General features: G+C 57.4%; 18 protein-coding genes across 21 annotated transcripts in view; 9 read left to right on the top strand and 9 right to left on the bottom strand.

Annotated features, from left to right (window-relative positions):
• The window catches only part of SLIT1 (slit guidance ligand 1), a gene marked incomplete at both ends in the record, with an annotated part of 29,615 nt that extends 9,311 nt beyond the window's left edge, over window positions 1–20,304 (bottom strand). Inside the window, 9 exons of the mRNA XM_079536410.1 lie at window positions 311–458; window positions 555–718; window positions 834–905; window positions 1,076–1,147; window positions 1,271–1,342; window positions 13,490–13,561; window positions 14,113–14,184; window positions 14,447–14,518; window positions 20,087–20,304. Of these exons, the coding sequence (XP_079392536.1) occupies window positions 311–458; window positions 555–718; window positions 834–905; window positions 1,076–1,147; window positions 1,271–1,342; window positions 13,490–13,561; window positions 14,113–14,184; window positions 14,447–14,518; window positions 20,087–20,304 (962 nt within the window). The remainder of the gene's footprint in view (window positions 1–310; window positions 459–554; window positions 719–833; window positions 906–1,075; window positions 1,148–1,270; window positions 1,343–13,489; window positions 13,562–14,112; window positions 14,185–14,446; window positions 14,519–20,086) is intronic.
• Window positions 20,305–27,892: 7,588 nt separating this feature from the next.
• On the bottom strand, window positions 27,893–44,493 carry ARHGAP19 (Rho GTPase activating protein 19; the record flags this gene model as incomplete). Its single annotated transcript, XM_079535227.1, has 12 exons — window positions 27,893–27,949; window positions 28,406–28,474; window positions 28,962–29,054; window positions 29,640–29,738; window positions 30,421–30,609; window positions 31,317–31,382; window positions 32,290–32,376; window positions 32,626–32,852; window positions 33,402–33,611; window positions 33,958–34,038; window positions 37,025–37,290; window positions 44,423–44,493. The coding sequence occupies 12 exons, from the start codon at window positions 44,491–44,493 to the stop codon at window positions 27,893–27,895; spliced, it is 1,515 nt and encodes a 504-aa protein (XP_079391353.1).
• Window positions 44,494–46,948: 2,455 nt separating this feature from the next.
• RRP12 (ribosomal RNA processing 12 homolog) lies at window positions 46,949–55,618 on the bottom strand (the record flags this gene model as incomplete). The annotated part of the gene is given in 35 exon segments (XM_079535198.1): window positions 46,949–47,051; window positions 47,252–47,334; window positions 47,681–47,748; window positions 47,982–48,060; window positions 48,277–48,326; window positions 48,419–48,535; window positions 48,619–48,788; window positions 48,963–49,118; window positions 49,206–49,297; window positions 49,454–49,611; window positions 49,713–49,820; window positions 49,911–50,016; window positions 50,082–50,162; window positions 50,242–50,400; window positions 50,491–50,584; window positions 50,774–50,841; window positions 50,998–51,152; window positions 51,269–51,431; window positions 51,531–51,595; window positions 51,712–51,833; window positions 52,067–52,209; window positions 52,285–52,399; window positions 52,480–52,577; window positions 52,732–52,843; window positions 52,917–53,008; window positions 53,086–53,184; window positions 53,454–53,581; window positions 53,752–53,890; window positions 53,996–54,112; window positions 54,199–54,304; window positions 54,428–54,504; window positions 54,677–54,760; window positions 54,862–55,097; window positions 55,416–55,585; window positions 55,587–55,618. Coding segments are annotated over 35 exon segments (3,945 nt in total).
• Window positions 55,619–55,849: 231 nt separating this feature from the next.
• On the top strand, window positions 55,850–57,312 carry PGAM1 (phosphoglycerate mutase 1; the record flags this gene model as incomplete). Its single annotated transcript, XM_079536026.1, has 4 exons — window positions 55,850–55,988; window positions 56,160–56,434; window positions 56,859–57,039; window positions 57,143–57,312. 4 exons carry the CDS (start codon window positions 55,850–55,852, stop codon window positions 57,310–57,312), a joined length of 765 nt encoding a protein of 254 aa, XP_079392152.1.
• Window positions 57,313–58,780: 1,468 nt separating this feature from the next.
• On the bottom strand, window positions 58,781–60,290 carry EXOSC1 (exosome component 1; the record flags this gene model as incomplete). 4 transcript variants are annotated; one of them, XM_079536482.1, is made up of 8 exons in its annotated part: window positions 58,781–58,887; window positions 59,070–59,154; window positions 59,244–59,294; window positions 59,428–59,461; window positions 59,636–59,724; window positions 59,923–59,997; window positions 60,074–60,189; window positions 60,260–60,290. In XM_079536482.1, the coding sequence occupies 8 exons, from the start codon at window positions 60,288–60,290 to the stop codon at window positions 58,781–58,783; spliced, it is 588 nt and encodes a 195-aa protein (XP_079392608.1). The 4 variants fall into 4 exon arrangements, with proteins under 4 accessions (XP_079392608.1, XP_079392609.1, XP_079392610.1 ...); XM_079536483.1 differs by lacking the exon at window positions 59,923–59,997; XM_079536484.1 differs by lacking the exons at window positions 59,070–59,154; window positions 59,244–59,294 and having other exon boundaries at window positions 59,409–59,461.
• A 1,550-nt stretch (window positions 60,291–61,840) lies between these two features.
• On the top strand, window positions 61,841–65,243 carry ZDHHC16 (zDHHC palmitoyltransferase 16; the record flags this gene model as incomplete). The annotated part of the gene is made up of 10 exons (XM_079536277.1): window positions 61,841–62,077; window positions 62,238–62,432; window positions 62,659–62,747; window positions 62,977–63,018; window positions 63,166–63,337; window positions 63,585–63,632; window positions 64,218–64,303; window positions 64,593–64,716; window positions 64,789–64,859; window positions 65,129–65,243. 10 exons carry the CDS (start codon window positions 61,841–61,843, stop codon window positions 65,241–65,243), a joined length of 1,179 nt encoding a protein of 392 aa, XP_079392403.1.
• An 882-nt stretch (window positions 65,244–66,125) lies between these two features.
• Window positions 66,126–80,037, bottom strand: MMS19 (MMS19 homolog, cytosolic iron-sulfur assembly component; the record flags this gene model as incomplete). The annotated part of the gene is made up of 31 exons (XM_079535928.1): window positions 66,126–66,153; window positions 66,228–66,328; window positions 66,436–66,495; window positions 66,578–66,742; window positions 66,830–66,912; window positions 67,026–67,212; window positions 67,324–67,380; window positions 67,450–67,550; window positions 67,632–67,758; window positions 67,892–67,966; window positions 68,064–68,166; window positions 68,312–68,411; window positions 68,637–68,792; window positions 68,982–69,122; window positions 69,426–69,523; window positions 69,875–69,956; window positions 70,259–70,384; window positions 70,650–70,728; window positions 70,933–71,087; window positions 71,487–71,625; window positions 71,942–72,019; window positions 72,289–72,363; window positions 72,665–72,751; window positions 73,014–73,075; window positions 73,306–73,434; window positions 73,620–73,689; window positions 74,247–74,321; window positions 74,670–74,755; window positions 76,251–76,351; window positions 77,093–77,141; window positions 79,950–80,037. The coding sequence occupies 31 exons, from the start codon at window positions 80,035–80,037 to the stop codon at window positions 66,126–66,128; spliced, it is 3,063 nt and encodes a 1,020-aa protein (XP_079392054.1).
• Window positions 80,038–80,489: 452 nt separating this feature from the next.
• On the top strand, window positions 80,490–83,991 carry UBTD1 (ubiquitin domain containing 1; the record flags this gene model as incomplete). Its single annotated transcript, XM_079536052.1, has 3 exons — window positions 80,490–80,556; window positions 83,285–83,512; window positions 83,603–83,991. 3 exons carry the CDS (start codon window positions 80,490–80,492, stop codon window positions 83,989–83,991), a joined length of 684 nt encoding a protein of 227 aa, XP_079392178.1.
• Window positions 83,992–85,242: 1,251 nt separating this feature from the next.
• On the top strand, window positions 85,243–87,206 carry ANKRD2 (ankyrin repeat domain 2; the record flags this gene model as incomplete). Its single annotated transcript, XM_079535733.1, has 9 exons — window positions 85,243–85,362; window positions 85,605–85,718; window positions 85,795–85,956; window positions 86,069–86,176; window positions 86,259–86,357; window positions 86,532–86,630; window positions 86,754–86,852; window positions 86,934–87,032; window positions 87,102–87,206. 9 exons carry the CDS (start codon window positions 85,243–85,245, stop codon window positions 87,204–87,206), a joined length of 1,005 nt encoding a protein of 334 aa, XP_079391859.1.
• An 844-nt stretch (window positions 87,207–88,050) lies between these two features.
• HOGA1 (4-hydroxy-2-oxoglutarate aldolase 1) lies at window positions 88,051–90,114 on the top strand (the record flags this gene model as incomplete). The annotated part of the gene is made up of 7 exons (XM_079535826.1): window positions 88,051–88,258; window positions 88,560–88,688; window positions 88,762–88,889; window positions 88,996–89,130; window positions 89,293–89,389; window positions 89,502–89,635; window positions 89,965–90,114. 7 exons carry the CDS (start codon window positions 88,051–88,053, stop codon window positions 90,112–90,114), a joined length of 981 nt encoding a protein of 326 aa, XP_079391952.1.
• A 1,585-nt stretch (window positions 90,115–91,699) lies between these two features.
• On the bottom strand, window positions 91,700–92,645 carry MORN4 (MORN repeat containing 4; the record flags this gene model as incomplete). Its single annotated transcript, XM_079535537.1, has 4 exons — window positions 92,573–92,645; window positions 92,298–92,412; window positions 92,077–92,186; window positions 91,700–91,848 (listed from the first exon to the last, which is right to left on the bottom strand). The coding sequence occupies exons 1-4, from the start codon at window positions 92,637–92,639 to the stop codon at window positions 91,700–91,702; spliced, it is 441 nt and encodes a 146-aa protein (XP_079391663.1). The 5' UTR covers window positions 92,640–92,645.
• Window positions 92,646–93,583: 938 nt separating this feature from the next.
• Window positions 93,584–99,021, top strand: PI4K2A (phosphatidylinositol 4-kinase type 2 alpha; the record flags this gene model as incomplete). Its single annotated transcript, XM_079535389.1, has 9 exons — window positions 93,584–93,979; window positions 96,387–96,587; window positions 96,768–96,899; window positions 96,982–97,135; window positions 97,692–97,753; window positions 97,931–98,030; window positions 98,268–98,401; window positions 98,683–98,742; window positions 98,860–99,021. 9 exons carry the CDS (start codon window positions 93,584–93,586, stop codon window positions 99,019–99,021), a joined length of 1,401 nt encoding a protein of 466 aa, XP_079391515.1.
• A 1,659-nt stretch (window positions 99,022–100,680) lies between these two features.
• Window positions 100,681–101,106, bottom strand: AVPI1 (arginine vasopressin induced 1; the record flags this gene model as incomplete). The annotated part of the gene is made up of 2 exons (XM_079535705.1): window positions 100,681–100,750; window positions 100,823–101,106. The coding sequence occupies 2 exons, from the start codon at window positions 101,104–101,106 to the stop codon at window positions 100,681–100,683; spliced, it is 354 nt and encodes a 117-aa protein (XP_079391831.1).
• An 855-nt stretch (window positions 101,107–101,961) lies between these two features.
• On the top strand, window positions 101,962–102,492 carry MARVELD1 (MARVEL domain containing 1; the record flags this gene model as incomplete). The annotated part of the gene is made up of 1 exon (XM_079535163.1): window positions 101,962–102,492. The coding sequence occupies one exon, from the start codon at window positions 101,962–101,964 to the stop codon at window positions 102,490–102,492; it is 531 nt and encodes a 176-aa protein (XP_079391289.1).
• A 3,521-nt stretch (window positions 102,493–106,013) lies between these two features.
• On the top strand, window positions 106,014–110,389 carry ZFYVE27 (zinc finger FYVE-type containing 27; the record flags this gene model as incomplete). Its single annotated transcript, XM_079535988.1, has 12 exons — window positions 106,014–106,243; window positions 106,311–106,381; window positions 106,470–106,656; window positions 106,777–106,872; window positions 107,051–107,163; window positions 107,850–107,965; window positions 108,301–108,372; window positions 108,544–108,564; window positions 108,757–108,901; window positions 109,170–109,216; window positions 110,031–110,112; window positions 110,325–110,389. The coding sequence occupies 12 exons, from the start codon at window positions 106,014–106,016 to the stop codon at window positions 110,387–110,389; spliced, it is 1,245 nt and encodes a 414-aa protein (XP_079392114.1).
• A 2,704-nt stretch (window positions 110,390–113,093) lies between these two features.
• SFRP5 (secreted frizzled related protein 5) lies at window positions 113,094–114,836 on the bottom strand (the record flags this gene model as incomplete). Its single annotated transcript, XM_079535666.1, has 3 exons — window positions 113,094–113,434; window positions 113,653–113,730; window positions 114,317–114,836. 3 exons carry the CDS (start codon window positions 114,834–114,836, stop codon window positions 113,094–113,096), a joined length of 939 nt encoding a protein of 312 aa, XP_079391792.1.
• A 1,688-nt stretch (window positions 114,837–116,524) lies between these two features.
• GOLGA7B (golgin A7 family member B) lies at window positions 116,525–120,675 on the top strand (the record flags this gene model as incomplete). The annotated part of the gene is made up of 5 exons (XM_079536405.1): window positions 116,525–116,581; window positions 119,692–119,817; window positions 120,127–120,279; window positions 120,380–120,481; window positions 120,583–120,675. 5 exons carry the CDS (start codon window positions 116,525–116,527, stop codon window positions 120,673–120,675), a joined length of 531 nt encoding a protein of 176 aa, XP_079392531.1.
• A 1,539-nt stretch (window positions 120,676–122,214) lies between these two features.
• CRTAC1 (cartilage acidic protein 1) lies at window positions 122,215–131,577 on the bottom strand (the record flags this gene model as incomplete). The annotated part of the gene is made up of 15 exons (XM_079536404.1): window positions 122,215–122,327; window positions 122,534–122,677; window positions 122,935–122,977; window positions 123,078–123,223; window positions 123,295–123,463; window positions 123,538–123,638; window positions 123,736–123,818; window positions 124,379–124,515; window positions 124,657–124,802; window positions 125,024–125,158; window positions 125,601–125,757; window positions 126,286–126,416; window positions 127,196–127,392; window positions 128,637–128,833; window positions 131,464–131,577. The coding sequence occupies 15 exons, from the start codon at window positions 131,575–131,577 to the stop codon at window positions 122,215–122,217; spliced, it is 2,013 nt and encodes a 670-aa protein (XP_079392530.1).
• Between the last annotated feature and the right edge of the window lie 2,947 nt (window positions 131,578–134,524).

Here is a 134,524-nt window from a genome sequence, read left to right as displayed (position 1 = left end):
CCATTAGGGAGAGTGATGTGAGGGGAACTGTGGGGGGGGGGGGGGGGGGGCACAGCAGGCAGCAGTGGGGCTGGGGCAGCACCTACTGGCCCGGAAACATGAGTCTGGGGGTGCTCCGCCTGCCTCGCATCCCGATGGGGGCTTTGCATTGTAATTGGATTCCCTTAAGGAGATTATTTCTCTATTTACATTTTTAATGCAGCTAAATCCAGGGCTAAAGCTGGGTAGTATGAGAGCAGGGTGGCTGAGCCCTGGGACGTGTCCCCATGTCCCCCAGCTTCAAGTGGGGACGGCGGGGTGCCATACTCACATCTCTGTCATGGTCTCAGGCAGGTTGGCGGGGATGGCCGTCAGCCCCTTGCCCCGACAGTCCACGATGCCGTTGCTGCAGGTGCACATGGCCGGGCAGGAGCCAGAGGACAAGCTGCAGAGCTGTGCGTGCGCTCCATCCGCTTGTCCTGCAGGCACAGAGCCCCCGGGATGAGCCCCAGCCCGTCAGCAGGGGTGGGCTGAATCAATGAGACACTCGCTCTCCAACACCGGGGACCCCTTACCAGAGCAGCTGAACTCATTCTTCTGGATCTCAGCCACATTGAGGCCGCGGAGCTGTGCCGGCGCCGCGCACTGTGTGAACAGCCCGATGGTGGGCCGCTGGCGGAGCCACTGTGCCAGCCAGGCCAGGTGGCAGTCGCAGAACAGGTGGTTGGAGTGCAGGCGGCTGCGGGCGGCCGGGACCGTCAGTGCTGTGGGATGGCTCCTGCCCACCACCACCGGCTGCCCTCATTACCCCAACCCCCTCCGGCCCCTCCCACCCCGCTGGGTGCCGCACTCACAACGTCCGCAGCTTGGGCATGTGGTTGAAGCTGGAGACGGGGATGGACGTGATGTTGTTGTTATTCAGAGTCCTGCAGGAAGGCAGAGAGAGGGAGGTCAGGGTCGGCAGGTTGGAAATGGGAGCGTGAGATGGTTCAGGGGGCACTGAGCCCAGGAACAGCAGCACCCAACCACCTCCCCGCGTAAGGTGGTTGGATGGAGAGGTGAGGGCTGGGGACTCCAGCCACCCCTGGCCACTTACAGGACTTCCAGCCCCCGCAGGGCCCGGAAAGCCCCATCCTCTATGCAGCTGATCTGGTTCTTGTCCAGTTGCCTGCAGGAGAAAGGAGCAGGAGCATGGCTGGGATGGCACAGGTGCAGAGTTCCCCACATTATCCGCTGCTGAGCCAACCCAAATCCTCCATATCAGCCCGTGCCTATCCCCACTGCCACTCACAAGTTCTTGAGGTCTGTGGCCCCACGGAAAGCTTTCCTGGGGATGGCCTGAATGAAGTTCTCGCTCAGGTCCCTATGGGAGAAAGAAGCAGGAAGGAAAATGAACACTGCCTGCAAGACAGAGAGCTTCATGGGGCCGCTGTGTTCACAGATCCCAGGGAACTGCAGCCCCACAGCCATGCCAGGGTGATGTGGTTTCACCTGGGGTGGCTGCATGTGCCTGGGACTGTCCAGCACTGGGATCTCCAGCTCCAACACATGGAGCAGCAGGGCACAGCTCTGGGAAAACTCTCAGTGCTTAAATACCCTGTGTCTGCTGTAATTACAGGTCCCGCTGATTAACTGGTAATTACACTCAGTGGCTCCTGCAGGCATTCCCATGGAGCCTGCCCCATGCGGGAGAGGGCACAAATAATGGGGTCATTAATTTATCACTGTCCATGTAATTGCCTGCTCTGCTCATTCCTGACATCCCACTGCAGTGGAAACGGGTCAGGACAGTGGGACAGCATCCATGTTCTTATCCATACTCCTAATTCCTTGAGATAGCACATCAAGCATTGCCCAGTGTGTGCAAAATACCTGGAAGTCTCCAAGCTGGAGTTTCAACTCAGCCAAAAGCACCACTGCTATGGGAAGGTTCCAGAGGGAACCATCAGCCTTGCTTGCACTGAAGCACAAAGGAAAGGAGAAGCCAAGGAAAACAGTCTCAATCAGTGCACTAGTGGGATGTTCAGACACCGCATGGCTGTGATCTGGGACCGGATGCACAGCCTCCTTCCCACCGCATTGCATCATTGGAAGCCAACTGCTGGGAGAGCACCTTTGTGGGATGCAGGCTCCAGAGAGTGCATGTGGTACTGGTATCAGTACAGGTACGGGTACTGGTGTGGTGGTACTATCCTGCCATGGCTCCAGCCTTATTCCCCCTCTGAGCTGCATGGGGCCAGGGCTCACCACACAGCTGGGCACCCAGAGAGGAAGGCAGTGTTGCTCTAAGCCCTCTCTCCCCCCAAATAAGGACTCACATTCCACTGTGGCTGCTTGAGGAAGGAATCCCCCAGAAAGACAGCCATCTGGGTACCCCCAGCACATGCTCACTTCTGCCACTCACCATGCAAACACTGCACTGCACTGCCATGGATGCAGCCTCCTATCTCTCACCATTTACCCAGTCACAGTGTGGCCAAGCAGGGGAAGTTCCCAGCACACTCTGCTCCCAGCAATGCATTCAGATCCCCCAGACAAATCTGGCTCATGGTTCCACACTCACCGTGCCCAGCGGTCCCAGCGTACCCACAGCCTGCAAGCTGTTCACTTAAGGCCCAGGAGCCCAATGCAGCATGAGGGGTTGCAGCGCACTTTGCAAGGCCTCCCCCCTTTGCAGTTTTTTGTGACAGGCACACCAATGAAGTGCTGCCACTCAGGTGCCAAAGCCAAGTGGGACAGATGCTGGATGCGAGTCTTTCAGCAATGCCCAGTGCCGGGTTTCACTGCCCGTGCAGTCACACAGCTGACGACAACACAACAAACACATGCTCTGCCTGCGGGATCCTCAGTGCCCGGCACTAGAACGAGGCACGGCCCCTTCCCTCCTGGTGTTGCATCGCTCCCAGCTATGTTTGCTTTACACTTCGGCACCGAGGAAACAGCAGATGGCACGGCTTCGCCTCTCTCCGTCACACGGCTTGCGGCACCCTCAGCCGTGCTAGTGTCACCGCGCAACACTCCTGCCCAGCGCTCCTAAAGCCCTGAGTTCAGGAGCTCCTCCTTCTGACCCCCAAGCAGCTGGCTCACCCGCAGCCTCTCCAGCCCTTGGCCACGGGGACCACGCGGCTCCTCGCAGTGCTGCGGCGCTGAGCCGGGAGCGCGGCGCGGTGCCAGACGCGGTGCCAGGCACTGTGCATGCCTCCATGGGGCTGGCAGGGGCTCGGCGGCAGGAGCCAACCCCCCGGCGCGCCGCCCTGCCCGACGCTTAGCGGGGCACCCGAGCAAAACTGTTCGACATCACTTCCCAGTGGGGAGTCCACTCAGGCAAACAAACCCTGGCTGCATTAATTTCCACTGCCAGAGCCTGGCGGGCCGGTGGCAGGGAGGCCGGGGCTATTACCACGCTCCCATTCTCCCTCCTAATCCTGACTTCACACTTTAACCTGATTGAGCCTTGTTTGGAGAGCTGGCTCCCTGCGCGCCGCCAGGGGATTAGGGCTGGACGCAGCGGGGAGGTAATCGCTTCCTAGTGGCGTCGGCCCCCGTGGCCCCTGAGCCCCCCACTGCCTGTTGAGTGCTGCAGAGCCTGGCAGCCTCCAGTTTGCGGCTCCCCGTGCCATATCCTCACCCTATAGATCCCTGTACCGTAGATCTCCGTGCCGTCTCTGTGCTGTGGCTCCTCAACTTGGCAGCATCCGCTGGGGTGAGCAAGGTGAGCGGTGGAGGGGACCCCATACCCTACACAGGCCTTTTGGGCAGGAAGAGATGCTGCTGCACCCCAGACTGTGGGTGTTGCACTGGATGAGATCTTGTCGGAGAAGGCTGTGAGTTCCCCAGGACACCTGTGAGGGACCATCAGCCACAGGACCATGGCACTGTGACGCAGCCTGCTGTCCCCACATGTGCCATTTGTCCTGGGGCACAGGGTCAAACAGCAGGGGCTGCCCCACCAGCACAGCTCACACCACCTCCACCACCTGACAGATGACAGGAGCAAGTGTGAAGGGACAGAATGAGCCTGCTGCATCGAAGGAGATCAATAGACCCATCAGCACTCGCATCAGCTGCTGACAGCCACGTCCCCCCAGGGTTCCCCATCGCAGCCCTGTGGGCGCAGGTGAGAAGTGGCTGCACCCAGCGCAAGCACCCCGCAGCGCCAGCATGATGTCAGGCTGCTGGATTTTTAATGGGCTCCGCCAGCCCAGCTGACAGCAGGACCAAGGGGACAGGGCAGCACTGTCTCTGACTCAAAGTGCCACCCCTGAGGTCAGCAGGAGTCTGCGCGCTGCCAGCTGCCATCCGCCACCCACTGTGTGCAGGACAGTAGAGCTCGAAGCATTGGTGCTAACAATACAGGAAAGAGATTGTATGGCCTCTGGAAGTACCACCTGGGCACAGCCACCACTCAGCTGGCAGAGACTGTCACCAACCAGGATCGCTCTTCCCATCAGCCCTCCGCAGAGGGACCTGCAGCACATCCCATCCCCACCAGATGCTCATGAGGGATGCAAACTCAGGGTGACCCTGATGCTGACACCCCCTGCCCAGCTGCAGCTCTAACCTCTTTCTGCCCCTCCTGGGGCTGCTCGTATGGAGGTTGAAGGGCGAGCAGCTGGCTGGTACAGGGAGCATCCACCCTCCCATTGGCAGCCAGAACGGGAGCTTCGTCAGGTGGCCCCAGCCACCGACAATTACGTGCTGAGTAAATCGATGGGATGTAATTGGACTATTAAGATCTCATTATCCTCCTGGCTCCCGGTGCTGCAGCCCGCAGCGTGTTGGAGAGACCGCGACCTGCATGCAGCCAAAGAGGCTGCGTGCTGCCTCGTGAGTCTGGCTGGGCAGAGGGGGTGGGATGCAATCGCTGCACCCCAACATGCGACCTGGGCAGCTCCAGGCTGTGCCACTGTCCTGCCAACGGGACAGGAGGATGGCAACCACCTATATGCAGCTTCCCAGAGCTGATGGCGTCAGTGGCACCAGGACTTGATGTGGGCACAGGGGGACATAGGGATGCACAGTGACCACAGTGTTTGTGCAATCTAGGATTTGCTGAGTGGCTCCTGCGTGGGCTGAGCTGCATATCCAGAGGCACAGGGCCTCAGCTCTGCAGGAGGGAGGGTGTTGTGCTAACAGAGGAGCTGGCTGAGGAATAGAGGGGAGGGTGGGTGGGAGGCAGAGGAGGAACAAAACATCTGCCACCCACCCTGGAGCCTCTTCAGAGGGGGGAAACAAGTTAAAAGCAGCAGCTCTAATAGCAACACAAGCAAAATAACAAGCTGCACGCCCTGCTTGCCTGTCACCGCCCCCTCCCCACGCCGTCCCTTTGTTCCAGCAGCTCCTTACCCATGGAAGGGGAGTGGGCACGCGGCCCGACGCACAGCCAATGCGGCTCCAGGCTGCCCATCGCAACCCCATACGCCGTGCTGGGCTGGACCCTGCTGGGTGCAGGCAGTGTGCCATGCCGGGAGCCGTGCTGGGGCATCGGGGAGCATCGCACCCTGCGGCACGCAGCCCTGCAACGCTCCTCCAAGGCGTAAATGAAAAAGCAAACAGCTCTTCTGCCGAGCCCTGTGGGGAGCTGGCTGGGCCTCTCGTTAGCAGCCTTATCCCGGGGTTTGCTGAGCTCAGAGCTAATTGACTCCCAGCCTCTGAGGCTTTTAATTGCTAATAAGTGTGAAGCCAGCCCTGCCAGCCTTCCTGGATTCCTCCGAGGTGTGAATCAAGCAGCCCGAACCAGCCAGGCTGACACCCGGCCAGGCGAGGAGCTGTGCTGCCCAGGGCTCAGCCGTGCCAGAGCCGAGCTCCTGCAGTGGCGGCTTCCAGCCCTGCTCCCAGCTCTGGGAAGGGGTGAAGCAAACTCCACCCACCGTGGTGGCAGGGTGCTGCTCTGCACCCCATTTTTTTCCCCCCTAAAAACAGTCAAATTCCAACACACGTGGGCTAAAAATACACCCTGGTCTATCGGGGCTCTGCCCGCTCCTGCATCTCTTGGATGATTCTACCCAACTTAATTACATTCACGGGTATGAAATCACCAGTAAGTAATTAGACAGCCCTGTTCCCACTTAATACGCCAAAAGCTGCCTCCTAATTAAATATTATAGGGATTTAAAAGCATTTCTGACAACATATTAGATATGTAAAATGCTGCAAATTAGCTGGCTCCACCACTGAAACGCTGCCAGGGAACAATGCGTCTTCGCGGCTGGGAAGAAATCTGGGACATCGCTTCATGTAAATTGGGAGAAGGGCCCATTCTTCTGGCACTGCTTCTCAGTGGGGTTTGGCATTGGTGGAGCACAAAGGCTGCAGCCCTCTCCGTGGCGTGCAGTGTGAACATCCCACTGGCAACCTGCAGGGCCAGCACGGGGTGAGCCATCCCTGCCGCAGCCCCTCTGTCCAAAATGCAGATGGCTTTGGACTCATCCTCACATGCAGCCCCTGCACGTGGGGGTGTTGGGATGGAGCCAATGGCCACGGCATGCTGCTGGGCAATGCAGCCCAGCCCAGCTCATAGCTGAGCTAGTGCAGGGCTCTTCCCCTGAAAGCAATACAGAGATCAGGAGGTTTGTAACATAAACAGCCGGGAGCAAAGGAGGGGAACGGCACCAGTTGTCTGCAAACTCATAGGGTGTTTGAAATTCACACTTCAAAGTTAATATCCAGCGGCCTGGGTTGCCTTTTCTGCAAGTGGAGGCAGGGAGCAGGATTGCACCTACTGCAAAAGCTGGGTTTTCCCCCAGAAGCATGGCTCAGAGCCAGGCTGGGATGGGGGATGCAAACCAGGCCAGGCTCAGTGTGATAATGCCCTCTTGCTAATCCCCTGGGATTCAGAGTCTAAGTGCACCAAAGCTGGGCTTTGGGCTGACACCCTGATCGAGAATCTGCCACAACAAGATACCTCCAGTCATCTGCAGCCTCTGTGCAGCCTCCCAAAGCCTTACATAGGGCAGCAACTGGAGACAAACCTCCCTCTGCAATAGGGCACCAAGCCCTCTGCTCAACCCTGAGCTGGTACAGAACCTCCTCCAGGGCTGCAGCGCCTTTTCCAGGGAGCAGCAGCCTCATCCCCTTGATCCAGGGCTAGACCAGGGCATGGAGATGTTGTGCACAACTGGGGAAGCGGTCCCACCTCCTGCTTTGCAGTAGGAAAGGGATGTGCAGCAGCGCTGCCAACAGCCTCTGCCCCTCATTATTTTTTCACTGCAAGAACTATCCTATCCCTTATCAATAATTCACAGGTACAAACGATAATGCTCACTGCCCCGGTCTGGGAGCCACATGCTCCTGGCAAGAGGGATGAGGCCCGGGCGATCGCTATTGTTAATGTGCGCTGTGCGGGGAGGGGGGAGGTAAGGAGGATAAATATTTAACACCGCGTCTCTGAGCAAACATCCATGAGGGCTGAACACGGGTTGTACACAGAGCTGCTCCCTGTTAGCATGCTTAAACCCATCAGATCGGGAGGACCCCCCCTGCAGTGCTCAGCTTTGAGAGGGCAGCTGGAATAGGGCCCTTCCCTGCCCATTCCCCCATGCAGAGCACAAAGACGAGACTGTTACCTCAGCCAGGAGCACCCCCAGCTCCCCGCAGGGGCCGCACCTCGGGCCCTACCTTGGTGCTGCTGGGTGGCCACGCTGTGCGGCAGCGTCACAAAAGGGACACAAAGAGCCACACACCGCTTCCTCTCCCGGCCTTTCTTTTTGCCGTGTCGAGGGGCAGCTTGGAGTGTAATTCCCGGGAGTGGGAGGGGAGAATAGGTGTCTTTGTTGAAGAGGCTGGAGGGGGAAGAAAGAAAAAACACCCACCAAAAAACCCAACAAAACCAGCACAAAACCCAAGCCTTACTGATGGGAACACAAAGATCCCCAGAGCGTGCAGGCAGAGGACCGGGGAGCAGCGGGCTGCAAAGGACACTGCGTCCACCTCCTCCCCTCTGAGCACTCAGTGGTGAACAGCTCTCCTTGGTGCAAGAGCCAAATGTATGCCTACTCTGAATTTGTCTGCTTTCAGCCTCCAGCTACTGAGCAATTTCATGCTTTTTCTCTTTACATTCCCATTGGGGTTTTTTTTGTTTGTTTTTGGCTTTTTTTGTTTTTTGTTTTTAAAGAGAATTAATGACACGTTTACAGTCAGGTTTCTCCCCACACAGGTATGCAGGGACAGTGATGAAATCCCTCCTAGCCTTCTCCCACAAGCACTAAATAGGTCGAACACTGCAATTCCCCTCACTTGGAGGCAGCTTTTCCAGACTCCCAGTAATCACTGTCTCGTTTCCCAGCATCTCAGCACCACGAGCCCTAAAGCAGAAGCACCGCTCCCACCGGTCCCACGCAGTGCCCCCCCCCTCTCCCGCTCTGCCCACCCATCTCCCCTAACCCCACATCCTACAGCAGGCTGTGTTGTCGCTAAGTCATTTTCAGCATCCCCAGACGCTGCTCCCCGCCGTGGAGCCCTGACCTACATTTTTCCCAGCTGTGTGACCTCGCGTGCGGCTGACGCCAGTGCGGGTGTTACAGCGGAGCTGCACGCTCCCGTTCGTCCTGTAGGATGGGCGCTGTGCCGCACCACCTGCCCCAGTCCTTTCGCCTATCAGTCCAAACCTGTGGTTTCTTCCCCAGCAATGCTGCTTGCACAGCACTCACCATACACTGGAAGAGCAAGGGGGCAGCCAGAGGGTTGGCCAGAGCCAAAGTTGTCCCAAAGGGATGGGGAACCCAATGGGGCGGGAGCAGAGCCCAGCCGTGATTTCCCTGCGAAGCCACTGTCAGAGATGCTATGCTGATTTTGCAGAATATTAATGTTTTCATTGCCATATCCTTCAGGCAAGAGGAAAATGACTTGCAGAAGTCTCGGTATATCATGTCAGCGCCGTCGCTACTTATCAACCCAATTTGTCAGCTCGTCAAAAAAAAAAAAAAAAAAAAAGGATATCTGGTTTGTTTGACGAGAGCAATTTTCCATGTGGATTGGCATTAATTATCCTTTAATTCCTCCCTGATTGCCATCCGTGTCACTGCCAGCGCTGGGACCAGCAGTACTGCACTCACTCCAGTGCAGGACCTGCTGCTCTCTAGGCAAGGAGTGGGGTCTGTGCATCCCTTTGGGGTCCTATTGGGATGGGGACCTGCCTGTCCTGCCAGAGACCCTTTCTTCCCAGGACTGGGAGCCTCCTGGAGAAGCCAAGCTTTGCTTTCTCTCTGGTTAACCCCCGGCTGGGGTTGGATTGTGAGGCTGTTTCTCAGTCCGGGATGCCCATCTGGAAGCCATTAGGCACCTTTAATCCCCCTCATCCATTCTGGTGCTGTCTGAGCTTCCCCCAACCCAACACACACAAACGCTGCCATTCAAGCAGTTAATTTAAACAAATTCTGTCCAGCCGCCACCTCGAGCAGCAATGAAAAAGCCAAACAGGGCAGCTCAAAGCCAAGGGGGAAGAATGAGAAAAAAATAATAATGAAAGAAAGAAAGAAAAGAAAGAAAACCCACTCAGATACCCAGAAAGACCAGCTGCATCCTCCCGTCCCAGCCAGTCCTCCCCTCTCGCAGGCAATCAGATAGCATGCAGGCTGTGTAATTGGATGGCAAAGGATAGAGAGAGACATCTTAAAGCTCGGGTCTAATCTTATTAACACCCGGCTGCGGGGATGCTGTGAAATTGCGGGATGCAGGAATGAGCAACACGCTGCTGTGCCTGTGGGGAAGAGAGCAAGCGAGGCGGAGCGGGATGAGGAAATGCCTCTGGTCTGAGAGCATGTGATGGAAATGCCACCAAGCGTTGGGAATATGGCTTTTCCATATTTATCCTATATGCAAAAGCCACTGCCACAGACTGTCTCGTACCCAGCACATCCATGCATTTTGCTGGGTATGTGCTGGCCTGCGGCAAATCTGGACCTTGAGCCCCCCAGGAAATATCCCAAGTGGGAATATTTCAGCCCCCAACCCACATCCCCAGGACCCTGTTGCCCAGGCAACCCACAATAGCACCAGCCCCTGGGAAAAGCCCAGGACTTGGTTGGGGGGGGGGGGGGGGGGGGGGGAGGGGGGAGGTTTGAGGGGAAATACCCACCCACCTGTGGGGCTGAGGGCTGGACAAAAGCCCCTTTGAGTGCCGCAGCCCCTATTGCTGTGCATGGGGATGAAAGGGATGTGGATTACAAACTGGCACTGGATGAGTCTGGGGGCTGAAAGAGGTTTTTTGGGGGGCTGGAGGGAGCATCACTTCCCAAACACTCAAGGGGCAGCCAAGCTCCTCTCACCTGGAGAAAACATCCTACCTCCAGCCCTGGGATCTTAACGACTCTTCTCTGAGCAGATCCACCTCAAACTCCATCTCCCATCAGCACAAGGCGGGGGAGAGGAGGGGGGATGAGGAACACATTGCATGCCCCTACTGCCATTTCCTGGTTTATGGACAAGATGACAGTGAGACATCTTTAGTTACAAACAGCTCCCTTGGGAGCAGTAAAAATTTATCCAGCTTTTCCTGTCCTGAAGGGAAATACACACACAAACGAGGACCAGTGCCTCAGGGAAGTACAGAAACCTGGGGGAGGGGGTGGGTATGACCCTGTAATCCACAGCTCTTATGGGGGACCATGGCGGTCGATATCTGGCTGGTTAAGTGAGGATAAGCCTGGGATGATCATTCATTTAGCACAGCCGAGGAGCTGGCCCACACCTCCCCAAACCCACCCCCGTGCGCGGCACATCACCAACCACATCTGTGGGATATGCGTGCCGGGGCACTGAGCTACCATCTCCTTTAAAACCAACGCACAATGCTCCTTTCTGCCACGTCCTGGAAATCAAACTACCGAAGGATAAGTCTGCTCACAATGCTTTAAAATTGCTTTGAGCCTTCCTACGAACAGAGCCATTAAAGCAGGAGGAAGGAAATGCCTTTATTCTGCCACCAAAACTCACAGACAAAGGGATCTGCTCCTGTGAACGCTTTTTAACTCTTCCAGAGGAACAAAGGTGGCACGGGGCACAGTGCAGGCAGCGAGGGCTGCAAAGTGCAGTGCTCCTGTGGTTAGCACCCAGCACTGGGAAGATGGGTCTTTGCTGTCTGCTTGTTTGCCTTGTAGGATGTAAATTCCCATTTGCTGGGGCAGGGAGGTGAACAGGGCTGCCCTGCATGGGACAATACACAGAGGGGCCCTCTTGCTTCAGCTCCTTTGCCTTAATGGCATTGGGAAAGTTAAATCTGGGATGTGCACCAGTGCTGAGAGGTGGTGGGGCAGATCTGAGGGGTGAGCACGGTGCCGGGATGAGGGTGGGAAGCGCCGGGGCACCACAGCAGCCCCTCGCCGCCCGCCTGGCAGCATCCCCACGAGGTCACCTCCCCACCTATTAGTGGCACATTTGTTTCCCCGCGTTTCCTTAGAGCTGTCACGAGCCACACTGACTCTTTGTTCCCGGGGGCTGCGGCGGGGCCTCTTTTCCCCCTCCCCAGCTGGCTGGGGGGGTCCCGCCTCGCACAGACCCTGCAGCCCCCCCCCAGCCGTTCCCCTCCTGATTGGTATTCGGGGGGACGCGTCCCATCCCGGCCCCCCCAGCCCCACTATTTCCCCGACAGAAGGGTCTTTGTTGGGGAGCGCAGGGGGATCCAACACCCAGAGCGGCTGTACAGCACAGCATCCCCTGCACCCAGACGTCAGCATCGGGGCACACCATCTCGCCCCAGTGTTTCTCCATCTCTCTCTCCCGGGGTTTCTGAGGAGCGGTCACTGCTGCAGTCTCACGAGCAACGCCTCCCACGCGCAGCCAGCCCCATCCAAGCAGGGCCCGCTTTGTTATCCCTTCCTCCGACAGCTCCTTTTTCACTTGTCACCCTGTTTTGCTACTATGCAGCTCACAGCTTCCTCCTGCGCGGTCGTGGTCTCCTTCTGAAGGAGGCAATTTGCATTTTCTCAAGTTATTTATCATCGCCCGATTTTTTCTCTGCCTGCCTTAGTAAGGGCAATTTGAGCTGTTTTGGGGCCAGACACAGAGATGGCAGTGAGGAACTGCCCCACAGCTCACTGCAATGCCCCCTCCTCTATCAGAGCACCCAGCTGCAGAGGTCACCTTCTTGCCTGGGTGATTTTCCCCGGTGGAAGCAAAGATGCATGTTTTATCAGCTCGCCACTTTGCGGGAGACGCACCCCCCAGCCCGCCGCGCTTTGTTCTTCCGTCCGGCGCTGACAGTTTAATTAAACCCGGTTTGAGATGGGGTCACCTGGGTCAGGCGCTCTCCAGCAAAACCTCAGATCAGCGCCATTTCCAGCCAGAGGCGCTGCTTAATGAGCTGTCCGCTCGTTAGGGCGGGTAGGGAGAAGGGAGGCCACGCAATACCCCTTGCCACCATGGGTCCAGCACAGCCCTTTTGCTGCCACTTCTCCTGGAACCACCCTGGGGGCACCAGGGCAGGATCCAGCCCCACACACAGCCCTCTGCATCCAAAACCCCAACCCATCCGTTATCTTGATGCAACAAATGCTTTCTATAGCCCAGATCTGAGCAACTCATTGCAGCTCATGTGGAGCTGGGAGACCACAAAGCACCAAACTGAATTCTGTTTTGACACTGTGATTCAGGAGGTGGAATAAGCCTCCCTCCATCCTGACCCGAGCAAGATTCTCCTTTCTGTGCCTGCAAGAGATCCCCACGGCCATTGTATGGCCAGGGGCAGGGAAGGGGCGGTGGGGCCACCTCAGATCCATTTCATAAGGTCAATAAGCACAGAGCCTGGCAGAGGCTCCAATTTCAGCTCAAGCGGAGCCGATTTCAATTTACCTTGAACCCATTCCCCACTGACTCATACCCCCACAGCCCCAGCCGTGCTTGCTGCAGTTTCAGAGTGTCCTTATGACCTCCGGCATCACCGCAGCAGCGTGGTTTCAGATCTCACCTCCCGCTAAGGCAGCGTGATGGTCTAGCCAAGCTCTGCACTGGGCACCCCTTCCCTGCCATCCCCAGCACAGTCCTGGGTCACAAAGCCACCAGGAGAGCCAGCAGCAGGTTCCCTAGTGCTCCGGGACCCGGTGCCACCTATTGCTGGGGGCTGCAGAACTCAATGTAAACGTTAATGTTTTGCAGTGTTTTTGTTGCACAACGGGCGGCTGGAGGATGGGCCGTTGCTGGCGCCGTGCTACGGCACAGCTGAGCTCAACAAATGCCATTTGATAATTAATTGAACGCCTGTGCTATCAGCTGCCATTACCTAGGCCCATCGCTGGCTCTCAGCCACCATTTCACACATCCCACGCTGGCAAACCCACACGGCAGTTTAACCCTTCATTAAACACCGGCACCAACTCCTGGCACCAGTCACAGCCAGCATTGCCTCTGGGCACAACCACACCCTGGCAGCATGGGGACCAGAGATGTGGAGCATCCATCCACGCTCAGCGCCCAGCCCAGGCCACCACAAGTTTAGGACAGGGCAAAAATAATCACCAACCACCCCCCAGGGGCTGCCCCTCCTGCCCCACACACCCCTTGCAGGGGAGGTACTCACAGCCTGGACAGAGCCTGGTTGTGCTGGAAGAGGAGCTCGGGCAGGGTGTGTAGCTGGTTGCGGTTCAGCCGTCTGTAGGAAGAAAGAAAGGGTCATGGTAAGGAGGGAAAGCAGCCAGTCTCACCCAGGATGCAGCTTTGGGTCACTTCTGCTCCCAGGTGATGGGAGCCAGCTGGGCATTAATAGATTTACTCACAATATTGCAATTATATGCAGACAGGACTCCAAGCTGTTAAATGCTGATTGCTGTTTAACTGTGCCGTTAACCTGCTGCTCACTCAGCTCCTAATATTTGCTTGAGCAGCCTTGATAGGGTTTAAGCTGCTGAGCTATTTTATTGAATGCTGAACTGTAGCTTACAGCTCCCTGGTTCACATGCAGGACACAACTGATAACAATGGCAGTGCTTTGTGTTTAACCTGCCCCTCACCTCAAAGGCATCAGAAAGGGCGTTAAGATCTATAGAAACAGCACTAGGTTTGCTACCCACACTGCTGTGCATCAGCAACGCTGTTTGAAGTCAGGCAGCACAGATGTGCTATGGGTTAAGGCAAAAAGTAAAGGATGCTTGCAATGAGCAGAACTGGCTGCTCCATGCCACCTGCCCGCACACCACCACTCACAGCCGCTCCAGCTCCTTCATGTCATCAAACGCCCCACGTTCCACCACACTGATCTGGTTCTCCATCAGCTGCCTGCAGAGGGACATAGAGAAAAGGGGTTAGATTTTGGAATAGTGGTCCGCAACCCAGCCTAACCACTCCCAGCCCAGCTCAGTTCAACCCAACACATTCCAGCTCATCCTATCTGAATCTAGACTCTTTCTTCCTGCTGGAAGCCCACCATGCCCCAGCCCAAAGCTGATGCCAACTAGCCGGCACCACCTGAAGGACTCAGCCCCATCCCTATCCCTCCTGGGTGCCCGCAGGCTGAGCACACTTCCTGCTGGGAACTCACAGGACACGGAGCTGCTTCAGTCCGGAGAAGTCATTCTTGTGGATACGTGTGATGTTGTTGCCATTGAGCTCCCTGGGAAGAGAAGAGACAGAGGTCAGCATGGAAGCACTCAAGAGCCATGCAGTTACCTGGAAATTCCCCCAAAAACGGACAGGCAAGGGCCAAAGTACAGCAGTGATCACTGCATTTTTCATTAGGAATGGGTGCTGGCCCTGGAGAGGACACAGCCCACAGCCCCTGGCCAGCAGTGCGCACGTTGGCATTGCTCAGGGACTACAGAGCAGCAAGGGGTGCCTTGCTCCCCCAGCACGCCTGTCTCAGTGCTCATGTCCCCCAGGACAGGCATTCTGCAGCCATCATAAATGCAACGTGCTGCCCAGTGAGGCCAGCAGCCCCTGCCTGGATGTAAACCGCCCCACAGGGCAATGCAGCAAATGTCTGGCAGGCTCATGCTGAATTCATGGAGCCACTCAGAGAGGCCAGGAGCAATGAGAAAACCAACAGCTGCCCCCAAGAAAAGTAGGATGGCTCCAGGCACACAGCTGCAAGTCACCCACAGGCATTAGGATGGGTTCAGTGCTCGGCCATCTCACACCACTGAAGCAACTGCCGGGAGATAAGTCACACCCCAAGGACTTCTGCCAGCCCAGTCAGCCCCTATGTCCCACCTCTTGGTGGAAATAAGGAAGAAAGGCTTTTGCATGAGTGGTCCCCAACCCATCTCAACTCAATCTATTCCAACTCATCCCATCCCAACCCATTCCATCTCAACCTCTTTCTCCATCCCGACCTGACGCCTGCCTCCACCAGTTCCACAGCCATGCGAGGAGCCAGGGTCATCGCCGGGATGGCCCCAGAGGCAGCGAGCAGCGTGTAGGGCTGCCCGGTACAGCCTGCGCAGCCGCGCACCCCGGGGTGCTACCATTGTCCTGCTGAAACGGCTGATAATGGCTAATGAGTTCCAGCTCGGCGTTATAGCCTCATAATTACACAGCTATTCAGCGACTGAGATTGCCGGGCTCCTGCCATTATCCAGCCGTGTGTGCCTGTGTTGGGAAGGAGGCGGGAGGGGGGGTACGTTACTAGGACACAGATGAATGCAAGTGGGGAATGAATAGAGGCTCCCCAGCCCCAGCGATTAAACCGAAACCCATGCTCAGGCTCCACAGCCCCCCGGCTCGCTCTGCCCGGCACTGGGCTGTGGTAAATGATGACCCTCACAGCAATATGGGAACAAACAGCAGGTAAAGCTTACTTGTAAGGATGCCGAGGCAACCCTGCCATTTAACTTTGTGCCATTTTTCCCCCTTGGTTCTTCCCGCAGATAAATCACAGCCTGCCCTGCCCAGCACACCGGCTCCCCACGGTCCAGCTGCATGCTGTGTCGCCGTGCTTCCCTCCCCATGGTGTCTGGGGACCACTTGGCAGCACTTCTGGGAAAGTCATTTTCATTGCAACCTTGAAGTTTCAGAACCCCCTTCCATTTCTCCCCAGGAAGAGGAAAGTCATTACAGCAAGTGAAACCCTTGCGATGGCGCTGGCGGATCATCCCGCTCCCAGATGGGATGTCGGCGCTGCGCAGGGCTCATTGCTGGATTTGCATAGTCTGGGTTTATATTTGGTTTCTATCTTTGGATGGCTTATTCCACTCCCGAGGGCTCTGCTGTGTCTTTTCTCCTTGCAGCGCCTGAGCTACACCAACTCCGCTACAAACTCGGAGAGTACAAATGCTGAGCAGTAATTCTTTAAATACAGCCAACGTGAGCAATATTTCCCCTGGTGCTGATTTATTGGGGAGTCACAGTGCTGGAGGTAACGCAGCCTATTTGCGCCCCGCTGCGAAGAGGGGCAGAGCTCCAGCACACTCACATCTCTCCCAGCCTGGTGTCATCTGCAAACGCCATAAGCGGCTCTCTTCCCTCTAATGGGGACGCCAAGGAGAACGAGACCCCAGACTGACCCCTGTGCTCAGCACTGGGGGACAGAACAGCTGCAATCTTTCATCCTACACTTTTATTGCATTTTTCAAGACTTTCTGAGATTTCAGCCGGCTGCTTGAATGCCACCGGGCCGCAGTGCAGGCTGTGAGCTGCAAAGCCCTCCACAGCCTTGGGGAAACAAATCCTTCCAGTGCCAGCGCAAAGGAATCCTCACTGTGTGGATGCCCCATGGAGCAGGGCTCTGCGCTGTCTGGGCTCATTTCAGAACAATTGCTCTTTGGTGAAGAAGAAATCAAGCCCACAGCTCCAGCCCCTAGAGCTTGAGGCACTCTGTAAGCTTTTACGAGGTACTAACCCAGGTTAGCATCGCGATAAATTTTTAAGCGCTACAAACAGCATTGATTGTGCCACCAGCGCCAAGGAACGGGAAGCCTTTCTGCTCTCCCTAAGCTCTCTCTGGGGTTTTCATGCCAGAGCCATTATCTGCCGGCAGTCAGATGCGCAGCGTTGTGGTGTATCTTCTCCAACCACTCTCTGTCCTACAAGATGCAACTCTGCCCACACCTCGCTTTGCTCAGCCCTCCCAGCATGGGGACAGCAGGACACAGCACCCCACTGCTGGGATGTGGGGTGGGGATGCTGATGCCCAGCCCTCAGCTCCAGATCTCCTATAGCATCCCATGCTGGGGCTTCCTCCCCACTGCAAACCGTATGGGGGAATGTGGGGTACCCCCCACCTCCCCAGCTCTGTGTGCTCACTTCTCTCCCACTCACTGTGCCAAGCGCTGCTCCTTGGCTGCATCGCTTGAAAAATTCATCTTCCCTCTTTTCTGATCTTCCTCCTCCTAGCAGCCTCTCTCCCCCATAGGATGCTCGCCTCTGCTATTTTGAGAGGCGAGTGCATCCGAAATGCACGCCAGGAAGGCAGGCGCTCAGTTGAGTCTTGGAGCCTGGATGCCCCAACTCCCCCCCGCGGGCTGCACTCCCCTTAAGCATCCTCCTTTTATAGCTCACACAAACTGCTCCATGCTTCTACCAGAGGAAAATTCATTAGAAAACATCGACAGAGGAAACAATGAAATAAGGAAGCATGAAACTCAAGGCAAATGCATGCAGTGTAATGAGCCTGGCTGTGCAGAGTGCACAGCTGTGAGCATGGGGTGCCTCCTGCACCGCTGCCACCAGCGCTCCAGGACTGCGGCAGTGGCATTTGCAAGCACACGTAAGGGGCTGGCAATTAAGCTGGGAGCAGCTTCCCTTCCTCACGCAGAGCAGCAGAATGCATCACCCCAGAGGAGCGAAGTGGCAGCACGTTTAAGGCAAAAATATCTATTTTAAAGGATGCTATAAAACAGGAGCGGAGAAGGGTTTATTGGGAAGCAATTGCTGTGTGAGGTGAGAAGTGGTCACCAGAGGCCAATCCGATGGACTTTATTGCCTGTTACCCGTGACTTCTCCCAGCCAGGGGACAATAGATCCTCTGCTATCAGCCTCAGCTCCATCAATACAAACACGACATAGTTTTTTAAACTAATATTTTTCCAGCATGCAATTCCACGGAGAGCAAGAACACACCGTTACCATGGCAATATATAGACAGCATCTGCCTTGGACGTAGCTGAAGGGAGAAATTGGAATAGAATTGCAAATTTCCTCTGTCCAGGAAGGCTCCTAAGGAAGCACAGCTCTGGGCTGGCAGCGATGGGGTGCTGTGGGGTGCACAGTGGGGCTTGGCCCATCGGAGAGGGGGAAAAGGGGCAAGAGGGACAATGCTGTCATCAGCTGAAAACTTCCAAAGAAGAAGCAACTGCAAGGCAATCAGCCTCAATTCAGCCCTCATTAGCAAATAGCCGTGCTGGAAGCAGCCATTTGACGGCGGTGAATTTGCAGCGATTCTGCTGCCACAGGGAGAATTACCTAACAGGGCGACCTGCTCTTTGGAGATGCTTCCAGAGAAAGCCACCAAAGGGTGTGATACAGAAGCAGCGTGAGCTCAGACCTCACCCCGGCTGCTGCTGCCTCGACCCCATAACAGCAGAACCCAACACCACCCAGGGGGCACTGCAGGACACCTGGGAGAAAGCCTGCTGCCTGCAGACGCCGTGCCAGGTGCACGGTGCAACAGGCAGGCAGCCTGGCAGCGGGGACAGCCTGCTCCTGCTGCATAGCCTGGGGGCGCGAGGTTGCAGCTCCTTTCTGGGTAATCTGAAGTGGCTGCTGAGCTGCACCACCACAAACGCACTGCTTGGAGGTGGGACCTGCTCTGCACAAACACCTTGAGCACCTGTGAGGGCGTGCAATAATGTTGCGAGTAGTTTCCTGGCAAACAACACCCACGTGAGAGCAACACGTCTGCCTCAGCTCAGCCACCAGATCTGACTTCGTGAGAACACAGAAACCCCACATCACCCCACAGGGATGGGCAGGGTGCCCAGCGGGACATCAGACATGAGCAGGACCAAGGGGAGAGGTGCCCGTGGGGCAGCAGTGAGACACCCCAGGGTCACAGCCCACCCATTCTCTGCATCAGAGTGATGCTGAGCACAGCCCAGTGTGGAGCAGCTGCTGCAGAGCCCACCGTGCTCCCCAAGGAATGGATAAGGCTAGTGCAGGAGTGGCTGTGCCCAAGCCATGCTCCAGCCCTGGGCACCCCAGAGCTCCCAAACCAGCTCTATAGGACAGCAGCTCATGGTCACGGAGTAATAATCACTTGAGGAGGATAATTACAGCAGGAGAAGAGAAAACCCCATGAAAGCAGTGCCTCACAGAGCTCCTGGCGCTGGGTGCAGCCCAGGCAGCTGCCAGACTGCCTGCACACACAGTCCCTGCCTGCCAGCCCCTGCCGTATGCACAGAGCTCATTCACAGCCCAGTGTGCAGCAGAGCACAGCACTGGGGCAGGAGGAGCAGTGTGTGGCTGCCCAGGGCCACAGTTCATGGTGCATACTGCCAGGGGGCAGAGGGAACACTCGCTGTCCCCAGGCAGAGCAGAGAGGCTGGGAACAGTCCTGCTGGGAGCGGGGTCACCCGTACACCAGGAACGTATATGGCTACACTGTGACTGCGGTCCATAGGAGAAAAGTTCTCCCTACGGGAACCCACTACAGACATCTGAGGACCTCTCAGCGTTTATGGGAGGGGGGCTCAGCAGGGGGATGCTGGCGCAGAGGGCTTGTGGGGTTGGAGGCTGCTCACACTGCGGGACACAGAAAGCACAAGGATGGGACCCGATCCCTGGCACCACACATATCACTTCCAGGAGGGATTCCCAGGGACAAAGGGGTGCAAAGGAGCTCAGGGTGGTGAGGACCCACAAGCAGCCTCTCCAGCCGCATGGGTGTCCAAGGACAGGTCACAGTGTGGACAGCCGTATACCTGCTTGCGGGCACACATCACAAGCACGGGCACCGGTGCAAACATCCCTTGGAGCACGCAAGCCCCTGGGCGCTGTTCTGACCCCCGCCAGCTCCACACATTACACACGTAGACACACGCGGGACCCCTCGCACATCCCTCCCACAGCCAGCTGCACACGCACCGTGCCCCGCCGGGCGCTAGGCACGCACAGATCCCTTCTCACCGCCATGGACGGGACGCTGTGGGCGCACTCCCTCCGCGCGCGTCCCCTCGGACTCCCGCTCGCAGCCCCCCGACGGGCTCCCTCCGCCGCGCCCCGCACAAAGGAGCCCCGCGGTACTCACAGGCGCTCGGTGCCGCGGGGGATGCTCTTGGGCACGGCTCTCAGGGCCGTACCGTGGCAATCCACCGTGGTGCCGCTGCAGGCGCAGAGCGGCGGGCAGGCTGCGGCGCGGCCCCGGCACAGCGCGGCGAACGCCAGGAGCCAGGCGGCGGCCCGCAGCCCCGCCGGGACCCCCGCTGCCCCTCCGGGGGTCGGGGCCGCGCCGGGCGGCACAGCCATGGCAGCGGGCAGCTAAACGGAGGGAGCGCTGCGCATCACCGGGAGCGCGGCTCGGTTTGGCACGGCACAGCCCCGTCGAAGCGCGCCCGCACTCCTCACTGCCGCCCCATCCCGCAGCCCAGGCACAACCTCCGCGCTGGCTCCTCCCCCCCTCCTCCCTGCCCGCCCCACCGAGCCCCCCCCCGCCCGTTGCCGCCGCCCCTCACCGCGCCTCCGATACGGTAGCGGGAACCGTCGGGGTTCCGTGCCGCGCTAAGCACGCGGCTCCTCTCGGGACGCTCGGGCTGGGCACAGGACGGGGAACGAGCGGTAGGACAGGGCAGCCGCATCTTCTCCTTGGAGGGTACCAAAAGCTCCTGCTTCCGTTGGACCATTTCCCACCACTCCCCAGAGTTTCGTACCCAGGTGAGACGGCAGAGATGCCGGGTCCGCTCGCAGGAACCCGCAGCCATGCTCGAAAATGCAGCTCAGCTCTGTCCTTTGCCCCATGCACAAACGACAAATCTCATAGTCCTGGCTGAGCTGCTGTCCGTGTCCTTTTCCATTCCAAGGGAATATCTCAAGAAGTAAGGCAACAAAAAAACCCTTTGTGACCAATCCACCAAAAAGGCAAAACGTACCTGTTTCAATGCAAAAAAAAAAACCAAAAAAAAAACAACAAAAAAAACAACCAACCAACCAACCAACCAAACAAAAAAACAACCATGAAGCCAAGAAATCTTCTGAGCTTGGCCCCAAACTGTTGACATTTCAGAAATGAGAATGTTGCATCCTTCAGCAACACCTTCCCCGAGGTCCACAGGTGAGAAGCAGGAGGGTGTAACCGGGAGGGCTGTGTTAACAAGGCACCTGCAAAACCTTCCAACTCTCGCCCTCCCACCCTCCAGCTGTAGGGAAACCTGCAGGCATTCTGTAACAACAGGCAGAGCCCTGGCTGCCGAAGCAACTGCTGCACCTTTCCTTGGAGGAGGAATGCATTGATGACAGCAGGTCCTGAGGCCAGCAGTGCCTCTTAAATCAGTGCTACCCATACAGCGTGGACCAAACCAATGGTCCTTAAGCAGAAAAAGTGAAAGGTATGCTCAGGGTCTCTCTCTGAGCAAGAGCCACCTTGCACACATGGGACTGCACCGGCTTGGCGCAGACTGGCAACCCTTTCCCATCCCAAATGTTGGCTCCCATCATCTGTCTGCATTTTCGTGACATCTCCTTCCTCTGGCCCCAATCCCAGGAGGAAGCTGTGGCTGAGTCTCATGAAAGGGATTTGTTCCCCGTTGCTACACAGCAGCTCTGACAGCGAGGAAGATGAGCAGCTTCCCAGGGGCTGGGAGTTGACCTCGTGCTGGCACGGCATCAGCGAGGCTCCCTTGGGGACACTGGTGGCAATGACACTGCAGAGCACCCAGAGGGAACCAAGTCGGTGTGCTGAAGAGTTCAGCTGAATTTCTGGGGTTGAAGGTTATTTTCCAGCAGCTCCGTGTCCCCAAAGTCACAACCAAAATGGGATGGCTGAGGATATGGGATGAGATCCTCCAAAAGTGCCACATGAGGTGATGTTGGCTTTGGAGAGCAACATCTGCATGGGAAAGGCCCTAGGTGCCACTGAATATGGATGAGGAGCTGGGAGGTAAAGAAACCTCAAACTTTCCTTTATCAAGGGAGGCCTGGTCCTGCCGTCTGCCGCTGGGATCTGGGCCAAACTGCTTGATAGAGAGAGAGACCATCTGGATCGTCTGATGGGCTCTGGGTTTGGTTAAACTGAAGCAGCAGCTTTTTTTTTTCTTTTTTTTTTTCTTTTGCAGGAAAGGAGTTTCCATGGGAAGATCTGGGGAAGGATTCCAGGGGACGCGCCAGACCTGTCGTGCAAAGAGATGTGAAGCAGCTACAAAGCTTCAAACAATGTTTGCTGCCAGCTTTAAGCCAAATTCCCCCAGAGCATCATTTCCATCCACTCAGGACAGGCTGCAGCATGCTACTGAGCTGCCCAGCCCCTTTGTTTCCCAGGCAGGGGCTGCAGGACAGCAGGATCCCACCCTTTCCTTGGCAACACTTCTAGCAAGCAGCAGGGCTGGGGGCTGGAGATGTGCTAAGACCTCCCAGGGACCCTTGTAGAGGCTCAGCTCATGCAGGGAAGCCATGCTTGGCCTTGAAGTAGAAGGCACTGTTGAGAAGGGGCTGGTGAGTCTCCCCTGCTATGGTACTGTATGGGAACTGCTGAGTCACGGCCTGAACCTCTGATTAATCACCTGAGGCGAGCCATGAGTCAGCCAGAGGAGCACAGGTGAAGGCAATTCACCTGTGCTGCCGGAAGGGGTGGAGCCTGGCTCCACCCCTCTTAGACCTATTTAAGAGCTGGCTACCAGAGGGGAAGGATCTCTTCTGGAGATCATCTCTCTTGGTGTCTTCTAGTGAGCTCAGCCAAAGGGCAAGCTCTTCCACTTATTCTCTTTTGTGATCATTGTCTACCTTGCTTGATTCTCTCGATTATATTGTGATTACAACATCTTGATATCTGTTGATTAAACAACTATATTGCGATTATAGCATCTTGATTATACAGGTACCTGTTGGGCTCACATAGAGCGACAGTGCCTTTGATGGGTCTGTTATGGAGTGATGCAGGCAGCAGGGCTGCTGGGATCACAGCAAGTCAGTAAAGCTGTGTCAGGCAGGACTGGGGGTGCTCTTGCTGGTGACTCTCCAGGGATAAGCCTGACCTTATTGGCAAACGCCAGCAGCATCACCCTGTGAAGATTGCCAGCACTGCCCTGTGTGCATGGCCAGCATCACCCTACAAGCACTGCCAGCTCTGCCCTTGAGACACTGCCAGCACAGCCCTGTGAACACAGCCAGCATCACCCCATAAGCTGTGCCAGCAGCATTCTGCAAGCATATCCCCGTTGACTGCCTGGGGACTTTGCCACTGGGATGAGCATTTGCAAAGGGATGAGCACTCAAACTCTGCCCTTGGATCCCTCAAGGTGACGTGAGAGATGCTGGAGCTCTGCTCCATGAGCAAAGCATTCACACCAGGCAGCCCAGCACGCATGAGAACTGCTGTTCCCAGCAGGGCTGGACACGCTGGCTGTCTGGGAGCGTCGCAGCACAGTGCAGGCTGCTTTGAAAGAACCACACACACTGAGGTGCTTGTCAGGCACCTCACACGTGGAAGCACTGTTGGTAGTGCAGTGTGGGGCCGGGGGCTCCGAGTCCCAAATGCAGCAATCGATCCACATCTGTACACACAGAACCTTCCCCAGTCACTCTGCCTGGAGCCATTCATTACCCTCCTCAAGGAAAACGCATCGGAGGGATGATTTACTGTTTAATAGACTAACTGATCCTGAGCCGTGCAGGACTGCACCCAGGAGCTGTTCCAGCAGAGATCCCTCCAGCACGTCCCAGCATGAGCACAGGGTCAGCATGGGACCCAGCATCCAGATCTCAGTGACCACGCACTTGCACAATTTATGAGCTCCAGCACGAAGCCCTCACAGCAGAGATAGGCAAACAGAACTGAACATGGTAATTTATTTACACCATGAAAAAATATTAGTTCGTCTAAGCTGATGAGACTGTGAAGCCCAATAAGTGGTCTGGCTGGTGCCAACATCTATCGCTAGCAGTGTGTGTGTTTTTGTCTACAGCGTTGCCCTAGGCAGTCAGATACAGCAGCAGCATGACAGCTCCTAGGCACACATGATAATTTAAAGGAAAAAATATCCTATTTCATCTCTGAACCAGGGCAGAACAGTTTGGGAAAAAAAAAAGAAAAAATCAAGACAACTTGCAAACATTGATTTAGATTGCAGTGACACTCTGCAGAACTTATTTGCAAGTCTGGGCAGTGCAGTTTAAGATAAAAACTGTTTAATGAAACGAAGGAGGAGTGCTGCTTGTTTGCTTTGTAATGTCACTGCTGTGCAGAAGGAGTGACAGGCCAAACCAAACATGCTGTCGGCTGAGATCCCCCCCAGGGCTGTACCCTCTCCCCACGCTTGGGCCCAGCCGTACAGCCAAGCATCAGCGTGTGGGTTGTGGTTCCAAAGGCTAAAAACGACTCACTTTTAAAACGATGTAAGCAGACTGAAGCTGTCGCTTTGAATCACAGCTGCCTCGGTGTTATCAGGGAGGCGATATTTGGATTTGCAGTGTTCAAAATAACTGCTGTGAGTTTTTGCAGCTCTTTGTTCAGCATTTTCAAAGCCAGATGCGTCTCTCCGGATCCCCAAGCCCACTTTCAAGTGCAGAGAAGTCCGTATGCTCTCCCTCTCTGAGCTCAGGGAGATGTGAGTCCCTCGGCACCCAACCACAGCCCCAGAGAGAGCTCCCACTTGGAGCAGACCCTGCAGAGACAGCTCTGCTTCCCAACACAGCGCGCCTCTCCTGCTTGATTTTCAATTGCACGGCGAGGATGTTAATGAGTGTCTGAGCCACGGCAGGCAAGCCCAGGGCATTTCAAATGAAAGAACTTCACAGGGAAATAATCTGCATAAAATCTGAGACACCATTATTAAGAAGGAAGTGAAAATGCAGGCAGAAAGCATCCTCCCTCAGCAGCCGAGAAAGGAATGGTTCTAAAGAGAAAAATGTATTCATTTGATCCATTATTTATATAAAGTGCTCTTTGTAAACCTTATTTCCCATCACCCCGGCTGACAGCAGGGGGAAGACAGGAAAGGAAGAGGCCCAACTTTCCACCTCTGGGGGAGGACAGCCCGCCTGGGCATCCCGTGTTGCGCTCGGATCCCGCGTGGGGGCAGGCAGCAGTGCCAGGGGAGGACAGAGCCATGGGCAGACGGTGCCTCCACGCCTCCGGGAGAGCAGAGCTGGGGTTGTGAGCAGACAGTTCCTTCCTTTTGAAGGCAGCTGCACCGCTGAGCCCTCCCTGTCCCACTGAAACTGCTTAAGCCACTCAACAAAACCGTTAAAAATAAAAGCATTTAATATGGGGTTTTTGCATGAACACACGGAAAGGCAGCAGTCTGAAACAGTACATACATAGCATATATAAATAAGAACAAAGATTAAAAATGCTTTGGCAATGAGAGGCTCTGGGAACAGTTAGCGGCTGCTCTGGGAGGAAGGAAGCATCCTTGTGAGGCACTGCACAGAGCAGATAAATGAACACATCCAGACGTGACTGTGGAGCGCTGTGATTGTGGGGCTGTGACAACCAAAGAGTCCCAGGGGCTGAGTCCCTGCTGGCCACCTCCATCCTTAGCATGAGCAGGAGAGGAGCATGGGCTAAAGGCAGGGCACCGACCCCAGGACCTCACTGGGGACTGCACCCGTTCTATCTGCAATGGAAGGCATGCAAGAGATGCAGAAAGTATTTTCTTGGGGCTAAACAAATCTCAGCAGTGCCAGAAGCCAGTTGCTGAGCTATAGCTGTCAGCATAAGGGCTGACACTGCAGAGCAGAGCTACTTTCCTCTTGTCTGTACAGGAGCAGTGTATTTAGCCAGAGGAATGAGAATGCCTTGCAAAGCCAACATCCAAGCAGAGATATAGATACGTCTGAGTACACTAGGAGCAAGGAGAGAGAAGGGATGGGATGAACAGAAGCACAGCAGCCCTAAATGCAGGAAGAGCAGAGGCAGCAGGAGCAGAGCCAGCTGCTCACACACTGCCACCCCACCCCGGGCTCTGTTCCAAAGGGAAGCTGATGTTCCCAGGGCTCTGCCAGCAGCACACTGCACTGCAGGAGGCTGCAGAGATGGGGCAGAAGTGCATTCAGCCAAACACACTGCGCCCTTCAGAGAGGAGCACAAAGACATCTTCAGCCTCTGGAGGGATGGATTACAGACATCCAAACAGCACATACTGTTACCGTAGCAAACAGCCTCTGCCCTTCTTCACAGCATCCTCACCTGCCTGGTCCCTGAAGAACCGGCGCTTTCTTTGCTGTGACAGAGACTTCTAACACCAGGAACTCACAACTCTCATATCTACTGTCCCTCTGCCCCTTACATTTCCTCCACTCTGGGGTCAGACTGGGGACAGACACTCCCGATAAAGTACCACGAACATCCCCTTGGACATAGCAGCATGAAGCACAGAGCTTTGTAGCTCTTAAAAAAAAAAAAATAGCAGTACAAAAACATGAATAACTCTGCTAAGCTGCACAGGGCACAAAAACCCCATTCTGAGCCAGTCAGACTGAACTCCCTGCTCACATCCCCAGATTCACACCTCCTGCCACCAGTTGTCTCCAAAAGCTGTCAAGGACAGAGCTCTAACTCCTGCCGGCTGCTGGTTCTTAAAGATTAGAAGACAATTATAATTGGATTCCAGAGATTATTTGCTTTGCCAAGAAGGGCTGAGAAGTGTTTAGATGGTTCCTCAACTGATTAAATCTTTATTTCACAGTAGTGACCCTGTGTGTCTCCTACCCCAGAGTGCTTGCAGACAGGTACTTGGCAGGATTGGCTCACTGGAGCACTCCAGCTTAACAAGACAGCTGACAATGGCCAGCTGTGATGGGGGTTTATCCTGTCTCGAGATGGTTTCATCTCATTTCTGCAGCTCAGGGCAAAAAGCTGAACCTGGCTCCAGCCCTTTCTCCCAGTTTAATGATTGCTCAGCCAGTTGCCTGATCAGCCAGCCAAATACCTTGAGCCAAAGCCTTTGGGCACCATTTGCAGCAGATAAAAAATGACTGGAGCCCTCTTGCACCTCTTGTACTGCTGCTATACTGTGCAAGCTGCTACCAGATTCTGCCTGTGTGAGACATGCCAGCATCCGAAGGCTGGGCTGCCCTGCTCCAGGACAGTTTTGCCAGCCTTCTGTCCCCAGATATAAGCCCTGTGCCACTTCGCCTCCCTGGAGGAACACAAAGCAAAGCCTCTCCTTGCTCAACATGCAGAGCCAGCAGCAGCACAGGAATGCAGAAACATGAAGGCAGTGTGCAAGGACTGCCTCCAGCCAAACGTGAAACAAAGTGGTTCAGAAGTGGCTTTCCCCATGCTCTTTGTGAAGTGGTGGCACACAGACCCTCTCCTGTGCTGTGTACCACTTTGTGCACTCCAGCCCTTCAGGGACAGCAAGGCAAGAAGGACCCCGTGGGAAGCAGAGGTCCTAGGAAGCACAGAGGGTCTGGCTCCAAAGGAGGTCAGGAGGTAAGGTTAACTGTTGGGATGCAGGTAAAGGTTGGAGTCCATTGTTCTCACTGCTAACAGAGAAGGAAACAAAACAAGCTTATGTTAAAAACTCAGAGCAGAAAGAGTTAAAAAAAAAACAACACACAGTCTAACAACATCACAGAATGCTGGGAGTGCAAACATGTCCCTGCAGTACAGAGGGGTCTCTGTGTAAGCAAGCTCTCCAGCTCTTCCCAGAGCCAGCAGGTCAGACATGCTGCACAACAGCTTTTGGTTAGATAGTGGTTTGCCCCATAATGAATGAAATAATATTATTTATATACAGAAAGAAACAAGTCTCTGCAGACTTTGCAGAGGTCCAGTTTCAAGAGTGCTGGCACGTTGGTAAGGGCTACCGTGAGCCTGCAGCGCTGCCTGCTCAGTGCAGCACATTATTCACAGCTTGTGAGGCTGGGCATTCCCCACCCAACGCTGGTGCAAAGCAATTCAGAGGGATGATGAATCCTTGGAAAGCAGGTGGGCTCGCACGCGTCTACAGGATTCCTGCAGCAGAGAATTACAGCAATTGAGTGCTTGAGACATAGAACATCATGCAAGTGATGTTATCCTCTCCCCCTGCAAGGACTCCTACTGGAGTCTGCCTGCATGTTTACTTTTTCCAACTATTTACCAAAGCAGAGCAGAAGACAAGAGGCAGTGTGCAGACACTGCCATCCTGACAGGCTGTTAGCACCAGTCCGTGCTGCTAGCTGCCCTCCCACCTCCCATGACAACCAGCCTGCCAGCTTGCAGACAGAGGAGCTGTACATCCCCGCTTGGATGGAAGTCGTCAGGGTCTGGTGCCCAGCATACCATCTGCTTGGCATGGAGCAGACTGCTGCAGCCAGAGGACCATAGCAGCCACAGCCAGAGGCAAAGCCTCATGAGCCTCTGTAGCTCTCTTTGTCCCTCAGCGGGCCAGGTTCTTACAGGAAGAACATGTACATTTGTGTCTCTCACCTCTTTTTGGCCCTCCAATGATTTCAGTTTCCCTTGGGACACGTGAGCTGGAGATCCACATTTCTGTAACTGAACAAGAGAGGGGAATAGGAGCAGAGATAGGGAATTAAGTGGTATCTGCAGCCTTCTCTGGGAGCTACCTGTACCACCAGAGTGCAGCTACAATCCAAACCCACTAGTGGCATGTCCTGCCCAGGGGACAGACCTATGCAGAGGCAGCTGGCTGTGTACGACTTGTGGATGAGGATGTGAGAGGGAATAGGGCACAACTCAGTGCTGCAGAGCAGGAGCACAGATAATGCCAGAAGGAAAACTCTGGAGTGGAGGTCCATTGCTATCACCCAGGCCTTGATGGTGCCTTCATTATCTCTGCACTGTTCTCCCCGGAGCAGTTTCCTAAGGCCTTCTCAGATCATGCAGAAGAAACTTGGAAACTTTGTCTTGAGTAGAGAACAGTGATCAGCCCCCGGGAATCACTCAAATGGGTGCCCAAGTTGCAATCAAACTCCCTTCCCACATGTTCAGCAATGTCAGCAGTGCTGGGAGCAGCTCTTACCAGATGGACATTCTCTTTGCTGACTCGTTTGGGCTCTGGTGTGGTATCTCTGCTCTTCCTCTCCTGTATTATCGGGGTTCCCAAAACCTTCCTCTGCCGCAAGAAGAGAGGCCTGTTTGCTATTGCTTAGAGCACAGAGAGGAAAGGAAATGGAAGGAGCAAGACGCACAGCTGATAAGCAGTTGGATGCTGGGAAAGAAAAGAGGAAGCCAGGCTAGAACAGAGATTGCAAAGCAGAGCCATCTGAAATACCATGCCACCAGGCTAAGCCTGCCTGATTCTGGAGGGTCTGGGAGCTGACACAAGGCCTGGCCAGGAGCCCAGACACAGGTACATGCTGCTGCAGGGCAGCCTACAGTGTGCATACACCTGTGCTGACAGATCAGCTCCATGTCAATCCTCATCTCATCTCAGGAAGCAAATAGGCCCTTCAGAAAGATGCACAGACCCTACAGCCAAGCATTTCAGCAGAGCATTTCATAGACAATTACGCTTTATGCTAGCAAGGCTTATTTTCACTGTGCTACCTTTCTGTCCCGAGCAGATCTGTGTTGTTTAGCAGTCAGTACTTTGAACAGTCCATACCTTTGAGGGTTGTATTTAAGACAGGGCAAGGCAAAAGCAGAAAGCAACATCAGAAACTCACAGCAGAGAGCAGGGGTTGGAGGCTGCCCTTACCTTAATGAGGCCGCTGAAGGAACGTGAGCGAGTGCGTCGTGGTGCTGGGGGTGTGGCCACATCAGAGCTGGGAGTGAGAGCTGAAGGATGCTTATTGAACTAGAAGGAAACACGAAGACAGAAGGTTAGCACAGTTTAGTTTACAGTTACACCAGCCCCTTGCTGCTGTATGCTACTCTACTGCTGCCCTCTGGCTAAGTCTCTGGTTGGCTTTTCCACACCCTCAAATGTAGAAGCAGCTCATAGCTGCAGGGGAGAAGGAAGCAGAAGGCTGCATCTCCTACACAGTATTACAGGGAGCTCAGGGTTTATGCAGGATACCAAGTTAGAGGCTAAAGTAGAAAGGAGTCGGGGAAGGAGCTGCAGGCTTATAGCCAGGACAAGTGCTGTCCATGCCACACAACCTCTCTGGAGCAGCAAGTGGGCGGGAATGCTCACCAGACTAAAAGAGACCAGTCTGTCCCAGACCCTGAAGCAAAAGAGGAAGGAACTTCCTGAGGCAGAAAGATCAATAAAGTCATAATCAGGACTGGGAAACTGTCGACTGGCAAATCCCTGGCTCAAAAAAACAGCTTAAAGCACAGCTTGGTGCAGCAAGCTTCACTGACAGGCCACCTCCTCCCCTGCCTCCATCCAGTTCTGCCTCTTACAAAGCCCAGAGCCCATGCTCCTCAGACAGCCAAGAACTAGGGGCAGCTCTCAGGTGGGTCTTGCCTTTAGCCCTGTGCCCAGAACTGTGCTGACAAACGCACCCCAAAGAGATCTTTCCTTCCCACACTACCTGCCGGATGAGCTTCTTCTTCTTTGCAGAGTCAGGCATATTGTGTACATGGCGAAAGAGCTCCCTCAGTGCCTCCTCTGTGCGCTGCTGGGTCTCCTCCTGATGGCAGGAGTCCAGACGGCTTCGCTTCTGAGACTTGAGGGGTTGCAGTTCCTTGGAACCAGGAGATGTTAGCAAATCCAGGTCATCCTGGGAAAGCGGAGACAGTAATCGTTTCCCATGCTTGAATCCAAGTGAGCCACCCATCTGAATCAGGCTGGGAAGTCTCGTGAGCTGCCTCACCCCAGTGAATGCTGTGTTTTCCCTACCCCTCTGCAGCAGCACTGCACCAGCAGGGCCCTGTGCCAGGAAGAGGTGACAGCAATTCAAAGGTGACCCCACTGCTTCTTCCCTCCCTTCCTGGATGCCAGCTGCAAAAGCCCTTCCAGGTTTGAGAAGGGTCAGTGAGGCTCCTTGCAATGCATCTGCTTTCTGCAGCTACGAGGCAGAGAAGCATTTGCTAGAGAGAAGCAGACAAATCTTTCCGCAGTGGCAGAAAGAGGCCTTTGTCCCAGCCCCTCTACCAAGCAGCCTGGTCATGGCAGCAGATGTGTCTGTTTGGAAGGCAGGACTCCATGAAAGAGCAGGTGCTGCATGTACTGGGCACAGGGAACGGGTTTGCTGCTAAAGAGGAGCTGGTAGTTTTCCCTGTGCTTTTGATTAACAGATGCTTCAACTCTGCCCAATTTCCCTAATGCAGTTGCCTGCACTACCACACCATATGGTTCCCTCAGTCCTGCTCCCTATCAGATCCTCTTTCATGGTTTCATTTGTTTTCAGCTTCTTTCACTCACGAAGGTCCCTTCATAGTACCACGGCCTCTGCCCTTGGAGGGCAGGCACAATTGCTGGCCTTACCTTCGATGTGTGGGCTCTGGATCCCAGGTAATGCAGCCTAGCACACTCTCTGATGTAAGGTGGGGCCTGTGATGAGGGACAGAGAAAACATGAATAATATACTTGACCCTGGGCCAAGGGCGGCTGCACCAAGAGTCACTCTTCAACCATGCAAACAAGCCTTTTCCATCAAGAAAATCTGCTGTTTAGGACAGAAAAATACAATGGGACTTCATGTCCTCAGTGGAATCCCTGCTCAGAGTTTCCATTTGATGCATGCAGCCAACACTAGGAGAAAACAAAATAAGAGCTAGGTTCCACAGAAGTTATGTCCAAGCAATTCCTCCAGCTCTGAGCTGGCCATTCAGGGGTCTGACAAACAAGGCAGAAAGGGAGCAATTTTTGAAGATGGTGGGTGCCTAGAGTGACCTGTAAGGTCCTGGGAAGTCAAGAGACGGCCTGCTGCAGAAACACTTCCTTGAAGAAACCTGTAGATTCTCCTGTCCTACCACAGCATCCTACTCTGAGCTAGAGAGGGATATCCAAGACTGCAGACTTTGCCTATAACAGCAATGGCCAGCTGCCACTTGCAGAGTAGATGTATTAAGGATGCAGCTCCTGGCGGCGCTCACCCGGGCCAAGCCCCTCCATTTTCCAGCGCTCGGGGAAAGCCTGGTCACCAACTGCCCCAAGGAAACAGGTTTCCCAGCCAGGAATCAGGTGCTGGGTGTCCAGCAGAGGGTGGTATTACACTGCACCGTGCTTCCGACCTGCGAGGCGCAAAGGCCACCTCCAGGCTGTCTTCCTCCTCCTGGGCTGCTCGCCCAGCAAAGACTTCCTCTCAGTAAGGGAACAGCTTCTTGCAGAAATCATGCTCTCTCACTCCAGAAGAGAGGACCTGGAATGTACCCCTGCCACTGGGATCTGTGTGGGTAAAGGGCATTCGGACTCCCACAGAAAGGGCAGGGAGGGCAAGACTCCAATGCACGGTCACCTTGAAGAGTTTCTGCGAGTGTTTGATCATGAAGGTCACTCCGTTGTTTAGCTTTGTGATATTCTCTTGCAGGTCATTTGCTGTCACCTGGCAAGAGGACACAAAGGCACAGCTGTTGGAAGGGAAGTAGGAATTGCAAATGAAACCTAGAGTGGGCTTGGGCTGAACACAAAGACTGAATCCAGCCACACAGCTCCATATCACCACCAGCCTCCAGCCTCTCAAATAATTGGTTGTATCAGCACAGTCTTCCCATACGATTTCTTCCCCTGCAAGCCTACTGAGGTTTGCTTTCAACCTAGCAATATCCCACCAGCAGATACTGAGGTTACTCACGTTTCTGGGCCATAGGATGTGGGGTGCAAACATGAGGGCGAGATTGTGGGCAGACATCTTGTTCTTGTCCTGCTTCTTGGCAGTCTGGTAGAGCAAATCCAGAAGCAGTTTGAGCAGGCTGCGGTTGGGCGCAGGGAGGATCAGGAAGAGCAGCTGGAGGGCTTCAATTTGGCGCTCTTTGTCTGGAGTGCTGGTCTTATTCCCCTTCTCATCAAACAGCATCAAGTCTGCCAAATCACAAGGATGAATGTGAAGGACATGCACTGCCTCTCTGACAGCAGGCCTATTGCAGCCTCTTCCCTCCTCCAAAGCCCTGCATAGCCCCTGACCCTCTACCTCCTTCCCCCAAGCCTCCCCACCTGATGTGTTAAGCTGTAGTACTTCTCCTATACAACAACGCAGTTGCTAAGTGTTTTGATGGATTGAAGGCAAGGTAAGTTAGTTCAGTAATGGTCTTTAAGAACATATAAGCCATTGCCTAGCTTAGGAGAGCCCATGGTTAAAACAGATGTAGACCCAGGTTACCAACGCAGACTCCTCTCTTGTGCTGGAGAGAGAAACTGGGCCAGGCAGACCTGGCCCAATTCCGTAGCTTGTTCAGCACCAGTCTTTCCACCATTAGGAGGAAATGGCAGGAAGACTCCTCTTTACCATGCATTTAGGGTTTGTACTTTAGGATCTCCCACAGCCTAGTGCGCAGCTCTAAAGCATTACCAGCTTTGCAGGAGGCTGGCTCCATTCCCTCTGTTCATCGCTGCCTCCTGTTACTTACTCACCTGCAATTTTGAGGTGGGCGTGGAAGTGCTTGTGTGTCAGCAGGGGCTCTGGTAATTCTCCCAGGAACATCTTAAGCAAGGTAGCCACATCATTGGAATGAAACTCCCCAGAGTCCAGGTCAATATCTGTACCGCTGTTCAGAGCATCCTTTAGAATCTGTTGCCTGATGCTGTTGCCTGGCACCCGAAACAAACCTTCTGCTCGTAGATCTGTTCAATGGAGGGGAGACAGAAAAAAAAAAAGGCCACCAATTATTCAGAGGCTGATTCCCATTTTCTTACTAAAGCAGTACTCTTTGCAGAGCTTGACAGCAAGCCTCACTGAGCTGCATTCAAAGCCATGACTTCAAGTTGACTCCCATAAGCAAACAGAGTATGTGCACAGGGGAAAGAGACCAACTCATGGAACAGGCAATCCTGGGCAACAGTCACCTAGTTCTGACCCCAAATCCTGCTGATGGATAACTCTGCTTTCCCCCCTGCCTGCACCGCAGAGATCTGGGGCAGGCCACACAGATAACCCTTGGAATAGGAGGAAAAAGACAGAAACACTTACTTTTGTGCAGATACTCAATTAACTGGGAGACCTGTGCGATGCCTTCTTCTGTCAGTGGGGAGCCAAACACCACTCCTTTCTCTGCAGAACAAAAGATAACGTGTTCAAGCAGCTCAGAGCACAACAGTCACAGAGAGACACGTCCCCTCAGAGCAGCATCTCAGAATGCAAAAACAGTGCCCCAAAATACTATGAGCGGAGGTCACAGGGACCCCTCACACACACACGCAGGTATTATCTCACAAGCACTCCCCAATAAGTCACTTCCTCTCACCATGCTGTACTTACAAGGGCTTCATCATCCTGATTCTTACCTCAGCTTAATTAGTTTTTATCAGCTAAGGCAAACATTCTCTAGCTCCTGAAAAGAAACAACACCAGAACAGATGCTTCAGTTTTAAAGGGCATATCATCTGTAAGTCTGAACTCTATGGGAATAGCAGAGTGGGAAAGACAGATGCAACAGCCTGGACTGCTACAACTGCACACCTGAGAAGAAATGCCCAAGTTAATTCTCACTGTGGATTGACATGGAGCAGAGCAGGAGGAGGCGTAGCTGCCAGATTACAGGAGAGGGGAACACGTGCTAGTAGAAGAGAAGGCACGATACCAAGTGAGAAAAGCAATGCATCAGTTGGTCTCACAAAAGTTATCTCCCCCCACAAGCTTTGTCTCGTGTCTTTTTTCCCCACTGTGACTTTACTAGCGTTTGGTCTTCTCCATTACAGATCTTACTGCTCTGTGGTGTTGATGTTCACAGCATGTGGGGAAGATCTGGCTAACACTGTGCACTTCTCTAGCAGCCTTCCTGCACAACTAAATTTATTCCGCCCGAAGAATGTTTCACTTTCTTCCTGGACTTCAGAAATGGCAAGCCACCAGGAACTCCAGCCTCCTGTTAAATCAAGAACTTTCTGACCTCCCTCTGATAAGGCACACGCTTCAGCCTTGCAGGAGAAAGGAGGACAATGTGACCTCTTGATCCGCACGCAAGATTTGAAAGGCCTGAGAGCAAAGGGAGAGAGTGATTGGCAAAAGATTCTTGTCCTTGAAGAAAAACTAAACTCATTAGACATTCAACAGATAGAATCAGTAGTGGCCAGGAAAATAAGAGGAAAATACATCATCTTGAGACATGCCTGACAGATTCGATTTACTTTTGAAGTCAGAAGCTGATATCTGAATGAGAATTTGATTCTCAAAGAAACTTGAAAGAAGTGTTTGGAGAATGGATGCTGAGTTACAAAGGCTTAGATGTTGTGGTGCAATGACTTCTGAAACTAAGCAGCAGCATGAGATTGAGTTGCCCGATGCCCACAGAAGCTGCAGTATTTGCAGTTTGATCAGCTCAGAGTAGTATGGTTCTTGGCCTCTGGCTTTGAAGAAATAAAACCTGTTTGTTCTAGCTGGTCTATAACATGAAGAAAAACAAATGATGGCTCAAAGATGAAACAGACAATACTTGAAATTGATTTTCTCTGTAAGCACAAACTCCCTTTTTCCTCTGAGTTTGGCCAAGGAGTTTACAGACAGTGCCTGTCAATGCAGGGAGACACTGCCATTGCAGCCTGGGAGCAGAGCCAGCAGACTTGGAAACATCTGCTAACTGTAGCTGCAGTGAGACACACGGCCATGGAAACACTGAATGTGGGAAGGAGCGGAGCTGGAAGGGAGGCGTCGGGTCTGAAAGTAGGTGACAGCGGTGCTCCAGCAGAGTATGGATCTGTTAAAGAAAAAAGAACTAGAGCAGATTCACAAACCCCCGCTAGAAGGTTTTGACAAGAACAGGGAAGTTTCCATACGCGATGAGAAGAATGTTTAAAATCAGATACTCGCTTGCTCCTGTTTGCCAAATAATGAGTGCCTAAATGTAAAGTGTCCTGCTGCTCTCCTGGAGCAGAGGCGGGAGCAGCACAGGCATGAGCACGGTGTAACTGCTGTCTGGGGGCAGTGTGAAGAGCTGCTATTATGGAGCAGCAGGGTAAATCACAGCAATGGGCTAATTCTCAATTAAGGATCTGAAGTACTTGATTTGCAGTACTTGATTTTCACCTGCAGTGCAGTCCAGCCCAGAGAGATCACATCTGCTGGCTTTGCCACTGGAACCAGAAACAGAGGGCAGGATTCAGCACCGGAAAAATCAGCCTGAGCAGCGTCCTTATAAAGCAAGGTGAAAGCTTTCATTACCTTTGTATTAAGATTGAAGACAGAAAGAAGCTGTACTCAGGCGTACTGATATCTGCCTTCTCAGAGATGCTCCCAAGAGCAGAAGTGCTCAAAGGAATTAGAAGTGTTCAGCTCCAGGCTGCCAGCATTTGGAGGCAGCTACCCACAGCTTCCCTGCCAGCAGACAGCTGGTCTAGCTAGTAAACCATGGCAGACAGAAGGATGCGAGAGGTGCCCAGATGGAGGTAGTTTGTCTAGATGAGAGACAGCGTTTCACTGAACTTCTAATGGAGAATCAGTATCCCCTCGAGTGTGGGCAGAGGTGGGAGAAGGCACATAGAACACCTGTCAAGATGTAACAAAATGGAATGGTACTGTGATCCAGCAAAGAGGAGAGGATCTGAACACATTTGTGCAAAAAAGCAAAGCTCAGACTTCTGAGGAGCAGGCAGAGACCACTGTTTCATAACTCCAGAAGAAAGCTCCAGCTGAGTGCTTGCCTCAGAATACATGATTTCCCCAGGCTGAACCTGATCTCAAGTAGTGAATCTGCAGAGCTTTGTCACTGGGACCAGGACATGGATCAGAGCTGTGCTGATGTTTGGATGTGAGACACCTACCTGTCTGTGCAGCTCACAGATCTGTATGACAAGGCCTTCAGGATAGCTGATATAGAAACTGGAGGAGAAAGTGGGCACTGAGTGAAGTCAGTGGCCTGTAAAACCTGGGAATTACTGTTCTTCACAGTGCCTGATGTTTGCAGTCTTTATTATACTCCATCACTAGAGAAGAAATCTAACAAGCTAAGGAAAACAGAGCATGAACTACCATGGACAAAATCAAGCATGCTGCATGCAAAGACAAGGCCAGCTTGGCATGTATTTTAAGAACCCATGCTCACCCTTGCGTTTCAAAGACATCAAGGAACGAAAAAACCCAGAGGCTGTGCTGTTTGCTCCAGGCAGCTTCGGGTCCTCCTCTCCCATGAGCTGGGCCAGCTCAGCCCCAGGCAGGTCGATGAGCCTGGTGATGTTGCTGACAACCAGCTCCATGAACACCTCCGGTTTTTCATGGCGCAGCTTTTCCACAAAGAAGTCGGGATTGAAGATAATGGGCTGACTGCGAAGGGAGGACTCATTGCAGATGACAAGATTGCAGATGGCATCACTGGAAAAAAAGGAGAGAGAGAAAATAAAGTACCTTCTCATTGCTTTTTCACAGCCAGCTGGTGCCCCAAAGAAGACATCTGCTGACACAGGAGCCTCCAGTCTACGCAGACAGCACTGTTGGCCTTTGGTGGGCGCTCAGCACAGCACAGACACGTTTACCTTTGGAGCAAAAACATTTCTGGCCTGTTTACACAACACAGCCCAAATGACTCGCACACTCCAGAGTGCGATGGTAAAATATGCAACACTTGACAACACCTAGCTAAAGAAACTGTCACCGCATCCACATTGTCCTCACTCAGGCAGCTACGACATCCAATATTTTACAGTAACTTACCACTCTGAGTCATAAATAAGTTTGGCCCTGTCTCCTTTCCTCCTGAGAAATTCACTCCTAGTGGCCTGAAATTTTAAATACCAATCAAAATATTTTCATGGACAGCTGGTACTCATCAGTTCTCATCACTGTTCCATCATCAATCTGCCAGCTCTTTGGTTACTGTTCTCTGCCACCTACAGTAACTGCCCACCTCTGAATCTGGAGTGAGTGTGAACCTATCAGGATAAGCACAAGCCGCTCAAAATCAGTCCTTGAGGAACTCTTAGCAGCCTTCCTTCTGGTACATCTCTTTTTGGCTCCTCCAGGTCTTGTCTCTTCTTCAGGCTGTCCTTCATCTGACCTCCCAGTTCTCTACTGACACTGACTTTTTGCAGTTGGATAGCTTTTCACGTGGCATTAAAGCCACGTGGGAAAAAGATGCATGTGGGACACAGCTCTAGTGAAGGTTATAGATAACATACATAGCCCTAGCACAGGTTAGATAAATTACAGTTATCAAAGAGATCACAGTTTAATCAGCACTCTTAATCATGTTCATAATAAAGCTTATCCCAATTTCCATCTACCTCTAGGTCTTTCATTACTGTCTTCCCACTTGTATCTCAAAGACTCACACATTCTGAAGTCAGGCCCACAGGCCAGGGCCCCTCTTTTACCTAAAACAGAGAATTAGTGTCATTAATCTCCAGTCGCAAGCCATTGCAATGTCATACTTTGCTGTAAAGCATGAGTCCGACCATGCCAGTTGGTGTGCCAGTTCTTCCATGGCTCTGGGCGGAGGCTGCCTACCCACCCAGCTCACACACACTGACTGCTTTCACTGCGTGACATTTTCCAGTCTTTTCATCATTCTTGAGCTCCCGTACAACACTTTCCTCTGTTTCAATATTCCCCCTCAGCTGTGAGCTCCCGTTGAACATTTTCCAACAGCTGCTGCTAAGCACACAGGTAACAGGAATGATGGGTGCATACAGAGGGGATCACATCAGTCCTGGAGGTTCCTGCTGCAAAGCACGCAGCCCCAAAGACCAGAGCCTCCTGAACAGAGCCCATGGCACTGTGTTCTGACCGCAGCTGGGCTCACTGCTCTGCACAAGCCTCCACAAGGGAAGGCACTTGCAGCCCTCTGGCCCTAAGAGTTATCCACGTGGCTGCTGTATGGCTGAGACCTGGAAGATCGTCTCGATGCAATTTCCAGGGAGAGATCAGAGCAGGAGGAAGGCTGGGAAGGCTGCACAGGGAGCGGGGTGCTCGCTGCAGCCGCAGGGAACCAAGCATTCAGCAGCACTTGCACCGTGAGAACCCCCACAAAGCCCTGCCTCATTGCACTGCTCCCTGTGGATGTCAGGCTCCTTCAAGGGGATGCAAGGAGGAAGATCTGCGAGGCAGACGTAGGGCAATCTGCCAGGCCAGCGAAAATTTCAGAAAGCTCTTAAAGGTTCCCAGCTGCGTTGCTCAGTGGCCTGGAGAGCATGCTGCTGGCTTCTAATGGGGGCCATATTTCCCCAAGTACCTCCCAGTATGTTTTTTGGTAGTTTGTTATCTGTCACAAATCAAGACTGAGATGCAACGATTCAATATCCGCTGCCAAAAAGCAACTACCCATCGACCTGATCACATTCGCATTTCATCACGCAGGGCTGCAATGCGTGAGCAAGTGCCAGCTCTGCCCATAATGCGGAGCAAGCCCTTTGCCTGAAACCCATGACAACTCATTCTGTGGCAATACAGATCCTGAGAAGGGTTAATAGTGAGTGTATGGGCCCAGTGACCCTGCCTGCAATGATCCGTGCGCTGTTATTCACTCACTAGCAGTTTTGTTTCCCCACAGAGAAGATATGCAAATACTTTGCAGCAGTTACATCAAGCATCACAGATTATCTGCTCTCTCTGACAATCAGATATCTAGATTCAGAGAAAGGAAATTAAACAATTTTGTCAGCTAGAACTGACTGACGTGAGTCTGCCGCACAGACGGTGTTAGAGCTGCATCAAGTTCAACAACATTTAATGCAAAAATAAATAGAAAAAAATTAAATTTCTTACATGAGTGCTGAGAGCTTTTGGAGAGGCATTAGGAAGCAGAGACAGGGGAAAGAACTTGCTCCTTGTTTCCAGCAACAAAAGAAACCTGCCTGTCCCAGCACAGGCTATGCAAATCCCACGCATGCTACGAGACACAAGGGCGCATTATTGGGGCTGAAAGGCCCCCTTGGCACACACTGGGCATCAGCCTTCACACAGAGACAAAACAGAAAAGAAAAGCTGGACAAATTGATTCATGTCTCTTGCCAAAGGCTGCGTAGCTGGAGTTTAACGGCAAATAACTCCTACATAGAAACCGGGGTTTTGAATTAGGAGTAGCGTGGTATTAAGTGCTCTCCACCTGTATCTAAGAGGAACCCACAAAACAGCCCCAAATCTACCCTGCGTTTGCCATGAGGAAAGCCATGCAAACGCATTCCCAAAAGCATCCAAGCACAACCGATGTCACCGTGCAGTGGGACAGCCACCGAGTCCCCACGCCACGCAGCCCAGGAGCCGTGCTCGACTCCAGGAGCTGGAAGGGCACTGCTCATTGCCACGGCTGCTGTGCCTCCGCTCCAGGCTCCCCATTCCACGTCCCTCCGGATCCTGGCAGCTGGAAGCAGCCCTGCGCTCTGATAGCGGTACGGCCCTTCAACGAGCTGCTCAGCTCCGAGGTCACTTTATTAGCAGCCCTTCCCAGTGCTGAAAATTCGCCTTTGTATCGTTATTGCTAATCAAAATGGAAATGGGAGGCTAACCCCTATTTCTGAGCAAAGAGAAAGCCCCCACTGGCTTCACACACAATAGCCCTGCCAATCCCCACTGCTGCACACGCTATAACCTTCAGAAAAAGCCATGTGCCCCATCTGCCGCTTTCCCGTTAAAAAAGGAAGATGGATTACTTTGCCTACACCCACTTTATGTAGCAGCAGCAAAGGGGAGACAAACATTTCGTTAGTTTATTGCTGTTTTTTTTCCTTACTTGCAATTAGAGTCATATTCTTAGACACTGCGATCTCAGATTGCTTTATGACACATCAAAAGACATAATATAAAGGACCGAATGGCTTCTTCTCTGATCCCATGAATAAAGTCAAATCCCGACGAATAATAAAACCTTGTACTAATAGGGTTGTGATTAAGACAGCAGATTAAAAAAAAATCGGCCCTATATTGTGCTGAGCTTCGTGCCATTCTGGTATCTTTCAGGAGCAAAGCCTGTGATCCCAGCCAAGCCACAAAGAAAGCTGTCTGTCACACACAGCGTTCTTGCTTCAGGCATGACAGCCCCATCATTTCATGGGGAGTGGATGGTGCAGGAGGTCAAAATCATGATGGATCAATTAATCCCTAAGGTAACTAGATCCAAACGGGGGAAATGCCTTGGAAGCGAGGACAAAAGTGAGATTTTAACCGGCACAACCTGGTGATTGCACCTGGGGCGCGAGCAGGAAATCAGCGCACGTGGAAGCAAGTCGTGTTCTGATGAGGGAGACCTGCCTGCTTCAGAACAATTCAAATACCTGTAGTAGATGCAAGTCCATACACGCAAAGGAAGAAGCAGATTCCAGCATCATGAAATAGAGCATAAGGAGAACACAAATAAGCCGAGAAAGAAGGATGAGGCACCTCTGGGGCAAGAAACGAGCTGTGTTTTTGTTGCTGGGAAAGTGGAAGAGCTGGAAGCTGCAGATTTCAGGGCAGTCCAATGCACCTCATTCAGCGGGCAGAATGCAGCCCAGCATCACTTTGCGCACTTGGGATGTTGTCACGGGAAAGCTCATGCCTCAGCCACACTGCAGCAGGCGAGTCTTACCAGGCAGGAGAAAAAGGATTAAAGAGCTTTTGAAAATAAGGCAGATAATGGAAGAAAATCTCCCCGTATAATAACAAAATCTTTCGACTGAGGAACAGCCAGGCAAGCAGCGAGCACTGAGCACAGAGCGATAAGCAGACACTGCTGGGGAACACAAAACACAGGGATTCTGTGCCTGGCTAAGCACAAAGGAAGATGGGATGGATGCGCCCAGGCTCGCATTTCCCTGGGGAGAGAGAAGGAGCATCGTCCCTGTGCTGTGCCAGAGCAAGGAATCAATTAATGAGGGCGTCTGAAGGCAGTATTCCAGAGCCAGATAGGAGCCATTCCATATTTTGCTAAGAGATGAAAGGACCAGAGCGGAATGATGTGAAATCACTTTAAGTACAAAAAGACTAGAAGACGAATTATTTCCTAGATAAAAAATAAAATAAAATTAAAAGAACTCCAGTGGGAATGGGCTGCGGAGACACGAGAAGTGACTTCACTGCTAAGGTTGCTTTGAGGACTGTACTTGGGACCGACATTCTTGTAAGACAGCATCACAAAGATCACATTCAGCCCTCAGATTTAGCACAGTAACTCCCTATAGGGTGACTGATTTGCCTCTGAAAAATGTCAAGAAAAACACGCAGCGAATTTGCCGAGGGTTACACTCATGAGGTCTTTAAGGGCAAAGAGAGTCCTTTTGTGATGAGCGCACAGCGCATAGCACAGTGAGTGCCAAGCCTTGACCACTGTTTCTAGGCTTCATCCTAGTGAGCCGTAATAAAAACTGCCTTTTTTAATTGTTGCTTTGCTTTCTTCACAGCTAAACAGATGACATGCAGTGATTCAGCCTTTTGGCTATGGGAATCAGATAATAATATACAATTTAAACAGCAGGGAACTGGGGAACAAAGCTGCTATTATGTGATAGCAGCCTGTGCTGGACAACCTGGAACTAATGCAGCAATCGGCCATCTTTTGGGCATTGGATAAACTGGATATCCAAATTCCTGCTACCATCTATGAATTCAAATTCTGTCTCTGCAAAAGACCTGAACAGACCTCAGCCATATCAGCTGCACATGTGTAATGCAAACCTGGAGACAGACCTATCCAGAATGATAAAGGGCTGCAAGAGGGGGAAAGCAGGCTTGGAACAAACTGAAAATGGAAAACATTACTGATGGCAAACCAGACTGCTTGCGAGGCAGCTTGAAACATTGAGAATTTTGCATTTCAACGTGAAATATTCCAACTTAGAACGCAGAGAATTCTTTTATGGTGTTCTTCATAAAATCCACTGGAATGCTGTAAAGTCAACAAAGCCACACTTCAATCAGCCTGCAGCACATCACAGCACCCAGACACCTTCTGGTGCTAAGGGAGGAGGACTGAAAGGCACCTTGGGGCTGCAGACTCAATGCAGAGCTGCTCACAAAGCCACATCCTATGTCAGCACTGCTTTTCGGGCCGATTCTGCAGCATGGGATACATTCAGATCCTGTCTTACGCTCTGTAAGCTCTCAGGAACACAGCTACTGCCAGAAACCCGGTACTTCTGCATTAAGGATTTGCAGGTTCATACATCTGCCTTAACACAATCTGAATAAATAATGCCACTACAATTTTCATGACTTTCAGTGCAACGCAAAGTTGGTAAATGTATTTATTTTAATGTAAACCTTTATACAAAGCAGCTGTAAAGGCGCTGCCTTAGATCCAATTGTAATTTCACAGAAACCAGCACCAAAATGGAACCTTTTAGATGGCAGCAGCTGCCTCTCCTCATTACTGCTCTATTCACTTTTATCACTGTGGCATTGGGAACCTCAGTCACAGCTGGGGACTCCGCTGTGCTCCGTGCTGTACAAACACAGAACAAAGGCAATCCCCTGCCTTCAGAGGGCTGCGAGCTGACGCCGAAATGAATGCTGGAGGGACAGAAAAGAGGAGGAATCCCAAGAGGAGAGGCAGTGCTATCAGTCAGCGTGACTGATAGAACTGAACTTGCCAGCTTTTCTGGAGACACTATTAAAAAGGAGGGCGAGGAAGGACAGGGAAAATAATCAGGACACACTGCAGACAGAGAACGAGAGAAAATGCAGCTCGCGTGCAAGGGTGGTGTGGGGCTGTGCACAGGGAGCGGGGCTGGGAGCCCCTGTGCAGCGGGACCGGGACGGCTGCTTCCCAGCAGCCACAACACGCTGTGTGACAAGCTGCCCCATCCCTGCCGGTATTCAGGGTTGGATGCGGCCCGGACCTAGCGGTTGTAGCGGTCAGCACCCCTGCCTGCAGCAGAGGGTTTGAACCGGATGACCTTTGAGGTCCCTTCCAACGCAGCCGTTCTGCGATTCTACGACTGTTCCGTTTTATTTTGACCGAGCGGAGCCGCTCGCTGCGCACGCCGCGTACCGCAGCCGCGGGTTATCTGTGAGATCCCGCGGCAGCGCGGGCGGGAGGGCACAGGGGGGCAGGGAGGCGCCCAGCGGCACCGTGGGCTCCGGGCGAGCAGGACATCACAGCACCCAGTGGTGGGGGGCTGCGGGGAGGAGCCGGGCAGGGAGGGATGGCCCGAGGCAGCGGCTCCTGCCTCCGAACCACAGCTCCGCACCGGGCTCGGGGCGTTGGAGCGTTACCAGCCGAGAGCGAACGCGCCGAGTTCCGCCGAGCCAGCCGGCGGGCGGTTCTGGGAACAGCTTATCGTATGCCGCGCGACCGGCAGCTGTGGGAAAAGAGCTTGCGAAGAAGCCGGTTGCAATTACAGCTGCTTCTCTTTCGGAACCGAGCGCTGCGGCACACCGCGCCGAGGGCGGCCCGCAATGCGGCACTGCGGGCCAGGCTGCGCTTCCCGGCGCCGCTCGGCGCCGCTCAGGCCCGGGCACACCGACCCCCGGCTCCACGCCTCAGCCGCACCATGCGAGAACGCGCCCCGCGTCCCGGGCGGCGCCCCGCTCCTACCTGCCGCCCCGCCGAGCACCGACCGCCGGCGCTCCCGCCGCCATCTCATACCTGCCGCCCCGCCTCCCCATTGGCCCGACGCACCACCCCGCGGTCCCGCCCCTCCCGGCTTGCCCGTCACTATTGGCTGGAAGCGCTACCGCCTCGCTACCATTGGTCGGTTCGAACGGACAACGGACGATCCGCGCGTAGCGAAACAGACACACGCCCCCTGCGCGTGGTGCACGATGGGAGTTGTAGGCGGGAGCGGCCGCTCTGAGCCTCGGGTCAGCGGCAGGGACTGCGGGCTCCTCGCGGCTCTGGGCACGAGTTCGGAAAGAAGGACACTGAGGCGGACGCTCTCCTTCGTGCGTGGAGGCTTCCGCCTTGCCCTCGGTCCCAGCGCCCCTGAAAGCTTTCTAGACGGGGGGCGCTCTTGCACCCATCGCTCAGGAAACGACCAAGGAGAGAAGACTTTATAGATACAGTAAGCAGAAGTGTAGATCAGAATGCCGAGGAGGCTGGAAATTAATCTGGCAGTTTTCGTAATTGACTAGATTTCGGCTGAAGCGGTCCCTTGGCATCCTAAGCCCCCGCACCTAATCATCTCCCTGCCAATCATCGCACGCGAGCACCGAGGTTCTGCTACCGCCCCCACGAGGGGCTTTCCCAGCCCCGCACCTCGCTGTGTGCCTTCACCCGCAGCCCCGCCGGCTGCTCCACACCACTGAGGAGCCCCAGAGGCGCTGCGGAGCGCTCAGAGGCGATGCTGAACACTGAAAACAAAGCCTCTCTCCAGTACCTGGGCTTCTCTGCAGGTAACTGCAAAATAGCTGCGGCTGGCATCTGCGGGAGGTGGGACTCGCATCACCCCTTACCCTGCCCCACAGCAGGGCTCTGTGGGACCCAGAAACAGAGCTGTGCTCGTTGCCAGAGACAGCTGCTGGTGGAGAGCTGCTCGACTTGGAGCCTGGACACGATGACGTCTCCCCTCCCAGGGTTTCTATTGCATTACATGATTAATTAGCTGATTAACAAGATGTTGTGGAAGAATCTGTTCTCTGGACACCGGCTCAGGCAACACCATCCTCTGCGCTAATGAAACTCTTCTGCTCCACACAGGCATGCACTAATTTAAGCAACAACATGCAAATGAAGAACAATGCAGTGAGTAATCTGGAGCTTTTAAATGAATTAGCGACGACCTTCTCCAGGCCTTGTCTCCAAGGAGAGAAGAAGAAAACCAGAAAGATAGTTGTGATGGGCTCACAGATGCAGGTTACAGGTGTTGGCTAGCTTGGAAAGCAATTGCACATTTTCTCACTGTCCCGCCTCTTAGGAGATGAAGGGTATCAGGGCAATGAGGCTTCAGCTGCAGCCACACAGCTCCTCTGGCTGAATATGGATAGGAGGTTCTGCTGGAGCTGCCTGTCCTGTAAGCCAAGGCTGCAAGCTGCCTTCTGGCAGGATCAGAGCAGCAGCACTTGAGCACCTCAGTGGCTCAAGGGTCCAAGAGAGACCCTGAGCAGTGCAGGACAGAGATAGTTCTCCAGCCAAGGCATAGCAATACCAGTACAGCAGCTCCTCAGCTTTTAAAGGGATCTTGGAAAAAAAAGAAAACAACCAAACAAAAAGAAGCAGAGAGCCACAAACTGGATTTGCAGCCTACAGAAAGCAGCCCACGGTAAGAAGCTGAACAAGCACAATCCCTTTAGCTTATTAGAAGACTGAAAAGCGTTGCAATTCCAGCATGTAAGCTACCATGATAGGAAATGACAAAGGACTAAAGGCTTTTTAATACAAAAGAGGAAGAAAGATACGTTCACAAATACATGCTCTTTGCATTGTGAGCCATGGGACCTGTATCCTCTATTTGCTACCCTCAGCTCCACTCTTTTCTTCAGCATGCTTTGGCCAAACACCATCTTTTGGGCTCAGCAGAAATAACTGGGTGAAAACAGCTGCTCATCTAACCTGGGCAGCTAAAGACCCGGAATTACTTGTGCTGCTGGGATGTGGTCAGAGCAGAGAAAAGGCTCCATCTCAGCTCTCCCAGGTAAGAGAAAAGCCCAGACACTGAGGTTAATAGCAGCAGTTTTTCAGCCAGAAAAAAACATTGCAGCAAAACTCCTTCTGCCTTGCAGTAAGAGATGGGCAAAGCAGATGCAGAACCAGTGACAGCCACAGGACAGACACCACAGAGGGCTCCTGCTCCAGCTCCTCCGTCCCAGGACCTGCTGCACTGCAGGGGACATGCTGTGTGAGGTGTTTGCAGGAAAGAAACGAGGAGTCCAGGCTGGATATTAACAGGAGATGTTTGTCAATACAGAGCTCATTACATGTTATTTACTTTCACTCACACACACACACACACACCTGGAGCAGTCACCTTACATCACCTTCTTTTAGGCACAGAAGGACAGGGCCAGGAGTCCACAGGGGTACCTTCCTAGGGAGTGTGCCCTCACAAAGTCCCTGTCCCCCTGTGCCTGCACACCTCAGGTTATCACCAGTCCTCAGGCAGGTGCACACAGCATCCACAGCTCCTCAAGGGCGACGGTCCTTCTGCCGGTTCTTGCGCCCAGCCTTGGCCCCACGCTGGGCACCCTTCATCAGGCCCTTGAACTGACCTTGCATTTTTGCCTGCTTCCTGGAGGGAGGAAGGAGCAAGCAGACAGGTTAGTGTGGGTACAAGGCACAGCCCCTGCACAGGCCTGTGCAAAGTGGCTGCAATGAGCAACACAGAGGTGGGCAGGGAGCCCTCAGACCATGAAAAATGGTAACAGTGAACAGGATCAGACCCAGGATATCCCCCATTCCCTACCCCATGCCCTTCCTGCTCAGTCCCACCTTTTGTTGAGTTTAGCTCTGTTCAGGGGGATGTAGGCATAGGGGTCGAGCTGGCCCTTCTTCTTCACATCACCTTTGCCTTTCTGTAGGATATACCAACATCGGATGAGATGCAGCACAAAGGGAAATGTGAGTGTTCCATTCTGGACAGCCCTGGTACACAGTCACATCAAAGGCTATGCTGCAACGGGGTGCCAGCTGTGCATGTGGCTCCCAAGGGCCGATCTCCCACCCAAGTGATGCCACAGCACCAAGCACATGTGAGGTGAGCAGGAACTGCCAGGCAGTTTGGAAATATTAATGAGTACTGAGCATTGGGCAACTCCTTTTGGAGCACAGCACTTCCTTGCCCCCAAGACCAGCGGAAATCCTGCCCCAGCAGAGCCAAGACATCTCTCCTCAAAACTCTGCCACTTCTTGGGCTCTCACCTTGGATCTGTACTCTGCACCAAAGGCTGGCTTCTTGTCCAGTGGCCGGTGGATCCCAGAGCCTCCAGCTAGAAAAGAGTGAGTATTGGAAAGGGGGGGTCAAGGCCAGGCTTCTCCTCCCCACCTGCCATACTGGGGGAGCTGTTCCTGTTTCTGCCTCCAGCTCTTAGGTGTGAGGACAGGAGAGCAGCACAAAAGTGCAATAACTTTGCACAAGCAAGGAACTCAGAGCCAGCTGCCTTGGAGCAGCCCAGCCTGTTCTGGCACCCGCAGAGTGGGCACAGACATGACATGCAATTACCTCTGTACTGAGAGTAGGTCCCAGTCTCTGGTTCATCATCATCTGGCTCTTCTCTGAACCGACGCTTCTGACTTTTCTTCTGCAGAAAAAAGATACGGGGTCACTGCAGCTAGCTTGTCCTTACAGTGCTGTCCTTCCATGGGCCCACGACTTCCTGCTTCTTTCCATGGGACCCAGAGACCTTCCACACCCACCACACATCCTCTGTCCCACTGCAGCCTCCTGCCCCACTCTAAGCAGCTCCTAGGCAGTCACAGCTCAGGCATGCTGTGTTTCCCCTGCGCCCCACACTCACACTGCGAAGGCCCACTTCTTGCAGCACATCTGCCACTTCCTCGTCCACTCCTGGGGCACAGGACAAGGGAGTCAGTGCATACATACAGATGGGCAGGAAGAAAACCATACCAAGATTCAGAGCAAGTCCAGTTAGACAGTACCTTTGGCTTCATCATTGTCCACCTCTTCCTCCTCATCGTGGATGATCAGGCGCCCATCCTCAGACACCTGGAAGTCGTGCTTCACTCCTCTGGGCCTCTTCAGGCTTGGCTCAGTGGCTACACACAGAGATGAATCAGGGCCTGGGGAAGGACCCACTCCCCAGTCAGCTGTACCCCACTACAAAGGTTCTGTTGCTCACCCAGCACTCGCTGGGACACATTGGGATCCAGGAAGTTGAGAGGCTCATCCTCTTCTCCTTCTTTCAGCCACGCTTGGCCCTTCTGCCGTGCTTGTTTCTTCCGCACCTTGCCCCATTGCCGTTCCTCCTCTTCCTCCTCCTCCTCTGAGTCTGCCAGGATCTCCTCCATGCTGGGCACAAGGCAGAAAGCACAATGCAGGCAGAGCAAGGCAGAGATGCAAGCCCCAGCCTGCCCACAGCATCGTATGCCAATCCCAGTGATGCCATCAGCATCTCTACGGGTGTCACCCAAGCAGATCCAGCACCAGGCCCTCTGCTGAGGCTTCACCCCAGCCCATCTCTACCTGTCTCCTCTGGGCTGGGCTGGTGCTTCCTCCTCCTCTGTCTCTGCAGCTGCTTGCCTCAGGGCACGCTGCTTGCGGCTGCGAGCTTCTGCCTTGCGGATATTCACCAGAACCTTGTGGAACTCAGCTGGCAGCAGTCCCTGCACCAGCTCGAAGCTGAGGGGACAAAAATCAATTAGTTCCTGCAGAGCAGTGCAGGAACTCCCACAGCGCTCAGCACTGCTCCCAGCAGCCCCGGCTCACCCGAATTTGCGGATGAATCTGGTGAAGAGGTTTCTCAGCTTCATGCGGAAGTGGCGCCTCATGTCATCTGAAAGGCTGCCTATGGCCTCCAGCTGCCAGCACAGACAGACTTCTGAGGTCAGAGACCCCTGTCCTGAACACCTGGTCCCTCACCCTTCTCCTGCACCCCTCTTGCCACCTCCCTGCATCACTCACACCTATCCTACAGCAGCTCAGCTGTGCCCTCCTGCCCCATGCGGTGCTCTCACCATAGTCTGGATGTGCTTGGCCAGCAGTGTGGTGTCAACCAGAAGCAGCACAACTTTAAGGAAGCCCAGAGCTGCCTTCACCACATCACGTGTGCGAGAGCCCAGCAGTAGGCAGATGTTCTGCAGCAGCTGCTCCACCACGCTCAGCTCCATGTAATCTGCAATGCAGCAGTGCTCAGTGTGCACTGGCAGGCACAGTCCTGTCCTGTTGCCTGGCAGTGCTGTGCCCCCATACTCTGTCCTTGCAGCTGTTGCTTACCTTTGAACTCAAAGAACAGGCGTGTGAGTGCCAGCACCGTGCAGCTGATCATGGTGACTGAACCTGTCAGCCCCGCGTAGACTAAGAGCAGGAACCGCTCCACAGCCTCTGCAAGAGGGGACAGCTCAGGACGCGGGGCAAGCATAGGTCTGACCCCCTGGATGAGAGCACTGGTGGGGCTGAGCAACAGCTGCTTACCTTGGGGAGTGGGCCCAAAGCGGATGAAAGCATGTCCCATCTCCACCAGCAGCATGAAGGCATTCTTACGGGCTCCCACCGACACCTCCTTGGTGCACAGGATGACCTGGAGGCACAAAGCATGTCACAACCCCACGGTCACCCAAGTGTGCACCCAAGTCCCACACTCACCTCTGGAACCAGGGCAGTGATGAAGGGCTCATGCTCAGCTGAGAGCTGCTTTACAATGTGGAACAGGCACTTCAGCCGGGGCTGAGGAGAGAAAGAGCCCAGCACAGTCAGATACAGGGACACAGCCCTATCCCCTTCCCACAGCAGCCCTCGCTCTCACCCTCTTGGCTGGGGACGCTGCGCTCTTGAGTGAATCCAGCAGCACTGCCTGTAAGTCTTCCAGGTGTGAGTGGACAAAGGCCTGGCATGGGGCATGCGGGGCAGCACATACTTCCTCCAGAACACGGTATGCCTTCTTCTGCATGCTGTGGTCCTTGCTCTGCACGGACAAGCAGTGACACTGCCGTCAGGATGGCCTTTGGCACAGTGAGAGGCCTCGCTGTGCTGCTGAGGCTGGGAGCAAACTGACCTGGAGGGAAGGCTGGATAGTCTGGTACAGGGAGCCTAGGGCCTGCTCACTGGCATAGGGAGACATTGCCACAACCAGGTCCAGAATGGAGAGCCTGCAGCACAGAGGAATAAGGAGGGAGATAAGCACAGGACCATCAACACTCCCCAGCCAAGCTTAGGACTCTGCCTAGGAGCTCTGTTTGATGCATGAGAATGACGTATCTTACAGGAGACAGCCTGAGTGCTGCTCAGTAGGAGGGACCCAACAGATTCACCCTTCAGTATCAACCCCTGGGTGTTACCTGGCAAACTCTGTGCTTTCAGGACTGGTCAGTTTCTCACTGGCTTTCTGCAGGAACCCACACACCATCTGCAGGACAGGCACAGAGTCAGTCATGCAGCCCCTCCCGCGCCTATGCACACCTGGAGTCAAGCTGCAGGCTCTCCAGCTGGCTCAGCAAGACCTTCTAGTGCCAGAAGAAAACGGCTATGGCCAGCAGCCTGCCCCATATTCCCAGATACTCACCTGTGGGTCCGTGATGGTCAGATAGGCACGCACGGTTTCCAGCACAGAGCGCCGTTGACCACTGCTGCCCCCATCCTCCTCAGGTTGGCTATACACGTTGAATAGGATGGGCAGGAAATTTTTGGCAAAACGACCCACTTCTGCTCGCTCTGCATCTGGAGAAAGAAGGACAAGGGTGTGCGCATCAGCATCACAACCCACATCTGCCCTCACTGGGTCACTGTGGGGAACAGGGACGGTCCCCCTTGCCATGGCAATGTCTGTGCCCAACCTGTCCCACAGCCGTGGTGGATGAGGGTGCGTAGGGCCTGGCACACGGTGGGGCGGAGGTCCGGGCGCTCGCTAATGGCCATGCCCAGGGTGCGTGCCAGCCCCTTGAAAGCCTCCACCACGTCTGTGGGGCGGGTGCAGAAGCCAGGCAGCAGGGTCCAGACCTGGAAGCAAAGGAGTCAGTGGAAGACCAGCATCCCTCAGCCAGGACTCAGGTTAGCACTGCAGGTAGGCAGTGGTGGGGGTGGCGGGCACTCTGTTACCTGCCACTGCAGTGTGTCATAGATCTTGGATTCAAGGCTCTTCCCAGCTTGGGCAAACTCCAAGGCTGCAAAAGAGGAGGGGGAAATGAACAGAATAGTGGAGGTGGCTCTGTCCTGAGTGGAGCTCCTGCAGAGCACCCAACACTGCGTACCCAGAGCCCCGCCATCCACCGCTCCTCACCTCTGCTCTTCAGAGTGGCTGCCAAGGGCAGGAAGTAGCTGGTGAAGAAGCCAAGCCGTGTGCCCTGCACGTAGTCCCGCAGCACAGGCAGCAGCCAGCTGCGGGGGAAATCCAGAGTCTCCCTGCGGAGGGAGAAGAAGGTCAGGGGAGCATCAGACTTTAGGCATGGGGCACAGCCCCAGAGCTGGGCACAGTGAGACTCCAGGCAGCCGTCATAGCAGCTGAGGCCGGGAACTACACAAGGTGCCTGCTGTGATCAAGCAGACAGGCCCTAACTGACAGAAGAAAATTTCTCTGCCAGAGATAAGCATCTGCTACCGCTGGACCCCCTAGACCAACCCAGGGTCATGCTCACTCCTTGCCGTCGATCTGCAGGGGAACAGCTTCCAGCAGCACCTCAGGGCCCATGGCACCAACAGCAGCCCCCACCGCCTGGTCCACCTCAGTGGTGTAGGGGAAGTGCGGAGAGAGGCGCAGGTCACACAGGGACTGCAGGCACTGTGGGGACAAGCAGTAGGCTGAGCAAGGGGCCACCAGAGCGTACTGGCCCTGAAGACTCCTCATCTCGCTCACCTTCTTCATGATGGGATGGCACTGCTTCCCACACACCTCGAAGAAAACCTCCAGTACTTGCAGCACACCATCCCATGCCGCATGGAAACGGTATGTCAGGCCTTCCTCCACCGACCTGACAAGGAGAGATAGGTGGTGACAGGGACCGAGCTGGGCCCATGGTGACAGCCTCTCCCACACACCACTGTTCCTCACCTGAACATCTTACAAAGGTAGGAGCCAGGGGCTGGAGCAGATGCAGAGACATTGCCTAGTTCATCCATATGGGGAGCAATGCACTCATTCAGGAGGGTCTGCAAACATGGAAATAGTTGGGTGCTGAGCTATGGATGTGCCAGCCCAGGGCAGGACAGAGGAGTAGGACCCAACACAGAGCAGCCTCAAGTGCCCAGGCAGATCCCAGATCCCAGCCTGGCCACAAGGACCTAGGCAGTGCACACTTGGTACCTCAAGGGTCTGTGCTGCAGCTGCCACCACCTGCGAGTGTGGGGACAGGAAGCAATTCATGGTGGCCGAGAAGAGACGGGGCAGGTGAGCCCAGCACAGGTCCTTCTGCAGTCTGGAGAAGAGAGAGAAGACTGGTGAGAGATGGAGCTCGGTCTTCCCTCTGCCCAGCGCCAGCCTCTCCCCACCTGCCCAGGTTGACGTGTGCCCTCTCCATGGTGGACAGCCAGGTGAGCAGCGGCTGCAGGTCACTGGCATTGGGCACGTAGTCGTACAGTGCCTAGGGTTGGGAGCAAAGTGGTGTTGGGAACAGTGGTGCCAGTAGCCCCATCCCTCCCTATCTGTCCCCGCACTCACGGTGATGATCTGGGCATTGAGCTCAGCTGGCAGGCAGGACGTGCTGGGCTGGGCACTGAATAGGCTATGGAAGGCCTGCATGGCACATGCTGTCACCAACTGCAAGGACACGTTGTCAGAAGAAACTGAACCTCCGTGCTTCACACTCCTACCCCCAAGCATGCTCTGCCCAACCCACAGGGACACCCCATCTCCACTGGGGCTTCCCATCTATGCCCCCCTTTTCTACAGGAGCCAACCAGCCAGCTCTGATTGGGATGCTCTGATTTCAGGTCCTGCAGATTCCCAGTAAGGCAGCCTGACGCCTGGCAGAGATGAGGTAGAGGCACTGGCACAGGCGCTGTGTGCAGGGACGCAAGGGAACTGACCACATGGCTGAGGGTCATGACTCTGAGCAGGGTCTCACAGCATGTCTTCAGCACAGCCGCAGGGAAGCAGGGCAGCAGGTCCCGCAGGAGGGCCAGCACATGCAGTGTGGTGGTAGCCTCCTTGGTGCCTGGTGGAGCAGAGCAGCACCCACACTTGTAACAACAGCCTTGGGCAGAGACCCCATGTCAGAGCTGGGGTGAACTGAAGCCCCGCTCTGGGAAGAAGGGAACAACAGAAAGATGGCTAAGCGCTCTCCTAAACTCTTGCAAAACCTCTCGCTCTCTTGTCCCTGCCTACCTCCAGCTTTTTCAATCTCTTGCACGCAGAACTTGGCACTGGAGGGTGCCGCAGGATGGTGCTCAGGAGCCTCATCTCCAAACATGAACTCGCTCCCCCTCAGGACGGAGCACACACCATGCTGAGCTGCTTTCCGAACCTGGAGGTGGGTGAATACAGGGGCATAGAAACCATGGGCACAGAGAGCACAGCCAGCTCCAGAACCAAGCCATGGAGCAACACCCACGAGGTGCTGAGAACCCACCTTGGGTTTGGCGTGAACACAGAAGCTCAGCAAGCCGTGGTAGACCTGGAGGGTGACAGGGTAGCTCCACGCTGCCAAATCCTGTTTTCGCAGCAGTGTGGCCAGGCATGAGAGGACCTACAAGGAGACAGCAAGGATATTGGTATTACCTTACAGAGACCACCCTGAATGTGCCAAAGAGCCTGCCCCTCTCTGCAACTCACCCATCGCAGTGCAGAGGTGGAGCTGCTGCAGGCCTGTGAGGATATGATACTCATGAAGGCTTTTGAAGCGTCTGAGAACTTCTTTATGAGTACTGGACTGGGGACTCTGTGGGGAGAAAGGTCAAAGAACAGGCAATCACATAGGGATTGGCACTCCCAGCCCACCCCTGGGACTGTGCCAGACCCCATCCTGCCGTGGCAGCTCTACCCACTCCAGTCAGCAGCTCACCGCTTCAAGACAAGGTTAAGCAAGTACGCAACAGCAGCCACTGACTCAGGGGAATCCACTGCCTCCAGTGTGGTCATCTGGGGAAAAAAGGAGGGGTTTGCAGCAGGCCAGCCTTTCCCAAAGTTTTGGGGAAGGGGATAGAGAAACAAAGGGCAACTCAACAGTGTCTCTTCTAGGGGATGCCCAAAGCCTCCAACACGAGCATAGCACCCCTGGGAGCTCCCATCAAAGCCAGTGGTGGTCACTCACCAGTGCAGCAAAGTACTCAGTCTCAGTCTCTTTGCCCCCCTGTGAGCGGATCACATCTGTCACAGCTGCCAGCACAGCACAGATCTGCCACAACAGCAAGCGGAGCCATCAGCACCCTTGGATTCTTTTGCTCAGGATGGGAGCTATGCCCAGGACCCCACACCCAGCCCCACTCTCCCTGGTACCTCTTTGTGTGCAGCAGAGTTGGACTCCCAGAAGCGCTGCACCTTGCTGAAGGTAACATTGGTGCAGTCGCTCAGCCCGCTCAGGAAGGTGCCAGAGGACTTCTGGGTGGCAGCCTCCCCAGCATCACCCTCCTCCATGGGCAACTGAGAGCTGTCAGTTGGCCGCTCCACACGCAGGGATCCTGACTGCAACTCATTGTGCAGCTTCACCGCATCCACCGTCAGATTGCTTTTCTCTGCCAGGTGAGCAGACTCGGGGTCAGGCTGTCCCACATCCCCACCACCCTCCCCTGCCAGTATGAGACGCAGATGTTGCTTTTGCCATAGGAAAAGCACTGAAACGAGGGGTGCAGAAGAGTGAGGCATTGAGTTTAGGATGAAACTCATTACTCAGAAGGTGGAGAGGCCCAGACACTGCTGCCCAGATAGCTGTGGGTGCCCCAGTTGGACGGCAACCAGTCGACGGCAGGGGTCGGAAACGGGTGGGCTTTAAGGTCTTTTCCAACCCTGCGCCGTCCCCCATCGCGTCCCACCCCGGCCCCCAGGCCGCTCACCGGCAGGCCGGCTGTAGAAACGGCTTCGCGCGGCCAGGCGGTGCCGCCGAGTCTCGGGGTTGCAGTCGCTGCTGTGTCCCTTCCGCCACCGCCGCAGCTTAGTGGCGGTACCCGCCCGCAGTCTCCCGCACCGCGCCATGCTCGCCCCAGCTCCACGTGCCGCCCCGCCCCGCCTCACTTCCGCTTCCGGCTCCCGCCGCCATTTGCAGTGAGGGCAGCGGCGCCCACATCGCGGCGCGGCGCGGTGACGTCACAGCCCGAAGGTCGCGCCGCCCTTCGCGGCCCCGCCATGCGCTACGTGCTCCCTCGCCCGCCGCCTCCGTCTGCCTGCGCATGCGCGCCTCGCACTGCCCGGCGCGGGGCGGCGCGGGGTGGGTCAGTCGCGCGCGGCGGCGGCAGCGGGAGGAGCGTGAGAGCTGAGTGCCGGAGCAGCAATGGCCGCACACCGCCTCGTGCTCGTCCGCCACGGCGAGAGCGCCTGGAACCTGGAGAACCGCTTCTGCGGGTGGTACGACGCCGACCTCAGCCCCGCCGGGCAGCACGAGGCGCGGCGCGGCGGAGAGGCCCTGCGAGGTACCGGCGAGCCCTGCGTTGAGCGGGCGGTGGGGCGGGCGGTGGGGCTGCGCCCGCCGGGCCCTGCGGCGGCCATCTCGGGGCGCGGCGGGGACCGGCGGTGCCCGTTATGCAACGGCGCGGCCTCGTGCGGCCTCTGACCCCCCCCAATCCTCCCCCCCGCCTCCGCAGACGCCGGCTATGAGTTCGATATCTGCTTCACGTCGGTGCAGAAGAGGGCCATCCGTACCCTCTGGAACGTGTTGGACGCCATCGACCAGATGTGGCTGCCCGTGGTGCGGACGTGGCGCCTCAACGAGCGGCACTACGGGGCCCTCACCGGCCTCAACAAGGCCGAGACAGCTGCCAAGCACGGCGAGGCCCAGGTGAAGATCTGGAGGCGTTCCTTCGACGTCCCCCCGCCACCCATGCAGTCAGACCACCCCTTCTTCAGCACCATCAGCAAGGTAAGGGGCTGCCAGGAGCCTGGAGAGCCTCGTGGCACAGGCCTCCCACGCTGCCCTTCGCTCTCCGGTTGCAGCATCGGTGACAGGGGCTGGACTGAGGCCATCCTGTGCTCTCCCTGCAGAGGATGAATCCCATGGGATGGCACAGAGTCAAGGGGAGATGTTAATCATTAGTCCTGCAGCCAAAGCTTGGGTGTTTGCTCAGCAGCAAGCACCGTGCTATTGCCCTCAGGCAGGGTCTGCAGCTGGAGGCAAATCCCAAAGCACTTTCTCGTGGGTGTATAGCTTTAAGCCATTTCCACTCCTGTTCTCAGTCACTGTTCTCAGCACTCAGCCCCTAGTACCACCTTTCCGTTCTGTACGGCTGCTGGTGTAGCCCCTGAGGGTGCTGGGCTGTGATGCAGGTGTGGTGGTGTTACTGCAGGATCGTCGCTATGCTGACCTGACAGAGGACCAGCTGCCCACATGTGAGAGCCTGAAGGACACCATTGCCCGGGCCCTGCCCTTCTGGAATGAGGAAATTGTCCCACAGATCAAGGAGGGCAAGAGAGTCCTTATTGCGGCCCATGGCAACAGCCTGCGGGGGATTGTCAAACACTTGGAAGGTACTGCAGCTCTGCATGCTGCTTGGGATCCCCCACTGCTCTGGCTCCACATGAGCAGGGCTTTCCCTTGCCCTCCCTTTGAGTAACCATCCTCTGTTTGCAGGCATGTCAGAAGAAGCCATCATGGAGCTGAACCTGCCCACCGGCATCCCAATTGTGTATGAATTGGACAAGAACCTGAAGCCCATCAAGCCCATGCAGTTCCTAGGAGATGAGGAGACGGTGCGCAAGGCCATGGAGGCTGTCGCTGCTCAGGGCAAAGTCAAGAAATGAGGCAGGTGTGCAGACTAGCAAGTAGATGAGTCCCCTCCGTCCCCACCCCTCTGTGCACACCCCACAGCTGTAGGAACTTGGAGCTGCAGAGCTGGAGCAGGGAGCAGCTCCCCAGGACTAGGCCCCTTCCCTCTGCACCAGGATCACCTCTGCAGGCAGCCTGGGAGCTGGGGGGTGAGGGGCTGTGTGCACAGGGGTCTGGTGTGAAAGGGAGTCCTTGCTCTGCCAGGCAGCAACTGCAGCCCTATGTTGTGTGTTCCCAGCCCTTGGGGGGATGCTCTCAAGCAATCTTTTGCCATGCCTGGCTTCTCTTGCTTCCCTGGCAGCTCTTGTCACTGTTACTGTAGTTCTGTTGCTTGGTTTAGTTATTCCAGGAGCACAACAGGAGCGGTGGGATGTGGGCAGGAGGGGGCAGCAACCAAGATGGGTGCCTAGTCCCCTCGTGGCTGTGTGGCACAAAGACTAGTATGCTTAGATACCAAATGGATAGTACTGTGGTGCATGCTCCTGTTGTAGTACAGCACCCAGTAGTAGTACTTGCAAACCCTGACCCAGCTCTACCAGCCAATGCTTTAACTTATTGCTTTTGGACAAAGGAAGGAGCGTGTTGTCTGGGAATTTGTATTTGCCATGTGCTTCCTACAGCCAAAGCCAACCCTAGTCCTGCCTCATGGAGGTGGTGTAGATGCCATTGTGCCCCCTACCCACAAACATGTACTTGGCACTGTCACTGTAGCCTCCCCCACTGCTGCTGTAGTGAGCCTGGGCTTGCACTGGGTCAATCTAACTGTCCAGCAGTACCAGTTGTCTTGTTCCAGTTCAATAAAATATTAATATGCAATAATTAATGCCTGTGTTTTTCTGTGCCACTGCGCCACGTGCTCCTGGGCCACATGGAGCTCCCACTTTGCCTACCGCCTTCTTTCCTGTGCTACCACGTGTTTGTGATGCAGAAGTTGCTGCTGACTTGTGGGTGCAGGAAGTGCTTGGGCTCTGCACAGCAAAGCACAGTTCTGCAATCCTTGCTGCTGAAGAGTGATTCACTGCGACTCATCAGTGGTTTACTGCCTCTGGCGTGTGCCACACCCTTTGCCTAATGCAGTGCATGTTTGACCTGAGGTGATAAGCGGCCCTGGAGAGGAGTGCAGCAGCCGTAGCCTGTGCTGAGTACCACTAGCCTCAAAGCCCTTCACTGTTCCCCTTCCCCAGCCTCAGGCTGGGAACATGCTTCCTCACCCCTGCACTGCTCTCTGAAACAGCCCCATCCAGCAGCTCCAGAGCAATCCGTATGGGCAGTAACTGAGCAGAACACACAGCTCTCAAAAAAGAAAAAACATTTATTACCTACAGCACAAATACAAAATCGATCCTGCTGTTCCAGTCTCTCAAGTGTGGAGCTGCATGGAAGCTGCTGGACCCCACCACAGCGGCCCTCCCTCCTGGGGTCCCAGTGCCCCTGAGGGGGCTGCTAGGTCTGCAGGAACTGCGGCTGCACGCGGGCCACCTTACGGAAGTCCTTGGTGTGTGTCTGTGGGCACTGCATCTCACACCAGCTGATAGGAACCATCTGCACCCCTGCAGGCACCCCCAGTCAGCAGGTTTCCTTCCTGCTTACTTTTTTTTCATATTTCCCATCCCCAGCAGTGCAAGGCCTCCTCTTGGGCCCCCCAAGGCTCAGCAGTGGGAGGAAAGAAGGAGGGTGTTTGCTCCCCAAACTGCATCAGCTGCTCCCCACATAGAGAAGGGGTGATTCCTACCTGCCTCGCTGCGTGCCACTACCACACCCAGCTCATTCTCTGCTGTGCTCAGCAGGTAGTTGGACTGTGCATCCCCCAGCGAGATCTAGTTGGGTGTGGGTTAAGAGAAAAACTCTCTTGCCAATACAAACCCTCCAGGCCTGTGGGCCTGCCCAGCGTGATGGGAAAGGATACAACTTTGGCTAGAACTATGTCACCAGGACGAAAACTCTTGTAGACTTCTACCTGTGTGGGAAGGAAGGGACAGGAGTGCATGGAGAATGCAGGTATTTCTTAATAGTCACTACAGGCAGCAGAAGGATGAGAGCTGGAGAGGTGGAAGCTGCAATGGCACTGAACCCAGCAATGCCCTGCTGACCTTATCCTTCTCAGTGGCTCGAATGTCTTCCCTCCTGGAAAAGGAGACACAGGAATGTGATACCAGAGAGAGCAAGCAGGAGCTGCCCCAGCCTGTCTGGACACTGGCCAGACCTCGCTAGATGTCTCCAGGCAGCTGCCCTCACCCAGCTGGCCAGCGCCAGGCAGGCAGCCCGCCCTAAGCAGCACGCCCCCTGCCCTTTCCCTACCGTATGGTGCCACGAAAGGTGGATTTCAGCGGTGTGGAGCCAACATACAGGATGTTCACTTTGGCAAACCGGGAGTTGATGCTGCACACCTGCACAGAGGGACAGCAGGCAGTCAGTGCCTGTGCAATGCAGGCTGGGCCCGGAGACTTGTTTACTGCTCTGCTGCTCTCTGTCCCCGCCGCTCTGGCCACTGCCCTCCACGCGGAGTTCTGTAAGGAAAGCGCAGAGCCCCCGGCCACAGGCACGCACAGGGACACGCGAGGGGCCGTCCCACCCCCGGCACCTACCTTGCAGGTCACCACGGCCCCCACGCCGGGCAGCAGCTGCGCCTCCGCGTCCCGCACCACCGACACCACGGGCAGCTGCGAGGCACACACAGGCTCAGCTCGGGGCCGCCCACGCCCACCCCACACCCCCGGATTCCCGCTCCGCGCTCACCCCGCCGCCCTCGGCACATTTCTGCAGGCAGCCGGCCAGCGAGGCGAAGATGGAGCCGTGCCGCGCGTAGGTCCCGCTGCCCGCCGAGGCCTCCTCCGTGCTGCACAGCCGCTCGCCTGCGGGACGCTCGCTCAGCGCCGGTGCCGTCCGGCCCGGCCTCCCCCAGCAGCACGGCCCCACACTCACCGGGCACGCAATACCGAGCCGGCGGCGCCATGTTCCGTGTCGCGCGTGAGCCCACAAAGAGCCCTCCTCCTATTGGCTCTCAGTGGCGGGGCCGCGCTATAAGCGGCATGCCTATTGGCTCGCCTTTATCCCTAGGGAGAAGTGGTGGCGCGCTGCCCGCTGGGAGTCGTAGTGTAGCGCTGGGAGACGGCGCTTCCCGGCATGCTTGGTGCGCAGGCGCGGGGCGGCGGGCGCTGCCCGGGGCCGTGAGGGCGGCGCGGGCACCGGGCATGGCGGTGGGCGGCGGGGAGCGGGCGGCAGGTGGGCGTGGGCCCGGGGGCCGGGGCCGGGTGCCGCGGGGCTGGGTGCCGCAGAGCGGGGGAACTCGGCCCGCAGCGGAGGGCTGGGGAGGCTGCGGCCCGGCCCCTTGGCGGTGCGGGCCCCTTGGCGGGGTGATGCCTGCCCACGGTTGGGCCGCGCTGCCCCCCACGGTTGGGCCGCGCTGCGCCTTAGCTGCCGTCGTCCGTCACGGGCGAGGGCATCTCTGAGCCCTGTGTCTCCGGGAGCGGGGGCGGCACGCGGGGTTGGCGAAGCCCACCTCCCTGCTCTGAGGGTGGGCTGGGTGCCGCCGCGAGCCGGCTGCGCGGTGCGTGTGCCTGGAGCAGGGTGCGGCGCTGCCGCCTGGCGCTGTGCCGAGGCGAACGGGACCTTGGCAGGATCCCGGGTCGTCCGTGCTGGTTAATATTTATGGTCGTGCCTGCACGGAGGCCCGGGGGCCCCGACCTGGCAGATCGTTTGCCTCATTTCGGGGCCGGCTCGGGTTCCTCCTTGCTCCCAGCATGGCCCTTGAGTGGGATGAGAGGCTCGATGGGAAGACGAGCGCTTGGCTGTGTGTTCCTTTGCTGTCTGAGGGGCGGCACCTCGGCCTGGGGGTGCCTGCGAAGTGTGGCACTGTCCTGGAAGGATCTGGGGGAGGGGGAAGGGGAGGTACTGGGACTTTCAGTGCAGCGCTGTGAGGTTGGGATAGGAGTGGGGTGGCCTCTGCAGCTTGGTCCAGAACCTGAGGCAAAGGGAAGTGGCATCCAGATGCTGCCTTCTAGGTGTGAGGACAGGGCATGTATATTGTGTGGGCTCCCTCATTTCTGAATCAGTTAGGAAAGACTGGTGAGGGGATCCCCCGTGGTTTTTGAGCATTCCCTGCCCTGGAACGGGCTCAGCGCCCCAAGTGCCCGCACCGTCTCTAGTTTCCCCTGAGTCAGACTCTCCGTGTCAGTCCCCATCCCCCTCCCCTCTGGGAAAGACGAGATGGGAGCAGGGAGCATCTGAGGTCAGGTGCGGAGGCCTGAGAGCCCCGTGTCCCCCTCTCCATGCGCAGAGCTCAAGAAAGCAGCAACACGGGCTCCAGCTCGGGCTCAGCGCCACCTGCTTCTGCTCTGCGTCCCGTGCAGGGTGAAGGAGAGCCCTGCCCCGCTGTGCAGGCAGGCACCTGGCAAGAGCTGCACCGTCAGCACGCCCAGGAGGGGACGCCCTCCCCGCGGGACAGCGGCAGCAGGGCGGCCTGCCCACATCCAGCCTCTTCTCTGCAGGTGCGTCTCAGCAGGGATGAGAAGCCGGCAGCGGATGTTAGCAGCGGTGATGCGCCTGCTCTTCAAGTGCCTGCGTCTGGGCCGGCGGCGGCGCTTTAAGTTGCTGCGGCAGGCAGGACAGCTGTGGCACTACGGGCGTCTCTGTCTCCGCTCCCTGCTCTACAATTCCTTCACCGACAGCGACGTGGTGCTTGACTCCCTCTTTGAGCCTGTCTACTGGCTGGTGGACCATGTCACCCGCTGGTTTGGTGTGGTAAGTGCCTCCATTGCTAGAGGGGTTTGGGGTGGCGAGCGTGCTGCTGGGGACACTGAATCCTAGAGCTTGAGCTGCGCTGCTCCAGGTGGAAGGGAGTGAGGATTCAGCATGGAGCAGGTGCTGCACACTCCACTGACCCAAACTCCTTCTCCTTTAGGTGTTTGTGGCACTGGTGATAGGGTTGACAAGCTCCATCGTGGCCATCGTATACATCTGCCTGCTGCCCCTCATCCTGCAGACATACACACCTGCCTGGATTTGCTGGCATCTTGCCTACGGACACTGGAATCTCATCATGATTGTCTTCCACTACTACAAGGCCATCACCACCTCGCCTGGGCACCCTCCGCAGGTGAGGCTGAGCCTGGGCACCAATGGGCAGTGCAGCCTCTTGCAGCTGGGCACTGGGGACCAGGTACAGCTGACCACTGGGAGCATCCTGTTGGCATCACTGCAGGAGGTGTCCTCCAGACAGGGACTGGGAGGGGAGGCAGGTTTGGGGGAGTATGGCTAACACATGGGGAGCAGGGGGTGGTGTGGGGTTTGGGAGCACATCCTCTTTTCTGACCTGTGTGCAGGCCAAGAACGATCTCACTGGCGTCTCCATCTGCAGGAAATGCATTGCCCCCAAGCCGGCTCGCACCCATCACTGCAGCATCTGCAACAGGTAATGTTCCCTGGCCTCCCCACCACATCAGGTAGTGCCTCTGCTACCCGGGGTAGGATACTTCTCCCTCCCCACCATAAGCCGTGAGAAATGCGCCCCTTCCTCTCTGCTCTGCTGGCTTTTTACCTGCCTCTAGCACAGCATGAAGGACTGAGGGGGCTGGCTGCCCCCTCCCAGATGTGGTGCTTGCAATTCGCACTAACACTTGTGGTGCTCTCCTCCCCCCCAGGTGTGTGCTGAAGATGGACCACCATTGTCGTATCCTTCTGCAGTACTAACTCACTGCACTCTCCTGAGGAGCCAGCCCTGCTTCCTCCTCATCTCCCTGCTCCATTTCTGTCCTGAGTCACTCAGTGCAGGGGAGGGTTCACAGAGCCTGGCTGGGTGTCTTGATCCCCATCGGGTGGGTTTGGACTAGCGACCATCACAGTTACACACCTTTAACCCTAGAGGCAGCCTGGCTCAATAACTGTGTTGGGCACTACAACCACCGCTACTTCTTCTCCTTCTGCCTCTTCATGACCATGGGCTGCATCTACTGCAGCATCAGCGGCTGGGACATGTTCCGGGATGCCTATGCAGCCATTGAGGTGAGTTTGAGTGAGATGGCCCCTCATCTGCTCCAGGAGAGGAAGTGCTGGCATACTCAGAGGCTGCCTGGTCTCCCTAGGCTGAGCTTGCAGAACAAAGCTGAACCAGCACTAGCATTGTACTGACTTTGCTTCTCCTCTCCCTCCTCCTGTGAAGTCCCTGCTGCCTTAGTCCTTTGAGGTTTGAGAGGAACGGCCCTTTCCTCTGAGCCATGTAACTGGTGCCCTGTGTTTTCCATCCCCCTAGAGACTGAAACTACTTGAGAAGGAGAGACTGCAGGTGGCCGCCAACCAGGTGGGACATCCCTGCTCCCCAGCTGCTCCAGGCAGCGTGGAGCAGAGCTGCCCTGCAGGCTGAATCCTGCTCTCAAAGTGAAGCCTGAGGCCAGAACCAGCCCCCATGCTTGTCTCATGAGTCACAGAGTTAGGGCTGCCTGGGCAGCTCTGCTACAGGCACAACCTCTGGCAGCTTTGGGTCTGATTTCCCCATGTACCGAGCTTTCAATGGCTTTGGCTGGTCGCAGCAACAGCACTGGGGCCAAGCCACTGTTTGGCATGCTACTCAGGCCCTGCTCTCCTGGGGAAGCTGCAGCAGCAGTATGTAAACACATCTCACCCTGAGCATCGTCTCCTGTGTGGTGCAGTGACCTGCTCCCTGAGCTCCAGCACACTGCTTGTCACTCATATGCCAGCTCTCAAGTGGTGTCTGTCTGTCTTGTGGCTGTCTTCGGCTGCCTCCCTCTTGCCCTGGCTGTTGTGTTGGTTCTGATGCCAGTTTTTTCTAACTGCCTGATTCCTTCATCAAAGGAGCACTGCACTACCTGCCTGGCTTTACACTATAAAGCATTCTGGTAACGTGCCCCTCTCTGTCCTTTTTCAGACATATTACCAGACCCCACCACCCACCTTCTCCTTCCGCCAGCGAGCTTTCCACAAGAGTGTGGTCTACCTCTGGGTCCTATGCAGGTAAATGGGGTTACAGAGGCTGGGAGGGTGCTGGGGAAAGCAGTGGGGCCCGCTGCAGCACTGCTGTGCTGTCCCTTGTATGCCACCTTCCCTGGGCTAGACTGCTTTGCTCTAGCACAGACATCCCTGCCCTGCTGGCTCTTGGGCTCCCAAGAACTGATTTCAGCTCCCTGGCACATGGGATTAAAGCCATCAAACCACCTGCACTTGCTCAGGAAAACAGCCTCAGTCCCCCACAGTTACGACACTGGTGAAGACCTATGTGCAACCTACTGTGGCTTGTCCCCAGCTCAGTAGCACTGGCCCTGGGTGCCCTCACACTGTGGCATGCTGCCCTCATCACCCGTGGGGAAACCAGCATTGAGAGGCACATCAATAAGAAGGAGAGGCAGCGACTGCAGAAGAAAGGCAAGGTAAGCACAGCCCCAGGGTGGGAGGGCCAGCCAGGCAGAGCCAGACTTGATGTGCATCTCTCTGGCCCACAGGTGTTCAGAAACCCCTACAGTTATGGCAGCTGGGATAACTGGAAGGTGTTTCTGGGAGTGGATGTGCCAAGGTAAAGCACAAGGGTTCTGGGACCCAGGAACCAGCTTTACAGGGCTCAGAGGACCCAGAGCAGTTTTTGAGTCCAGTTGTAGTGCAGCCTCCAGCTGCCTCAGCTTTGCCTAGTGGCAAGCTCTGGCTGAGCCTCTGCTAGGAGAGGGAGGCTGTTGTGGCAGCTGAGGGCCATGGACTCATGTACCTCACTGGCACGTAACAGCCCTGGCTCCACTCTGGTGCCATGATTTCAGCTTTTTGCTGCAGGCTTTGCTTCTCTCCCCACAGGCACTGGCTCACCCGTGTCCTGCTGCCCTCTCCTCACTTACCCCATGGAACAGGCCTGAGCTGGGAGCTGCCTCCCTGCATGACCGAGCAGCGTGCACCACTCCTGGCCATCTGAGGTCTGGGTGCTGCAGCAGTCCCTCCCTGCTGGCACGGGAGACACAGGGGACCCACTCCACAACCACGGCTCAGTTTGGCCTAAGTGGCTGGGGGAAGGCAGGTGTGCTGGCACACACCTTTTACCAGAGCCAGAGCTCTAGGAAATGGAACTTTGAGGCCTGGTTGCCTGCTCTATTAGTGCCTCAGTGGCTGCAGGCAGCCCTGGGGAAGGGGGCAAAGTTGCTATTCCTGTCTAGATGAAGGTACTGCCCTCACTGCGCACCAATATGGGCCAGCACAGGGCCCGGTGTGGCTCCGTGACAGGGCAGGGGGCCCCCTAAGCATTCCCCAGGGAGACTTTTTAAGAGCATCCAATAAAGGTGTTTTGTGTTTTTTAAAAAAAACAAGGATGTTTGACTCTTCTCCTTGGTGGGAGATACAGCTGGCTGAGGGCAGAGGAAGTCTTACGATTCCAGCTTGCAAGGAGAAGTAAGGACCTGCACCCAGTCCCTTCAGCTGTGGGAACTGGGGTCTCAGTGCAGCCCAGGCTGAGACCCCACACCGCATTACCAAAACAGACAAGTTTATTCCTCTCACACGTGGGGTGCTGCACAGAGCACCTGTGTGCACAAGCCTGCCCGTGCAGTTCACACGTGGCAAATCTGTCCCTCAGTGTCCCCGGTATAGGTAAGTCATAAGCAGCACAGCTCCTTCCCTCTGCTAGGTGCAGAAGAGAGGGCAGTGGGCCAGGAAGGGGCCACAGGGGAGGTGCTGCCTGCAGGTCTCCATTCTCCAGCCTCAGTGCTCCAGGCAATACCAGGCTCCAAGGGAAGCTGGGTCCGCGGCATTGACAGGGTCCTGGTCAGATTGTCAGTAAGCACAGGGAGGGGATGCAGGGTGCTCACCTGCCCGGGCTCCCCACCAGGAACCTGTGGAGACAGAGACTGCCATCAGCCACCTCTTAAACATGCTGACTCCCCTGCAGCTCGAGCCATGCACTCACCATTCCCCTCGTGCTGCTACTGCCTCCTTCCGCACCAGCCTCTTCTTGTCATCCAAAGGCTTGGCCAGCGCCCGGATAACTCGGGCCTTGTATGGGAGCAGCTAGAGGACAACTACTGCTCTCAGCAAGAGCCCTCCAGGGTGCTGGCTGCCCCAGCCATGGCTGGGACCCACTTGCACAAGAAGGAACAGGAAGCAGGAGCACTTACCACTATTGTGGGCAGGCTGGTGAGCGCGTGGGCGCAACGCAGGGCAGCAATGCGGACAGCCTGAAAGGGAAAGGAATGAAGGATGGAAGGGGCTGGGACACAGGAGAGGGGGGTGTAGTGCAGAGGAGAGAGGTGTACGCACCATGGCGGGGCTGGAGGTGAGGCTGAGGAACTTGGTGACCAGTGTGTCGATGTGCAGGCTCATGATCTGGGGGGCTTCGAGCAGCAGCGGCTGGAGGCAGCTCAGGGTGGAGAGCTGTACTACACGGTCTGAGCAGGACAAGGCCTCAAGCAGGAGGGAAAGCAGCTGTGGATGGAGATGACACTGGAAATGTGAGTAACCCTGCTGTGCAGCCTGCACTGCCGCAGCCCCCTTACTGAGGCTGGCTCTCACCGTGGGCAGTTCTGTCACCAGCACAGGCTTGGGAAGATGGTTGAGCACATGGGATAGACTCTTCAGGTAATTGGCCTTCACATCTGTTGTAGGCAGAGATGGTCACAAGTAGCAAGGGGAAGGAGGGGATGCTGGCTCAGATCCCCAGGGTAAAGGGGCACTAAGTGGTGAAGCCAGGCTGGGGCCAGCTGCTCACCGGCACCAGCCCCATGGAAGCCTTGCACCAGCTTGGGCACGTTGTCAGTGAAGAAGCGCTGGCGGAACATGATGCGCACGTCAGCATGGCAGCCCTTGTGCAGCACGTCTGGGGACTCAGCCATGAGCAGGGAGAAGCCATCGGCTGCAGTGGGGCCCAGCTCCACGTCACTCAGCAGGCCCAGCAGCTGTAAGGAAGAGAGCGCTGAAAAAGAGAGCCATGGCAACTTGGGCTGCTGACCAGAGGCAGGGGGAGTGGGAAGGCTCCTTCCGGAGTGCCCAACCTCACTGCTGCCTACCTTGTCTGTTAGATGGGAGCTCAGGGGGTGGTAGCGCAGCACCAGGGCTTTAGTCACCTGTGCAGGCAGAGCAGAGTCAGCACCGCACAGCTGGGGCACTTCCCTCTCACCATAGAGGAGCCTTACCCAGAGCAGCAGGGTGAGTGCCTGCGTTCGGTGAGGCCCTTCTGTAAGGCCAGGCTCCATCCTATTCACTGCAAGCTGCAAGATCTCATCCAGCTGCTGCCCTGGGGACACAGAAGTGGGAGATTGAGCCATTTCCCTGCTGGCCCTGAGCAGGGACTCCCAAAATCTGTTTCCTCCCTTACCCGCTGGGTGCTTGTTTACAAGCCCTGCAAAGCACTTGGAAGCTGTGGTGGCTGTGAAGGGACAGCTGCAGGAGCAACTCAGTGCCAGCAGTTCCCGGAGCAACCGTTCCTGCTGTGGAATTACCACCTAAAAGAGACAGGGAGTGTGTTACAAACTAGGTCCACTACTGCTCCCTTTCTCTGCCCATGCAGCTCACTATGGATCTGGACAGAATGGTGCTTGGCCAAGGCCCTTTCTACCCTTCTCCTCACCAACTTACATTGTGGGGTAAGGAACAGACAAAGGCCATGAGGAGGGCAACTAGGCGTCTCTGTGGCTCCAAACACTCCCCATCCTGTGGGGGAAGAACAGCACACCCACATCACCATGATCCTCATTGGCAGCCTGTGCCAACATCCCGAGTCCTTGCCCAATTAAAACACCCCACACACCTCGAAGGGCTGGAAAGAGCAAGGAAAACTGTTTTGGGGCAGAAAGGAGACCTCTCCATCCAGGAAGAGGGGCACCACATGAGATACACTCTGGGCAGCCAGCCTAAGAGAAAGGAGACATCGCAATGTGCTGCTCTGGGAGTGTCACCAGAGAATTCCTGAGTACCTCCTCTGTGGAGCAGCAGAGGGACATGCAGCCTGCCCTTCCCCGGAGGCAGTGTCCAGCATCCCACACCAGCACTACTCACTCAGGGCTAAGGTGAGTGGTGGCAGCACTGATAACAGGGACCATGGCAGTCAGCACCTCCTCCTCCAGCAGCGCCTTGCTTACCAGTGGGTGGCTGCTCTCTGCAAACAACGGGTGGAAAGGGAAGCGGTGGAGCCCACTGGCACTGCCCAGAGGCAGGCACAGCCCTGTGACCCACATGCCACGGAGCACCGGTGCTCTGCCTCTGACCAGGGGCCCGCAGTGCCCGCGTTTGCCGTTGGGTGGCAGCAGCAGCGTTCTTTGCTGGACCAGGAAACCCAGCGCACTGCTGCTGTTCTCTCTCTTGCTCGAGCCGCACTGCTTACCTTGTGTGGCAGCCTGAACAGCCATAGCCAGCAGACACGGCACCACTGCCTGGTGGTAATACCAGCAGCCCTCCGCGTCCTGCTGGCACTGCAGGGCCACGCGGTGCAGGCTCTGGCATACTGAGACCACCTCCTGGGCATTCCCGACCTCGCTCCCTGCAGGGCACATTCAGCATCGCACCAACAGCCACTGCACCCACCCCCACATCCACACCAGCATTTTAGGGCAGCAATCAGGTGCATGGCCTCATTTACAGGACACAGGGGGGTCAGCAACACAGCCCTCCCTCCTCATCTCCTGAGGAGTGGGTGCTGCACAGAGCTGCCTGCTGCCAGCTGTGCTACCTTTCTGCACATTCCGGAGGTGCTGGAGCAGAACAGGGACAGTTTCCTTCACGATGCTGGTGTGCGTGGACACGGCTGCCAAGGCCTGCAGGCAGCGCTGCTGCAAGGAGTGGAGATCCTGGGAGCTCTCTTCCTCCCGCTCTAAAGAATAAATGCAGCTCAGAAAGGTGTTGGAATGGCTCCCAGCCCCCTTGCAGTGCTCAATTTGGAGTGTAGCAGCACAAAAAGACAGGCCCAAGCCAAGTCCAAGGCATCCTGTCCTGCTTGTGACTGGGCAGCTCCTCAAGGGCAGTCCCTGCTGTGCAGGCTGCTTGTGATCCCCGGACACAGTGCAAGCAACACAGCATGTGTGCTAAGAATTCCTCAATGAGAAGAACCATATGGCACAGTCTCTCTGTTTCACCCCAATAGAAATTAATCCCTTTGCAAGGCTGTCAGTCCTACCTGACTGCAGCTCCTCTCCAAGCCTGGGCACCATGCGCCCAGAGAAAACTTTTGGGTAGACAGGGGCCAGAGATCCAGCTGCTTCCATCGCTGCTTCACTGCCAGGAGGGAAGAGAGCAGGAGGGATGATGTAAACAATGCAAACTCTGGGCTGTTTGTGCATCAGCTGCAAAGATCTGGGCCAGAACGTACCACCAGAAACCCGTTTCTCAGGATTCTGCCTTTTTCATCCTATTGGCAGCAGGGTCCCTTGCTTTGACAGACCCAGACTTTCTAATTCTGATTCCAGAAACCACCTGGCTTAATCCTTTGCTTCTACACACACGTGGTCTCTACTTTCCACAGTTCCTTTGTCTCCACCCAGACTAAGCCCATCTCTGCAGCAGAGCCAGGTCTCATTCCTCTTCCCAGAGTATGGGTGACTGAAGCAGTGTCAGCCCAGCACTCACCTGCTCTGGGAATCTTCTTCATGAAGAGCAAGCCGGACAAGATGATCCACAACCAGCTCCAGGTGAGAGGGAGACAGGAAGCCTGGAACAAGAGCCATAGAAGAATTATGCCCTTGGCCAGAGGCTAAGATCCCAGTGTTCTGGCCAGCATCCTTCCCTCTTCTTGTCCAGGCTATTAGCAATACAGCATCACACAAACTCCAAAGATACAAGGTGCCCAGCACAAGCAGGCAAGATAAATCAAGTGTTCCTGGAGCTCACAGGCTGAATAACAAGTGCTGCCACTCCTCCTGTGCATCCACATGCAGCACAGGCAGCTGACCACAGCTCCCAGAGCAGCGCAACGCCTCCCCTCTGCCTCCCCAGGGGATGTGAGACACCAACCTTGCAAAGAGCCCAGGACAGTCAGCGCCCTGATCCCGACCAGCTGGAGCTGCACGCTGGGATCTGTGAGTGCTGAGAACACCACAGAGCAAACTGTCTCTTGGAATGACAGCAGAGCACTCTCATCTGGAGACAGAAGCATGGAGTCACTGCCTGCATCTCACTGTCACAGCACAGCCACCACCACAGCGCCAGCCAGACACTTTCTGATGCCCTGCCAGTTCACATCCAATCACACAAAATCCCCGGGGCAGGCTGCACACACAGCCACCCAAGTCAATGAGCTTTTCTTCTCCCTCAGTATAAGGGAAGGCAATGCAGTGCCTGAAGCTTCCAGGGTCACACTTAAGGAAGTCTGGGTTCCTCCAGAAGAAGGACCAGCAAACCTCACCTTCTTCTATACGTCCCCACTTCTGCTGCAACTCCAGGAAACCCAGCAGCATTTCCAAGATTGTCCTTCTCTGGCTGCTCTGCAGGGATACAAAGGTGTAACCCAACTCTCCGTCACTGCTACATCTCAGCCCAATGCCACGGGGTTAACAGGGGCGCCCACCCACAGCCAGGGAAGGACACTCACTATGGCTGATGCCCCCTTCCTCTCACCAAGCTGGACGGAGTCACAGGGTGCACTCAGCCCTGCTGCCTTTGACTGCCAAACCCAGGGTACCCCTCACCTGCGAATGCTTGTTGTACTGCTCCAGCAGCAGGGGAAGGATGCTGTGGGTGAGACGATGGTAAGTGCGGAGGGAGGCACTTGCTGCTGCCTGCAGCAGTTTGGCACTTGGCCACACCAGCTTCATGTCAGGCTCACACAGATGGTGCCTGCAATCTGAGATAGGATTGGCATCAGCCACACTAGCAGAACCGCCTCTGCCTCATGTGCAGGCCATGGCTGACTGGGATGTGCTGCTGGGACACAGCTCTGAGCTGTAGTGCAGCCTCCTGGGCAGAGCTGCTGCCCCCAGTTTAAGGCACACAGCAAAGCTTTGGACGTCCCACTGCAAAGAGAGTGGGAAGCAACTCCATTCAGTCTGTATTTCCTACTTCTCCTCCCTCCTACAGCTGATACTCTCTCAGAGAAGCCAACACTGGCTGTGAAAGCCAGAAATAGAAGAAACAGGCTTCAAGGAGAATGTGAGGGCAGACCACCTCCTCTGGCTAGGAGGATGCTTGCAGCTCTGGCAGTGCCAACAGGCCACTCTGCTCAGGGATAGGCAGGTCTCCCTACCTTGCAGAATGCTGCTAAGGAAGGAGTCCAGCAGGTCTTCAGCATCTGAGCTGAGCACAGAACGGGAGAGACAAGCAGAAAGGGCGTGCAATGCAGACAGACACTCTGCCTCGACCTTCTCACTCGCTGTCTGGAACACCTGCAGGAAATGCCATGGGGTAAGCTAAGCTCAATGCTGACCCCCAACCACAGGCTTCACGCTCCCAACATGGCCTGAAGAGGCTCAGGCTCCAGTACTGCTTCCTGTGTGCTTTGAACAAACACACCCAACAAGCCCCCCAAACACACTGGTAGGAGTAGCCTGTCCCCCCCCAAACCCCTTTTCATCTAGACTGTACAAGGCCACAGGTGGGGGTTGGTGGGAGATATGGGGCTCTACTGGTTTGGCTGTGAACTCCTGCTCAGGTGGAGTCCAGCTGTGCTGGAACATTTGTTAGGGGCTCTGCAGCACTTACCTCCCTGCGCAGGGATGACCAGAGGCTAGGGAGGAATTCTTGTAGCTCCTTTTGCCCATAGATGGCACAGCAAGCAGTCTGTAAACAGGAGCCAGGAGAAAAAAAAAAGAAAAAAAAAAATCAGTGCCAGTAAAATAGAGAGCAGTGTGCTGCTCACCCTGGCAGGCTCAAGCTGGACTGCTTGAAGCACTCAGAAGAAAGAGTGATACAGGCCTAACTAGGATCCTGGAAATTGTAAACCAGGCTCTGAAAGGGAGTCTTTGGCTGCCAGATACAGGAGAGGAGCTTGGCTGTGGTTGGCTGTTACTGGCACTGTCCAGCTGTGGGAGTGGTGGATGCCTCCTTACCAGAGTCTGCAGGGAGTCAAGCTTGGCACTTTGCAGGTCTGAATCCATCTTCTCGATGAGCAGAGGGAGCAGGAACTGCAGAAAGAGATGGTTAAAACTCATCCTGCTCTTTGTACCACTTTGTCCATGGCCCTGCAGGGCTGCAAGCTCAGCCTTCACCAGGAGAGGCAGCGGTAGAAAAAAAAAAAAACGTGCAACAGGCAGAACCCTCCACATGTCCAGCCCCGGGGACAGGTAGAGCACAAAGAGCACCAGGACACAGTGGTGCCTGTTCACAGTCTCCTGGTCCCAGTTTTTTTACGTCCTGCAGAGCTGCGCTAGGAGTTGCAGTATTATGAAATGCAGCCTGTGCTCAAGAACCCAAACTGCTACCTACCTCAGCAAACTGTGCTGTGGAGGCCAGTACAGCTCGGAGGCTAAGGATCAGATCTTCTCTCTGGATGCCATGTGGATCGTTGGGGGGCTGGAGGGGAAGTATAGACAGCAGTTCATGAAACATCCCAGGCCAGCCATCAGCTGAGGATGCATCATCTCATATCCAGCATGGCAATAGCAATGTCAACCTCTAGAGCCAATTTGCCATCAGCCTAGATACTACATCTAACAAGACAACAGTACCCAGGCTAAGACTCTTGACCACCCACTCCTTCCATTCCCTGGAGGGAACATGGACCCTGAGAAAACACCAGAAAGAACAGGCTATAGCACGCAGCAGACTCACTCACTGGAGTAAAATCAATAGGGAAGTAGCAGGATGTCACTTCAAACAGCTCCTCCACAAAGGGACCTGCAAGTAGAAAATGAAGAGGGTGATGAGAGATAGTGAGCAAGAGGGACACAGCTGCCAAGCTTAGCATCTGTGACAGGCTGGCTCTACAGCTCCCAAGTCATGTCAGACACAACTTAGTCCCGCTCGTGGCCCAAGGGCCATCCCTCCAACCACTCAAAAAGAAAAAAAAGAGAAAGAAAAGAGCAACACGGCCCCCACTCAGTTCTGCACAGCAGGCACAGGCTCACCCAGGGCATAGTTCTTGACAATGAGATCACGCACAATCTGAAAGGCCACCATCAGGTTGCGGGGATCTTTCTCCCCATCCATCACCTGGATGAAGCCGAAAGTGAAGTCAGCACCCAGGCCCTTCAGCTCTGCAGAAAGAAGGTGCAGGACAATCAAGTTCACCAACACTGCATGAAATCAGCTCTGCTTCCCCAGCCCCACAGCTCCTTCCAGCTTTCTCCAGGCAGTGCCACAGAGCGCTCTGAGCAGGAGAAAGCAAGCCATTCTCCTAGCCCAAACGACCCCAGAGTGGTTCTGGCATCTGCGCCCTCACCTTCCTCCCTGGTGGCCATGAAGTTGGTGATGATGCTGTAGACTGTGTAGCGGTCCTGCTGCATCAGGGACTGGAAGGAGGAGCAGAGGAATCAAAACAAACCTTCATATATGCAGCATTGCTACCTCACCACCCAGGAGTATGCACATGCTCTTGAGAAGCAGGCAGGGCCCCTCAATAGCTCCACTGCTGCTTTCTGGCATGTAGATCCCATTTACCATGTGGAGGGTGTACAATTGCACCTGAACCTGACTGACTGATTATCACTGAAAGAATACACTGTTACAATCACACCTGGGCCACATGCGCTGCCCAAGGCCTTCCAGAAAAAGTAGTCTTAAGATGGAGAAGAATTTAGGAACTAGGGCCACTAAAACAGTCCAGAGAACAGAGCAAAGGAAACAGTCTTCATAAGGCTGACAAAAGAGGGGACAAGAGCCAAATGGGAGCCTCATCTGTCTTCTGTCTCTTGCTCTGCAGTGAGCCATGCTGGCTCTGAGTTCTGCAGGAACACTGCATTGCTGCTGAAGGACACGCTACACTGCACTGGTGCAGAATGCTGACAGACCTTCCCTAGACACAGAAAACACGAAACAGAGATAGGAGGATGAAAATCACATTGCTCACCTGCACATGCACCTCCTGGAAGATGGCTTTGAGCATAGAAACTGCTAGCCCTGGGGCCAGCGCCTCACATAGGCTCTGGAAATAGGAATAGAAAAGCAATAGGAACAATGAATGTACAGCAGACACCTGCAGGATCCTCTCCTACCCTGAGGGGAGTTTGTTACACTCACAGACAGATAGGAAAACCATCAGTGCTGTCCCAAAGGGTAGCCAGAAATCCTTGCCCCAGAACACCAAAAAGTCATGGCAGCCTCTACTCCCCTGCAGGAGCAGGAGCACAAGGCAGGGCAATGCCACAGAGCTGTAAGCCCAGCTGGGCTCTGCTCCACAAGCTGCTCTAAGCCATAGCCATGAGTTGCATTTTCCTCCCAGCATCACCCCGCAGCCATCCTCACACTGTGAGCCAGGGAAGCATGAGCTCACCAGTGCACGTAGACCCTGGAGCACTGAAGGGATCATGAGGTGATGATCTTGCAGCCGGTTCTCATAAAACAGGACCAGGTGCAGAACTGTCAGAAACAGATACCAGTATTCGTTAGCCCCTGGAGTCACAGCTGCATGTTGGAGAATGCATCATTCACCACTGTGAGAGGAACTGACACCGCTGCATGCACACACCTGGCTCTCACACCTGCCCCCTCCTCCTATGGAGCAACCCCTTGAGTCTGACCGCAGCAGGGCAGCACCCACTGCTGGAGCTCAGGTGCTGGGGCTGCCTGCGAGGCATTCGCCCTGGCCTGTCCAGACACGTGAGTGCAGACACAGGCTGGGAAGCGGCCGACGCCTGCTTGGCCAAAGCTGCAGGATGTTGTGGGGTGGAGCAGGAGCCCCGGATCACCCACGCTCAGCCCCACAACACGTTCCCGGCCCCTGAGTCATGGCCACGGGCGCCTGCACAGCCCAGCCTGGGGAGCGGCAGCAGGAAGCAGACTGGAAGAGCCGGCTGGCAGCATCCTGCACCCACAGCTGCTGCAGAAACTCACTCCCTGGGAGGCAGCCTGACGCAGTGCTTGAGAAACAGACTGCGTGAGGAGAGCCACGAAGGGAGATGGGATGGCTCTCCTCCTGGGGACTGACTCTGCCCGTCCCACTCCAGAGCTGCTAATGACTTGGCTGAAAACCCAGCTCACTCCCCTGACTCCGCCAGGCCTCATGACAAACCTCTCTGCCTGTTTGTTCCCCTAGAGCCACCCCATCCTTACCACAGTCATTCCTGACCCCAGCTACACCAGTAGCTCTTTGCACAGCTGCTCACAGCCCTGCCCAGCACCAGTCCAAGACTTACATCAACATCAAGCCAAGCACTTGCTACTTTCCCCCTTCCTATTCACCACCTCGCCTATCAGCTACTTCCCCATGGGTCTTGCCATCCTGCTGGCTCAGGTTGAGCAACTTACCAGCAATGCCCCTATCCAAAGTCATTCTGGAAGCACTTACTGCTTTTCCTCGCCAGCCAGCTGCTTAGAGGCATATAACACAGCCAAACCTTTTTCTTGTTTACACATACAGGGAATATTCCTCTCTCACGCCATCCCTCTTCTCCCCTCTCATCCTTACGGTGACTTGCCCTCCACCACAGGCCACAGAGATCCCCCAGAGTTAACTTAAGCAGGCCTCAGGGCTGTGGCATGACTCGCTTTGTGAAGGATGGTTTTCCTGCAGTGAATCACCACCCAAGGATTCTGACATTCAGATGTGTCCCCAAGGCTTCCCACGCAGCACCGAGCACGCCTGAGTGCACAGCACCCACACATTGCCAGGGGCACCAGCTGCAGCACCTGGCCTTGGTACATTCAGGGAGTAGCCTGAATTGTGCTGTGAAGGTGGCAAACAGTCTGCAGTGTGGGGCCCCACATCCTTCTTGGACTTTGACTCGAGAGATACGCACAAAGTTGCCACAGTGCTAAATCAATTCCTTTGCCAAACACAGGCTAGACTCTTTCAGGGCACAGGCTTGGCCCCCAACCTGCTTACAACCATTCCAGAATCCATGGCAGACCTTACCTTCCTTTTCCTGGAGCAAGGAGTGACACTCGAGCAGCACTTGGGACAGCAGTTGGATGCCTCGCCCTCGTGTCCGGGGATCGGTGTTTTCCAGGCAGAACCTAGCCCACACATGGTAAAAACCCAAGAGGCCTGATGTGAACAGAGATACCCACACAGGAAGTGCACCCTGAGCAAACACATTATAGGCATGAAACAAGAGCTGATCTCCAGGCAGGGGGACAGCAGCACGGTGCTGCCCAAATGGCACATAGGGTAGGAGATGACTCCTGCTCCCCTGACCATGTCGCTCACAAGCACCTGGCCTCACACAGCAATAAATCCAAGGTAAGAGGCCTCTTCTCAAGTCAGACCAAGGAAATTACTCTTGCATCATGCTCTGCAACCAGAAATCAGGCTCTCAAAATCATAAGAGATGAAAAAGGACAAAGCCTCCTACAAGGTGACAGCTGGAAAAAAAAATGAGGTTCCCCCAAGTCCCAGCCCATGAAAGCTCAGAGACAGAAATAAAGCCAAGCAGCAGTCAACTCATGACATGGAGCAGTGCAACTGTGTGGTCAGGCAGTTCCTGCTAGGGAGTCTCAGCTGCAAGGTGCTCTGCAGCTCACTGCTTGCCTTTCCTCAGTCCCAGGAGAGACTTACAGGCCCCCGCTGCCCTGCGAGGGCAACATGCAGTGAGCAGAAAGCACACTTGTGGTGTATGTGTGCCTGGTGGTGCTGAAGGCAGTTTGCACAGGACAAGATGTCAGCATGCACACTTTTCCTTCCTGTTGTCCCCTAGTATGGGAATCTCCCCCACAATACTCTTATACGATATATAACATGTACACAGCTTTCCTTACCCCAGGGCTTCCACAAGCTGCAGAATAGTCCAGCTTCCATCTTTCACTCCTGGAGAGAAGAGATAAAAAGAGTAAACCAAAGAGGCTCCCAGACTGTCACTGAGGCAGAGGGCAGCTCCCCCAATGCTCCCTAGGAGACAAAAGAAATCACACTCTTAACAAGGCAGTGGTTGAGCCAAACAGCCCGGACATTAACAAGCACTCAGCTTCCATCATCTCTACACTGAGCAACACCTGGACAAACTCCCTCCAAGGCAGAGAGCACAGAGAAATATGGTTTTGTGGTTAGAGTACGACACAATGCTGGAGTGCATTTGCAGCTCTGACTCAGAGATCCTGGCCAGGTTGCTTCACTCACCTGCAGCTGAACTGGGGGAAGAGTCACTCAGGAGCCTTTGGCAAGGATCTGCTGCATCCTACGAAAGTCCAGCAGAAGGGCCCCTACCCTCACAGCCAGTGTGACACTCATCCAGTAAAACAGCTCTATGTGCCTTTGATCCCCAGGATTCACCATCTTTGCCCAGACGCATTCACCTCTCCGCCCTGCTGAGGGCTTCCCTACAATTGGTGGGGCACCCACACATCAGAAAGCCCAAAGGTTTCATCTGGGCCTTGCCTCAGCTAGTGTATCCTGCTGTTGCCAGTATTTACTGTCTCTTCCTAAAGCAGTTAGTTCCAGTATTAAATTGTGCTGTTCGTTGAAGAGAGGTCTCTGGGGATGGAAGAAGGGATGACCACGTTTTCTGTTAGCAAGCAGCCCTGACTCCAAAGACAGCACTTCCAGTCCCACTTGGCACAGAGGGGAGAGGAGACACGGCAAGGAGAGCCATGAGGAAGAAGGAGAGTCCAGGTGGCAGCAGGATGGACAGCACAGGCTGAAGAAGAGGTGTCTCAAGTGAGACTGTGAGCTGCTGGCAAAGCTTCTTGCAGGAAAACAGGAGCATGGTAGCAAGCAGGCACTGTGCGTGGGCACAAAGCAGAGCGCTCCTTCACACCTAGGATCCCACCATCTCATTCCAGAGCACAGCTTCTGCAAGCTTGTGACTCTTGACTTCTGCCATGGTGCAGAACGTCAGATACACACTAGTCCCACAGCTGAGCACTCAGTTGCTCTACATTTTCAAAGCCTGAATGCAGTATTTAGACAAAGATGCTGGTGACCACACCAACAGGAAAGAGCTGAAGAGCAATGGTCTGGCCACAACCAACCATGTTCTTGTGGCTGTGAACCCCCTCCCTCTACTCCAGCAAGCTTGTTCTGGTCACAGAGGTCTGCCTGATTTCACTGTGCATGAGGGAAGCACACGAGCCCAGCAGCACATAGAGCAGCAGCAGCAGCACACAGTACAGCTGAAGTGCGAGCTCAGCTCCAGCAGGACCAGTTGTTGTGCACCTTGCATCCCAGTAAGCTCCCCTTACTTGAAGGGCTGCCCTTCTCTGGTGATGTTCCTAGAGCGCGAGGCTAAACAGAAGCAAGCAATTTACCCTTTGCTGTGTTCTTACTTGAAATCCACCAGCCTTCCCTGACACCTCACTTTCACATGCCATCCTTCCATATATCATTTCCATACACTTTCCACTCCTTATGTCTCTCCAGCTCCCTTACAGTGTGTGTACAGTAATTCCCAGTGATCACAATGGCTTTCTCCAACAGCATTCTCTCTCTCTCTCTCCACACGCTTTAATAAAAACAAACAGCCTTCTCTGACACATGCTGACCTACACAGCCCAAACTGCCTGTGACAGCACCAAGCTCCCCCTCCTACCTGTCAAGTTACACTTAATTTAGCACTCAGCAGCACACGAAGGCAGTTCAACGTGTTTCTTCCAACAATTACACAAAAGGCGGTGAGGTTAGAAAAAAACCTCTCCTTTCATTCAAGGATATGTGCTGTAATTTAATACTTTCTGACACATGACTCTATTCAGGGTCAGAGACACCACAGGACACCTGCCAGCCCCCCTGCCTTTCAAGGTAGGTTAGTCACAAGTGCCATATGGCTGACGGGAGCTGGGGGACAGCTCTTCTCTTTGTAGGTCTATGAAGAGACAAAGCTTTCTCCAGGCACTTCTGTAACATGACCACAGATGACAATAGCAGCTGTAAGATTATCTTTCCCTGCCTATGTCTGCTCCCTCAAACACTTCCCAAAATGTGCCAAAGCCACCACCCAGAAACAAAACACATCCCTTTATCCTTAAAAATCCTCTTTCCAGAAGCTACAAACTCCCTAACATAACGAAGTTACAAATCGCTGCTCCAAGCAGCGGGAACTAAATGCCTCGAGTCTTGCCAGGGAAGGAGAAATCACAGAGGAGCTGTCAGAGCACAGGGCCCAGACCCGAGGGCCGGAGCAGCCAAGCACAGCTGCACATCCCAGAGCACCTCAGACAGACCGCGGTCTGCCTTACCGTCGGCAGCAGCGCCCGCCGTGCCCATGCCCCCAGCGTCACAGCTCGCGGCCCCGCGCTCCCATCAGCTCCCACATCCCCACCCCCTGAAGTCCCGCTCCCCCGCCCAAGCCGGCCCCATCCCGTGCTCTGCATCGGCCTTACGAAATCCGAACTCTCCCCACGGCCCTCGCTCCCCCAAACCCCACATCTACGCGGCACTGCTCACCCCGCCTCACCTCGGCCGCCGCCCCGCAGCCCCTAATCCTCCCCCCCACGCCCCCTCCCAGCAGCGCTTCCCCTCGCCCCGTGCCACCAACACGCAGCGCCGCACCCCCGAGCCACATGGCTCAGCGGCCCCCGCACGCAGCCCCGCACGCAGCCCCGCGGCCCCACCCCGCGGCCCCACGCCCCGACGCCCTGCGCGCACCCAGCCCAGCAGCCTCGCCCGGGCCCCGCCCATTACCTGCCGCCAACTCCGCGGCGCGGCCGTCCTGCTGTCCGGTCACGAAGTCTCGGACGGAAGCAGCGAGCGCCTCAGCGCCCGCCGCCATGACGCCGCGCTCACACGGCAGCGACCGGTGCCGCTCCCGCCGTGCGCACGCGCAGCCCCGAGCGCCCTCGGAACATGCGCGCGACCTCAGCGCCCCTTCCTCATCTCGTCCCCCCCAACCCCAGGGAAGGGTGGCACGCCGGGGGGCGGGGCCAGAGTCGGGGTACGGCGGCGCGGGAGGGACAAAAGTGCCGGGAGGAGCGGACGCGCGCACGTGGGCGGCGCTCCCCGCGGAGCGGCGGCGGGGAGCCGTGGACGCGACGGGGCGGTCACATGCGCACCTGGGGAGGCGGGGCGCGGCGAGGGTTGGCTTTGGCTGTGGGGCGGCTCGGGCGTTCGGAGACGGGCGGTGCGGTTGCAAGACGCCGGGCCCCGCGGTCGAGTGCGGCGTGGAGCCGGGCCGGCCCCATGCCGAGCCGCCCGCGCCGCCGCCGCCGACGGTGAGCCCCCGCCATGGGCGGCTGCGTGGGGCGGCAGCGCCGGGAGCGGCCCTCCGCCGGGAGTCCCCGCAAGAGAGCAGGTGAGGGGCGCCGGGGGTCGTGGGGTGTCCGGTGGCGGCGTGTCCTGACGGGGAGCTGTCCGCCCAGCACCGGGAGGTGTTCTCTCCTCAGCGGCGCTCAGCCGCCGCCGTGCTCCGCTGCCTCCCGGTTCCCGGGTCAGCCCCGGGGCGCACCGCCTCTCTGCTTTGCTGGGGATTTCCCCACTCCTTCTCCGCGCGCCCCGTCGGGGCTGCGCCGTGCCGGGCTCCTGGGGCGAGCTGCGCGCATCTCCGGCGCGACACCGGAGTGCCACGGATACCTGTGCCGGAATTCGCTCGTCGTGCTTCGCCAGCCCTTCGTGTCCCCAGCGTGTCCCTATGTTGTCCCTGATGCGTTCCCACCACGGCACTCTTGGACCGGTCAAGGCGGGGGCAGCGCTGCCTCTGTTGTAATTCGCCCCGTTGCGCCTCAGCGTTCCCCAGTGGGCCCCGCCAAGCGCCGGGCAGGCGGCACGGTGAGTCACACCCTGCCCGCTGCACCCACACGGGGAGGAGCAGGAAGCACCGTGAGCGGGGACCCCACAGCCTGGGTCTCTCGCGGGACAAGTTTTCCCACAGGACATTGTCCACTGCTGGTGAGGAAGTCTGTGGGTACTGACTGGCACGGAACGGGCAGCGCTGCAGGATGCTCCTGGGAGGAGGGCTTGGATCCGGGTGCCCTGTGCTACTCGCTGTCGCTGTGTCCCCTCTGACACTCCTTTCTCTAGGAGTGCGACCTGAGGCTGTGGGCTCTGAACTGCTACAGCTCCTAGGTAATGTTCAGGGACATACAGGGGGTGACCCTGTGGGGTCCAGAGTGCTGGAAATTGTCTATCTGGAAGCAACCTTGATATGAGCTGAGCTGTGCAGGAGCAGGTAAGCCATGTTGGGCAGGCTGCCTGCAGGTCCCATTGGCTTGAGCGAGAGCACAGCTGGGCACCTCCTAACCCCCCACGCCCCCTGAGGGCATGGAGTTGCACAACGGGCCGGGAATAGAGCAACACAAGGTGATTAGAGACTGGGTCCAGGCTGGGTGGCAGCAATAAATAGAAGAGGCTTAGCTCCTGCCTACCTGGGCAGGGCTGCCAGTGGCACTGGGGCCACAGCCTGTCCCTGCTCCTACAGAGTGGGTTCCCTGCCACGCTGCATGCTTGGATGCCTGTCTGCAGCCCCTGGATCCCTCTTCCTTGCAGCCCTCTTCCCTTTCCTGGAAGTGGAACTGGGGCATGGTGATGGCTGGGAGCCATGCTGTCTGGCTGAGTCCATCCCTAACTCTGAGGGACCTCCTTTCCTGGCAGTGCTATCTGCTGTGCCATCCTGTGCCTGCTCCCAGCTGCCGCATGGGGCCACAAGCCCCACTCTCGGGCAATGAAGGTGACAGCAGCAGGATGAAGCTGTGGGACAGGAGACCTCCAGCACCCGCTAATCCCCATGTGCCCTTGTCTGGCTGATGCTGCAGAGAGAATGTCCTGCTCTCACTGAGACGGGGGCATTCCCCCAGCCACTATCTGTGGTGGCCCACTTGCTGCTGCTGTGATGCTGGTGGCTCCCTCCTCTGTGATCCTCACTGCATCCTTCAGGCTGGTGGTGTCCACTGTGCCCAGGGCAGGTGCTGTCTCTGACCTTGCTTTGCTCTGCCACACTGCAAATCCCTCCTGCCCAGCACCGTGACTGCTGAATTGGCAGTGCTGGCTGCAGCCAGCTGCTCTCACTGCTTGAGGATGTGGTGCAGGCAGGATGCTGCCTGCCTGACCCTGCTTGGGTGCTCAGTTCCCAGTTCTCAGGGTGGCTACATTCTGTGCCGTGGGCCATGTGTCACATCCAACCCCAGGAAAAGCCTTCTGGAGGATGTGACAGCCTGGAGCTGGCAGCAGTGGCTGTCTCCAGTGGTGGTTGCACAAGCAGGCAGGTGGCATCCCCCTGCCCAGCAGGTCCTGGTAGCACTCAGCATCCTTCCTGCCCTGTCAGACTCCACTCATTCTGTGCCCCTGCAGGCATGGTGCAGGCTGGCTGCCCCACAGAAAGCAGTGACAGGAAGGAGATGTTGACACTCTTTGTCCCCAGCCCAGCTGGGAGTGACAACAGCTCCTTCCTACCCCACGCTTCCGGCCTGCTGTGAGACTGGTGGCACGGGGCCATTCCCATGGGGCTGGTGTTTCACAGCTTGGTCACACAGGTGTCCCCTGCCACAGCATGGTGCTGCCAGCCCAGGGACAAGCTTTCTCTGCTGTGTGGCATGGCATCCAGCTGCAGTTGCCATGCAGGAGGCTGCTCACAGTGCTGTGGGGCTGCTGCAGAGTTGGCAGGGCTCAGTGTGGTACAGTGCTGCCACCTCCCACAGCATTGCCCTGGAGTGGGCAAAGGAAGGAGAAGTCATGCCCTCCTCCTTGCTGGGGCTGTAGCTCAGCCCCTATAATCCCTTTCCCTCTCTGCCACACCGACTTATTTCCTGGCTAATTCCCCAAGCTATAAATACTGCTGTGCCTCAAAGGCTCTGGGCCCTGCAGCCACCTCAGGCTGTCCCAGACTCCCCGTTTCCATAGCACAGGAGGGAACCCCCTGCACCCCACTGGAATGCTACTGCATTTCCCATGGCTGTGTTGGGATCTGTCCCTTGGATGCCTCTGTGCATGGTGTGGGGTAACCCTGATAGCCCGTGGGTCCCTTTGTTGTACTTTGCTTGCTGGGGGAAATGGGAGACCCCAGTTTGAGCCTCCCTCTGCCTCCCCAGGCCGCAATGAGCCCCTGAAGAAGGAGCGTCCCAAGTGGAAGAGTGACTACCCCATGACGGATGGGCAGCTGCGCAGCAAGCGGGACGAGTTCTGGGACACAGCACCTGCCTTCGAGGGCCGGAAGGAGATCTGGGATGCCCTGAAGGCTGCAGCCTACGCAGTGGAGGCCAACGACCACAGCCTGGCCCAGGCCATCCTGGACGGAGCCAGCATCACCCTGCCCCACGGTGAGGGGTGGTGGCGGGGGGGATGCAGGAGTGGGGGTCCCCATTTGGGGGTGCCTTGCAAGACTCCGTCGCTCACCCCGCTGTCCACAGGGTCGCTGACGGAGTGCTACGACGAACTGGGCAACCGCTACCAGCTGCCTGTGTACTGCCTGGCACCGCCCGTCAACCTGATCCTGGAGCGGGGCGAGGAGGAGGCGGCGGCTGAGCCGGCCGAGCCGCTCCCCAGTGCTCGGCGCGAGTTCGCCCTCAAGGTGCGCCTGTCCACCGGCAAGGACCTGCGGCTCAGCGCCAGCATGGCCGACACCATCGGGCAGCTGAAGAAGCAGCTGCAGGCGCAGGAGGGCATCGACCTGGCCTGGCAGCGATGGTTCTTCTCTGGCAAACTGCTCACTGACCGCACGCGGCTGCAGGAGACCAAGATCCAGAAGGATTTTGTGGTGCAAGTCATCGTCAACCAGCCACTGCCACCTAGGAACTGAGCTCCGGTGGGGGGCGGGGAGTCCCCTTCCCGCATCGAGGCCCGGTGGCACCTTGGGGATGTCCCATGCCGTGTCCCAGCTCTGCTGGGTTCATCGGGTCCCCTCCCCAGGGCTGTGGGCTGGAGACGTGGGTTCATTTGCTGTGGAAGGTGCGAGACCAAATGTGTGCCAGGGGGCCCTGCCGTGGGGCTGCCCCTTGGGGAGAGGCTGTGACCTGCCATCCGAGCTCCTGCTGCCTCTGGCCCAGGGGCTGCAGTACCGGGCGGAGATGTCTCCCCTCTGTACATAGTCTGTGTATTTATCAATAAAGCCTTTTCATCCTTCCTCCTTTCTGGGACTTGCTGGGGACTGTCCCCTGGCCCATGTGCCCATCTGACATCCGTTCCAGAATCACCTGGCAGGGACAGCTGGGCATGGGGGATGCCAGTGGTCTGAGCTCTGTTCCCCTTTTACAGCCCTGTGTGTCACCCCTGTACACCCCTCTCCCTCCCATCTCTGTGGCACTCATGGGATGCAGCACCCAAGCATGGCCCTGGGTCCTACACGTGCCCAGGAGTGTGATGTGTCCTCATCTGTCCCTCCTCTTTGATCCCAGGGGCTGGTGCCCAGCGTATTAACTGTCCCAGCACGAGGTGCGCTGCCCTCATCTTACAAATAGGGAAAGCAAAGCTTGGAGTGGCTGAGCAATTTTCCTGGCACTGGGAACAGCTGCAGTCTCTGTCTGCCGGCCGTGATGCCTGTGTGCATGCAGTAAGGAGACCAGGTGGCCATGGGGCTGTTCTGGATGCTCCGGACCTGAGGTCATCCTCCAAAGCAGCATGGAGCCGTCGCGAGCATCCTGACTGCCCAGGGTGGGTGGCATGTATTCAGGAACTACAGGGCTACTACATATCCTGGCACTGCTCCACCTAGGCTTTGGACCAGCTCTACAAGCCCTGCATGCCCCAGGTCCCTGTGCCCAGTACAGGGGTCCCAGGCAGCCAGGTGGGGAGGGGGCACAGGTTATTTTAAGAGCATGCAGGACATGAGCCAGAGGCACCAGAAAGCAGCAGGGTGAGCTCATGGCAAAGCTGCCCCAGTCATGTGGAGCAGGCACAGCTGTTGGTGCCCTTAGACAGTGGGACGGAGGGGCTGGAGGCATAAAGCCTCACCGCCAGCAGAGCTGCTGGGGCCAGGAACTCTGTGCCTGCAGTGAGGAGAAGAGGCTCTATCTTGCGAGGGCACCACAGTGGGGCTGAACACCAGGCAGACATGGAACTGGACGGGGAAAAAGGCAAGGAGCTTGAGGTGGAACAGATCACGGAGCTGGATGTAGAAAAAGCAAAGGAGCTCATTGACCAGAAGCTGGCGGAGGAAGAAGAGGAAGAGAAGGTGGGTTCTTGACTATCCTTGGGATAGTCATAATGGCACATTCAGCCAGAAGGCTGAGGGCTACTGCAGGTATTGAATTCCCAGCTGGAGACACTCTGACAGCTGGCTATTGAGCAGAGCAGGTGAGCAAGTGAGAGCCCAGGGGCTGCCAGGCATCCTGAAGACATGAGCAGTGCCCGGGGCTGGATGCTGGGCTGCTTGGTACCTACCTAGAGCTCTGCAGCCCCCCCATGTCTCCACAGAGGCTCAAAGGTGATGGCCCACGCGAGCCACTGGCCGTGGAGCGGATGAGCACACCAGAGCTGGAGGAGGAGAAACGCCAAGGCCCCCGGAACCGCGGCATTGAGGCTATCAAGGTGAGGGCTGTACAGGGGAGTGGGATGCAGCAGGACTCCCAGCTGGGGACCAACAATGTGCTGCATGTCCCCACAGGGCCAGGAGCGGGTGCGGAGAAGCTCGGTGGACCTGCGGCGGGAGATCATTGATGTGGGGAGCATTCAGCGGCTCATAGAGCTTCGCAAGCAGCGCCGCAAGCGCCGGGAGGAGCGGGCAGCCACCCCAGAGCCCACCCCACCGCCAGAGCCCCAGGAGATTGTATGTGCAGGGTGCGGGAAGGGGGCTGCAGCAGCTGGGGATCCCTCCTGGAGAAGCAGGGCATGGAGCCCCTGCTGTCCCCGTGCCCCAGCCCTGCCCCATCCTGCCCCAGGAGGGTCCCGTGGAGCCAGAGGACTTCCTGCGAGCCGCCGTGCAGGGCAAGATCCGCGTCATTGAGAAGTTTCTGGCGGATGGTGGCCCCCCAGACACGTGTGATGAGGTAGTGCGGTGCCCCTGGGATGAGGCTGCTCTGGGCCAGGGCATTAGAGCCAGCTGCCAAGACCATACCTCGGCCCCTCCAGTTCCACCGTACGGCCCTTCACCGCTCCTCGCTGGAGGGACACATGGACATCCTGCAGAAGCTGCTGGACAGTGGGGCCACTGTCGACTTCAGGGACCGGGTGAGGCTGAGTCCCTTCCTACACCTGAGCCACTGGGCATAATATGGAGTGGGGGGCCCCTAAGCAGAGCTGGGCTGTCCCCAGCCCAGTAGCGACCATGAGTCAAGCTCTGCCAGCTCGGCCGGGGGATTGGCTGGGTGGTGGCGCTGCTGAGACACGGCTCCGTGTGCCCAGCTGGACAGCACCGCCGTGCACTGGGCCTGCCGGGGGGGGAACCTGGACGCCGTGAAGCTGCTTCAGGATCGGGGGGCAGACCTCAACATGAAGGACAAGGTGAGGCTGGGCATGGGGAAACATCAGGAGCACGGGCAGGCCGTATGGAAACAGGGCTGTCCATATGCTGTGTTAGTGGGGAAAGGGTTCTGATCCATTCTGGTGTGTGCTCCTCCCACCCAGCTGCTCAGCACCCCTCTCCATGTGGCCACCCGCACTGGACACCTCGATATTGTGGAGCACCTCATCCACTGTGGGGTGGACATCAACTCCCCAGACAGGGTGAGTGCAACATCCAGGTGCTCTCTGTCCCCATGTCCTCTTGGGGATGCGGTGCACAGAGCCAGGCTGCATCTCTTGCAGGAAGGTGACACAGCACTGCACGATGCCACACGGCTCAGCCGCTACAAGATCATTAAAATGCTGATCCTGCATGGGGCTGACATGATGGCCAGGAACTTGGTGAGTGGCGTGAAATGTGCTTATGCTATTGTCTGCCACCCTGATCTCAACCTCTGTCCCCTTTCACAGGCTGGTAAGACTCCGACGGACCTGGTGCAGCAGTGGCAGGTAGACACACGCCAGGCACTGGAGACCAAGGAACAGCCACAAGAAGAGACTGAGGTCCCAGCATGATGGCATTGGGCAGGGACCAGCACTGGGCTTGGCTCCAAGGAACAAGATCCTGCTGAAACTCATCCGTGTCAATAAAACCAGCAAAGAGGAGAGTTTGGCTCTACTGGGGTGCACTGGGGCTGTGCCAGGGGAGCTGATGGGAGCAGGAGCTGGGTCATTGTGTTCTGTCTCCTAACACAGTGGTGTGGTGACACCATGGGGCTACCATGAGTGGTTTAGTGGGAGGGCTCCTTGTTGTGAGACACCCCAGCACTGTGTGCAGTGCTTCGCAATCCCACCTGGGCACACCTGTGGAGAAAAACTCCAATGAGGGATGTCCCTGAGCTGTGCTGTGCTGGCACTGGGGTCAGCTGGGAAGCAGCAGCCATTCCCTTGCCAGGCAGCCTGGGTGTCCAGGCTGGGTGGTGGCTTCTCTTTCATTGCTTGAGTCACCTGGAGAGGACACAGCAGCCACCCTGAAGGATGTGTCACTTCTGCTGAGCACCATGTCCGGTGCTCACTGCCCACAAATGTTGTCACTCACCTTTCTACAGGAGACCCTACAACAACACCTAGAGCACACGAACCCTGCTTATAGCCCTGGGACTCCCTGCAGTGCCCATTCCCCTCCTTAGCCCTACAAGTGCTGCATACCAGCTCTGAATGTGAAAACAAAGAGAACACACAGATGAAGTAGCTGGGGCTCATCCTGAGGAGTGTTGAACTCCTTCAGGATCCCAGAAGAGGAGAGCACTCACCCCTTGTCTCCCGCCCAGTGGGGCCGCAGCTCCCTCACGTGCCCTGTCAAACATTAACCCCTCTTGGCAAGGCAGGTGACAGAGGCTGACTGCAGGACACAGGCAGCATGGCGTTCAGCTCCCGCCTTGCCTCACCACTCCAGCCAGCCCTGGCAGCCCTGCGCCGGGGGCTCAGCACTCCTCTGGGGCCACAGCCCAAGCTCAACCTCAGGGGCATCTTCCCACCCCTCACCACCCCCTTCTCGCCCACGCAGGAAGTGGACTATGGCCAGCTGGAGGGGAACCTACGTCACTATGCCAGCATCCCCTTCCGAGGTAAGTGCTGCTGCCACCCAGGACCCCATCCAGCCTGTCCTTGAACGCCTCCAGGGATGGGGAACCCATAGGTCCTCTGGGCAGCCTGTCTCCACAGGAGAGGTGCTCCTGGCCTCTGAGCATCCATGCAGAGCTGCAAGCTCGTGCACCTACCCTTTGCCCCTATACTCATGATTGCACCCACACTGTGAATGCCGCAGCATAGGATGTCTCTGACTGCCCAGGATGTACGGTGGGAGGAGACGGGCTGCAGGAAGAAGCTACTGACAACAGGGATGCCCTCCCCATGCTTGCATTTCAGGGCTGGTGGTGCTGGGCTCCAGCGGGGAGTTCCCCCTGCTGGCACCCCGTGAGCGCCTGGAGCTGGTGAGTCGTGTACGCCGTGCTTTGCCCAGGGACCGCCTGCTGCTGGCAGGCTCAGGCTGCGAATGTGAGTGTGAGCTTGGGGAACAAAGGGGCCGTGTTCCCACGAGGTGTCCCTCACTTCGCTGCCACCTCTGCAGCCACGCGGGCCACCATCGAGCTGACGGGCAGCATGGCAGAGGCAGGGGCTGATGCTGCACTGGTCGTGACACCCTGCTACTACCGGGGAGCCATGAGCAGCACTGCGCTGGTGCGGCATTACACTGAGGTGAGCTGCGCCCGGTGCCCACAGGCAGCCCCAGCTGGGACAGCAGGATGGAGGACACACCCCATGCATCCCCACCCTGCCCTCAGCTTGACTCTGCTGCCCACAGGTGGCCGAGGCATCCCCGGTCCCCGTGGTGCTCTACAGTGTGCCTGCCAACACCGGTCTGGAGCTGCCACTGGAGGCTGTGCTCACCCTGGCTCAGCACCCCAACATCATCGGCATCAAGGACAGTGGTGGGGATGTGAGTGAGGCAGGATTTTCCTGGGAGGGGAAATCCAGGGCTGGCCCCACTTGCAATGTCACAGCCCTTCCCTGAACCCTAGAGGTTCCACAGGACCCCTGGGTTGCAGACCCTGGGAGGGGACAGGGTGATGCCCACCCCCTGGCATGTGTCTCTCCCCAGATCACTCGCATAGGGCTGATTGTCCACAAGACACAGCAGGAGGATTTCCAGGTGCTGTCAGGGTCAGCTGGCTTCCTTCTGGCGAGCTATGCCGTAGGTATGTGCTGCTGCTTTACCAGGGGCACAAGTTGCTGGCATGAGAGCACTGCAGGGGCAAAGGCTGGGTGCTGCACGCTGAGTTCACTGCCAACATACCTGCATGTCCCCAGGTGCTTCTGGGGGGATCTGTGCCCTCGCCAATGTCCTGGGGGCTCCTCTGTGCCAGCTGGAGCACCTGTGCCGCCAGGGCCACTGGCAGGAAGCCCGTGAGCTGCAGCAGCGACTCATTGAGCCCAATGCAGTGGTGAGTAGGCAGGACCCTGGGTGTTTTTGGGAAGCACAGGTGGGCTGGGGAGACGAAACAGTTGCAGGAACTGAGCCCAGGCTGGAAGAAGCAGGTGGGAAATGCCAGCTCTTCTGTGCCAGGAACAGCGCGTGCCTGGTGTAGGACACCTGCCTGACTGAGCATGAGTCTGGCAGGATATTTATAGGCAGTGACAGAGGAAGAGCTGCTTCTTCCCAGGGGCCCTGTCACACTGCAGGTTGGCTCCTGCTGTCCATCAGGGATTCTCCATTTGTGGGACCCAGCCCTGTCCCAGTGAATGCAGTGCGTTGCTGCACTGTTTCCTGCAGGTCACTCGCCGGTTTGGGATCCCAGGGCTGAAGAAGGCCATGGACTTGTTTGGCTACTACGGTGGTCCCTGCCGTGCACCCCTGGCACCACTAAGCCCAGCCCAGGTAGAGGAGCTGAGAGGCACCTTCAGCACCAATGGGTGGTTGTGAGCTCCTGAGCCATCCCTGCTGTGCAGGCAGCACCATCTGCCCCTGCTCCTTCCTGCGCCTGGAAACTGGGGACCACTGGGAGCTGAGGATGTGTTGGAGACAGTGGTATGTGGCCAGGAGGAAAACACTCATCTCACTCCTTCCTGCTGGACAGGGCTTGTGGAGGAAAAACCCAACACCTTAGTATGTCCCAGATTGGGCATGCACTGTCCATGCCAGACCCCTGCAAAACCCACTCTAGGCTCAGGCAGGAGCCCCCCATCCATGTGGGTACCTGCTTGAGGTACTACAGATTCCCACCATCCCTTGGGGTTTGGATGCCCCATGTTGACCCAGCCACCCTCCAGAGCACTATGAATAAACCTGCTGCCTCTCCTCTGCATCTGCTTTCGTGCCCGTGCAAGCAGCCTTCTGCCTGACCCTGGGGGCACAGGTTCCTGCTTCCCAGCAAGATGGACACAGCTCAGGCATTTGGCAACATGGTTTACTCTGCTGAGGCCCATATGGGCAGCAGCACAAGGCAGGGACACAGCAAGGCACAGGACCGGTGTGGGCAAAACCTTCAGGGAGGGCACAGTTGGGCTGAGAGGGATGCTAGGACCCCATGCCCTGGTAAGCTGGACCATGCTGGGGGCAGAAGGCAGGTACACATGGGGAGAGATGAGGGATACAAGTGTGGAGCAAGATGGGGAGCTGCTTGCACCCTGTCTGCACCCTGTCTGCACTCTTGTCATGCCCTTTTCCCTGCCCGCCCAGCCCAGTCCCCCTGCACCAGACTGGCAACTCATGCTGCCTTGCCTCAGTCCCTTGCCCCAGTTTGGTCTGAGCCTGGCTCTTTCTCATCATCACTGCTGCCTTCACCCAGCTCCTTCTGGACACAGCATGAATGGGTCAGGCCAAGTGTCTCCTGGTCCCCATCAGTGAAGATGTCCCCAAGGCAGCAAAATGGGCTGGGTTGGCACAGTGATGAGAGAGACAGTTGATTGCTCTTTCTGTGATCCCAAAAGCATGGGGAATCATGTCACCCTTCCCAGTGGGCACAGCCACTGACCCAGTGTTGAGGGCACAGGCCATGGGGGTGCCCACATTGCCTGGGACCTGGGCTGGAGAAGCAGGCCAGAGCTACCCCTCTGCAGGCACATGGTCCAGCCAGCTGCCCATTGCCTGCAGGCATAGGCACCCTAGGCAATGGGGCCAGGAGCCAGCCCCAACTCCTACTCCTCTGCTTGGTTCCAGCCATGCCATCCCTCAGTCCCACTGGCAGCTGCTTTGATGGGGTTGGGGCTAGAGTAGAGGCTCCTGGTGGAGGGGGGAGGACAGCAGTCAGAGGGAGAAGGCACCACGGTGGCCCCAGTAAGCACAGAGCCGCCCAGGGGCACTTGGGTGAAGGGCACAGGGGTCTCTTTGCCCCACCAGCACAGTTTGGCAAGGAGGTCTTCCCCATGCAGTGGAAGGACTCCCAGTCCTGCCAAGGTTGAGCAGCTGGCAAGGAAACGGGTGGCAGTGCCATGGCCCTGCCCTGGGCCAGCCAGTACCAGGGGGAGTCCCACTACAGCGGGAGGGAGATGCAGGTGCCAGGGTGCCATCACGCTGTGAGGTTGTGAGCAGACTTGGAGGCAGTTTGTGCCCTCTGGATCACTGCCTGGCACTTCTCCCGCCGCAGCAGCTTGTTGTTCTCGAAGAAGCCCTCGTTGCGGGGAACCCCATGGGAGCCATCAGGGAATGTCAGGAGACCTGGGGAGGGAAGGGATGGGAGTCACAGGGCAAGGAGCAGCAGACACTGGGGCCAGGCATGGACAGATGGAGCAGGACACACCGAAAGGGGAGGACAACAGGGACAGGGGTGGGCAGGACTTTGCTAAGCTGGGGCTGTGCTAGGCTTTGTTGTGCACAAAGCACCGGCTGCCCATCCTGCTGCTGTGTCAGCATGCCCCAAGCCAAGAGGAATCTTCAGGCACTCACCAAAGCCATACACACGACCGCCTTTGAACTCGCCCTCGAAGGTCATGTTGTCATAGCGGGTGAAGACACCAACACCACTAAATTTACCCTGCACAAACTCTCCCTCATACCTGCGTGAGACAGAGAGGGGCATCAAGGGACAGGAAGTCTGAGGGAATACATGGCAGGTGCTCACACCAGACCATCTGGGCTGCGCTGAGCACAGAGGGTGCTGTGCTCACCTGGAGCCGTCGGCAAAGCTGAGCACGCCACAACCATGGAAGAGCCCATTCTCAAAGTGCCCCACGTAGGCGGTGCCATCGGCAAACGTCAGCTGGCCGATACCGTGCCTGCGTCCTAGCAAGGGCAAAAGCAGGCAGCGATGGATGGAGAAATGCCAGGGCCTGCCCAGCACAGCTCCGGGTGAGGATGCTCAGGGCAGAGGGACGGCTCAGCCGCTGGGCCACACAAGCCTGGAGTCAGCCGTGCCACGCCACCCCACCCCATCCCAGCTCACCTTCCTTCCACTCGCCGCGGTACTCCTCCCCGCTGGAGTAGGTGAAGGAGCCTTTGGTGAGGGTCATGGCAGCAGCCTCGGGTGTGCTGGGCAAAAAGCTGCGAAGCAGAGATCCGGGCTGGCGGCGGGGCGCGGGCAGCAGCACAGAGCCACAGGCGCGGGCAGCCTCAGGCACGGCTCTGGGCGCAGCGCTGACCCCGGCCCCCGGCCCTGTCCCTGAAACCGCAGCCGCCGGGCTCAGGTTGCCGCCTGCCCCACCGTAGGGCGCGGAGCCACCTGAGCTGCTGGGGGTGGCGGGCCCGGGAAACGCGAGCGGGCAGCGCCGGCAGCACCCTTGCAGGGGTTGGAGGGCTCGCGGGGCTCCAGCTCCACGCGGAGCCGCACGGGCATCCCCCGGCTGCTGCTGCTGCTGCAAGCAGAACGGCCCCGGCCCCGAGCTCACCTAGCTCCGCGCTCGTCGCGCTCCTCTCCTCCGCTCCCCACCGGGGTCCCGCCGAGGGGCGGTGGCGGCGCGGCCACCTCCCCTGCCGGCACCCCGCCCCGTCGGGCGGCGCTACACAGCTAGCGTCCATTCCCGCCTGCAGTTGGCCGTCTCCATGGAAACTGCTAGCATCGCGCCTTCTCATTGGTCAGCTCCGCTGCCGTGCCCTCATCTGCCGCCATCTTTGTATGGGGCAAAGCCCGCACCCCGCCCTGCCGCCATCTTTGTGAAGGGCGGCGGCGGAGGCGGCGCTGTCGCTTCCTCAGCAGCCATCTTTGTGCGGGGCACCGGGCCTTCCCCACGGCGGCGGCGGCGGAGGAAGCCCTTTGCTTCGCCCGGCCTCGTGCGGCTCCTCTCGAGGGCCGCGATAGCCCCCAGGCCCACCCCAAGCACGGCCGTGGGATGGATGGCAGGCACGGTTCCCTCGGCAACCGGCGGGCGGGGCGGAGCAGCCAATGGGGCGCGGCGGCGCGGTGACGTCAGCCCGCCTCGCGACGTGACGCGACCGGAAGCGGCGGGCGGCGGGCGCGATGGACGAGACGAGCCCGCTGGTGTCGCCGGAGCGGGCGCAGGGCCCTGACTACGGGCTGCCGGGCGGTGCCGTGCGCACTCTCCCGCCCGTCGCCCCCCCGCAGCCCTCGCCGCCTCCTTCTCCCGGTGGCCGCGACCGCGAGCGGCAGCCGCTGCTGGAGCGTGGGGCGCGGGGCCCGGCGGCGGCGGCGGCGCAGGCCCAGGCCCAAGCGGCCGCGGCGGCGGCGGCCCAGGCTCAGGCGGCGGCCGCGCAGCGGGAACGTAACGACTTCCCCGAGGACCCCGAGTTCGCCGAGGTGGTGCGGCGGGCCGAGCTGGCCAGCGAGCGCGGCATCTACCCTGAGCGCATCTCGCAGGGCTCCAGCGGCAGCTACTTCGTCAAGGACCCGCAAGGAGTGAGTCGTCACCTCTCCGGGCTGGGAGCTCGCGGCGCTGAGCCGGGCGGTGCGGGGCTGTGCCCGTCGGGCATCCCTCCGTTTGAAACGCGTGGTCTGTTCCCCGGTTAAAGCTGCTTCCTCTTTCCCCGTGGCTGTTGCGTCCAAAAAGAGGTGAAACTTCTGCCGTAGGATGGGAACGTTGACAGCTGGGCTGCCGGCGTTTGGCCAGTGAGACTGGAGCCTCGAGGTGTAATTGGTTCCCTGAGGTCTGCTCGGCTGCGGCATTCCCATGCCATTGCCCAAATGTGAGTGCAGCACGAGGTAGCTCATCTTGTGACCTGTGGTGCTGGCTTGGTTACTCAAGCATTTGCTGCTTCCTCTGACTCTTGCCTAGTGCATGCTAGGATCCTTCCTCAGAATCAGGACTGGGCTTTCCTGTCCATGTTGTGCGTGTTTTTCTGTCTTAGGTGACACGTGGCTACAGCAAGCTCTTACAGGCAGGTCCTGGTTGAGCTGACTGGATACAGGGCAATACAAACTTCTTTCTGTTGCAGTTTGTTCTCACTTCTGCTTCCTTCTGTTGCCTAATGTGAGCCTTGGTGTTGCTAGCAGGGAGTGAAGACCAGAGGCGACCTGGTTATATGGAAGGGAGGCCAGAGCTCGGTGAGGGATGCATTCAAGGAGTTGAAGTCCATGTTTTGCTGGCTGTGTCACCTGGCAGGTTCCTTGGATTGCTCTGCTATGAGTGAATAGGGTGCATCTGTGGTTCCTGTGACTCACTGCTCAAGATCACTAAAGCCTCCTTGCTGCTAAGGAGATGCAGTGCTTCAGTGAGCAGGTTGGAGGCACAGGGTGAAGACACCAGGGGAAACTCAAGTTTCCCTATGGACTGCTGGAAGCTCGAGTTGTTCCAGGCAGCACTTAATTCAGTGTGCTTCCCCTGGTCCTCGGGAGCGGTGGCTGTGTCTTTATGCTGGCCTGGCATCCCCTGGCCTGGCACCAGGCAGATCTGTCTTCTCCACAGCACACTTCTTGGAATAAGTTGCTGCCAGTGCTGCTCCCAAGGCACAGCACTGAGAGGGCAGGCTGTGCTGCCAGGCTTTGATCTCTGCTCCGGGGCTGTCCTTGCCCTGCCAGGCATTGCTCTGCTGTGTTTGCTCCACACAGCAGCCTGCTCCTCGCTGCCAGAGCTCCCAGCAAAACTTCAGCAGGCTCAAATCCAAGAACAAGTTGGCATGTTTTCTGTGCTTCTTATGGGGCTGGTGAGGGGATTGCCCTCCTGCCTGTTTACTTGGCCTTTGCCAGCTCAGAGGAGGGGGTTTCTTTGTGACCTAGAGATGCCTGAAGTGCTTCCATTCCCTCAAACATTCCTCTTCCTGGTCGACAGAGTTTTGCTCCCTGGTCTGGCTCCCAGCTCCTGATTCACAGTGGGATTGTGCTGAGTTTTCCCTGCTGGTGTACTGGGATGTGTATTGTGCTCTCACCCTGTGGCAGAAGCTTGGCTTTGGGAAATGCCACCTGCTCAGGCTGTGCTGACTCTGTCTCTTCTCGGTCAGTCTGCTGAGTCATCCTGGAGTGGGGTTGTGAACCTGAAGCCTGCTGCACAAAGCCCTGTGCTGCTTGGACCAGGGCAGTTGGCCTCACTCCTGCCCTGGGCCTTTGTCTCAGCTGTGTGGTTTGACAAAGCAGACAGTGTGGATCCTAGTAAATGGTCCTTAAGCACATCTCCCCTCCCGCCAGCATCGCTCTTCAGGCCTCACAACACAGAGTTTTAGTTTCCTCTGAAGTCCTTCAGCCTTCCTTGTTGTTTAGGCCCCATTTTCTCCGGTCCATTTGGGATCAGGTCCAATTGATGAATTTTGGAGTCAAGATAGGAATCTTTATCCCCTTCTGCTCTTTCGCATGGAGGAAATGAGTAGCCACAAGCAGTAGCTCTCCCCCCACCATCCAAAGGTCGATGGGATAAGGCTAGAATATTTACCAGGGACAGTGTCATCAGCACTCTCCTATGGTACGTGTAAAGTTGTGAATGAGTACAAAGGTCTTGGGATACAGGAGCTGTGCAGGGACCAGAGAGGGAGGTGCCTGAAGAAAACCTAGGATGAGAGAAGAGTGCCTACCATAACTCAGGTTGCAGATCTCTTGGCAGAGGAGAATCCTGAGGGTGTCATTTTGTCTTCACTTGCTCTGGACCTTGCAGCGAGTGGCAACAGCTGTCCCCAGACTCTTTCCCACCCAAGGAGGTATCTCTTAGATCTGGGGGCATTGATTGGCAGAAAGCAGCAGGGAAAGACAGCAGAGTTGGGTGGTGTGGGAGGGTGAACTTGGTTGAGACTGTGCTGTTATGGCAGAGCCACAGGCTGGCTCAGGGGTGAGTGCCCCAGCTCTGCCAAGCATTGAGTATCAGCTTTCCTCTTGCTCACAGAAAATTATTGGTGTCTTCAAACCCAAGAATGAGGAGCCGTATGGGCATCTGAACCCCAAGTGGACCAAGTGGCTGCAGAAGTTGTGCTGCCCATGCTGCTTTGGGAGAGACTGCCTTGTTCTGAACCAGGGCTACCTATCAGAGGCAGGTGCCAGCCTGGTGGACCAGAAACTGGAACTCAACATTGTTCCCCGCACAAAGGTGAGGAGGCACAGTCACCTGAGGGTGAGGAGTGCTGAGGAGGCTTCCACATGCTCTTGCCCGTGCCATGGGGATCCTTGTACAGAGCAGAGCTGTGGGAGATCTATGCCCTGCTGATAAAACAAAGAACTGTGACAGCTGACAGATGCACTTGCTGACTTCTGTACTCCTATACCCCAGGTGGTGTATCTGGCCAGTGAGACCTTTAACTACAGTGCCATTGACAGAGTGAAGTCCCGAGGAAAGAGGCTAGCCCTGGAGAAGGTCCCGAAAGTGGGTCAGCGCTTCAACCGCATTGGCCTGCCTCCCAAGGTAGGGCTGCCAGGCCCCGCATGCCTGTCGCTGCTCCTCTGTCCTCTGTGGTCCTCCATAACACAGTCTCTCCTTGCCTCAGGTGGGCTCCTTCCAGCTATTTGTGGAAGGTTACAAGGACGCTGACTACTGGCTGCGGCGCTTTGAGGCTGAGCCACTCCCTGAGAACACCAACCGGCAGCTTCTGCTGCAGTTTGAGCGGCTGGTGGTGCTGGACTACATCATCAGGAACACAGGTAGGGCTGGCTGCCTGCTCCTTTGTATTTCGCCGTGTAGAGAGCAGGCAGAGATTTGGCTTCTCTTCCTGGAACCCAAAACTCCTATCAACAATGCGTGGTTGACAGATGACACTGTCTCTGGGTGGAGTGTAGCTGCTGTCACTACTGACCTGGGGACTGGGAACTAGCCTGGGATCCATCCAGTTGCAATGGTGAATGTTTGCCGGGTGCAAAGATCCAGGAATGCTGAGAGATCCAGCCTCTGGTTGTGCCACAGCATCCTATCTCAGGCTGGGTTTCCAAGTCTGTTCCAGCTTGAAATGTGTTTGGGTTGGACTCCAAAGCTTGCAGGCTGACTTCTCTCTTGAGAGCTGGGGCTACGTGGATCTCTTTGGTCTCCAGACCTAGATATGTGGGGATTTATATGACTTCCTAGGCCTGCAGCAAGCTTGAGGGCTCTGGGGTAGAGCTGAGGCCTTGAAGTGTATGTAACTTGAATTGCTACTATGTCAGAGAAGTAATCCTACCCAGCACAGGCCCTCGCGCTGATACAGCTGTTTTTCTTTCCTTGCAGATCGGGGCAACGACAACTGGCTCATCAAATATGACTGTCCCCTGGACAGCGCAGGCGTACGGGTGAGCAGCTCGTGGGCAGGGGCTTCATGGGTTTGTCTGCTTCTACAAGCTGGCTGGCAGGCTGGGATTTCCCAGTTGTCTTGGGTTTTTGAGCCTGATCTTGTTTGCTGGGAGTGGCAAACAGACTGCTTCTGTTGGGGAAGGCTCCCTTGTGACTAGTGCTCCACTTCCTTCCAGGACAGTGACTGGGTGGTTGTGAAAGAGCCCATCATCAAGCTTGCTGCTATAGATAATGGTTTGGCCTTTCCTTTGAAGCATCCGGACTCCTGGAGAGCATGTGAGTCCCTTACGCTGTGTTGAGGTACTCTGCAGTGCTGAGCAGCTCTGTGCTGTCTGTCCTGGGGCGTGTTCCTGGAGGGCTAGAAGAGGCAGTAGCTAGGGCTGCCCCTCTGCAAAAACCTTCGAGCTGCGTGGACAGCTGTGCCTCAGTGGCTGTAGGAAGTGTATGCTGCACCCAAGGCCATGTGGCATCTTTCCCTTCCCTAGCTCTAATATCTCATGCTTCCTCCTGCAGATCCCTTCTACTGGGCATGGTTACCACAGGCCAAAATCCCCTTTTCACAAGAGATCAAAGACCTAATTCTTCCCAAGATCTCGGACCCCAACTTTGTCAAAGATCTGGAGGAAGATCTGTATGAGCTCTTCAAGGTGAACTAGGGTGGGGCTGAGGGTGGCTTGGGAAGAAGAAAAACAGGGTGGTCTTGGGGCTTCTTTATCAAAGCTATGTGGATAGAAAGATGGGCTACTTGTAGTGTTTCTGAGCTGAAACATAGAAGGGCTATTCCTCTACCAGGAGCTAACGATACAGTTTGGGGAGAAGTAGGAATCTCGTGGGACAAGAGGAGAGAGGCTTGCTTGGAAAACAAGCATCTCTTGAATAGCGTGGGTCAGAGAGTAGATACCAATGCATTGTTTGCTCTCTCTTGCAGAAGGACCCTGGCTTTGACAGGGGACAGTTTCACAAGCAGATTGCTGTCATGAGAGGCCAGGTAAGGCAAAGAATGAGGTGACAGAGCCTTGTTTTGTCTGGCTGTCGGGGAACGGTGCTGGGATGCCAGCTCTCTTCCTCCACTGGGACAGCTCAAGCTTTGCTCTGTGTTGTACAGATACTGAACCTGACACAGGCACTGAAAGATGGGAAGAGCCCCCTGCACCTGGTTCAGATGCCACCTGTGATTGTAGAAACAGCTCGTTCCCACCAGCGCACTGCCAGCGAGTCCTACACGCAGAGCTTCCAGAGCCGGAAGCCTTTCTTCACCTGGTGGTAGCTGTGGGAGCTGCAGGCAGGCCTTGGCTGTCTTGGACTGGCACTGCGAGAGGAGCTGAGCTGCTCCAGCGGCTGGGATTTGATGCTCTGGGTAAAGTGAGCAGGTTGTGGCTGGAGGAGCCTGCAGCTGGAGTGGAGGAAGCCAGGTGGGTTGGGCATTGTCCCTCTCCAGCTCCCTTGGAGCTCTGTGGTGTGCGTACAGCCCTGCCGAGGAAAGAGCTCAGCAGGAGGCATGGGAAGCAGTTGGGACCCTGCCTGTGCCTCCCTTCCTCGGCCTGCATGCGGTTCTGAGCACACCTGACCAGGCTCCCCAGGCCAGGATCCGTCCAGCTCTTTGCACCAGCTGCCAGCCTTCCTCTTCCCCGCTGCTGGCCCCAGGGCTGGGAAGGGCTGGAGGGTGGTGGTTCTGCCTTCCGCTTCCCCAAAGGCATGCTATACTCCTCCTCACTTTCTCTCTTCTGCCCCAACCCTGTGCAAGCTGCTTTCCTCAGGGGGAGTTCCTGCTGCCTGCTGGTGCAGTGGGGACCATAATGAACGGCTGTTCTCTGGCTGGGGGCTTGAGGAGGGAATGTAAGGAGAACTCTACTCTTGCCTGCTCCCTAGGGCAGGCTTGAATGCAGTTTGACACTAAAGGAAGAGGTGCTGCCTTATCCTGGTTTGGAGGAGGTGGCTCTCGGAGGTGCTGTAGAGAGGGTTGGAGGTACAAGTGGCCTCTGGCCCTCCATTCCTATGGTCCATCCATCCTGCAGGTCACTGCAGCTGCTCTTGCTTGGCTTTTGCCCCTGTGCTCAGTAAGGTTTCTGGCTGCTGTGCAGCCAGCATTGGGCCAGCCAGCACAGCTCCAGCTTTGCGTGTGTGTCTGGGGTCCTTTCTTACGGCAAAGGGGGCTGCTGGGGACAGGGAATGGTGGGAGGAGCTCTTCCTGCTGGTGGGAGTCATGCGAGAACTGGTGTACTGGAAGCACACGAGGGCTGGCGCAAGCTCCTGGCTGCCCCAGTGCTGTTAACCTTGTGGGCCTGATGTGAGTGGGCGAGGCAGTTAGTGCTCCTTCTCCCCCAAAGCTGCTGAGCTGTCTTGTATAAAATGGTACCAGGGCTGCTGCCTGCATCTGCTTGCCTTGAGCTGTGACTTTCCCTGTGGGGGGGAAAGCTGGGTTTGGGTCTCATTGTCTTGTTTGCCCAGCCCTGGGGGTTGGGAGGGAAGTGAAAGCTGGGACTGTGCTGCTTGGGGCTGTGAGGGGAGGGCAGCTCACTCATCTCCTACTTGCACAAGGGGCTCTGCAGTGGCTGTCCTGAGGGTGCTGAAAGCACAGGGGTGTAGAAGTGAGACCTCAGCTCCCAGACCTGGCTACATCTCTGACTGACCCCAAATGTACTGTTCTAATGCACTGTAGAAATGTATGTAATGTATTTAAACCATGCAACTGTCTGAAAAACAGAGCTGCAGTTCACCTGGCCTCCTTATTGTCTCAGCAGAATTCTAGAGGAGGGTTGGGGCTGTTCAGCTGGTGCTGAGTCCATTGCAGCAACTGGGACTGCTGTCACAGCCACGAAGCCTCACCCAGCCACTGCGGGTCCACTTTTTATTAACCAGTACACTCATGTCCTGTACACTTAGTGTCCTCGGTGTGCCCGGTCTGTACGGCAGGCCTGCTGCGCACTCAGTGATGCTGCAGGGGCGCCGAGGCCGCCCCGTCCCTGCAATCTCCCTCGGGCTCCTTATCGGTGATCCTGAGGAAACAGGCGGCTGTGAGTAGGGCGCGTCCCGGCCGCGGTCCCCTCGCCGACCCGGCCCGCACTTACCGGAGGCGGCCGAAGCGCCGTAAAGCCGTCGTCTCACCGCCGCGCCGTGCCGCTTTCCGCCGCCTGAGCTGTCGCAGCGCCCGTGCCATGCGGCGCTGCCCTGCGTAGCGCCAGACGAGGCGAGCGCGCTCCTCGGGCCTCTCGGCCCCGCCGCTCTGGAACAGGCTGCGCAGCTCCGGCAGCCCCACGCCCTGGAAAATGTTGGCCGAGGCCCGCTTGCGGCCGCGGGCGGCGGGCGCCGCTCGTCCCGGGGGATCGCTCGCTACCGAGGCCGGCGTTCCCATGGCCCGGCCGCTGCGGAGGGACGGCGTGGGGCCGCGTCGGGTCCGGTTCAGCCCGCCCGGGACAGGGCCGCAGCGGCGCAGGCGGGCCGCCAGCGGCGCGCCCAGGAATGCGGGAGGGCCCGGCTCAGGTCGGCGCCCGCCGGTGTCCGGTGCGCCGTCCCCGCCGCGACCCGCTTTCCGCCGCCGCCTCCCGTCCGCCAGCCCCGCGCACTGACCTGGGGGCGGCCACCGCCTATCTGCCGCGCTCCCGCCGCCGCGCCCGGGGCCGCTCCGCGCCGCCGACCCGACGTCCCGCCGCCGCCCCGCGCTCCGCGCCCCGTCCATTCACTCTCCGGATCCGCCCCGTCCCGCGCGGCGCCGCCAATCCGCGCCCACTTTTCTCCGTACGGACCAATCGCCGTCGGGAGGGGGCGTGGCCGCACCGCCTTTCGAAATGGTGGGCCACGTGGCGCCAGTGACGTCATAAGGCGGGGAGGGGCGGCTGGGCGCGGCTCCGCCCCCGGGTGTGGCCAGCGCGCGTCACCCCGAAGGGAAACCCCGCGTGACGTCACGAGGGAACCCCGGCGCGCGCTCCCCGACGGCGCGCTCCTCCGTTCTCCGCCGTGACGTCCCGCCGAGCTCCCTGGCCCCGCGACGCGGCAGTCGGCGGCGGCGGCTGGGAGAGGAGGCGGCGGCGGGGGGCGGCCGCGGGGCCCCGCGCGCGCAGTGGGCCGGCGGGAGGCGGGGCGGGGGAGGAGAGAGGCCCCGCACGGGGAGGACCGCTCGACGCCAGATGTTGGGCAGCGGCCAGCCGCCCTCAGAAAGTGCTGCCGGGGCGCCGAGTCCCTCCCGCCCCGCAGCACGCAGCGCCCCGCCATGGCCCGCACGGCTCCCCCGGCCGTGCCGCCGCCGCCCCCGGGACCACCGCCCCGCGGTTCGCTCGGGCTGCACCGCGCCTTCCTGCGGAGCCCGCTGGGGCTGCTCCGCCTGGGGCAGCTGGCGGTGGGCGCCGCCTTCTGGCTCACCGTGGCGGCCCACTGGTACGAAGGAGCGGCCCACTTCGCCCTCTTCGCCGCCGTCCTCGTCTGGCTGCTCACGCTGGGCCTCTTCGGGCTGAGCGCGCTGGGGCGCTGGGAGCTCGTGCCCTGGCTGGGCTCCCGCTGGCTGCTGGCCAACCTGGTGCACGACCTAGTGCTGGGTGTCGGGCTGTGCACGGCCGCCGCTGGCATCATGGGCCACAAAGCTGGGCAAAAGAGCTACTGCAATCTGCCGGGCTACAGCCAACGCTGTCTCTACGGAGCCTATCTGGGAGCTGCTGTCTGCGGAGCCGTGGCTGCCTGCCTGTACCTCTTCTCCGGGCTCTACTGCCTGGCACGGCGCTGCCGGGACCAACGTGACATCGTGTGAGCTCCTTGGCTGCCCTGCTTCCTGCACATGGACGGACCGCGGCCCTGCTTTAGGACGTGGTGACCCCGCTGCTCTGTCCCCTCCCGGCTGCTGCACTGCGCTTCCTCCACTGCCCCCTGCACGGATGGATGGACAGACGGATGGAGACCTTCTGCCAGGACAGTGGGCACTGATTGCTGCACCAGCTCCTTTGCACCCTGCACAGAATGACAGACAGACATAAGCAAATCGAAGGACCCAAGCAGGGAGTGCCCAAGTGGACCACAACTTCTGGGAGCCCCGAGGGGCCCTGCCTGACTCCTGCCTTGGGTGTGCTCAGGTGGGTGCCAACTCTGTCCCTGGGGAGATGAATGCTGTGCTGGAGGAGTGGAGTAAAGCTGGGCCCAGCCCTTACCCTGCTGGCAGCCTTGCGGCCTCCTCATTGCCTAATGGAGGCTCTGCTGTACTCTCAGCTTCCCCAGCTGGGGCCCCTCCTCCATGTCCGGTGTCTTCCCGGAACCCTGTGGGCACAGCCCTTACCCACCCTGGGCACAGCCTCGCCAGCTGTTGCCCCAGTGCCAAATGCCCTAACCCACTTTGGAGTTGAACCCAGCAAAGCCCCCACTACCGTTGGAGCTTGTGGCAGGGAGGGGGCTGCAAGCTGCCTCTGTGGTCAAGGCGGGGCAACAAATTCCTCCAGCCTTGGGGTTTGTGCTGCTCTGGGGTGAGAAAGGTGTTTTTGTCATCCCAGCCTGGAACTCGGTGCTGCTGCCGCATCCTCAGGCTGGTTCTGCACTAGGAGCGGGGCTCCCATCCCACCACAGAGACCCCTAAGCCTACCTGAGGCCTGTCCACTCTAGCTAGAACAGGCACAGCTCGCCCTGCCTGGCTCCACAGCACTTGGATTGTCATCCTAGAAAACTCTCTTTGTTGTGCGACTACATATCTCCATCTCCATCACTGTGCTGCCCGCAGACTGATAATGGAAGGGTGATTGCAGCAGTGCCCTTGTAGGACACAGACTGTCTGCAAGAGGAGGGCTCCGGTAGTGAGGCATGGACCAACCCCACAGGTGGCTGAGGCTGTGAGGGGTCAGTGGAAGCATTGGGCAGCCAGAGACTAGGAAATGTTGGAGGAGCACCATGCTGAGCTGCCTTGGCCACCAGCTATCCTCATCCTGCTTGAGGACACATTCTCCCGTTGCTTTCAGAGCAGAAAAGGACTGCCCCAGCCCCTGTGTAGGCTCAGTTTGGAGGACTGTGGCCCCTGCATCTGTCACCTGGTGCCTTTCTGTGGGGGTAGCAGCAGCAATGGCATGAAGGGACTGGGTTGGCACTAGATCACAGCTTCCATCACCAAGGGTTGTCTCAGCAGATACCTGTGTGCTCCTGCACTCTGCCAGCCCCTGGGCCACCCCCTGGCAGGATGTGCTGTCCCTACTCTGTGTCAGGGCTGGTCCCAGACACTGCTGGCCCCTGCCTGCTCTGGTGCAGCCCTGAGGCCCAGGCTGCCTGCACGCAGTGAGACCAATGCTGCCAAAAGTGCCTTGCCCCACAACCCCGCACTGCCTGTTGTACCTGCCGCCGTCCCACTGCAGCCCCTTCTCTGGTGCCTTTGGATTCACATTCCAAATAAAGCAACACTGACGCTCGCTTGGTGTCTGGGGTTTTGTAGCAGGATTGGGACCTGCAGGGAACAGGAGATGAACCAAGCTTACCCTCGGCTCTACAGCCTTGGGGTCACCCCTCCTGAAGCAGTGGTTGCAGAGGCTCAGTGTATTCTGCAGCTATGGGTGGACTCCTGGCGCTGAGCCATCTGGTCTCTGAAAGAGGGGCTCAAGCCCCTGCCCCTGGGGATGGACTGTCCCAGCCCTGCCACTCGCTCCAGGGATGGGGCAGAACTTGGTGCTTGTGCATCATAGAATCACAGAATGATTGGGTTGGAAGGGACCTTAAAGCCCACCCAATTCCACTCCTCTGCCACAAGCTGGCTGGCTGGCCTTGAAAGACCCCAGGGATGCGGCACCCACAGCTTCTCGGGCAACTTGTGCCTGTGTCTCTTAACGTCTAACCTAAACTTCCCCTTTTAGTTTAAAATCATTCCTCCTTGTCCTGTTGCTATCAGACTGTAAAAAATGTCTGTCTCCCTCTTGATTATAAATTTCTTTTAAGTACCAGAATGCTGCAGTGCAGTCTCCTAGAAACCTTTCCTTCTCCAGGCTGAACAAGCTCAGCTCCTTCCACCTGTTCCCATAGGAGAGGTGCTCCAGCCTTCTGATAATCTTCATGGCCCTCCTTTGGACCAATATCAACAGCTCCACATCTTTCTTGTGTTGAGGTTCCCAGGCCTGGAAACAGTACCCCAGATGGGGCCTAATGAGGGCAGATCAGAGAGGGACAATCTCTTCCCTCCCCCTGCTGTCACCCCTCTGTTGTTGCTGCCCAGGATACTGTTGGCCTTCCAGGCTGCAAGTGCACACTGCTGGCTCATGTCCAGCTTTTCATTTGTCCAGACCCCCCAGTCATTCTCAGCAGGACTGCTCTCAAGGAGTTCTTCTTCCAGTCTGTATACATATCTGGGATTGGTGTGACCCAATCACAACCCTTCACACCCAGCCTTTTTGAACCTCATTAGGTTCCTGGGGGCTCACTTCGCAAGCCTGTCCAGATTTTTCTGGATGGTATCCCTTCTTCTTCTGTTGTATCAGCTGCACCATGCATCTTAGTGTCATCAGCAAGCTTGCTGAGGTTACATTAAATCCCACTATCTGTGTCATTGATATAGATGCTAAAGCATACCGGTCCCAAGATGGACCCCTGGGGAACCCCACGTCACCAGTCTCTCCCTGGACATAGAAGCACTAGCAACAATTCCCCTGCTGCAATCATACAACCAATCCCCAGTCCACAGAACAGTCCAGTCTTCAAATCCATACCTCTACAGTTTAGAGGTAAGGATATGGATGTGGGCTCCTCCTGCAGGCAGGAGAACACAATGAGAACCACACAGAGCTGCATTCCTATAGGCTTTGTTTCTCCTGTGCTGAAAAGGTCCCTTCCTAGGCTGGACACTGCCAGGACTTGGGAGGGCCGGGGACCTGACATCTCCCAGGGCTGGGTGCTTTGAGGCCCAGCATCAGACACGGCTCTCTGCCTGGTGACACAAGTGAGGTGGAAGCAGGAACATGTGCTGCTCCGCAGCATGGCTCCACGCAGCCAAGGCTGGGAGTGAGAGAGGAACGCGGCCTCTTCCAGCGCCCTCCGAGCTGAGCTCGGCCTCGGCGCGGGGCCAGAGTCGAATCAGACGCAGCTCAGCGCACAGCCCCGCACTGCGCTCCACCAGCCAGGCCCAGCACAGACCTGTACGGCCACTACCGGGCCGCTGCCACTTCCGCCCTTTTGCCAGCACTTGGGCGGGGCTTCCGTCCTCACCTCCCACCCCGGCTCTTCCTATTGGGTGCGTGCCGCGCCGCTGGGTGACGTCACGGCGCACCTGGCCGCTTCCGGGAAGCGGGGTGCGGTGCGGGTCCTCGGGGGCCCGGTATGCAGGCGGCAGAGCGGGACGGGGCGGCCGGCGGCCCTGAGGTGGCAGCGGCAGCAGCTGTAGGGGCTGCAACGGCAGCGGGGGCCGGTGAGGCTTCGTCGGAGCCGCCGTCGCCTCCCAAGGCCGCCGCCGCCTTCGATCTGCTGGATCTGGTGCGGAGCTACCGGCGGCTGGAGCTGTACCTGGAGCCGCTGCGGGATGCGGCTGACGGTGTGCGCTCCCTCCTCCGGTAGGTGCGGGCCGGGACTGGGGTTGGGGCCGCGGCTCCCGCACCTCACCGCGTTCTGTCCCCACAGGTGGCAGCGGCCCTTGTGCTCTCTGCTCGTCTGCCTCGGCCTCAACTTCCTCCTCCTCACCCTCGACCAAGGTGCGTGCGTGTGCGTGTGCGTGTGCGTGCGGCAGTGCTGGGCTCCGGCCCGCTGCCCTGCCAGCTGATGCTGTGCTACTCCTCCCAGCCGCCTGGTACTCAGTGCTGGCCCTGCTCGTCCTGCTGCCGGCCCTGCTGGGCTACCTGCAGGAGACGTGCCGCGTCCGGCCCTCGGAGCGGGAGCTGCTGCGCAGGAAGTACCACAGCGTGCGCCGTGAGGACCTGCGCAAAGTACAGCTCTCGCGCCAGGAGGCTCTCGCCCAGGTCAAGTGCTTGTGAGTGTCCAGCACCCTCCTGTCCTGCAGAATCACCTTCTCTGAGTCATGCGGTGTGAGCGGAGCAAACCAGTGTGTGTGTTTGTGAGGCTATTTCTTGACAGTGTGGTCTTGTTTCAGCCTGATCCAGCTAGAGGGGTTCCTGAGCGGGCTGTGTTACAGCTGTGAGGCGGTGTACCGAGTGCTGTACTGGGAGAACCCTACTGTCTCTTCCCAGTGAGTAGGACTGCATTGGGTGCCCTGTGCTTGGCTTAGCAGGGAGAGGGACCAGGCCAGTAGAGCTACTCTTGGTGTGTTTGGTGCTTGCAGAGAGCAGACAAAGGACGAGGAGAGGGACGATGAATTTTACGCTGTGGGAAAAACTGATTTCTCTTGACCTGTTGCTCTTTCCCAGATTTTACGGAGTGCTGCTGGGCTCTGTCTGCATCCTTTACCTGCTGCCACTCTGCTGGGTCATGGCCATCCTCAACAGCACTCTCTTCCTGGGCAACAGCCAGTTCTACAAAGGTAAGGGCTCTATCTGAAGGGGGCCTGTATGGGATGGGTTGTGCCAAAGGCTCTTGAAGCTGTGAACTCTGTGCCCATCTTTTGTCAGTGACCTCCTGTGAGCACACTTTCATGTGTCTGCCATGGGACATGGACTTCGGAGAGCACTTAATGTTCTGGGGTCGGTACACAGCAGTGCAGGATGGGTGGTGGGGTCCTGGGGCTTGGATCTGAGAGGTGGGATTCTCATCTCGCACAGCTCCTGTTGTGGGTGCTTTTTCCTTGTACTGTGATGTACTGGGACCTGGCAATGCAGCCTGAATGTGAGCATCACCTCCCTTCCCTGGCCTGACTCTGCACGACTTGAAATACTCTCAGTGCATGTGGCAAATACATAACACCAGCCTGCAGTGCCCTATTGGATGGAAGGCGAGCTGCATAACATTTGTCTGACTGAACTGTGTCTGAACTCCTGCTGTTCCCTGGTCTGAACTGGGGCAGGTGGGGAATTCCTTCCTGTCCCCAGCTCAGTAGCTTCCCTAATGTCTGTGTGTGAGCCAGAGGGCTCAAGGCACTGGACAGAGGACGTTCAAGGGAGCTGCTGACCTATTTTGAGTGCTGGAGGTTGGTTCTTGCAGCCATGTTTGTGGAGGGCCTGGAGGAAGGGGACTGGCAACGCTGATCCAGCTGTGTTCCCCCCTTACCAGTGATAAAGGAGCTCAAGGCCTCGGTTGAGCAGAGTTTGGGCACCAAACCCCTCGAGAGCGCTCCAGAGCCTCCTGATGCCCCACCAGACCGGACCCCCACACCCACCAGCACAGAGGTGAGTGGTGGCAGGGCTCGGAGATGTGGAGTGGGAGCTTCAGCTCTTGTGTCTGGTTTTGCTTCTGTCCACCTGCACACAAAGTAGCTTTGCTGGAAGCCTGTGTGCCTGGCTTGGGAGCCCATCTTGAATTGCCTTGCTCTCCTGGGATATTCACTCCACCCTGCTATGTGCTTGGAGTTACCCTGAGGAGGCAGGGGCTCACCCTACCTTTTGATGCTCACTTTACGGGTCTGCCAGTGAGCTGATGTTTCATTCTAGAGCTGCCTTGAAAGTGTGACCCCTACTTTCAAGGGAGATGAAATAGGACAGGACTAGCTCTGAATCTCTTGCAGGATCTTACCCCTGGCAGTGTGGAGGAGGCAGAGGAGGCAGAGCCTGATGAAGAGTTCAAGGATGCTATTGAGGTTTGAGCCTGGTGGGAGTGGGGTTGTGCCTGCAGGCCAGGCAATTGGGGCAGAGGACTGCTGTGACGGGGCAAAATGAATGCTTGGGGAGGGCAGGAGTGGGGCTGGGCACCTCTGCAGTTTGACTCCATCTCCACTGCCTCTCCTCTCTGTCCCATGCTGCGGGAGAAGGAGAACCAGCTGCTGGTCATGGTGAGTACTGCTGTGCTGAGGTGTGCAAGAGGGCATCTCTTCCCAGCTGGAGCTGGTAGCCTTTGTTTTGGCAGTAGCTTGTGATGCTGACAGGTGAAGCCTTCTGTTTTCATGCCTGTTCTGGGGCAGGCTGACCTACGCCCCCCTTCCCCTCCCCACTGCTCTCTGTTTATCTGGCTTTGCTCCTTACAGGAGGATGATGAGGGTTCTCAGTGTTCAGCAGACTTTGACCTCAGCCTCCCAGACAACGGTTTTATGAGCAAAAACGATGTGATCCGCAGCAAGGTGTCACGTCTGACTGAGCGCCTGCGCAAGCGCTACCCCAGCAACAATTTCGGTGAGGCTGAGAGCCGGAGCTGCCTGGGGAACCTCAGCAGTGTGGGGTCTGTGCTGCTCCTGTTGGTGACCACTGAACTTGGGAGAGGACAGAGTGACATGTTACCTGCTAGGGCAGGCACCTGAGTGACTTCCCCAATGGAGAGGGTGTTTGTAGCCCTCCTGGGGGCAGCAGGGTTGGGAGGGTCTTTACAACAGATGTGGGTGCTCTTGTGTCTCAGGATACCAGGTAGCAGGGCCTTGCCTGACCTTTGCTCTGTCTCTTCCAGGGAGCTGTACAGGCTGTGGAGCCACCTTTTCTGTGCTGAAGAAGAGGGTGAGACTTCAGTTTCTCCAGCTCACTAGTCACACTAGGGCAGAAGTTTTGCGTTGTGTCTGGCTTGTTCTGGCTTTTCTTGTTGCTAGGATGGCTGTTCTCAGTCATGACCCAACAGTGGGTCACCCAGCTAAGTGCTGGGTGTTGTCACATACCTAAGTGGTGGCAGGAGCCTTTGTGCCTTTTGCTTCTTTGGAAGCTGCCTCAGTCCAAACCTCAGTGTGCTGTTTCTGTGCCCTAGTTTGGCCCATTCTTGTTACCTGAGCACTTTCCTGGGAAGCAGAGATTGGGTTGGTCTTTGGACTCCTGAGGAAGTGGGAAGAAGATTCAAAGCCACCATAGGGTGTGTGACTAGAGGAGCAAAGCCATCCCTGTAGTCTGAGCCCCTTTCCATAACACTTATCATGTAGTTCTGGAAAGAGTGCATCTCTTGCCTTTTCCAGATGTGTATTGCAGTCCTCCTGCTGCCCCCTGATCGCCAGACATGTGGCCCCCTCCCATTTCCTCTTGAGTTAGTCTGCATGTCTTGGATTCTCTGGAGCTTGCATCCCTCCAGAATTAAAGCATAGGAAATGGCAGTCTATCAACCTCCTGCAGCCTTTGGCTTCAGTGCTTTCCTGTGATATTAGAGCACTGTAGATCCAGTGTTTAGTCCTGGTGTCACTGGTGGATGGCATCTCTTGTCACTCGGGCTTGCACCCTCTCTCTCTTTCAGCAGGGAGTACTGCCAGCAATGCCTCGGTACTGGAGTTTGCTGGAGCAGACCCAGCAGCTGCCAGTTCTCTTAATGTCTCACCTCCACTTCTTTCCATAGCGGAGCTGCAGTAACTGTGGGAACAGCTTCTGCTCCAGGTGTTGCTCCTTCAAAGTTCCCAAAGCTGTGATGGGAGCCACGGGTGAGTGGAAGGGGGAGAAGAGCAGAACCTTCCTCCTCCCACCTGTGCTGTGTGCTGCAGGGCTTTACCCCAGCCCTGGTGGTTGGGGGTGGGTGCTGTCTGGCTCAGAACAGAGCCCTGATGGGTTTTCAGTAGGTTGTGGCTGAAATACCTGGTCCTTGGTGGGTGATGCAGTGGAAAGGGAGACATCTGACACCTACTTTCCTTTCCAGCCCCGGAAGCTCAGAGAGAGACTGTGTTCGTGTGTGCTCAGTGCAACCAGATGCTCATCAAGTGACCGAAACAGCATACAGGGGCTGTGTTGCCTCATGCCCAAGGACAATGGGAGCTCTGCCCTTTCTCAGGGGATCCTAGGATGCTTGGTTCCCAGCGTGGTACCACCCTGCCAGAGGACACAAGCACTCACTGCTCCCCCTGCCAGTGCTGACCTGAAGGCAGTCCCAGGCTCCTCACCATGCAGTGGGCAGCACTAGCTGTTTCCTACAGCAGAGCACTGCCCACAGCTGTGCCCCACTGCTGCCGTTGCCCTGCCAGCCTGGCAGCTGCTTGGGAGGCACTGACTGCACTCTGCCCTGAGCTCACCTAGGGCCTGGCTCTGTGATGGAGGAGCCATCCTTCCTATTTCTGCTCCTACCTCCACCTCCTGGGAGATGCAGAGCAGCCTCAGGGCCTTCTCCCAACCTCCCTGATGAGCGCTGTGTGGGGAGACTGTTTTTGGGATCAAGTCAGAGCTCTTCCCAGGAGATGTAATCCTTGGTCTTGGCTCAGCTGAAATCCTGCTCATCACTCCGTGATTCCACTGTGTTCATATTTAGTTCCCCCCTTATCCCCCATATTCAGCTGTAGCATGGGAGGCAGATGGTTTGGGCTGGGCCGTGTGATTGGTCTGCAGCTGCAGCAAGAGAAGAGGCATAAGTTGGTGCTGCTCTGTACTTAATGACTGCTGCTTTCTACTACAGATTAATATATAGAGAATGGCCAATAAACCTGCCCACAGCTGGCTCTCGTCTTCCCCTAGCAAATACTGATCTATCACCTGCTGCCTCTGTGGCCTTGGTTCCTCTGTCTCATATGTGGCCATGTCTGCCACCTGGTTCCCTCGCTTACTGTGGTTTTCATTGTGATACACAGTGGTCTTGTTTGCCCTGTACCCAGGGCTGTGTGGAGCTGCTCTGGGCCAGGGCCTGATCGTGCTGGGCCAGGGATGAGGTTCAGCTGGGCTCACTCCCTGCCCTACGGAGGTGGTGGTCCTGGCAGCTGCCCACGCACACAAGGGTGACCTTTCCCTGCTGAACAGCAAAGCTCCCAGCTATCCCAGGAATGTGACCCTGGCTGCCATGCAGCTGGGAGTGCCTGTGGCTGGGCCTCCTGCCAGCCAGCTGCAGTTCTGGGGGGAGGGCGGGTGGTGGGGGGGGAAAGCTGGAGCCCTCAGGCTGGGTCACCCACTGCTCTAGGCATGATCTGGATGGGGGCACAGGTCTCAGTGCTCCCCACAAATCTGAGACCTCATGGCTGTGGGCCCCTGGACCCGCCTCTTGAGTGAGCTCTGCCCTTGGGAGATTTTGGGGAAAGCTGAACTCTGCAGTGATGGGCATACCCACGTTGTGCTGGGTGTGCTCCAAAGGCGCTGTAGTGGGGGAGGCAGTGTGCAGAGGGGCAGGAGGTTATTTCAGCTCGTGGTGGGTGACAGGGAGAAGTTACTCGTCTTTCTTGAGAAAACACTTGGTGAGATGGATGCGATGTCCGTGTACGTCTAAGTGCTCCTCAGAAAGATGCTAATGACGCAGAATACAGAGGGCTACAGATAAACACAAGCTGTGGGAGGTGGGGTTTTATTTGTGTACTTCGAGTTGTGCAGTAAATGGTATAATTGATGGTGTTTATTCCAATGGCAGTCTGCTTAGCAGCCTCGTTGGAAAATGCCTTCTACCGCTATTTGAATTTTCAGTTTTTTTCCATGCTGTCTGTGGAGAAGGGGGGGGGCAGGAACCACCTGCCCCAGGCAGTCATAGGGGCTTGCTGCCCCCCTCCTGTGCTGGCTGTGGGACAGGAGCACATCCTACTGTCAGCATTGGTGCTTGCTATGGCCTGCCCTGCGGTAGAACACGAACAGATCCCATTCCTGCTTGGGGGACGTGCCTGGTGCCTTGCTGGTGGGGCAGTGCAATGGGAAAAGCCAGGCATGGGGTGTCCTACAGCTTCAATTCCTCTCACCTCCCCCTGAGAAGCTGTAGTGTGAGGCCACCTGGTGCTGAGTAAATATCCTGGTGTCTGGATATCCTGCTAGGATGCTCTGTAATGCAGCAGACTCAAAAATATGCTGGGTAAACAACGCTGAGGGGGACCCTGCTGTGCCCCTAGAAGCCAACTTGGGGCTGCTTCACTTCCATGCTGCAGGGCAGGAACTCCTGGGACCCAGGGCTGAGAGGTGTGATGTCCAGCTCTGCACCCTGCTGCACTTGGTGCCACCCTCACTCCATGCATTCCCCAGCCCTCAGATTTCTTTCTCCCTTTTTCCCTGCCCCTCCATCGTTACTTCCCAGGTGCTGGAAGCAGGTATCGAGTAGCGACTTTTGAGCTGCACTGTGCCCTCCTTCCATGTGTCCCCCAGGATGCCCCAAGATTTTGGAGCCCAAGAACCACAGAGAGCTGGATGCAGGCTTATCTCAGACAAAATAATTTACTCTAGTAGGGTTAGGCCAGGGTGCAGGGTGCTGGAGAGCTGGGGCCATGCAGCTCGGGACTTTTGGGAGCTGAGGCGGGCAGTCTGTGGACACAGAGGGCAGGAGTATGGGAGCTGGGCGGAGGCACGGGGTTGGGGCCTGGGGTGCAGCTGAGGTCAAGCAGGGGTCTTACGTGCAGGTAGGGGGCTCAGGGGGCTGCAGGGGTCCTGGGTGCAGATCAGGGCTTCCTTGAACGTAGCCTGAGTGCAGAACTGGGGATGCAGAGCAGGGTGAGCGCAGGAATCCTGGGACAGAGCTCTAGTGCTGCCCTGCCCCGTAGAGCAGGGGATGGTATAGGGGACAAGGGTAGGAAAACATGAACTTGACAGCAAACTTCATCTCCTTGTTGTGCTTCTGCCAGGGGTAGATGGCAAGGAGCAGCAGGCGGCTGCCCACCTTGCGTCCCAGCACCAGGAAGCTGCCGCTTAGGTTGTCGAGCTGGGGACAGGGGCAGGAGCCCGTGTTCCTCATGTGCAGCACCATCTTCTTGGTGTCCTTGCGCTTGAGGGGACCCAGCTTCAGCACCTTCTTCTTCTGGGCAGCCACCAGGCGCCTCTCTCCATTCTCCTCTATCACCTCCTTGATGCGCATCTTCACCACTGTGAAGTTAGTACGGACCCAGTGACCCCCCCACATGTTCTGCCTGTCCCCCCAAGATGTCTTCTCTCATGGTGCACCCCATCCCCTGTGCGTAGGATCCAAGGGGGCGTGTCCTATGGGATGTCCCTGCATAGGAAAGCCCTTTATCCAACCTCCCTGGTCTGGTCTGGGGGCAGCTGGGACTGTTAGGAGGCTGGGGGATCAGGGGAGCACTCACCAAAATCACTGGAGCACATCTGCTGCATCATGCCATCCGCCTTGTGCTCCATCTCGCACTGGGTGCAGATCTTAGGCACTGCAGGGCAAGAGCAGTCACTGTCACCAGACACTGATGGCTGTCACCTGTGTCACCTCAGTAGGGACACAGCAGGGGAGCAGCCCCTCGGTCCCTGGGAAGCTGCACCAGGTGTCGCAGGGACATTGAGCACCACATGTTTAGGTGTTCCAGCACCCACTTCCCAAGATGAATAGGAAATTGGGACCCTGCCTGACTGCCGATGCTTTGGGGTGAGGTTGGCAGCAGGGTGAAAGGTGATACAACCTGATCCTGACCCAAGGCTGCCTTCAGATGACATCCCTTTCCCAGCCCGAGGGGACCTGCAGGGATGTGGGAAAGGCACAGGTGCAGTGCTCAGGGCTGGATGCTCTTGGCTGTGATGGCACGTAGTGAGAGGAAGGGGACAACCCTTTGACAATCCCGCAGTCCCGCATTCACCCCCAGCACCCCACTGCCGACCCACTCACCTTGCCCTTGGGCAGCTCTGTGCGTGCAGCTGGGTGCCTAGGGCTGGAGGAGCAGGGATGGGGGCTCCTACACTTGCCCCAGGCTGCACAGGGATGTGAGCACGACCCCAACCCATCGCAGTGCTCGTACCACTTACCTGGTGGAGGGGTGGCCTGGTTGTTCCCAAACTGCACGGTGATGCAGAGGTCGTGGTCAGAAGGAAACTTGCCGCAGTGCAGCATCTCGGGCCAGGGGAAGCCGTAGGACTCCATGACGGGCGCACAGGCATCACGCACCACCTCACAGAGAGAGCGGCATGGGTAGATGGGGCGGTCGAGACAGACAGGGGCAAAAAGAGAGCAGAGGAAGAGCTGCGTGTCGGCGTGGCACTGCTTGGCGAGCAGCGGCACCCAGCTGCTGGCCTGCTGCTTGGCCTCAGCCATGGACTCGTGCTCCAGCAGGTTGGGCAGCCGCATGCGCTTGTAGCCCACATCGTGGCACAGCTGCATGTCTGCCGGGATGTCGACACACTGCGGCTCCCGCCCGTAGAAGCGCCCGCGGGGCACGTTCTCCGGCTGCCAGCCATAGTAGTCGTAGTGCTGCCCTTCGCCTGGTGCCAGTGCCAATGCCAGCAGTGCCAGTGTCACCGTGCCCGCGGGGCTGCTCACCCGCAGCATCGCCGTGCCTGCCGAGTGGGACGCACGGCCGCTGCCTGCTCCTCCAGCACCTCCCACGCTGCCCTTTCAAAGGAGCCCGCAGGCATCACCGGCAGCCAATCTGCTCTGGCTGCTGGCCCCCCCAGCATGGCCCCCCGGCCCCACGCCAGGCCGCCCGCTGTGCTCCCGCCCTCCCTCCCTCCCTTGCACTGCAGGGTGGGTGCACAGTGATGCTCTGCATCCCTCTCATGTCATGCACTCGGGAAGGGACGGTGCACCTCACCGCTCACCAACACCCCATCCTGCCTGGGGGACAGGAGACACTGGTTCCTACCCCTGTGCCTCCCTTGGAGTAGGGTTATGGGGATCACCCCAAGGCTACATGGTGCACTCGTGCCCAGTGCCACCTGCAGTCTCCGCTCTGTCCTTTGCCTCAAAACTGGGTTTTGTGTCACCCTGCTTCATCCTGGGGCACCCCAACTAGTTGCTCATCATTGAGATGGAATGAGGGAGCTGGGAGGGGACACTCAGGCCCTTTCTCTGGTGCCCGGGGCATGGGAAGAACCAGAGCCTTCTTGAGACCTGCCCAGTCCACATTCCCTCTTCTCCTTGGAGACAGGCCAGGGGTGCCAGGATGAGGACCCCATTAGAAACCCATTTGTCTGCAGGGGTTATCTGGAGCATCCCCTCCTGTTGCAGCAATCAATGTCCCGACCTGGTCAGCACTCCCATGCTTCCCCCAGCTCCTGCTTGCTGGATAAAGTGACTCAGTTAATGGGCAATAGAGCAAATAGCCTGGTGTGGGCTGCGATAGCAGCTGCCCTTTGCCCCGGGCAGGGACCACTCCCCCAGACCCATCAGGAGCCTGTCTGCCATGGGGCTGTGCAAAAACCTCACACACCAAGCTCATGCCTGCAGCCTGTTTGTCCTGCCTGTGCCCTGGATTTGTTGTGCCTGTGGATGCACGGTGCCAAAGGATGCTCAGAGCTCAGGGATACTTGATGCCCAGGGATGCTCATTGCCATCCCAGGATCTGATCTCACCTCCCCTGGGCTAAGACCCGGAGATGGCACTGCTAATGTATAACTGCCAGGGAGCACGATAAGATAGAGCCACCCGTTATCAGGACTGCCCGGTAGCAGGAGGGAGGCACTGGGCTGTCAGAGGTGCAGAGAGATTGCCTGGAGAAAAATGCTGATAGAAAATGGCTAACCCATGATGGATGATCTGGGGGCAGGGTAGCTCAGCTAATTGCGATGGCTTATGCTTGGAAGGCGCCAGGGAGTGGGAGCTCCAGGGGTAGGGGCTATGGAGGCAGAGGGAGTCTGTGGGATACTCACAAGGTGCCTAGGTGTGATGCTGAGTATGCCTCACCACACCTGGTGGGTATAGTCAGGGAGTGAGGGACTCCCTGCCAGCTGCTGGGCCACTATCTGTCACGATATCTTCATTAGAGCCACTGAGCCACTTCCTGGAAGCAGGGCTGGGGGCAGCAGGACATGCATCCTTTTCCTGTCAGATGTCCTGGGACTGTGTCTCTGCCCCAGGGGTCCCTTCTGCACTCCTCTTGCACTTGTTCCCATGACCCATCCAGCGCCCATGCTGTGGGCTGGAGGACAAACACTTGTGCCTGTCACTCTGAGCAGCCCAGCCACCAGCCTTGCCACCGCCTGTGTCACACTTCACGGCAGTGAGACCCTAACTGGACCATGGGGGCTGGTTCCTCTTCAGTGGAGACCTCGGAGATGGCCAGCCCTGGGGGCACGGTAAGGGGACATGCCCTGCTGGGGGCTGCTCTGCTTTCCCATGGAAGCGCTGGCAGGGGCTGTGCAAGGGGCTGCAAGGCACAAGGACTAACACTGGTGCGAGGCTCTGGCTCTGCTGCAGGAAGGGAAATCCTGCTGCTGTGGGAAGTGGAGCACAGGCACAATGCTGTGGTGTCCAGTCTCTCAGACCCTATCTTTGGTACTTCCAGAGGCAACGCTGTATATTCCTTGCACTCAGTTTGCCTCACAGTGAGGTGCAGGAAGAAGGAGAGGGCAGGAGGGGGGCACAGTGGGGCCAAGACACTGGGATTGCAGACTTCCAGGGCAGGCAGAAGGCAGTGGTGACCACGCACTTGCCCTGCGCCCACACACACTCCCACTTGTCTCACAGCCCCAGGAATGCAGCTGGCAGTGCTCCGGGCACAGCTGTGGGGCCACAACCACCCTGGCTTCCTCCCAGCCCTCGGCAGCTCTGCCCTGGCTCATAAATCCTGTGAGCACACAGAGCCACTGTGTGCTGTCCGCCTGCCCCTAGCCCCATGCAGTGCAGGGATGGGGCATGGCCCATATGGGGACTCCTTTGCATGAGGATGGCATCATGCATGGGGACATGGCGACCTCTTGGCAGTGCTGCTCCCCACACTTCATTGAGCAGTTCTGTGAGGATGGCAGTGTGCTCACCTCAGGCTGTGGGCAATTTGGGGCAGTGTCCCACGGCCTGTGATGCCCATGGGGCAGAGGCAGTGCTGAGGTGCCTAGATTCAGTGTGGGAAACATCCTCCCAGTGCTGACACATGCACACCTGCTGTCTCCCAGGAAAGGTTATCGGCACTTCCCCACCACGTCCCAAATGTCACCATTGTCCTCAGTGGGGCAGTGAGCTCATTCTCCCCCAGCCATTAATTAAAGCCCCCCCAGCACTGTGAGAAGCAGCTGCCAAGGCTGGCACTGCCGTGCTCCCTTTGATGCAGAGCCACTGACAGTCCCTATGAGGAGGGGGCACAGGACTCCTCCTGCTGTATGAGGGCTGGGCCCACTCTGGGGCAGGGTTGCTGAGGGGGTGACAAACGTGGGCTGTGTGGGGCTGACCCCAGGGCAAGGGTTTTTTGCTGCTATTGGAGCAAGAGCAGCATTAGGGTAGTGGAACTGGGGCATGATTGTGGGGCGACTCACCTAGGTGTAGGGAATAATGGGAATAAAGGCAGCTCCTGCCACAGCCATGTGAGCAGTGCCTCTGCTGCCAGGGAACCTAAAAATAGTCCCTCAGGCTCAGCAGATGGAGAAGGGCCATCTGGTTACAGCTGAGAAGCCCACGATAGGGAGTCTGGCAGGGGATCTGCCAGGGCCTGGGGGTGCTGAGGGCAGAGCAGTGGGGCCAGGGACTGTGTGGGGGTGGGAAGCCCACAAGAAAGGCCCAGCATGGAGCCCCAAGGGGACATCCAGTGTCACAGCTCCAGGGGACAGCCACCAACCATGGCCCTTTCCCACCCAACCCAGCTCCCACAGGGGGAACACAGGTGGGCACAGCCCAGGGGATGCACATGGAGGTGTGAGGGAGAGCTGTGCTTCCCCTGCCGCTCTCAGCCCCTCTCCATCACTTGGGAGAGTGAACCTCATCTCTCCACAGGCGAGACATTGCCATGGCAACTGGCACGGCCACTGCCAGGCAGGAGGTGAGCGGTGACGTGGTGTGACATTCAGTGTGAGAGAGGGACATGGGTGTGGGGGCATCTTGGGACGCACCTGGGTATGCATGTATGCCTGCAGAGATGCACATATCCCCAGGTGTGGATATCTGCAACCCCAGATGTAGATCTGTGCATCCCCAGACGTGTGCACAGTGCTGAGGCTCTGCACCCACTGCTTGTTGCTTTTTTTGCCGGTGTCCCTACAGGTGCAGAGGAAGGGCTTGCTGCCCTTCCACCCTGCATGGGCCCTGTGCCACCACACGTCAACCCCTCCCCTGCTGTGCCCTCCTCCTCTAGGGAGAACGTCTGTTTTCTCCCCGTTTGCCATTTCTCTGCCTCTAATTGAGCTGTCAATGGGCAGAGATTACAGAGAATCTGTTAGCGCTCCTCTCTGATGTCTGCCTGCGCTGTGCTCGCGGCACCCGCTCTGCAGCTGCAAATTCTGCAAGAGCAGCACTGCCACGTACCCGGGCAGGGCGGGCTGCCAGCCCCACGACCAGCCCCAGCCAGTACCCCCGTGTCTTTCCCATGGGGTGCAGCCCCCCATCACCCCCGTGCCTTCCACGCCGCAGCACCCCCGGGCAGCCACTTCCCAGCTACACCCCCACAGCCGCCCCCGATCGGTCCGGCTCCCCCCGGGTTCGGTGCAGGCAGCAGCGGGCGCCCATCCCCGGGGCCGGGAGGCTGCGCACACGTTGCGGCCGGGCCCGCCTCCGCCTCCGCCGCGCGGCTCAGCAGCACCGCGGACAGCGCCGGTGCCGCCCGCTCGGTTCTGCCCGGCTCGGTTCGGCTCGGCCCGGCCCCGCCGCCGGCTCCGGTTCCCCCTCGCGGCCCGACCCAGCGCAGCACGGCCCGGCCCGGGGCGCACGGAGCGCCATGGCCACGGAGGTGGGTGCGCGGGTGCCCGGGGCTGTGCGGGGTGGGGCTGGAGCCTTGCGGGTTCCACACTCACAGAAGGGCCCTTCTGCATTCAAGGCGCCCGCGGTGGGGCTGGAGGGGCGTGGGGTTGGGGTTGGGGTGGGGCGTCCTTGATGGAGAGGTCCATGTGGGGCTGCAGTATGAGGGGTCTGACTCCCTCCCTTTGTCCCCTCCATCCTCCTCTCCATCCCGGCTCTGTTCCAACACCTGGAGGCTGGAGTGGGTCCTGGCGCATTGTAGGGTGCCAGGGTTATGCCATCCCAGCCCTTCTAGCTGCACAGCTGCTGCAGCCCTACAGAAGCAATCCCTTGTTCCCCTCCTCCTGACAGCATCCTGCTGAGGACTGAGGACCATCCCTGTGCCACCGTTAGGCCTTGTCCCACTGTGGACACGAGGCCACGCCGGGGTCTGTGGGAATGGCACCCACAGTGGGATGCATGGCGACCTTCCCCTCCCCCACCCTCAGGCTGTATCCCCCCAGCTCACCCCACTGCAATCCCCCAGGTACACAGCCTGCAGGAGCTGCGGCGCAGCGCATCCCTGGCCACCAAGGTCTTTGTGCAGCGGGACTACAGCGATGGGACCACGTGCCAGTTCCAGACTAAGTTCCCCCCAGAGCTGGAGAGCCGGGTAGGATGCCTGGCAGTGTGCGTGGGGGTGCCCTATATTCAGAGTCCTATGGGGTTTGTCTAAACAAAAGGGAGAGGGTATGGGGGGCTGTGTGGCCCTGAGCCAGCTCTGGATTGCTGCCCTGGGCAGAGTATGTACCATCTCTCCTGGAGACTGGGGGATCTGATGGAGGCACAGAGCTCTTGGTGTAGTTGGGCAATGGGCAGGGAGCAGCTGAGAAGGAAGGAGAGGATTAGGTGGTCCCCAGGGCATCCCAAGGATGGGGATAGCTGCTGGCCAAGCATCTCTTCATGGCAGCTTCTGCCCCAGATTGAGCGTCAGCTATTTGAGGAGACCGTGAAAACTCTCAATGGGTTCTATGCTGAAGCGGAGAAGATTGGGGGCAGCTCATACCTGGAGGGGTGCCTGGCCTGTGCCACTGCCTACTTCATCTTCCTCTGCATGGAGACACACTACGAGAAGGTGCTGATGCCCTGGGGAGGGCAAAGGAAGTGGGAGGGTTGGGGGGGGGGGGGGGGGAACCAGGGCCGGAGGGTGCTCAGTGCCCCCCTTGCACTCACAGGTCCTGAAGAAGATCTCCAAGTATATCCAGGAGCAGAATGAGAAGGTCTATGCACCACGGGGGCTGCTGCTCACTGACCCCCTGGAGCGTGGCATGAGAGTTGTATCCTCTGGGATAAGGGGGGATGAGGGTGAGGGGTGAGGGGACACCGGCAGCGAGGCTATGGCTGATGCATCCCACGGCTGCTCCTTAGCAGTGCTCAGATCGAGATCTCCATCTACGAGGACCGGTGCAGCAGTGGCAGCTCCAGCAGTGGCAGCTCCAGCAGCAGCAGCAGTGGTGGGGGGGGGCGGTGACTGGCAGGGGGAGGTCCCTGCAGGGACACGTACTGCCGGGACAGCCGCCTCTCTGAGATCCGCAGGCTGCACTACCAGAGCACCCGCTTCTGAGTCCAGAGTGGGTGGGAGGGGGCATGGGGGCCAGGTGTCCTCTGTGCCATGTGCCCCTTGCGGTGGCTCTGCCCCTGCCCAGACCCACTGCAGGCAGGGGCCACTGCTGGGGTGTCCCAGGTGCTTCCCACAGAATCAAACCAGTGCCAAAGGGCTCCCGCAGCCTCCCCTCACCTCCAGTGAAAGAGCTCGCCCTGCAGTGCTCCAGCAGAGCTGAAGCCAGGGGGACATGGCCTCGTGCCCCTGTGTTACTTCATCTGCATGATGGTGCTGTGCGTTCACCCTGTGTGCTGCCCCAAAGGTTCTGGCTGCATCCTGCTCCCTGCCATCCCCAGCCAGCTCCCTTTGCCAGGGCAGGGGGCACAAATCCTTCTGCCCACACATCCCGCATGCATCCTCACCCTCCCTGCAGCATACAGTACCCCTGTGGTGCTGGGGGCCTGCAGGGGGTGTGTCTCCTGCTTGCATCCTGCCCATCACCCCAAAGGTGCCAGCCTTGCAGATCTGCCCTGATGCAGCACCCCTGGCTGCAGCACCCACACTTGAAACCTGTGGTGGGGGACCCCCGAGGGGGAAAGAGACAAGAGGTGGGTCCCTGTAACATCCAGTACCTGGGAGGGAGCTCCAGGGCCATAGAGGGAGGAGGACCCGTCTCCACAAGAGGGTGGTGAGGCTTTGGTGCACCCTGTGGGGCACCCTGCATGGAAACTGATGGAGACCTTCAATAAACCTCATGCTTCAGCCCTGCTAGCTACCCTGCCTCCTCTTGCATCGGGGCTACATTGGGGCTGGGCACCCCAATGGTGCCATAGGACTGGCCCATATGGAGATTGGGCGTGGGGCAATAAGTGGGAGGCATAGAGCAGTACACGCCCTGTGGGACATGCAGAGAAAGCAGGACAGGGATTGGTTTACTCACATGGCACGGCTGGCACAGGGGCTGTACCTGGGGGGAACGGAGGAGCGGGGGTGGGGGGGAAATCTAGGGCAAAATAGTGGCTCCCACCCTGCTGGAAGCCTGAGCTCAGCCCAGCCGGCAAATAGACAGTGTATAGTTTATTGGGAGGGTTCTCCAGGAGATGGGCTGGAAGACTGAGCAGGGTCCAACTCCAAACAGCAGGGTCAAGAAGTTAAAAAACAAACTGAGGGGACTTTCCCCTGCTGGGCTGGGGGGAGCCTCCTCTGCTGGGGTTGCCTCCCCCCGAGCAGAGGGGACTTGAAAAGCACACGTGGCTCAGGCCAAACCAGCAGGCACATGGCACGGGATCGAGGCGACGGAGCCAGCGATGCGGGGGGAGTGCTGGGGCTTCAGTCCTGGGCTGCAATGTGGGGACGGTGCTGTGGTCCCTTGCCCATCCAGGGCAGTTCCACATGGGGAGAGAGAAAAAGAGACAGACAGAGGCTGGCTGCTCCTTCGCCAAGGCTGCTCGGGTGTTACAGGCAGGGTTAAAGTGCATAGAGGCAAAGGCAGAGTCCGAAGCCCAGAGAGAGGAGAATGCGTTGGGGGGCCCAGGGCCAGCTCCCGGTGGAGGGGTATCCCCCAAAAAAGGCCACCTGAGCTGCACGGAGAATGAGAAAAGGAGCAGGAAAGAAAGAGAGTTGGGTGATCAGCAGCAAGTGGGTGGCACGGGACCAGCAGACACGGAGGCACGTAGCTGTGGGGCTGGGGCATAGGCAACCACTGGAGGGTGCAGGGGTGGCTGTGCCTGGGTGGGTACATCACCATCCCAAGGTGCTGCTCCAGTGTATCACCACCATCACTCACCCACACATGCTGTGCCATCCTCATTGGGCTCGAAGCCACGAGCGCAGCGCTTGTTGCTGCGGCAGCGGTACCCGCCATAGGTGTTGATGCAGATGGGCTTCTCCCGGGGGCAGACAAAGGGGAACTCAGCGCACTCGTTGGTGTCTGTGGACAGAGGGGATAGGGGGTGATGTGGCCAGGCTGGGAACTGCCAGTGGTGTGCCCTGGCTCCCACTGTGCGTAAGCGTGGATGTGGCCATTCGCAAGCGGTGTGCTGCCACAGCTGAACACTACCATGTCCCCATTTCTGCTGCATCACTTGTATCAGCCATGCACCCCCGGCCCCCTCAGAGCCCATGCTCCCAGAGCACATGCCCAACAGCCATACTCTGGGTTTCAGCCATGCCTGTGTCCGCACTCACCTACGCAGCGTCCGTTCTCGTGCTGGGAGAATCCCTGCCCGCACTGCGTTTGGGGAGAAGCAGACACTGGGATGGGGCAGCCCCAAGGCAGCAGAGCTCAGCCCCGCATTCCTGTCCCCTAATCACTCCCTGTGGGTCCTCACCTCCAGCAGGGTGGGCATCGGTGGTTTCTCTGTTTCTCGTGGATAGGGGACCTCCAGGACAGAGTTGGTCTCACTGCTGGCCACTGCTCGCACCAGGACACGGCCGTCAGGCCACGTCACCTCCAGGCTGCTGGCTTCGTCACGTCCTGTGGGCAGGCAGCCTGTCACTGGGTGCAGGGGGGTGCTGGCAGCATCTTGCCCTCACCCCGGGCCTCACCCAGTCCAAAGTGTGCCACGGGCTCCATTTCACACAGGTACCCTGAGCCACCATCGATGATGCGCAGGTGGGCACCACTGCGTCGTGTGAACAACACCACCTTGGCTCCTCGTGCAAAGGCCCCAAAGCGGGTGCGTGGCACAACCCGCAGCCAGTTGTTGCCAGCACCCTGCAGCAGAGGGGAGGAAGGCTGAGCTGGGGGGACACAGGGACGGAGACATCTAGAGGAGCCCTTCTGCTCACCTGGGTGCTCTTGAAGATGGAGAGTGGCTGTGCCATGGACTCGCCGTGGGATAGGATCAGATCCAGCATCCCATCGCCATCAAAATCTGTCACCGCACCCCCTGTGCACAGAGCAACAGGTCATGGGTTTGGCTCTCATGGTGATGGCAGCACCCTGGCGGTGCTGTGTCACCCCCAGCCCTGCCCTGCAGCACCCACCAGTGCCCCGTCCCTCGGGCTCCAGCGCATCCCCCGGGTTCAGCTCTTCTACAATGGGGTCTGAGTGCTCCCTGCGGATGAGCCTGTTGAGCACAGGCAGGGTGTTAGTGCCAGCCCTTATGTCCCCATGACACCCAGCAGCTCTCCACCTTGGAGCAGCCTGGCAGAGAGATGACACCCAGAGAGGACAGGGCCGTGTGGGGTGCCTGGTGACTGGACATGCACATCTCATCCCTGCTTCATGGAGAAATGATAGAGATATCACAAGGGCATGGAGAGCAGCAGTGCCATCTCCAAACGCTGCTGCAACCCCTGGGGGCTCCCAGCTCCTCCCAAACCGCTGCCTTCCACCTGCCTGCTGTGCCAACACGGCAAGGGGGTGCCGCAGAGCAGTGGTGAGGAATTGATCCCCACAATTAGCTGCAGCAGGGAACAAGCTTCCACACAGCTGTGATCAGCAGCATGGGGACCCCAGGGGCTGCTGCAGGCACAGCCGCAGGGCTGGTAATGACATAGGGAAGGGCTCAGGCATGGCTCCTTGATGAGCAGAGTCGGAGCTCTGGCCCCGCACGTGGCACCAACGGAGAAGAACACGGTGAGGGCTGCTTGGCTCCCGCTGTGGGGCATGGCCCCCCAGCCCTACCGGAACAGGCGATTAGCGGAGGAGCCGCGGTAGGCAATGTTGTTGAAGAAGACCTCCAGCTCCTGATCATTGTCAAAGTCAGCAGCGATGACAGTGCGGACGGGGGATGGCATGGAGAACTTGGGAGTGGCAATGTCCTGCGTGAGAAATGAGTATGGGATGGTGATGTGAGGACACTGCTCCTCAGTTTCCATCCCCACTGGCAACCGGAGCTCAAAACCAAACTGGGGCTCAGCACCAAAGCTGGTGGTTGGGGATGTTCCAGCCCCAGCCCTCACCCGAAATTTGATGCGCCCGGGGGCCCCTGCCTGGAGGTAGAGGCGGTGCGGCCCATTCCAGTTGCCATAGACAATGTCCACACGGCCATCGCGGTTGAAGTCAGCCAGTGCCACACCACGTCCATGCTGGTAGGGGTCATCCAGCCCTGCAAGCAGCAAGGGGACAGGGAGACAGGACGCTCGATCCTGGGACAACTCCCCAGGACACGTCCTGGAACATGGCCCCTGGTCTCCATATGGGCTTCCCCATGTTGCATCTTTGCATCTCTGCTGCCCCTCTTGTGGTCAGTGGGGCCCGTCAATCCCCACGGTCCCTCAGCACTGTGCTCAGCTCATTTGGTGTCATCTCCCCCTGCCCTCTACTCACCTACCACTGCTGCCACGTCCTGGTATGTCCCATCCCCACGGTTGTGGAAGAGGAAGTTGGGGCTGTTCTCATTCCCGCAGAAGATGTCAGAAGCACTGTCACTCAGGATGGGGCCTACAGCCACACCACGGCCCCCTGGGGACAGCAGCCAGTGGTAAGGTTGTCCCCTGCTTTGGGGGCTGCATGTCCCTGTATCTGTTCCAGTGTTCCCAAGACCCCCTCCTCTCCCTCCCTCCTCCTTCACTCCCTCTCATCAAGAGCTAATTGAGGCTGGCAGCCGCTTGTGTCACATCCAACCTAATCACTGCCATCGCCATGGTGACAACACTCCTAATTAGCAAGAATTTACCGCCACAGAGACGGGGCACGCGGCAGTCCCCCATGGTGGCTAGCATGCACCCTGCATCCCCAGGCCCTAAGGACGCTGCCAGGGAACCAGCAGGTGACAGCGGGGTCCTTCTGGGTGGGTGCCACGCGCAGTGGGGTGGCCACTAGGTGGGGCAGTCAGGCAGGCAATGTGTGGCACATGTGGTGTGGGTCATGGCACAGGTCGCTGGTGCTCACGTCCTCTCCATACCTGTGTACTTGCTGACACCAGCCTGGGCGGCCACGTCCACCAGCACCACGATGCCACGGGCAGGGTCACTAGCAGCCACGTCCATCTCCAGCAGCGCATGTGGGCCCACTTTGCCGCTGGCGTAGTTGGCGATGTAGATAGAGTACCTGCCCGACCCCTGCGGCCGGCAGCACCGCCTCAGCTCCCTGTCCCTCCACCTCAGCCCGTGGGGATGGGTTTGGCCTCCATCCTCCCTGCTGTCGAGTTCCCTAACGCCCGTAGTCGAGAGCACCCTGCACTGGGGATGGTTGTGCTTTCCCACTGGGATGTGCCCCATCACCTCCACCGTCTCCAAGCTCAGTGCTGGTGTTCAGTTCATGCCACACTCCCTGCTGTGACAGGTGCCCCCCCATCCCCACCGCCCCCCTTGTCCCGTGCAGCAGCTGGGTCCTGATTTAGCGATAATCATTGGGAAACAAACTGCTGGGGGAGGAGGAAGAAGAAAGAGCAGGTGACAGGGACATAAATCACCTCGACAGGCGCGTTTATCAGCCAGCGGCAACCGTGTGGACGGATGCCCGGAGCCCTGATGGCCGGGGGGGCTGCGAGCCCTGACAGCCACCAAGCGGCTGCTGGGGGCACCCCCATCCCCAGTAGAGTGGGACGGGGCCTGGGTGAGGGGCTGCCCCACACTCTGCCTGCTCACCGTGCGGTCCACACAGGCGACAGAGCGCCCTGCGAAGCGGCTGGCCACATCACGGTTCACTTCGTCGCTCAGCAGGTCCTCCCAGCGCCCGTTGCGGAGTTTGAAGAGCTTATCCGTGTAGGTGGCCATGCCTACGGGATGTGATCAGGGGCTGCTGCAAACATCCTCCCCCTGAGCTCGCCCCAATGGGACATGACCCTTGCTCTGTCCCTGTCCCCCCAGCTGTTGCCACCGGCAGAGTTCCCATAACCCGTAAGTGCCGCTGGGAGACACATGGAAGAATCAACTCATTAAGTTAAAATGCGTCCCAATGGGGCACAGCCAGCGGAGACAAAAATCAATGCAGTGCCAGGCACGGGCGGTGAGCCATGGTGCTGTGACAGTGCCAGTGGCATTGCCTGATTTAGGGATGGGCACGCAGACAGCCACTGCCAGTCCTGGTAATTGGAGAATGAAAACACATCCGCAGCAGTGGGACTGGGCAGAGCTGGGATGGAGCAGGGACACAGGGAGCTTTGGGGATCACTCGGGGCACAGGTGTCCCCTCCCCAGGGCTGGCATGCCCAGGAAATGCAACAGCATCAGTAAGGCAGGATGAGACTCTGGCTTGGTACAGAGGCACAGTTCTGCCACCATCCAGGGGTCAGCAAGCGGGGGTACGCTCACATCCTGGTGGCACGGCAGTCCCAGTGGTGATGGGACACTGCCATCCCCTCAGGGTGCCATGGGGAGGGTGGCTGGTAGTGCTGACTCAGCATCTGGCTGGGCTCAGCGTCCCGCCCGCGCTGCCATCAATCAATGGAGCCACTCAACTGGGAAATTAACTCCAGCCCGCACACATCCCTCACGCGCCGAAGGTCATGGGCAGCTGTGCCGGCCCCCCCCCCCCCCCCCCGTGCCTGGAGCTCACCAGAGAAGGCATTGTTGGTGTTGAGGAAGTAGATTTCCTCACGGCCATCCCCGTCGATGTCACATGCTGTCACACCGATAGCATTGCCTGGCCGGTCCCTCAGCGCATAGTAAGGGGAGCTGTACTCATCCTCTGCCACGTTGACCAGCCGGCCCCTTGCCTTGTCGTACTTGAGCACCAGGTTGGGGCCATTGTATCTGTAGGCATGAACAGATGGATCCTGGAGTTGGGAATGGCATGACAGCCCCCGCCCCATTCCCTCGTGCAGCTGGCCATGCACTGTGCCAAGCAGGATCTGGGCACCAGCAGCTTGAGGGGCACAGCAGAGACATGCATGGTGTGTGGTGGCTAAGGATCTTCAGCCTCCCTCTTCCAGCTGTGGGGCTGGCTGCCATGGGGAGGGCTCAGCCTGGTGTCACACGTCAGCCTGACCTGGGCGCCCTGGGTAGTGTCAGGGTAGGATAGGGCAGGTTCCCTTCTTGCAGCCTTTTCCCAGGGCAGGGAAGGCAGCATGCAAGGAAAATCTGCTCAGCACACTGTGCCCCACAGGCTCCCCGCCTGTTCCTGCCCCATGCACCGTAAACAAGTTACACAACGGGCAACGTGCTGCTTACAAAACCATCCCAGCTGCTTGGCTCAGCCCTGCTGAGCGTAGTGACCTGGGCCTTGCTGGGTATCCCTGGCTGCCCAGGCTTGCTGCACTGTTGGGCAGACACCCCATGTCCGTGTCCCATTCATCAAGCACGGTGCCAGCCCATGCTGGGCTCACAGGGTGAGATACTCCCTTCCAGGTGAGGACACATGTACAAGCCTCCCTCATGGATGAGCATGCTATGCCACTGTCTCACAGCCATGCCAGGAGCTTGTGCCACTGTCTCCACTATCCCCAGCCAGGGCAGGACCTGCCAGCAGCAGCTGCTCTGTGTCCAGCCCTGCTCGGGCGCTGGGACAGCACAGCACACGGCTCCTGCATCACTGGCTCCTGCCAGCCCTTCCAAGCCATCACACCCATACAGGGCTATAAAAAACCTCCAGCCAATTAAATGAATCTCCGGAGAGCACTGAGTCCTGTCAGCGGAGCCGAGCTGGCTCGGGCTTGAGCTGCCTCTGTACTGAGGGGTGGGACCCAGCCGTTGGGCAGCTGCCATCATCCCACAGCAAGGGGACCCGACCCCGGAGCAGTGTCCCCATGCAGATGACATGCTGGCAGTGCCACCGCACACCTCCTCCTAGATGGAGGGATAGGAATATTAGTGATGTGTCCCAGCAGAGCAGTGAGACCAACTGCCTGCAGCTGGGAGCTCAGCTGGGCACCACGTGTGCTTTTTGGAGAAAACAGTGAGTTTGGAAAGGCTGCCAGCCGTGGGACACATGGCTGCAAGGAGCTCCTGGCACTGCAGGGCCACCATGTCTTACTGCCCCCAAGACTGTCCCTACTCACCCAGCCACCACGATCTCAAAGCTGCCATCAGCATCCAGGTCAGTGACAGCCACGCCGTAGTTGAGCTGTGTGGGGTTGCTGTCGTAGTCAGGCGGGAGCAGTTGGTGGGTGACGGCGGTGAACATGGGCTCACTGCGCTGGGAGCCCTCACTGAGCCAGGCCAGGGACAGCAGGCACAGCGCCAGCATCCTAGGCACCTGAGACAGACCTGCAGCCACTCAGCTCTGCTGGTTGCACCACCAAGATCCCATTCCACGGAGCCCGAGCATCATCCCTGTACGAGTTATTCTTCCTCCACCACTCACCATCCACCCCACTCAGTAATGCACAACCCTTCAATTCTCCAGCCCCGAGACCTCAGGCATTTCTGTGCGGCTCCAACATGCCTTAGTTTCCCCATCCTGCCATCACTGTTTCTCTTGGGGACTGTGGGGGGGATTGTCTGCACAGGGCTGCAGCCATGGAAAGGTGACAGGAGACTGGGAGGAGAGGCTCAATTAACCTGGACTGCGGAAGACTGTGGCTGCCAGCTCTGCTGGCAAGGCTGCAGAGCTTTGGAGCTGGCTCTGACCCGGCTTTAGACTTGGTGACAAGTGAGGTGGCACTCAGGACTGCTGCACTCACTGTGGGCTGGGCAGTCCCCTCCAGAAGAGAAAAGTCCAGCTGCATGGCACCAGCTGTGCCCATCAAGTCCAGCAAGGGGCACTACTCTGTGTGGCCATGACAGAGCTGTTCCAAATTCTTTAGGAGCATCCCCCAAAAGACAAGCAGTGGGGAAAGGTGACCAGTCTCACTGTCAGCCTGTCCTCATGCCATGGGCCCTGTGTGGCCAGCTTGGAGAGGGGAAGATGCCCTATTCTTGGACCTTGGTAGATTGTCACCATCAGCCTGCTGCTGCCTCCCGGGGAAGGGAGAAGGCTCCAGGGATCTTACCCCAAGGTTTATCTGGGAAGCGTGGGGACAAGGCACAGAGCATCTGCCCATTCATAGGGACATGAGCATAGGGTTGTCCTCTGATTTCCCAGCCTTCATCTCTGTCCCCAGCCAGCACGGTGCAGCATTCCCTTGCCTGGTGCCCCTCCAGGGAACTGTCCCCATACCATCAATGGGGCTCTGTATCCCCTCCAGCTCCCGTTCCCTGCAGCTTGGCCCACTCCCCAGGCACACCCCCACTCCATCCAGCTGCAGCCGGAATCCCTCCAAGTTGGAGGAAGCTTTTCCAGGAGGAAACAATGTTCCTGATTGGAAACAAAAGGCTCTTCCCTACGGATCCGGTTCTGGGTGCCATGGTGGGGGCTGCCCGGCCCAGAGCCAGGCTGTTTTGGGATAAGGGAGGGAGGCCCAGGCTCAGTGTACTGAATGCAAGAGGCCCTGTGGCTTCCAGCACAGCACAAGGATGTTTGAGGCAACAGGGTCCTGCTTGTATGCCTATGGCAGAGCTCAGCTCTCTCCCGTCCCAGCTCATGTCTTGGCATCCAGTGGCAAGGTCACTCCAGGTGCTGCAGTTACACTGGGACTCCTGCTCAGCATGGCTAAACCTGGTGGCATGGAGCTGAAGTGGTCAGAAGGGACAGAGGGAAGATGGGAGCAAGTCAGGGGTGCCATGGGTGCCCACACAGGGCACAACTAGGTAGCGCAGGAATGTAGTGCTGGCCCAACAGCTGCTCCCTGGCACTGCCATCCCCATGCAAGGCTGCTGCAATAAGTAGCCTGAGGGTAGAACGGGATGGGGTGAGGGCAACGCCTGGGTGCACAAACCTAGGAAGGTCACACCCCACAGACCTGTTAGTGCAGGTAGGGAGATGCTGCCCCAGGGCTCCTCACGTACATGGCTGTGGTCCCCAGCACACATCATGGGGACGTGGGAGTTGGCCACTTGCATGGCCGCCCCGTCCCCGTGACATCGCTGCCGCCATGCTGCGTGTCCCCAGTGTCATGCGTCACCACTGCGGCAACATCCCATCCCGGGCCACATCCCATCCCGGGCCAGCACTGCCACAACATCGTGTGACACTGCGCAGGAGCCCCACCACACCCCAAAGCCACCTCACAGCAGCGACAGCACGGTAACATCACAGCACCGCATGACATCATGCTGCATGTGTCCCAGTGACACCATATCCCCCTTCCCATCATTCCCAGGCCACCACAGCCAAACCTGCCAGGGTAGAGGACAGGTGAGAGGCATCCTGCACTCAGTCTCCTCTGTCCCAGAGGGGCTGTGGTATCCCAGGGATGCCAGAGCCCCAAGCAGCCCTGATTCTGCAGTGTCTATGCTCTGGCCGAAGCCACAAGCCCTGGTCTCACCGCTGTGGCCTCAGCGCCGTGCACCTCACACCCCTCACACAGGACCTGGTCCCTGTGTGCATGCTGCCATGGATGCTCCCAATGGACTTCATGCCTGCAGTTCCCAAGCAGAGATGCTCCCTGTTCTCTCCTATGCTCAGCACAGGACCCAGCACGCTGGGGCTCAGCCAGCAGCAGCTCATGCAGTATGGAGACAAGCAGTCACCTTATCTCGCAGCTGAGCCCGAAGGGACATCGGGTCCTTGGGGGGGCTCAGCCGTGGCACCGTGCAGCCAGCCCCTTCCTGCACAGGTGGAGGGGCAGAGGGACCCCTCCAGCCCCACAGTGACCAAGTGGGCACATTCCCAAAGAGAAGAGCTGCCCTTTCCCTCCCGTTGCCCATCACCACCCCAGCGTCCCCGCGGGTGCTCCCCTACTGCCAGCCCCCACCCTAAAACCCCAGGCAGCACCCCTACCCCCCCATCCCATCCCCAACTCCACCGCCCCCTCCCCTCCCCACTTCCCAACTTCCCGCACCCACCCCCGACTCCCCGGCAAAGTTGGCGGCGGGGCGGAGGCGCGGGGCCCCCTCCCTACTCACGGGCGCGGGGGGCTGCCCGGTGCCCCCGCGGCGGCGGTGGCGGGGGGAGCGCATCCCGCAGCGCCCGCCTCGCCGCCCGCCTCCCGGTTCCGCGCCGCCCGACTCCCGACGACTCCGGCCGCCCGTGCGGGCTTTATGTAGCGCTGGGCGGCCGCGGCAGCGCCAATGAGCGGGGCGAGGGGTGCCGCTGCCAATGGAGAGAGGGGAGGTGGGGCTGTGCGGAGCTGATTTACTGCCCGAAATTGCAGTGGAAGCACGGCCGGGCAGCGCCGGGTGATACGGAGCCAAAATATGATGGGGGGACCCGCTGAGGCATGTGGCAGGAGAGTGGCTCGTAACCTTCACGGGGCGGTGGGTCGCTCTGTCCCATCGTGTCCCGTACCGTCCCTCACTGTCAGGCTGCCCCCGAAAGCTTTGGGACCATGGGGTCCCAGCAACGTTACCCGGGAGCTGGGCGATGGGGATCGAAATCCTGGCTGCAGCCCTGCAGTCACTCAGAGGCACTTTCCTCCTCGCTGTTTCCTCTCCCTCCCCCCAGTGATTTCCACCCAGAGCACAGCAGGATTTGCTCCCCACTGACTGCAACGATGCACAGAGCTGCCCCATCCCAACTGCTTTGCCCAATAGAGCAATGTAACTGTGGGTATGGAGAGATGTCAGCCCCCAAAGCTGTGCCCAAGGGCTCAGCATCGTCCCCATGCCATCCCCAGCATGACTCTAGGTGCAGGGTACCTGCTTCACTGTTGGGGACCTGGGGACTGGTTGCACAAGGCACTGCCATTCCAAAAGCTTGCAGCTATTGGATGCTGAGCTTGGCTTGCATGCAGCCTGCCTTCCTTCCCATAGTGTCTGCTGCAGGGCTGGACACAGAGCTCCCCGTGAGGCCGTGGTGGCACAGGGACGGTGCTGGCAGGGCACAGTTAGGTCATCTCAGCAGAACACGTCTACAGGAACCCAGCATGGAGCCTGGGGCTGCAACCACCTCGTTGCACCGGGCGGCAGCAGGAGCCCGCGCCGTGACGGGCTGTGCTGAGTGGCTGATCTCCTGCCCTGCTGAAACCTTTATTTCTCATTCGAACGTGTCTGGCTTCAGCTCCTGCCTGTTTCTAGCAGTTCTCCTCTCCCTGCTGGATTGGAGAGCTCTCAGCCCCAGTGATTGTTTCCCACAGTGCTGCTGCCACGTGACCATCAAGTACCCCTGTACACTCCATTTCCGATGACCCCTTTCGCAGTGCGGCTGAGCACTGGGCACAGAATCTGCTATGGGCTCCTGCTCCCCATGTTGGGCTGGTGGTGCCCGGTCCCACAGGTGCTGGGAGTGAAGGGGGGACAAGGCAGCATCCAGGCTCTTTTGGGAGCTGCGGAGGGTGGGCACGGCCCTGTTGGGGTATGCACGTGGAGATGACGGAGGTGTGTGGAGACTGGCTGTGCGTTGCACGGCCCTGCGCTGGGGACCGATGGTGGCGGCGTCGGGGACAATGGACAGGAAATTAGAGCGAGGCGGCAGTGAGACATGCTGCTGGGGGAAGGGAGTCGGAGGGCTGCAGGCAGCGCGGACATGCAGTCTGAGCACTGCACCAGCGCCTACATCTCCAGGGCAGCGCTGTCCCAGCTTTGCACGGGGTGATTGCCTCCTGGAATCCCCTGCAGCCAGCAGCCCTGGCACCCTGCATCCCTCTGCCTGACGGCTCACAATCATCCGGATGGGAACGAGCCCAGGAGCAGCTGGATCAGGGAAACCCAGCGTGTGCCTTCCAGCACATCGCAGTTGCTGCTGCACAGACTGGGTGCAGGTGACAGAGCAGTGCTGACTCCCAGCACTGTCCTCTGAGACGCTTTACAGGCGCAGTCGATGTTCTTTCTGGAGCACCATGAAGGCTGAGACACCTGCACACAGCCCAGTAGGTGCACAATGGGTGCACAGCACACACATGCTGCAAACGCACATCCACATGCATACATGAAGTACAGCCTGCGTGCAGCATCCCTGTCTGCACACCCTGCATGCACACACACACACACACAGACACACACCATATGTGAGCACCCAGCACGCTGCCCAAACGTTCATGCAGCCTGTGCACACCCACTTATGCTCACACACAGCCTGCACGTTGCACGCTCAGGCATGCATGCAGTGTGCATGCATATACCATGCATAGTGCTCTGCATACTGCTCCTCTCTGCAGTCACCTGCTCTGCCTGGTCACAGCTAGCATGGCCTGGGAAGCAGCTGCGCAATACACCTTACTCCTTTTCGACACTAGAAGAGGGCACACAATGTGTGGGACACGTTGGCCACAAAGCTGACCCTGGCCCCTGTCACCGTTTCCTTCTCTGGAGGGGCTGTGCTGGGACCTCCTTGCTCCGAGGGTCTAATTTCCACCCTAAATGTATTCATGGTTAATTTATCCCCAGTCATTCCTGTGCTAATGTTGTCTTTTAGCTGAAATAGCTCTTCTCCTCCCTGGCGTTTACCCTGCAGATGTATTTATAGTGAGCGCTCCGTTCCCTCGCAGCCTGTGCTGCGCTGCGCTGAGCTGCCGCCATCCTACTGGGTCCCCTGGGCTCTGCTTATCTTGAGCCACCTCTGCTCCTGTCGCCAGCATGACCAAATCCTGGGGACCTCAGAAGGTCCATGGGTGAGTGCTGAAGAAATCCCTTCTTCCTGCCGCCAGCCTGGTAGACCCAGTGGTGTTAGCAAAGAGGCCAGGTCAATCTGAAGGTGCATTGTACACTGTTTTCCAGTCCATCTTGTCATAGGATCACTGTGTGCCCATGGCAGCAGCAGGGCATGAAGGAAGTACCCAGCACCTGACCCTGGGCTCTGTACAGCCCAGTCCCTATATGGCCCCAAGCTGCTACTGTCACCACGCACAGTGCCCCCAGGTCCCTGCTTGGACTCTTCCTGTCGCCGGGACATCATTAGAAATGTTAATTATTAATTATCACTAAAAGCCCTTTTTGCTGCATTGCTGTTCTCTGCCGATCTCTCTGCCCC

This window comes from Tetrao urogallus (genome assembly GCF_951394365.1).
Source record: "Tetrao urogallus genome assembly, chromosome: 5".
Taxonomy (NCBI): domain Eukaryota; kingdom Metazoa; phylum Chordata; class Aves; order Galliformes; family Phasianidae; genus Tetrao; species Tetrao urogallus.
Note: the sequence above shows the minus strand (reverse complement) of the source record. Positions and strands in the feature narration are given on the sequence as shown.